The sequence below is a fragment of the Brachionichthys hirsutus genome, chromosome 8, assembly GCF_040956055.1.
Source record: "Brachionichthys hirsutus isolate HB-005 chromosome 8, CSIRO-AGI_Bhir_v1, whole genome shotgun sequence".
NCBI lineage: Eukaryota > Metazoa > Chordata > Actinopteri > Lophiiformes > Brachionichthyidae > Brachionichthys > Brachionichthys hirsutus.
Window position 1 is genome coordinate 10,346,986 of NC_090904.1, and position 111,805 is coordinate 10,458,790.

General features: G+C 47.0%; 2 protein-coding genes across 2 annotated transcripts; one reads left to right on the forward strand and one right to left on the reverse strand.

Moving 5' to 3' along the window:
• The first annotated feature begins 4,037 nt into the window (after positions 1–4,037).
• On the forward strand, positions 4,038–11,330 carry cldn19 (claudin 19). Its single transcript, XM_068742335.1, has 5 exons — positions 4,038–4,260; positions 7,604–7,768; positions 7,998–8,082; positions 8,236–8,379; positions 10,543–11,330. The coding sequence occupies exons 1-5, from the start codon at positions 4,038–4,040 to the stop codon at positions 10,589–10,591; spliced, it is 666 nt and encodes a 221-aa protein (XP_068598436.1). The 3' UTR covers positions 10,592–11,330.
• A 26,920-nt stretch (positions 11,331–38,250) lies between these two features.
• Positions 38,251–89,999, reverse strand: epha8 (eph receptor A8). Its single transcript, XM_068742097.1, has 20 exons — positions 89,912–89,999; positions 74,472–74,536; positions 67,670–67,723; positions 67,367–67,510; positions 66,819–66,968; positions 65,806–66,121; positions 52,682–52,837; positions 52,118–52,537; positions 50,328–50,452; positions 48,263–48,425; positions 47,485–47,617; positions 46,215–46,282; positions 45,803–45,928; positions 44,955–45,140; positions 43,998–44,059; positions 43,343–43,552; positions 41,373–41,522; positions 40,669–40,859; positions 39,782–39,940; positions 38,251–38,365 (listed from the first exon to the last, which is right to left on the reverse strand). The coding sequence occupies exons 1-20, from the start codon at positions 89,997–89,999 to the stop codon at positions 38,251–38,253; spliced, it is 3,081 nt and encodes a 1,026-aa protein (XP_068598198.1).
• Positions 90,000–111,805: the final 21,806 nt, after the last annotated feature.

The following is a 111,805-nucleotide window of genomic DNA, read 5'->3' on the forward strand; positions in this document are numbered from 1 at the left end:
TTCTTCGTGACTGGGCGGACAGTGGATTAAATCCCACAGTCCCACGTTAATCTCTCTACAGCCACCCACAGCTCCTCACCCTCAGGCCTCTGCTCCTTCACCCCCACCCCCACCCGTGTGTGGACGCTGGCTTTGTATGTGGTGGACTCTGTGTCCACAGACACACGAAAAACACTCACCCCTCTGCGATCTCTGTCGGACACTGACCGGAGGTCGAGGAAACATTTACGGCGCGACGATCCCGTCTTTTAAAATATGCATTCAGTTCACTCACCAAGTATCACAGTCATAAAGGTGTCCGATATAAACTATCATGAAACATGTCTTCTGGTTCTGATCCAGAATGAGGTCAGGAAAAAATATTACACTTTAACATTAAAACCCATTTATGGAAAAAAAGTATCTTAATCAACTCTGATTCACTTTTACTTTTTATGGTTGGTGTATAAAGACACCAAGAACAATCTAGAACCTTTCGGTGCTGATCCAGATAGGAGGGGAATGAGCTGCTTGGAGGAGGTCTGCGCTCTCCGAGTGCTTTTCTAGTTGTAATAAGTTTCAGCTGTTGTGTTGCAGCTGTTCACTAATGAGCCCTCACAACTTTTTCATGAGACTTTATCACACACGCCCCTGCCGAGGATTGCGGTTCTGCTCCTACCGGCGCCGGCCTGCAGCCCATTCACCGTGAACGCATGGAGAAGAACAGAGGAAAGAAGTCACTGAGGGTAAAACTGGGAATAACGGGATGAGGAACAGGAGGGAAGGCCTGCTAGGGCTAATTAGAGTGATAATAGGGGGGCTTTGAGAAGAAACTGTCAGGGGTCGACGGGATGTTGGGATGGAGGGGGAGGATGATGAGGTGGTAAAACACCTCGGCCTTCCTTAAACACGAGGAGGATGCTGGGTAACGGGAAAGAAAGCCAAGTGTCCCACCTGAGATCCGGCCTCTCAAATGAAAACAGAATAATCCGTCTGGAATATTTTGGTGAATGAAAATAAAGAGAGATTTTGTGTACAGTTTTAATACTTCTTCATCTGAGCACGCCAACCAAACAGCCACTCCCGCAGTCACGCGGGCAGACTGTATAATAAGCTCGGGTCCGGGTACAGTAGGGCCGCGGGGCGGTGGGAACCGCTGGGAGGTCCTGTGTCGTTGGGAACTCTCGCCTCTTGTTAGTCGCTACGCGGCCGCGGGCTTTGATCGGCTCAGCTGACTGTTAAGCTCAGCTTAGTGCGGCAGGGGTCTGGAAAATATGAGTAGAGGGAGAGAGTCGAGAGGTGGGGAGAGACGACGGGATGGAGAGGGACAAAGCGATGGCATCCACTGAACCATGTGTCCCCTGGTGAGGACTTGGAAGGGGAGGAGGAGGAGGAAGGATGGGGAGACAGGAAGATGAGAGGAGATAAGAAGGGTCCATTCTTCCCCTGGCATTCACACGCTTCCCGACCGCCATCACATCCCAACGACACAGGAGCGCCCACATCTGGAAGTAAACCTCCAGATGTGTGATTCATTTCCTTCACGTGACTTTAGTGAACAAGAGGGTTCTTCTGATAGGCTAATCCACAGCCTGCCTCTCCTCCAATACCGTTCGCATGTCCACACGTGTCTTGCGGTAACCCTGACAACGCCGTTTAGTCTGATATCTTACTTGTATGAAGCCGTGTCAAGCGCGCTCGCTGGTTTCCTGTTTGGGGAAGAGTCACATCAGAGAGATAAGAGCCAAGAGGAGAACAGGAGCAAAACACGGGGAAGGGAATTACTAGCAGGAAGTAACGCACCATGAAATGCACAAACGCAGACATTACAAAATAAAACAGGAAGTGAAGAGAACTTCAGTTCACGTCGTAGTGGAGTAACACCAGGAGTTCCCCCCCGTCTTTATTATGAACGGCTTATTATTGTTTTATTTACTTTACTGTTATCAAATCATTCTCAATAAACGAGATTGGAGTCCATTTTCATAAAATACACTTCTGATAAGAGCTAGACAGTTTTGTTTAACAGCATTTTGATCATAAGGATGAAGGGAAAGTTCTACGAGACAATGGTGAGGCCATCCATGAGACAGTGGCTCTGAGGAAAACACAGCTGGATATCTTTCATCTGGACGCCTCTCCAAGCCTACAGGCGGTACCTGTACTCTCGCTGTGTTAAGATGTGGAGTGTGTTATGATTCAAAATCAGAACCACCTCCAAAGCCCGGTAGGAGCCCCCCCTCCGTTTCCACCCACGCTGGGGCCCGGGCACTTGTTTTGGTTCTCTTTCATCTCTTCTCGCCTCTCGGGCTCAGCTGACCTCTCTGCTCCGACCACAACGCAACCCGAGGCCCTCATTAGACGCCGATCTGAACACGCAACCGTTACGGTCACGCATGTGTCCTCGCAGTGCCAACCTTTCAGAGCTGTGTTGATGAAAGGGTCTGGAGATCCTTTGTGCGTGACTCTTCATCTGCACATGCATGTGCGTGAGGTGTGTAATGAAGCGTCTTCAAAGAAGCACTTGGTGCAGGGTAAGCGAGGTTCCACCGGTGCTCACATGTCTGGGTGTTTCCTGATGTTACCGTCGTTGGACGTTCAAGTTAGACACAGAACATTTAGATCGCCACCAACAACTTTGGCTTTAGCACTTATATGTATTTATTTTTAGAATTTTGTGAACATCATCGATCATATATGGGCAAGAGCATGGTTATAGCGCAGACAGCCGGTGTGTGTGCAGGGTGGGGGTGAGACATGTCTCGTATTGAAGTGAGAAAACGTCCACGTCTCTCTGGCTGAGTGGAAGGACCGTCTAATTTGGCGGGACAGAATGAGCAGGTAAACGAACTGAAGGCAATCTGACGAGTTTAGCGGGGGAAGGCATGGTTGGTGTTCAACAAGCTAAAAACGCCTGAGTGTGTCAGCCTTTAGCGCAGCTGAGGATGTACCGTCGGGTGAAGCCTAACTCTCTTTTGCTCTCTTCATTTGTGGGTGGATGGGGAGGGGTTGCCATGGCGATGGGGAGGCTTGCCTCAACGGCCCATAATTTACAGAAAGCCTGTCTGGATGTGACACGTCCTTTTCAGCCAGGCAATTGTCTCGATGCTGATTTACGTGTGTTTGTTGCACTTTACCATCACCTCCCCTGCACCTCCGGCGGGGGCGGCTAGCTTTTAAAGGACCAGCACGGCACCATGTAAACGGACATTTTGGTGGAGAGGGTTTCACTGGAGGATAAATGCACAGCTTTGGATTCCTCGCTTGGATTAGAAACATTTTTGCAAAAATGTCTCAACTGTCCTCACGAATGAACTTGTCGTTACGACTTTGCGTATGCCCTCCTGGGCTCGCCTTTTTCTTCCCCTCGCTGTTTGAACCAGTGATGACTTTTCCAAGAAGCCCATCTCTCTTCCCTCCCCATAGGCGTTCCTATGACACAGAAGAATCCAATCACAGCCCAGCCCTTCACCCCATCCCTTTGTGGTCAGGCCGTTAAGGACTTTTTGTATTCAGTTTTTTTCCCCTAACTTTTTTCTGCTCCCCCCCCCACCCTCATTGAGCCACTTGAGCCTGGAGCAGATGGAAAGATTGTAGTGGGGGGAAAGTAAGCAAGCAGCAGAGAGAGCAAGGATTGGATGAAGCCATGCAGAGAGTGAGGCAGCCCAGCGACAGCGCTTGATGAACTGAAGCAGTGACCACCCGATTAAAAACTCTTTCCCAGAGCGACCAGGAAATTAGGCAGGACATCCTTGTTGGTAGACGTCAACTCATCATCCCATTTGACGGGCAAAAAGACTTAATCCAGGACGTGGAGGGCAAAAGAAAGGAAGAAAGAGTCGGAAACAAAGAGAGGACTTCTACAGACGAGAGTTTAAGCAAAGAGGCAGAAGGAGATGCTCAGAGGTACCAGACAGTAAAAGTGAAACAGGAATTGCAACAGGTGCGTCCAAAAAGACTGAAAACGGTGGGACAGACGCACCAGAGGGAGCAAAGGCAAGTGAACCGGGAAGAGAAAGGAAGGGCAGACAGAAGTAGAGGGACAGAGCGAGGTAAGGATGGCCAACTCAGGTCTTCAGCTGTTGGGTTATTTCCTGGCTTTGGGCGGGTGGATCGGCATCATCTCCACCACCGCCTTGCCCCAGTGGAAGCAGTCGTCGTACGCCGGCGATGCCATCATCACGGCCGTGGGTCTGTACGAAGGGCTGTGGATGAGCTGCGCCTCGCAGAGTACAGGGCAGGTGCAGTGCAAGATCTTCGACTCCATGCTCTCGCTCGACAGTAAGTGCCATGATTGAGTTTGTCTCGACTAACAGCTGGCGGTTGGATTTTAGTCTCACTGGCCTTTCCTCTGACCGCTTGGTCCTTCTCATGGATTCCATGCTCTGAGAGGCGTATTATGAGTTTGTGATTACAGCATATTGGAAGTATGTCCTATTAAGGGAACGAAAGTCTTGGAGGTTCCCATTTAATACTTCTTTTTTGGCTCTTTGCAGTTTATATTTCTATTCGAGTGTTTCCTGAGGGATATTTATGAGGTGCTAATATAATTTCCCTCTGGGATTATTAAAGCATTCTGATTCTATTCATTAAATCGCACTTATGTCCTCTTTCTATAGAATGCACTCAATTCAGATGCTGCCATTGGATGGTCATTGAAGTTCAATAAAAACTACAAAACATCATGAAACATAGTACAATGGGAGTGGGGGGGGGGGGGGGGGGGGGTCAGGAATGTGACGTTCATAATTTAGCTCAACATTGAGCCTCCTGTCGTTTTCGGTCTGTAAGCAGGACTCATAATTAATGGAACATGGATTACATGAATCCACCCATCGACTGTCTGCATGAGTCACCTTGTTAGAGATTGTAATCGAAGTCTAAGGGGGGCAGATGTCAGTATAACAACACAGGCCAATTTAAAACAATTAAAGTTTGAGTTTGTCCGGCGGTCTTTGGTGATTTGTGACGCCGTTTACAAACAAGTTTGTCTCTTTGTGAGTCATTATATCAACAGGTTTTTTGTGGCGGCTTATGTGATGGCTGATCTCCCGTCTCCTCTGCTTCATTGCCGCTATAAGAACGGCGTATTGTCCTTCCTAATGAATGGGGGCTGTTTGGAGAAGAAAAGAAACACTAGAGATATTCCCAGAATGCACCCCGTCGTCCCCACACGCGTTCATTGTTCCTCGGGTTCGTTAACCCACCCATCGACTACGGAGTCAGACTGGACAAGGATTTTGAAGCAAACCCCAAGACTAAGATCCGCGTGGCTCTGTTTAAGAACACGTGACGTCAGGTTTGTTCAAGTGTTTCCTCCAGACAGATTAGGAAATGGAGCGGCATCAAATCATCATTGGGTCAGTGAAGGCACCACAGGTTCTGAATCTTGACCAGACCAACCCATGTGGGGTTGGCTTGATTCACGGATGCTGGGACAACTCCCCTCTCCTTGACTACAATCACAGCAGGAGCAGCATGTGATGGTTGGTGTAATTGTTCACCAGACTATGCTGCGCTCTCCTCATGCAGCTAAGCAACCGCGGTGGAAACCATCGGATCGGGATTAGGCGCCGATGAGAAGGTTAGCTATGACCGTCAGAAGAGGACGGTGGTGCTGAAGGGACAGCTCCGAGCATCTATTTAGAGACATGCCACCCAACTGTCATGGGGCACTTGAATTCACTATTGTAAACCACTTCCTGTCAATGCAATTCGAGAATCAGCCGATGACGACTCTGGATCTATTCATTTAACCCTTTAATAAGCACTAATTATGTCACCCTTTGGATCCTTTGATCATTGAGAAGCAGCTCTGGTCTTTTATTAGAAGATACAACTGGCTTTAATTTTATATATAAATGTGTGTTTCCTATGTTCAACAAGTCCCTGAAGAAAACCTTCGATGCGTTCACACCTTGTGAAACTCTCTAACTTTGTAAAAGTACAAAATATGGTGCTGATGCCAGCAGAAGCATCGTCTGAATTAGAGTCTGAATTAGAGTCTGAATTAGAGTCTGAATTAGTGTTTAAATGTGTTGGGAAAAGCTGGGCTGGGTTTTATAGTGAGTGAGTGTGCAAACAGATATTACGTACAACACAGTCACAAGTGACCTCACAATGGGACCTCACAGCGCCCACACGCATGCATCGAAAGCCGCCGGCTGGCGCTGCCAACCTTGGCGCTGGGAGGAGAGGGCCGCTGGGTGAGCCGGCCCGCCTCCCCCCTCCCTCCTCGTAGCCTCTCCTTCACCCCAAAAGCCTTTTCTGGTTTACAGACTGACTGAAACCGGTCAGAGCGGTGTCAATTAACATCAGCCCGGACCCCCACGCAACCCACAGAAAAAACAGGAATGCCCTCAGTGGATGAAAGAAATCAAACCTCCTTCTGTAGGACCATTCAGGCGCCATCAAAAGGAGCGCCGGAGCCATAAATCAGACCTCAAAGATGGCTCCATCCCCTTCCTCCCATCTGATTCACTTCTGAAATTCTGCGTCGTGAATGATGGGGTGTGCGTTCCTGTCACGATGACAAACGACGACTTAAAGCTCCCGCTCAAGCTGCTTTTAAAGCGATTTCTTTTTCCCCTGACACACACAGTTCTGTTTCATTCTGACTTCCATTCCAGACAATGAAAACAATCATTTGACAAACAAAGAAGTCCATTTATTGGCCTATTTCCCTGAAGCTTTGAAGACATTGACATGTGTGGAAAGAATCTAATCAATAGAGCTGATCTTTATTGACAAAACAACACAATATCTGCGTACAGATATTGTGAAGAGCTCTACAGTTGATTTGTTTTTCAAAAAAGATTCAATTCATTGTAAAATGGATGAAAAATATTCATTAAATACATCACATGTAAAAGTGAATCAGGGTTGATGTGTATGTTTAATGGATTTTTTTTCCATAAATGGGTTTTAATGTTAAAATTTTATATTTTTTTCCTTACCTCATTCTAGATCAGATCCAGAAGAACTTTTTCATGATAGTTCATATCGGACCCCTTTATGACTGGGATTTTTGGTGATTGAATTAAATGCATATTTTACAAGATGTGGTAAAACCAAAGATGTGTAGCGGCTGCGTGAAACGCTCGTCACTACCGTATTTGTTCAATATGACAGAATATTCACTTTTGTGTGTTTCCTTCCACTGCTGGGACTCAAACAAGCCCCGTACCCGTAAATAAAACGCTCCATCAGTACTCTGACAGCAGCTCGCCGCTGCTTTTGCATTGACGTGTTTACGGCCGGCTGTGTTTGAGGAGGCAATGGCTGATCGCCGTGGCGACAGCCCCACGAAAACAGTCTTGCTTTGTCTCAAAAGCCACACTAATCCCACTGTGTGAAACATGTAAAGCCGTCCCTCCTACAGCCGGAGAGTTGTGCGTTTCATGTGTGTCTGTTCCACCTACAGTCGTCGTGTGAGTGTGTGTGTGTGTGTGTGTGTGTGTGTGTGCTGATACATATGTGAGTGTAAATACGTTCCTCCCACTAAGTTATGTGTGTGCCGAGGCCTGCGTGGGCAGCACAGTGGCCAGCGAAGACCCTGCTGGAAGTCATATCTCCATACTCCCCTCTGTAATCTCTGCCTCCTGCTTTCTCCTCCTTCACCAAGTCCACATCCAGACCTGTCGGGCCCTCATGGTGGTGTCAGTGCTGCTGGGCTTCATCGGCATCATCATCAGCGTGGTGGGCATGAAGTGCACTAAGGTGGGCGATAACAACCCAGCCATCAAGACCCGCATCGCCGTGACCGGAGGGGCTCTCTTCCTTCTCGCAGGTGTGATTTCTTTCCGCCGGGTTCGGTTTTCATTTGTTGCTCATGTTCTGGAGCCATTTCTCCTTCTCCTCTGGACCGTCTCGCTGGGGGGGGGGGCTTCTGAGTAATTAGAGTCCCTGCTGTAAACAGGAATTGGTCATTTTAGAAGCATTAGCCGCTGATCTCAGACATAAACCACAAACAGAACACAAGCATGAAGACACCTTGATAAATCTCTCTGTCTCCACAGGTCTGTGTACGCTGGTGTCTGTGTCCTGGTACGCCACTCAGGTGTCCTATCAGTTCTTCAACCCAAACACCCCCCCCAACGCCAGGTATACGACCTCCGACCATCTGCAGCCATCATCAGTGTGAACATAGTCTTCAGCGTCGCTTCGTTTTACCATCCAGCGATCTGGAGGAAATTGCGAGGACTTCTTCGACACCTCGATCTCTTTACAACCTTTTCCTTTCTCTTCGTCGCACAGGTACGAGTTCGGCTCGGCCCTGTTCGTGGGCTGGGCGGCGGCCAGCCTGACTGTTCTGGGTGGCTCCTTGCTGTGCTGCTCCTGCTCTAAAGACCTGCGAGCGCAGCAATACTACCGCCAATCACAGCCTTCCACAGCCAGGGAGTACGTGTAACACCCGCCTTCCTCCTGCAGCCACCCAAACAGAGAGCATCGGACACGCTTGGCGTCACTCTCACTTTTTATTTTACTTGCAAATCACACCTGCTAAAAACAAACAGAGCGAAACATGCGTGTGCGGAGCCTAAAGCGTACACGCTAACAAACTAAACCTTTGTTAGGAGATATATTGTTAGCATTGAACCAACTTGAAATGAATCCAGAGGCAGAATCACAGCATACTGGGAGAAAAGACTCGCTCAGCTTTTAGCAGCATGTCCCATGCTTCCTGGTTGGCGCTGCATCTGTGGTTTGCCACCATACTTCTTTGTGTATTCACACTCCATTGGGGCAGGTATGTTGCGTAAAGGGAGGAGCCAAAGCGGCTCCTCCTGCTGTCGCAGGTGAAGCAGAGGCCGGCTTGCCCGATCTCACAAAGGAAAGGAGGCCAGTTAGGGCGGAGTCTCGGAGGACGGTGAGTTCCTCATAGGCTAGGAAAAGGGTTGCAGGTAAGAACGAGGGAGGCGCGTCTACCACTTAGATGTGCAAGGTGGCGGCGCCCGAGTACAAACGAGGAAAAAGAACGGTTATCCAGCGAATTTACGTTTCCCAGAAGTTCTGGAAAGAAACTGCTAAATCCTGAAATTAGTCTGACACTGAAAAGTGCTTTTACGCACCGACCATGGAGATACGTCCATTAGCAGTTTTTATTTGTTGCTCATTTTCTGGAGCCATTTCTCCTCCTCCTCTGGACCGTCTTAGCTTGTATGGAGTGTGAATGCCGTGTCCGTCCATCACACCATTTTTCCTCACGTCTCATACTAACACCGTCCTTTCAGAATCATACACTCATCCATCACTTGAGGAACCAAATCCGTACCTCGAGCGGAAGCCGATGCATGTTAGACACCATTTCCAGTGTAGCATAAGCTAGCACGATGCTAAATAGAAATACACCTGCACTGCAATAACGTTAACCACTTCAAAAGGACAAATTACAGGAGATAAAACAAATCGGCTTCACGTTAGAGTCTGTAAAACTCAACAAAGGGTCTGAAGTGGCCCCCGGAAACCCCGTCCCACATAACTCTGCCTTCATTTGTGTCCCTAGAAGAGCTGGTCCATCACTGTCCCAGATAATAGAACCATAACCCCCCCCCCCCCCCCCAACCCCCCCCCCCCCACAGTTCCCCGCTCCTCTTGGTAGAGACTTGTTTGTGGAGTGGTCTGTTATTCTCGTATTGGTGGGGGCGTTGCTCTCCAGGAAATTCCATGCGGCCTTTAAATAAAGGGGGATGTCAGGCGTCACCGCGCTTTCAGTCGCAGCTGTTCTTTGAATAGGATCACGCAACAATAAAGCTGTGAAAACTACCTAAAAGGGGGAAAAAAATCACATTTAACAAACAAGTTTGTCTTCCTAAAATGTCAAACTTTAAAAACAGCTCAGAACTTTCTGTAGAACAGCCAGATAAATCTGATTTTTAGTGCTGCCATCGCTTTAATCTGTATATTACTTGCTAACAAACGTGTAGCATCACCTTCCACCGGCCCTTACGGACCTCCTGCTAACATCTTTACCATTAATCTTCCCATTTTCCCCCTAACTCGTCACAACTCGGAGAGGTTTTGATGTCTTCTACTACTCCTGCTCTCTAATCCTGTTCTTATCTGAATGTCTTCTTCTCTCTTTTAATTCAGGGCAGACTTGTTGAGTGAAACTAGTTTCCCTGACTGATCAGCCCCTGCCTTTTTATTGAGGACTGTCCGACTGTCCGACTGTCCCACCACTGTCTTTCCCGATCCCTCTTAGACCTTAAATTTGGACTCTTGTAGAATATTTCCCTTCCGCCAGCCGGACATGTGCACCTCATCAATTTTAATGGGAAGAAGCATCCCCCCATTCCCCCCTCATTACCTTCTGAGCCTTTATGGACTCCTAGAGGATTTGCGATGAGACCCGTCAGCCTCCCACTACATTTCCCACAATCCTCTCTGCTTCACTCTTGGTTAAGTGTTAATGATTTGAGTTTTGCGATTCCCTTGCGTCGCTTTAGGGTTCCCCTCATATCCTGTGACCTCTGGGGTTTGTTTTGTAAATGCATTTTTTGGGAGGGATTTATTTTGTGCTTTTGACTGAACTGTGTCTTTTTTTTCCTTTTTGAATTGCAGACCAAATGTTAAAAGTACCCCACCAGAGAAAAGGGAGCAGTACTTGTAGTTTGGGAGAGTCTTCCGGCCTTACCGTGCTTTAAATTCAGACAAAAGCCTCTCACTACGGAATTCAAAACAGACGCCTTTAAGAATATGCGAACAGCAACACGAATTTGACTCTTTGAGGTAAAACAAATTGTCTGGGGCGGTTTCCTGACGGGATGAAAAGGATGATGTTCTTGCCTTGTCTGTTGACTTTGGGAAATTTTCAGGGTATGTTTTCTGTAACTTGTTGAAATGCCCACATGCATAAACCACCTACTATCCTTTTTTTTTCACTACACATATATAATATTTGACTACAGTGTCTTATAACATGTTTGTGCACGTGTATGTTTTTTTTTTTTTACCATTATTTCATGGATCTCAGTCTCTCATCCCATCTGAGGGATGCATGTCTTCATTTCTCTTACTGTTGGATTTCTGAAAATGAATGTGACGTTACTCGACAGTACCACTTAAGAATCGACAAACTATTTACTTTCTGTGGTCGGTATCGTGCCTTATGCCACTGCTGTGTGCCTCCATGTAGGATATATCCAGAACGTCTTTGTTCCCGTTTGATTTTGTGTAAATGAACGCCTTGTTGGATGTTCTGTGCCGTGTGCTGCCTCCCGTACTAAGGAATGCCCTCCCGACGCCTGCATTTATTCACCGCGCCGTTCCTTTCTCTAACATTTCCCTGTATGATCTCATTTGCAGGATAGCCCCGTCTCTTTCCTTCAGAATAAAGTAAACAGAGACATAAAAGCGAGTTGTTAACTTTTCGTCCACCCGTTTCCTCCTTTCTGGCTCGAGTCATTCTTTTGCACCCTGTTGTTCATTAATTGCAGACATGGAATTCCACTTCTGCTCCACTGGACTGTGGCATTATGTCAAAGGTGGACTCAGAAAGTTAAGCGCCGCTCCAGCCAACAGCAACTATGTTCTGATCTGAAATACGCCTTCAATCTGCTTCTGTCTGGACGGATGCATTTTTGTAAGCAAAGATGTTAGTCTGCATCCGTATGTTTGAAAAGGTGTTTACTTTAGAGTCACGTTGGGATGGGGTCTCTTCATTCCCAGGATGGGGAGGAGGAATGATTGGAGCAACCAATAATTTATGGCCAGAAAGGCTTGAAAACATTTCTTGAAGAAAATTACATTGATGAACTAAAAGCACTCAGAGAGCACAGACCTCCTCCAAGCAGCTCATTCCCCTCCTGATTGGATTTACACCGTCCACATGGTGATCTGGATCATCAGATCAGACGGGTATCCGGATTGCTCTCAAAATTTAATGTAGAACAAGACCCATTTTCAGTTTTTTTTTTATCAAGATCCATCCTGCAGTTTTTCTGTAATTCTGCCAACAAACAGACAAATGGCGTCAAAAGTAGAATCTCACGGACCGAGGTAAAAATGGATGTTTTGTACAAATTACCATCGATGCAGAGTTTAGCTCCATCCATAGCATTAAACCCTCCAATATAAAAGACAATCTGCCTTTAGAATTGTAGTCGGACTTAAAATAAGGCAGCACGAGGATGAAAACATGATGAGAACCGAGCGCGGGTGTGAAATCTCACACTGCTCTGGATTCACCCGTCTGTTCCACCGCGATTATTTCAACCATTTGAGACGATCGTGCAGAAAAAAAAAATTCAAAACAATACGCTCACATCCAAACGAGAAGCGTAACTACGTACATCCGTCTTGTGCTTTTCCTGCTAAGCTCAAGCCGTACAAAGATTTCCACCTCCTCATCAGAGATAACTGATATGGAATATTCAACAACATCCAATTCCTCTCAGAAGGAACCTGATAAGGCAAAGCGTGGGATGTGCTTGGATTCAGACCCGTGAGCTCCGGGTCGCATCCTGATGATGTCAGTGACGTGAGGTAAGAGGTAACACTGCGGTAAGGGAGCAGAAGTTGCCTCCATCCATCAACCTCAAATGCTATTCCCGGAGTCACCAGGTAAGGCGAGAGAAAAGGAAACGGTGTTTCTCACTCTCCTCACGCCTTAAAGGCCTTTAGACGATTTAGCCTCCTCCTGTCCCTGATGTATCTTATTTGAAATTCAGTAACCGTGAAGAAAAGAAAAGGATTCTGCAGCTTCAACAGAACGTCTGCCTTGTGTTCTGGGTTTTAGAAAAAGCTTTCAGAGCACCGGTAAAAGCAGCACAGGCTTCAAGATCTAAAGCTCAGCTCGCAGCAATTTCACTTTGTCTTGCGTTTGTTTCTGAGCCGCAGAAACGTCACGCTTCGGTTTCACATTCCAAGTTGCAGAATTACAGTTTATAAAATACTCTGGTGTGGTTTTAATAAGATACCAGTTCCTTTAAAAGAAATTAGGAGTTTTGTTTTTCCTGACAATTTTAATTTGTTGTCAGCCGACAGCATGTAAGGAAGTTAAACCTCACATAAATCATCTGCACACATTTATAGATCAGTAACAATAAACCTCAAGTTGAACATCAATTGCATGCTGACGGGCCTGCTGTGGATAAGAAGAGTTATTTCTCTGATAAATACTGTTAAAAGTGAAGAGTAACATCAAATAAATAAACCGTAGATGGGGCGATCATCCCAAATCACAGCTTTGATACTGTTCAATATTCTGTTCCTTTGTTGAGTGGAGCAATTTCCCTATGGGATGATTAGAGTATTCTGATTCTGATTGAATAACAATCAGGACATTTTAGACACTCCTGCGGTGCATCCGATGTATTGTTACACCCCAGCCTTCAGGAGCTGTAGAACAGGAAACAGGTGAACGAAGAGCTCGTTTAAAAGTCCGTCTCGGCTTTACAGAGTGAGGAATGTTTTATTAATTACATGAAGCAGCTCAGAGATCTCTCCCCAGCGTGTCGCCGCTGTCAGACGCACGACACAGTACTGCAGCCTAGTGGTTTCCCTACACTCTTTCTCCATGCATGGGTTAGCAGTGATTGCAGACGAGAAGGTGTGTGTGTGTGTGTTACCCTCTAACAGTCCTTTGCAGCAGCAGCAGACTTGTCAGCGGTTCCAGCAGCCCCAGGACCTCCGTCTGTGCTCTGATCACACTGTCCTCCAGTCATTCGGTGGAAAATTAACAGCATTCACAGTAAAAAACGGCAGAAGTGACTTTGAACACGCCAAAGAAGTGCAGCAGATTCCCACAAAGGACTGTTTCAGTGGCAAAGAGAAGCAGCAGATTCTCATATTCACCTCATATCCTGAAGCCCAGGCGACGTCTCAGTGCAACAATGTGAGAAATTCTCTATTTAAGATGGGAAATTGTGAAATTGTGTTTAAAATCCAACTTTAATAACTACATTTGCACTATGTGTAAAAAATAATTAAAGAAATTGACAGGGAAACCTTTGAATGCATCACAGGAAAAAAAGGAATGAAGGGAGGCGACAATAGACAGGTGGAGGGGCGGGGAGAGGGAATCGAACCATATTGAGATGTTCTATTGGATCTTTGAGGAGTGAAAACGCCAGAAGGATTATGCTTCCGCTGCCGGCCACCAGGGGGCAGTGTTTGTCTTCTTTCGACGTCACTTTGAAGATTTATCTATTATTAATAAAACATAATACTCATATCCATAATTACTTTGAGTGATAATGAATCCAGGAAGCTCACTGCATATTTATGTGGAATATTAATAGTTTTCACAATAATTAAAAGTAAAGAAAAAAAAAAAACTTAGAATTTACAGAGACTAGTTCAGGTCATAAATAAATGTGTATTAATAGAAAAAGGGATTTGGGTGCGTGCATTTCTACTGGGCCGGTCATTAGTGATGGACTTGTGTGTGTGTGTGTGTGTGTGTGTAGGTGTGTGTGTGTTTTTTTTTTGCACGGGACTTTTGTGACTTTGAGAAAACAGTCGTTCAAGTTTTGTGCACGAGTATACTCGTGCGTTTCCTCTGTGGTGTTTCAACGCGTGGCTGTTTGTGTGTATCCTCCCCATGTCTTCAGGTCTCTCTCATCCCAATCTTCTCTCTGCATCGCCTAACAATGTGGCTTAGGGCCCCATAATCACCTATTGATTCCTCATCATTATTACCACGGTTGAGGTCGCATATGAAGTCTGATCTGAACGGGAGGATGGGGGAGGCTTCCACGTGACCACACACTCGATTCCAACAAGGTCAGTTGAATTCATCCCCTTTGATCAGAGACTTGCCAAGAGAAAGCATTATTTTCTTCTCTTTTGGAGCCCCCCCCCCAGCCCCAGTGTCATGTATGCCTGCTGTGAGGCTCCCTTCATGAGGCAGCTCAGCTTTACGGTACATTTATATGTCGCACCGTTTGTCTTACCTGTGACCGCCCGCTGAGCACTTCCTGCTTTAAATCCCCAATAATCCTGCAGGCGCATCGGGGGGGGGGGGCAAACCGAAGCTCTCGTTGATCGCTTGCAGCCCCTACCGGTCAGTTAAGAGGAATGACAATGGTTTAAGGCACAAATTGTTGATCACCACAAATGAGAGAATACCATAAAAACAGGTTGTTTCCAGGAGCGAGGGATTCTAGCTGCAGAGACATGGACACACGCAAACGCATGATTCCCTGCAGGCGTATTCCTGGCGGGATAATAAAACAATTTGTGGCTAATTTCCATACACTGACAATAATTAATGTCTGCTAATTTTAGCAAATGGAGCTAAATTGTCATGAATCTATTGGCTAACTTTTTTTAAACTGTTTTTTTCTCTCTTCAAGTCCACGAAAAGTGACGTCTAAGAGCCGAACGGCGTTGCTGAGAGCCCCGCCCCGCGTGTCAAAGCTTCGACGCGAAAGCGATCCAATGACTTCCTTGTGTTTTCCTGGTTTGTCGCGCCGGTAGCCTCCGGATAGAACTCATCAGACGTGACATCCTCTCATGATGGCGGCGGCGCCGGTAGCCATCTGGCTGGCAGGCCTCTTCCAGCTCTGGTCAAACTGCTCATGTCTTTATGTGAACAGCTTTGATTTAATTCTGTTGGGAAAATGCAAATGCAGCTTTTGTAGTTTTCCGTGTGACGTCAGCGCTGACCCGACGACCTCTTCTTCTATACATCGCCATCTATATTGCAGAACTCAGAGACAGATGATTGGCCGAAAGTTTAGCAAAAGTTTATTTTGCTAATGGGGAATAGCCAAATCCAAATGCCCGTCCTGCAGAGAGAGGGACAGGCAGGAATCTGGGGTGAGAATGGAGCAGGTGGCTGATGGACGGATCTGAGGAAGAAACAAGGAGGATCAAAATGAAATGGGCACAGATCCAACTTGCTATCAAACCCGAGCCGGAGTTACGGACAGGAGCTTCCAAACACTTCCAGCTGCAGCTCATTGAGCAATCAGATGCAGCGTCGGAGGGCGGCGGTGGATGAGGATGCAGCGGGAACGCGCCGTTTCCTATGGAAACCCCTATAGCGATGGCGTCTACGCCCGCCGATGGTGCAGCAAATGCGGACTTGCAAACGCACATGTCCCATAATGCAATGGGACAGTGATGCTGCACACTGTCCTTACATTAAAGACATCAGCTCAGCTTCGACCGGGTCAGAAACATGAGACTGACTTCCATCTAACGCGATAAACAGACAAAAATGCTCCTCCCCACCCCCCCACGGCTAAATTACATTTTATTTATTTTGTCACGCTATGATTTCCAAGCCAAGAACACATTTGGGATTTTTAACAATTCATGAACTTAAGCTGGACTCAGGAAAGCAAAAATAAATAGTGACGTAAAATGAATAGAAATCTCTCATTCCATGGAGTGGTGAGAAACTAACAATTAGGAAGAGGAAGTCGGTGACGGCACCGGAAGCCCAGCCTTGTGTTGGCCCTTGTGACCCCAAACCGCCCGAGGATCTGGGAATCACGATGGGAATGTGCCTCTAACCGTGAGGCCGGAGCGCAGGCCGGAGCGCAGGCCGCGCCTTCCACCGCCGGTGTTTGCCTGTTGCCTGCAGCCAAACCCGTTGCTGCCCCCAGCGCCGTCCTTACGTCTCAACCCGAGTGATTACTCCCAGTCGCAATCACTGATTTCATCAAATCCTGGCACTCGTTCACGCACACAAACAGCGGCGAGTGCACGCTCTGTGCACGCACGCACAAACCCCGACGTAGCGATGCAGCTGAAGTCAGATCCAGTTAAAAGCCCGTTTGAGAGGCGAGCACAGCTGCAGGCCCGGCAGCTGACAGCTGGAGCGTCAGCGATCGTTGCTGTTGCTGCTGTTGCATCACGGTTCATCACACCTCCGGGGGCGAACTGCACTCACCTGGACAGGATTTCACCTTCCTGATAGGCCCAAAACCTCGTCCGATCCCCGTGTGCAGAAATGCGGAGGCCTAATTGACTCAATTCCAGCCGGACTCTTCCAGAATTCCTCTCTATGTCTCTAATTAGGTCCAATCAGGAGCCGGAGTGATATTCATTGATTCACCTCGTCTCGTCGCCCCCCCCCCTTTCTCTCTCTCTTTCTCACCCTTTTAATACGCCAACTCTCTTTCCGCATTCCCTCCTTTCGCTTAAGCTAATTTTAGGACGAGCGAAATAATTATGATTGATGCAGGTGCCTTTCTCTTCCTTCAAAGCTTTAAATAGATAAACGCAGCGCCCTCCTCCCTCCCAATCCCCCCCCCCCCCCACAAAAAAAAGAAGAAGAAGCAAGAAGCTAATTAGCGACTGAGGATGAGCGAGGAGAGAGGCCTTATCGGGCCGTTATCAGTTTGCCTGCCTCGCGGCTTTAAACATCATATTAGATCTCTATCATTCATCCTGACAGTGTCAGGGACAAACGTTCTCGTTCAGATCGCTTTCTCAACCCTCCGGTTGCTAACTTCTTCATTTCCTTTGCTTTCTTTTCCTACACAACACGCGGCCGGCCGTCAGCTACGTGCCGGGAATGCTTGTCTCTTTAATTCCTCGGATTCTTTGCGTTCATGTTGTTTCGGCGGGATCGGAGTGTCGGCCGGAAGCTGGGAATGATCAAAGATATCGGAAACCATGATTGTTGTAAGTGTGCGATGGGACAGACAACGGAGGGCAGACATGTGTTTGCCTGAAAATCCGCGAGAGACAAATATTGATTGATCTGATTGAAATAATCGGCCCAGTGGTTCAGGATTTTATTGAATAGGTGGGACTCAAAAATCGAGCGAGTTTCTGACAAACATGAAGAAGCAACAGTTTTGCCCAAACAGGAAGTTGGATGGAAGTCACCTCCTCATTGGAGGCTTTTTCGCGACTTCACATGCTCCTTTCTTCTAAGTCTTGAGGAAACCATCAGGTTTGCGTTTCTGTTTTCAACATTTGGCCCGTCAGAGATCACAAGAGCGACTTAAACGCTCAGGTTACCTGTGATTGCCACCCAGCAGCAGCGTCAGTGTTTGGATCACGACCGTAATCGTAGCCTTTAGAATCTGGACTTTCTCCCCTTATAACTTTACCTTCTGCTCCTCGCACCGGGGCGAGTAAGAAGTAGTTCCTGAACTCCACATAACCCTGATTTAAGGCAGAAAGATGCTTTCTGATCTCGGGAGCTCTTCTCCAACCTCGCCCCCCGCCTCCCTCCCTGTTCTGTTCGCTTGTGCAGACTGGCTGTTTGTGTACCTGCAGACTGACAGGCCGGTCTTTGATCAGGCCCGAGGCCTGGAGCCGACGCTCTAGTGGCTCCCACCCCGTTTACACTGCTGATGCACACATAAAGCGTTCGCATACACTCCCCACACACGCACACACACGCACACACACGCACACACACAGGTAGCGTGAGATAGATCTGGGCGGGGGGGGTGAAGTCTTTTGATGTGCACAACATTTTCGAACGGCAGCCATCATCACCGGAATGTAAGAGGAGAAGCTCGGGAAAGCTGGGACGGCGGCTGATTGACCTTTCCGACCCGTCCCAAGGGGCGGGCGTGGCATCTGTTTCGAGAGCCGGTCCCCGCTCGCCCCTTGAGGCGGCCGAGGTGAGGGCCCTGTTATGGTGATCAGCGGTTTGCATTCACCCCGACTGGTGTGTGCGTGATGCGTTCGAGAGCAGCTCTGGTGTTTGGAGGGTTTTTAAGAGCCAAAATTATCTGCTCAACCACCCCGGCTGTGACCCCTCTCCACCGAGCAGATGGCGATGAAGTGGCCAGACCGCAGGTAGATGGAGGGCGAAGGCGTGGTCACGATGAAGTGGCGACCTACCTCGCTGCTTTCGGACGCTTTTTGGGACGGGGAGGGCGGAGCGCCGCCGTAAGTGATTTTACTTTGGGCGATTAAACTGTCTATTCAGTGAGCCGGCTGAATCCCGTTTCCCCGGCTCCCGCTGCGCCTCAGACAAGATTATGGGGGCTATGGATGTCACTCTCTCTCCGCGGATCATCTCCCACCATCATCCTGAATATCCGCTCATCATCCCTTCATCATACTCCATCTGTTGTCGACGTGTCATCTTATTCCCCCTCCGGACGACTCGCTGATGCAAAAACTCTTCTGCCTCCAGGTGAGCTTTTCATATTCATGACACTTAGATCCCGTCGGGGAAATTAAGTTTTCCTGGACATTTTTCCTGGCTGGTGAACGGCTCAGTCAGGAATAATGATCCCCGGCGCCGTGTTGAGCACGCGCGCCGGTGATTTGGCACCATCCACTCATCGTGAAGCAAACACTCCCTCCCGGGTTGCACATTATTAACTGACAAGGGATGAGAAATGAAATGTAGCTGTGGCTTCCACGCCGGATCTAGGTCAAGCCGGGTCTGAAACATTTTGGCGCTCCCGATGGTGCAGGAGGTGAAGAAGGGGAGGCCAAAAACGCATGTGGAGATTTCTTCAACATGTTCCTGCTCGGTATACCGCCTGCAGCCCGGAGGCAGATGGGACGGAGCCAGCGTATCGTAGGGGAAAGCAGGTGTCTTTGGAAATAACGCACTCCTCTCCATCTGGCTCAGGGTTTCACACGATCCCGGCGAGCTGCCGACGGAAGCAGGAGAGGCCCGGGTTTTCCAGATGCAATGCCAATCCGTCCCGATAGCGGGACATTGTCTCTGCTCACCTGGACACCGGTCAGATCAGCCATTGTTTCATTGAGAGCTGCATTCGGTTTCCGCAGCGTCGCATTCAGGCCCGGTTCATCACACCTGTCACGACAAAATCCGGACCAAGACAGTATCCGCAATCCGGATCCGATCCAAATGAAATTTGGTGGTTTCTGGCAACATTCTCAACATTTCCTGAATATTTCATCAAGATCTGTAACGTTTTGAGTTATTCTGCGAATAGAAAGGCAAAGAAAACAACCGGTGAGCACCGCCTCGGCGGAGGTAAAAATAATATCATCTCTCCATTAAACACATCATTTAATATCCGTTTGAAAAATCTAAATGGAAACTATTTCTTCGAACTAAACTAAACTCTTCGCTGCATTTCATGTTAAACTCGTTCACCTGCGACTCCTCCCCCACTTTGAGCCGCCATTCCTCCAAAGCAGTGATTGCCGTGTTATTATTCCAACCTACTGTCGCAGATCCCTAAAGATAACGCAATAACCCGTCCGAATTGATGCACTCGGTTTCGGCGTGTGATCCCGCGGCGGCGGAGACCAAGCTTTCTCGTATAATTAGGAAAATATTGATTGATGTGCTATACCGCTCAATCTCCGTAATCTGCTGTGATCTTGAGTCGCACATGCTCCATCATCGCTTCCGAGGAGCGCCGGAGCCGGGTGAAGCCTGCCGCTGACTCTGCATTGGCTGACAGCGTCCCTTCAGGTGGTCCAGACTTCATTACAGACGGGGAGTCCATCTGCAAACAGCAAAGCGCCCCGTCGTATTGCGTTCAGTCGGGGCGTGCGTATGGCGAAATGAGATTGGAGGCTGAAACAGAGGCGTGTTGGAGGAGATACCGGCCTCTGAAAGATTATCGCCGTCTGCAAGACGCATGCAAATGTTCCCATTTTCTCCGCCTGTGATTCCGGGTTCAGGGCTGAAATAGAGGCTGTTGGCCTTTTTGGCTTTTACAAAACAACGGCGTATCTGCGACCGCCGTCGCCGTCTTGTCGTGGATCCAAGTAGAGGCCGCAATTAACCCAAGCCGCAAAAAAAAAAAAAAACTCTTTACTTTAAAGCACGTAAATGAGCGAGAACATGAAATACAGACTCGGAGACTTCCCTCGCCGCATCCGGCCGGCCGAGGGACGCCGCATTTCTCTCCGAGGTCAGAGGTTGATTCCTTGAAGTGGAAATCAATGCGGATTCCCGGGTGGCCTTAAGAGGACTAGAAAGGAAAGGTACATTTCAAACAAACAAATAGCAGCGTTTTTCAAGGTGCCCTCCCTACTTCACAGCGGCGGATTGATCTCGCAGGTTTAACCCAGAGGAGGTGAGGAAGAACGGGAGACGCGAGGCGCTCCTACTGCGCCCTTTCATGTGGATGCTGCTTTTTCCACCTTGCGGCCGACACGCGTCTGCGGCGGGAAAAGGCTACGACTGGGATCCCGTCCAGATTTACACGTGGCTAGTCGAGGATAATCCACTTCACACGCGACGCACGCTAGCGCACGCTAACGGTCACGTCCAAACGGGCTTAGTGATTAGAACTTAAAGGCTGCTTCCATTTTATCCGCAGGGGAAATGCACTTCCTAGTTCTGACCGGGATATTATCTCAATAGGAAATGTAATTAGCTTGTGCATTAAATCACTTGATGAGAGGAGACGTTTCCACACAGCAGTGGATAACCTACGAACTTGAAGTGATATTTCATGATGAAAAATCCAGCTTCCGCCCTTTAACTACGCCTGTATTAACTTTTTAATTGTTTGTAATGGAGATTTATTAAAGATGGATTAATGTGTGTTTACCCTTGGCTGCATCCCCGATCGGGACAGATATGCCTTCGGCAGTGATGTCACCGTCCCTTCTGTGTGAATCCGGGCGCCACTTTCTCTCAGTCTGAGTCCTGTGATTTCTCCGCTATCTCCCCGGGATGCAGTTTAATACCAGGCCGCCGACCCAGGAGACTTCCCTTTGGAGCGACACCTCCTCTCCTGCTCCGACAGATAAATATCAGGGAGCACAAAGATCCTGCCTCTCATATCCGTTTTGTCTCCGCCATACGCAGCATCCATACTGTCCCTCCAAATTGTTTTCTTGTAGCAATCCGTGCCCTTGGCTGAAGAGGGACGGGTTTGTGTGGATTGGTATGATTATGGCTATCGATAGCTATAGCCAAGGTGAATGGCGTGCCCTCTGCTCGTCCCCTGTATGCATGAATAACTCCTGAACTTCCACAGAAGGAGCAGGATGCAGGCCGAGCATTAATCAGAGATAGATATTTGCTCGCTTGAGGACGGGTTTTAGTTTTATTCTGCTCATTTGACTCTTCATAACAAAGAAAATGGAGTTTGCATGTTTGTGTTAATGGTTTCTTCAGTTAGCCTAGCAATGTGCTCACTCGTAGCGGAAAAGCACATGCGGTTTTAGGTTTGTAATTACCACATTAGTCGATAGAGGAGGGACAGTGAAGGTCAGACGTTTTGGAGACAAGGTCAGAGAGGACAGACTTCAATGGTTTGGACATTTCCAGAGGAGAAACGGGGACTATATCGGTAGAAGGATGCTGAGGATGGAACTGCCAGGGAACAGGGCTAGAGGTCGACCCAGGAGAAGATACATGGACGTAGTGAGGGAGGACATGAGAGGACGATGCAAAGGACAGGGTGAAGTGGAGAAGGTGGATTCGTTGTGGCGACCCCTGAAGGGACAAGCCGAAAGAAGAAGCATAAAATCAGAATAATTATTGTTCTACCAGCGATTCAACCGGTTTCACCTCACCTAACAGTCAGGTCGGCCCGGGGGCCGGTCCAATTGAATAATTATCAGGCATGATCGACATGCAGCAGTTGAAATCTCGCAACTCCTGTCCCGTGAACCCGCCGTACGATTTTTTTCGTGATAGAAAGTTCCCCCTGGACGTTCAGCCCATTAACAGAATAAGTGTCGCTGAACGGCGGCCTTCAAAGCGATCAGACGAAACCTCTGTCGGCGGAAACTCGTCGTCTCACGAGGTTAGGAAATCAAAAAGGGAAACAAAAGTAAGAAAGACAAAGAAGACTGCTCAGCAGCCTCCAGCGGTTGCAATAAATAGATTCAATTTGACACCGAATGAAATGATCTCCGAAGCTTGATGCAACAGCAGCAACGCCGCAGCAGAGGAGGCGTGTGACACGCATACATAGTACAAGGTTGTGAGTCTCTGCAGGGTTGTTTAGTCAAGTGTAATGTCCCATTAGAAGAGGCTTTACTTACGTTTCACACCGACAGCCGAGACAAACCATTTCTGCCTGAGGCTGGGAGGCGCTGCCGATGGAGGAATCACACCATCGGATTTAAATAGAGGAAAACAAGCAAGAAGGTCAGAGGTTTGAATCCGAGTTGCGGCCTGTCTGTGAGGAGTTTGCATGTTCTCCCCGTGTCTGCATGGGTTCTCTCCGGGTTCTCCGGCTTCCTCACCAGAAACAGAAAATTAGGCAAATTGGTTACGTTAAATTGTCCATAGGTGTGAGTGTGTGAATGATTGCCTGTCTTTGAGTGGACCTGCGGTGAACTGGCGCCTTGTCCAGGGTGTACCCTGGCGCTCGCCCGTTGACTGCTGGGATAGGCTCCAGCACGGCCGGTCAGGAAGATGAATGGCAGCAGTGCTGGTTATAGATGAACGATCGAGTAGAAAGTGCTGCGATCGCAAGAGAAGACTGGAGATGATGGAGAAGACGATCGCATGGCGGATCTGATGACAACCCCGCCAGGTTTTTATCACATTTAGCCGGTGAATATTATGTTTGTTTTCTCTGTTTTTTGGTTAAACTGGTGTTTTTGGTGAAAACAGCCTCTGTTCAACGGCCCATAACTCTCGAATGGTAAAAATGAATCCCACCCCAGTTCCAGTTCAGCCCCTGGTCACTCCCCAGCCCGGCCTGCATTCAGGTGTGTATCCTCTGATGTGCTAATGTTATGCTGCAGCCTGGCAGCTAGCTGGATGAACTCCCCGTCAACCCCGCATGAGACTCTCTACCTTTCTGCCTTCATCTCTGTCCCTCGCTCCGAGGAGACTTTGAATTAGTCTAATTATCCTCGGCTCTGTCACGGAAACGCGGGAAGGAAGGTGTAGTCCCCGAGAAGCCTCCTCGGCGTGAACGCCGTACGCTCTCGTGCGTCTGCGTGTATGTATTTTCTGATAATGTGTGTGCCACAGATCTTTTATGAATCGCCACAGCTGTGTTAGACAGCTGCTGGAGGGGCCGCATCCAATACCCCGTCTTGCCGTACACAAACAATTACGGGCGCAGTCTATCACACACTCTCAGGGCTCCGGATAATTACAGAGTTCAGCGCTTACATTTGAGAATGTATGCAAATTCATTCCGATCAGCCTCCAGGAGCGTTTGAGAAGACGACGGCAGCTGACTTTTGAGCACATTTCCAGTTTGGGTGAGCATTTCCTTGTTGATGTTAGCTGCTGTTATGGAGACCGTTTCATCCGTAGCCTCGGGACGCGGTTCTGACAGAAGCCGGAGAGAGCGCAGTCGGGAACAATCCTCCTTCCCTTGTAGCCGTCGTCTGACATTAGCTGCGGGGCAATGGTGGTTGCCGAGCGTCAACACCAAAGGAGCTCTACCCGCCCCCCCCCCGCTGTGATCGCTGCAGACTCAGCAGAACACTCAGTCAACTCGCAGCCTGGGAAAAGTTCTTGTCGTTCACTGTTAATACAATCCCAGCGCACTGGACCCCATGTGAAGGACAGAGGAGATGACCCCCCCCCAGTGACGGACGAAGCTCATCAAAGTCCACCTCAGGTCTCGGCGTTCAGGATGACCCAAGAGTTTTAATTTTAAATCATGCAATCTACTTAAACATGAAGTTTTTTGTCATCTTGGGTTTTCAGGTTTGCATTTCCTCGTTTTCTTAATTTGGCTTTTCAGGGATATGCAAGAAGAACGGCCCACAAGACAGTGGTGAGACCAGCCATGATGTACAGGAGGCGGAGCGAGAAGGGCGGAGAGGTTCTCCTTGGGAGTGACCAGGTTGGACAGGATTAGAAATGAGACAATAAGAGGGACAGTGATGGTTAGACGTTTTGGAGACAAGGTCAGAGAGGACAGACGTCTTCCGGGGAGTCCCAGATTTTTACAAAAAATAATACTGAAATTCTGCTGTTTTCCATCTCCTTGCTACTTGTTGACTGCTACGAAATGCACTTTGCACACATACTGCATATCATTTTTTGTGCTTGGTGCATATATTTGGCAGGATGTCAGTTCCTCCCTGCAGCCTTTCAAATTCCTCTATTGCCCTCCTGATTTCCTGCATTACACAGTGAACGCACGGCGGGAGAGGTGCGAGACCTTGGCGTGATACCAATTTCGAGGTGCACCCCCCCCCCCCCATCATGCTGTGGTGAGTCACGTACCCCTGAAACATATCTGTGTGTTTTGGAAATCGACTTTAACTCGAATTTATCCTGAGAAGATCAACTGAACCTCGAGCGGTGATTCAAACATCTTTCCTCTGCTGATCCAGAATTCCACATCGGCCTGTTTTTCGTGCAGAATAAAAGCTCTTGCCTCGCCAGAATCTTTCAGTGAGTGTTGTGTTGTTTGTGTCTTGCAAGTTTCTTTCACGAGTTTCAATCGGGTCTCAAACATCTGGCGTGCCTGAGCGGGGCCACCGCTGCGCCCCGAGGCGGATAACGCTCTGTTTTCCTTCTTGCTTTGGTTCTCTGGTACCTGAAGTTGTGACTCCGTGCGTTTCCCGTCTCGGGGTGTCTATTCTGGGTCACAAATGTGAACGGCTGGTTGTAAAGATCCTCGGTCAGGTGATCAGTTCTCATTACTACCTGAGGCTTTTCTGTCCTCCTCTGTAGAACACTAAAATGGAGCGATGACAGGCGGTTTAATGCGACATCAGGACTAACGCTGAGGCTGTAGCGGACCATCATGGTGAAGAGGGAGCTGAGCCGGAAGGCAAAGAGGGTCTTTGTTCTAACCCTCAACATGGAGGCAGTAAAGGTGTTCTGGGCATCCGCTAACGGACGCCTTCGGGGCGTTTCCGTTTGGAGTTTTTACGGGCACATCAAGCCAGCAGAGGATCCAGAAGAGCCACAACCTGCTGGAGAGATTACATGTCTCATCTGGCCTGGGACCTCCTCAGGATTCCCCAAGAGGAAGTGGAAAGCAGCTCTGGCACGTTTAGAGGCACGTCCGGATAATCCCGATTCGCCAGTTCGGATGAAAATTCGTGAAACAATTGAATGCCGGTTAGATTTGTTTGTTTTAGCTGCTTTTATGTTGGTGCATTTTAAGCCCCAGAGTGATGATGTAACCAGAATAACGACCAATCCCAACAGAGGGAAAATGGCTTTCAAAATCAGACAGGAAACACAGACTCTGACACAACCAGGACAACGTGCACGTTTATTCTCCGTGACCTGGCTAATTCGCCCTCATTGCTTGGACTCAATATTTTCTTGCCAGTTCTACAACGAATAGCCTTTTGACTCCAGTCAGCTGGGAGAGACGACATCCAGTTTACTGCAGACGAGGGGAAGCTCTATTTTAGACCTCGGAAACAGAATCCATCTGGTTTTATTACACCGAGTCGAGGTATCGTTACAGCACAGCTTAGATGGGACGGTTCTCCGAATAGAACCGAACACAGTTGCTTTAGCAGGTAAAGGAGTTCTTTATTCTTAAAGCAAGCAAACAGCAAGTCGGCGGGTTAAGTAGATAATTCTGTGTGAAGCTTTCAGAGTGTGGAAATTGATTTTCTGCAAAGAGCTTCTATTTGCATTCACATCTTCTCACGATCCGGTCCGGGCTGCAGGTTTGTGACTCCGTAGACTCCAGAGGAAGAAAACAGAAGTCCGCCTGACGTTTTTCTGCTCCATCACCTCGTCTGCCGGTGAAAGGTGGGAGGGGAATTGGGAAAACTCCGACAGGAGACGAGCGGAGATCTGGAAGCTGCGTGTCCAGTGGGTTCAAACTGTCCGATGTTTGAGTGGCAATAGACTCAATTTGGTCCACTTTACTTACGTTTCACACAAATGCCACTCCCACCCGGGCGCCGCCGCCGCCCCACATACAGATGAGGCCGAGTCTCCTTTCCCTGACTGTTCTCAAAGCCCTTGGTGCTGCTTGTTTACCCTTCGCAGTGACAGCTGTGCGTGTCTGTGTGTGTCTCTGTATGTGTGTTGATCTTAGGAGGAAGATATTGCATGTCAAGTGCTCTCCAGGGCTAAACTATCATTTCTAAGTGTTATCACAGCATTCTGCTTCCCAGGGGCGGCCTGTCTTCCTCTCTATAACACGCACACATCCACAGGAGGCGCTCCAGACGGTGTTAGCCCAGTGATGCGTGCAGTCGGCGAGGAGCGAAGAGACCCGCGGTAAGTCCGCCAGTCGGCAAAGGACGTCCATTTTCCGACTGGAAAAATCAGTCATGCAAAGGTCCTGCAAAGACACACAACATCGCAGGACCTTTCTGACCCGCATCCGGGTGACCTGTAAGTAATGCACAGCAGTGGCTGCACACACACACACCGGTCGGTGTGTAAGGTCGGCCTACAGAGGCAACCGGACATCATTCCCAACATGGAAAAGCCACCGCAACGCATAAATATTCAGCACGATGTACGAGTATAAATTATTTGCATTGTTTAAACTGAGAGGATCAAAACTGTCCAGAGACAACATGACTGAAAAGGTGAAATATTTCTTTTTCACCACACTGGAGGAGTCTCCTTTCGTGTTTATGCTAATTTGCGCATCACCTCAGATTCCACCGATTAGACTGCGATGGAACCTTGGAGAAACGATCCATCTCAAAGAGACGCAAAATGAAACTGAATGCCTGAAGGTGGGCCCCGGTGTGAACTCTCATTTTCACTCACAATAATCATTAAAAGCATGAAAATCTCTTTCTCAAAGTTCATTTAAAAGCCAGCCTCTCTTATTATAGTTTTTCCAACTTTTCAACTAGTTTTTCACTGCAGAAAAAAATTAGTAAAGACTTAAAAAAAATATTATATATATTTTTAATTAGCCAGGGAAATTGAAACAGCCCTTCTTTGTTTTGAATTAATAATAATATCCTATAGTGTTGCTATCGCACATATTAGTCTGCTGCTTGTGTGTGTGTGTGTGTGTGTGTTTCTGAAACGATGAGTCACTGTCTGAGAGTTAAGTTCCTCCATTTAGGAGGATGTCTTTTATTCATGAACGTTCCCCTCCCGTCTCTGCTGGTCAAAAGCAAGCCTCAGTCACGCCATTTCTTTTCTCCGGGACAAAGTTCTCGTTATTTTATGACAATAATATATTTTTAATTGATATGAAGGAATTCTGTATGTTTTTGTTAGGATGAGCGCTAACATAGACTCACCTGCCTTCAGCAGAGCGAGCAGCGAACTGAGGAGAACAAATGCTCAGGAAGTGATGTCAGAGCGCCTAATGGGTCAGGAAGTACTCATTCCATTAACAAAATAAAAGCTCCCAGCATAGAAATACACATTTACACAAAGAAAAAAAAACCAATTTAATTTAGACGAAATTTAAATCATGGGTTACATCAACAACAGATTGAATGTGCTATTCTGGCACATTCTAGCTAACTTGCTACACGCTCAGTTTGAAAGCAGCAGGGAAACGAGGTTGAAAAACAGTTATTGGTCAAAAAGCCCACAACTAATGAGTTAAAATCTCTCTAGAGCTGAAGGGAAGTGCAGCAACCTCTTTTTTCTAAACCATACACTCAGTTATTTGATCCATTGTTCACACAAATATATCCTCTCCTGCCACTTTAACACCTTCTATGAATATCACAGCCAAAGTCACATGAAGTCAGAACACTGGAGTCACAAGCAATGAGGCGTCTGGCTGTTAATAACGAACGGGCCCTCGACGGCCCCGCGTTGCTGCGACTTCAGCGTTCAGCTGCGTTGCTCGAGGAAGGCAGGAATCCTGCTGATGTTGGTCATTTTTATTTTGGGAGCGATTAGTCCCTCAATTTGCATATCGGTAGCGCCTGATCTCGCTGGCACTCGCTCATTCATCCATATGCAATGCATCTGGAGAGGAATAATTTTTCTTCTCCACCTCCAGGCTGCTGGAAAAACACACACACACACACAACACGTCAAGAATGGTGCCGTGTTTCATGTAGGAATTATATGCGTGAAGCCTCTTTTTTTTCTTTTACAGTTGATTTGAATTCCAAATTAACTCAGGGAAATGAAAGGAATGGGTCAACAAAAGGTCTTTGCCTGAGAAAAGGAGAGGCTTTAATGTGTTTATTATTGATCTCCTGGGGTTCAGAGAGGAAGAGGAGGTTAGAAAATACACACGATCATAAAGATCATGTGGTCAACAGATGAATTGATGGCGTTCCATGGAACAGCCGGAGCACAATTTTGGAATAGTGAGTGTGAACCTGTTGTTTCAGGGGAGTTTTCCTTACAATGGTATGTGAACACTCCTCCTTCACCATCTGGTTATAAACATGTACCGGTAATAAATATATGTCAATAATTGCTCTCCCTCTATTTGCCCCTCTTTTGTCTCAGTCTGCAGGTCCTTCTATTCTGGCACCGCGGCTGTCAAATCGCATATACTTATCGCTAGCATTAGCATTCATAGTTTTATATCGGAACTCTTTAGTCAATGGTTTGTTCAGCAGCTTATATGTAATATAAATACGTTATGCTTCTGTCTTTTCCTCTTCTCTCTCTCCCTCTCTTTGTCTATTCTGCCTGTATCTTTCTATCTTTCTCTCAACCCAACCGGTCCAGACAGATGTCCATCCACTATGAGTCTTAGGTTCTGTTCAAGGTTTCTGCCTGTTAAAGGGCCTCCATCTCCATTGTTGTTGCTCTTTTGGGACAAGTTGTGTTCTGTCTTTCCCTGCTAGACCTGTAAAGTGCCTTGAGATAACTTTCTATTATGATCTGGTGGTATAGAAATACAAATGAATTGTAAATACAACATTAAATATTAAATGTCACGACGAGCATCATTCTCCACAAGTCAACCAGGAGACATGATGGAAACGAGCTGCAATCCTCCTTCTGTTCCTCTGCTTAGCGCAAAACACACTTTTCTGCTGCCGTAATCATGATGCAACGCGTCTCCATAGCTCGCACAAAGTGCATTCAGGTGATAGACATTCTGACAGAGACAGGAAAACAGCATCCAAATGTCATGATTATGATCGTTTAGGAATGTCTGCCTGAGAAGACAAAGAAATGGGTCAAATTCTTAGACACCTAACAGCCTCACGGTTCGAGGATGTCATGGAGAGAACACATTATTTTACTTCATAGATCTTAAATTGAATTAAAGATTTAATATTGATTACATTTATAATAGTTACATTTATTATTTCATGTGAAAATCAAATTGTTGGGCTCCAATTTCTTTCCCGACCCGGCGTCTGATTGCTCGGCAGCTCCTCCACACGTGTTTCCCTCCTCTCCAGTGTAAATATGAAACACGCCACTCATTTCTGACCTTAAAATCTCATGAACTCATCTCCGTACTCATTAGCCGCACAAATTCTTGCAGATAACTTGCAGCTTCACATTGGCATTCATTTCTCTGAACTCACACACTATCCTCTCTCCCTTCTTGCTCTTCCTTCCGCTGGAAAGAGTTAGTTTAGTCAGGGCGACATGCCTTTGGCACTGCTTGAAAATCAGGTTTCCCATTAAGCCTTGGAAAGTTGAATCTGGGGGCACAGCGTGTGTGTGTGTGTGTGTGTGTGTGTGGACTATTTTGGAGGTTCTTGGCAGACGGTTTTAACAGTGGAAGCCTCTCAGCTACTGTTTAACATATCGCTCATTGTCAAACAGGAAGTACTCAAGGCTCGGAGAACCAAATATTTGAAGGAGGGAAGCCTAATAGCCTAAACATGTCAGATTTGTCGTTCCAAAGATGTCCGGAGAGAGAACGCTCCAACCAAACGTGTTGTCTTCGTTCACGTTTTGAAAAGGTAAACCCAGAAGGTTTGAACATTGAACATTTCACCCTCGAGCAGTTGCGCTGATAAACGCCGTTATCAGGCGCTCTGCATCCGCCCTTCCAAATCACCTGGCGAGTCAAATCCGCGGAATTCGTAGGCGACGCTTTGTGAAGACAGACAACAACAAGTCTTCTCGATCTGTCTCAGCTTTTTAGCGCACCGGTTTTTTGCATCCGTTCTGGTCGCAGCGTCGAGCGCTCCTGTAACCTTTCCCCAGCTCTCCGGGTGTGGACACAACCACCATCTGGCATTTTTTGTGTTTTATTGTTGTTAAACAACGCTTAAAGTCCTCTTGCCTTTTTTTTATTTTGCTGTCCTATTTGCATTCTGTTGGTTTCGGGCATTTCAACTCCTCATTGCACTAAGCGTGCCGTCAGGTTGGATTAGCCCAGGAAGTTTCTGGCAGGTCGTTTTGTATTATTACAGCAGATGCACTCCGGGCTTACATCTGAGAAATAAACCTTGCTGAATTGCAAGTTCAAAGTTTATCCATTTATTTTCTGCAGGCCGTTTCTCCTCCGATTATTTCTCCTGAGTCTAAAGTTTTTGCTGAAGCTTAGCGAAACACGTGTGGCGCCATCGATAGCGAGGCAACACGGGCAGAAAGTGAGGAAGGAGCGAGGTGACGGGGAGGCCGGCTACCCGTCTCTACTTGAACTGACTGACTGTTGTCTTGATATGATACTATGTGACCAAGTTCATGTCGACATTTTTAAATCTCATGTTGCGTTGACTTCAGCCGTCTTTGCTCGCTCGTTTCAGCTCGCGGATCTCAAAGCGTGCGCCCTAACCCTAAGAAACAAGACTGAAATGCTGTTACGTAACGTCATCACGCGCCACGGGGGGCCTTTAAGAGTTGAGGCTGAGGGATCGCTGTGACATCAAGTAATTGAGCGATGACGTTACTGTTTCGAAGCAGAAAATTGGAAGTATGGATGAGGAAACGATTTGGAAGATGGGGTCGGCTCTCTATCCGACTACAATTGGACCGTAGTAAGTAAGCCTAAATGTTAGCGCCTTCGGGACATCTCTGCCATCGTGAATGTGGTTTGCTTAACGGGACGGCTGCGATTGTCCGATAGCAGATCGGGAGGTGCAAGACTGGATCATCTGGTCAGAACATCGGGACCAGATCCCAGACCAGTTTTCTGCCTCTTCAGGAATCCCGGGTGAAGCTAAGCTCTTAACCGAGACGGTATGAGATGCCGTTTCCACCCAGCCAAAAGATCTACCTGCAAGAATACCAAGAATGGCATCCATTATGGCCTCCTGTCAAGTATATCATTTATATATCCCGCTGACAAACGAACAAACAAGCGGAAACTGGAAAACTTCCTTGGCAGCGGAGGTAAAGAAAACAAAAGAAAGTTTAGTTGAACTCCTTCGTTGTGTTTGTTCGTGTGTCTCCCAAATGTTGTTCGTCATTCCCAAATCTCTTGTCATCCTCCCGACCCGAAGCTGGCGTCCACTCCCACTCCCACTTCACTTTTCCTCCACTTATTCTCGTGCTCTCATTCTCCTTCTCTCTCCTCACCTCCAACCACATTTCTCTCCTGCCTTCCTCTCTGATTCAGCACTGCCCCGTTGGCTGTGTTGCGGGAAGCAAATTTATCATAGTCATTATCGCCGTGTTAATTCCAAAGCCTTATCCCGCTAAATAAAGTGTGTGTGTGTGTTTTTGTCTCTTTGTGCTGACATCCTCAGGCTGCGGTTGGATGTAGCTCATTTCTGTCTTGCTCCACTTAGCATAGAAATGAACTCAATTTTGGGAACTAGCGCTAGCGCAACTTGCATCAGCCCCATGCGAGCTAATAGGGGTATCAGTAGTTGTCTGCATCGGAGAACTTCAAAGCAAGCAATTCCCTCTGAACACCAGAATCTGAGTGCATTCAGAGGGCAAGCATGCAGAAACGCACTCCGCCGTGCACATACGCACCGCTTCCTGCTAGACGGGTGCATACGGCGGGCACCGCGGAAGGGGTGGGTTCTTGTTTTCACCCAGAATTTACATATATGTTAATCACATTCTCGTTATTGAGCAGAATCAGCCAGTGGTGTGTTGAAGTGATGAGCCGTCCCGGCTGCAGCGAAAAGGGTTCAAAAACAGTAAAGATATCAGGCCGTTGATCTAGCTCGAAAACACAAACAGTGGTGTACGGAGATAACACACACGCACACACACACACGCACACACACACACACACACACACGCACACACTTAAATTCCCACCAATGTCCAAGCTATCGCATCATGGATGTTCCTGCTAACGCTCCATGATTACCATGTGAACAGCTTCCTTTGATGTTGCTTCTGCATGGGAACCGGGTCGTGACCTTTCAGATGTTTCAATCGTACTCCAAATGACGGATCGATTTGGATAACCGGCATTTTTGTTCTAGTGGTGACCCAGTCAAATTCTTATTCCAACATAACGAATTTAATTTAGGGTTGTTCAAACCCAGCTTCCAGAGTACAGCGCTAGCAGATTATCATATAGAGGCGCCAACGCCTAAATACATGGAGAGGGGGGGGGCGGTGATAATGAGACACAGGTGACACCAATCATGGTGGGGCAACCAATCACGGTGGCAGGAAGTGAATCACTATACCTAAAAAAATAAGACAGGGAACATGCCACCATGTCAAGATTACGGAGCCGCTTTCTGAAACAGTAAACCGTTTTGAGTTTTGGTCATTTCAGGGATCTGAAAATGCAAACTTTAGCAAAGGAGCTCCAGAGTACCGCACTGCTACCGGGTAAACAGGCGAGAAGCAACTCCTCTGATTAAGTTGTCTCCCCGATGCTTTCCAGCCTGATTGGGAGGAGACCCATAACAAACCGGAGGAAGCAGACTGTAGACTCAAGCTGACCTGGGAATGCCTCGGGATCCCTCAGGAAGAGCTCAGGGCTGTGACTGGGAAGATGTTTGGACTAGATTAATTAGTCCGCTTTGGCTGCAACTTGAATGAATGCACGGATAGAAAGCTGCGTCAGGAGACGGAGGTCGTCCCGGTTCATCCTGGCTCGGTCGAAGGCAAATCACCAATAGCTGAATTTGTAAATGAACTATCCAATCATTAGCGTAGCGTTTACTCCCTCATCCTGGGCCTGAAACCTCCCTTCTCGAGCGTGCTGATGTGTTTTTCCTTTTTTTAACGAGCGTATATCTTAACATCTCGCAGTCACATGACGTAAGCTCAACCCAAACAACTTCTTTCTGGGCTAGCGTCTCCGGGACTGTCAAGAGTTTATTCTCCATGTTAGGAATTCTGTTTCTTCTGTTCTATTGATTATTTAGACTTGTGTACATCAAAGACCGATTCATTCATTCATTTTCCAACTGCTTTTATCTGTAACCGGGTCGCGGGTCGTGCTGGAGCCCATCCCAGCAGTCTACGGACGAGAAGCGGGGTACTCCCTGGACAAGCCGCCAGTTCATTGCAGGGAAAGCTCGATTCAAGCCAAACAAAATAGTTCCAGATGCCAAATAGAGAATAGATCATCTTGCATTATAAATGTAACCTGCCGGATACCAAATGTCCTGATCTGGGCAGGTCAATAGTGGAGAGAATCGCCGAGTCAGGCTATTTGTTCGTCCTTTCGGACAGGCATCAATCATTTCTGACATTATCAATGATTCATTTGTAAAGGCGACTCGTTAATGGAATCCGTGTTCTGGCCAGGAAGAACCAGGCAAATGTCGGGTTCAGTTTGAAATACTGTCCAGCAGCAGACTGATTAAAATATTTATGTAAATATGAGGAATTAATGCGATTATTATGAACAAACACTTGAATAATCGGACTTGTGTGACTTTAACTCTGTTACCGCGTGGCAAACATTTACGCAGTGATTAGTGTGCACTCATAAGTTACTTGGTCAACACTTATAGTGATACTTAGCGCCGTTAGCCGAACGCAACGTTCCACAAAGCAGCTTTTAACGGCGAGTAAAAAAAGCTTTTCCTCTATCCCTACGGTGACCCGATCCGACCACGCCCCCCGTGACACGGCAGCGGAATCCAAAGTCCTTGGCGCATTATTGAGGCTTAAACATTCAGAATACGTTCAATTTATTTATTCATTTTGTCAGCCTGTGTTTACCTCGTGATTAATAGATGGCCTATTTACAGAGCAGCGGCGTTAAGTTGTGAATATATGCATAATTTAATGGCTTTTGCACAAAACGGTGCACAGAAAACTAATTATTAGTCTGCTCTGACAAGTACTGAGAAGCTGGTATTTTATCTTCTGCAGGTGCTGGAACAAAAAGGCAAACGAAAGGAAAGCAAAATCAAACTAAAGATCCTCGCAGACTAAATACTCCTACAAGTTGTGTTTATGAGGCAACAACATTTTTGATCTAGTAGAATTCTTTGTCAGGCGTTTGTCGCCACAAAAGAGATTATAGATGTTGTTTATCCACAACATCTACTGTGATTGGTCCAGCTGGAAAGCAGACCTTCAATCACTCAGATCAGCGTCACCTGAGTGATGAAGGTGTTTGCCTCTACTTATTGCCTCGTCTGCCGATTCAACGGATGAAGAACATCTCAGACTTTATTCCACCACACTTCTGATATATGCTGTGTTAAAAGAAAACAATAGAACTCAGGTTAAACATCGCCAACCTCACAGGGCGAATGTCTGTTTCCAATATTTTCTTGAGGATGAGGCGTAAACATTTGCTTCTTCTTTAGAAATGGCGGAGTGACCTCCCATGAAACCGAGAGCTTTAGGCTTTTCCTTTATCTCATTTATTATAAAACATATTTTGGGTAGAGCGATGGCAGGTCAACTCAATAAAACCCAGCAGGAGATGAATTTTGGCGACTTTTCTTTTTTAATATAAAAAAAAAAGTCTTTTGGAAATAGAGCAGCTCGAAGATATTTTGCACATTGTTTCTTCAGAGCAGTAAAAGCTAAAACTGCCTGTAGACGAACCGAGTAAACTGTGACGAGGATTCGTGGGTTTCCTGAAACAATATTGTGAGCTGTATGCGTGAATCGTTCCAAGGTTGTTCACAAATACTTCGGAATGACCGCGCAGAGATTTACACCCATTTAAAAGCCGGTTAATGAATTTTTATTGTTGTTTGTATTGTTGTTTTTACGATAGACAATAAATGCTTTGCATTGTTTGCTGCTCCTGTGACGACGTCGACCTGCTGCGGGGCGATAAGAAAAACCGTCGTCGCTACGATCGGCTTTGTCCTCTGTTAGCTATGAACCGCGGGACATCCCGGGGACGAGAAGACGTGGACGCAGACGATCGGAGATACAAAAAGCGCCATCACGGGCGTTTGCAGTAAAGTCAATCAGGGGACAACGGAGATGGTTGTCGGGTATGGGTGAAATGCTGCTTCGTCATGGGGACAGGGCTGGGGATTGATAATTGGGCGTGGGACTCTGTGGTGGCAAAGCAACACAGCTTTAGTAATGAGATTAATGATGTTGTGTTAGGTCTTGTTTCACCAAGGAGAGGATTATCTCCTAGCAGCCCTCCTAAGGTGAAGGAAAGGACAATTACTCAGACACGGATTCATCAGGCCCATTCCCTACTCAGGCTGAGCTCGGAATGATGTTTTCAGAGCCGGGTCAGGGCTCATTCCCACAGAAAAAAAAAAGCAATTTACTCTAAAACTCAGAAATGAGCATTAAAGAAGTCAAAGTCAATCATTTTCACCGTGGGGGTTTCAGAGTGAGCGCGGCGGAGATGTAAGGTTCAAATCAGCTGCTGATCAAACACCTCGGGATGAATTTAAATATGCTTTTTTTTGTATGTTTAGCAACCAGACGGATTAGTGATGGTTTTCGTTGTGGGAGAAGAGTCGTAGATGTTCCTGAGGACTGCAGGAAAAAAAACAACCAAATCATTACGAATGATCTTTGGACCGAGTTTGTTCGCTAAAGTGAGCTACCCGTGAGACACCCCCATTCTGACGTGGTCCATGTTAGTCTTATGCTACCTGATTTTGGTTTCTCATGAGGCTTAGAGTGTGCTCAAAATGGGTGGAAAATTATGGTTGCAGTCACACACAGACAAACGTTCCTTTATTGTGTATTCATGGACAGTTTGCACATTTATCATTAGCAACAAGGATGATTCATTAGCTGTAATAAAATCTCTCAGAGTTGCATTATTTAGAAAACAACAAAATATTTGCACATGAATAAATAATACAATGTGAATAAATCTGTTTTTTCTGCCTTCCAGTGACTCAGCTCGTCGCATACGTTAAAAAATCAAGTCAGCAAAAAACATGTACTAACTTTATAAAATATGGGGTTTCAGTTCAAGTCCAGTGTCTTTAAAACCATCTTTAAAAAAAATCCTGAAAGCAGTAGTGAAATGTCCCTATAATACATATTCAAGAAATATCATGAGGTTCTTCTCTAATAAAAACTGACATCAATCATCTAGAGGAAAACCTACCAAACAAGAAAAGACATTCCCTTGATGGCACAGAGGGGGAAAACTTAGTGCTGCTTATGTATTTTTATATAAACATTCCACTCCTGATCTTCTTCACCTCTTCGTCAACACTGAGAAAAACAGTGTAAACCCGTTAAATCAGAAGTAACACTTTATTTTACAGTCTGTGTAGCTTATTTTTGAAATATAGCTATAATATAGAAAGAATAACTGGCAAAATAATTGTATACATTTTGACAAAATATTGACATCGCATTTTTTGGTGACATTATTCACCAACTCATATCATCACGTAATCAGAAACTTTTAATATTTAAAGCAGATTTGAAATGTCTAAGATAATCAAATTGCACAAGAAATTCAACATTTTAACCCACCAATATTGTTTCTGATGATAATTTAATTTGATTATGTAAGTTACATCTAGGCCATTGCATTTATTGCTCTCACATTGATGGGAATTTAAGCTTAGGTTTTACATCAACAGTTCAAACAGCTAATTCTCCACCGTAGAGGCCTTCCACACAGAGATTGTAGAATAAAGTGCACTGTAACTGAATCTTACGCATCGTCCACGTACAGTAGTTGTGCGCTACGCAGCTTGGAACTGGGCGGAGGGCTGCCCGGCGCTCGTGGGGTCATTCATCATAGCTGGACGGTGGAGAAATGTGCCTGTTGGTATTAATAGCCTGGGGTGAAAAAGGTCTTCTCCACTCTGGAGAGGATCTGGCAACTCGGGTGAGACCTATCCCACTTTCCTCCACTCTCTCTGACACGAGCCTCGCTCCGGACGTCGTCGTCCCGGAGCTTCATCTGTAGGAATGTCAACGGGACTTCAGATGTCCTCGCCTCCACCCTCATCTGTCCACGTACTGTTTGCTATCGCCCGGTTCAGTAAAATCATGTTTCTCTGATAAATTCTTGATCGATAAATTATCTTCTCTTTGTAGACAATAAAATTAAACCATTTGATAATTAAGGCAGTCCTTTCATTTTATAAACAAGATATATTACCTCGGAAAAGAAATGCATTCAGATAGGAAAAAAAAATAAACGTTTGGACTTGTCCAGAAGGAATCACGTTCGGTTTTTTGAGGGAAAAGACTCGTAAAGTTGCCACGAATTTTCCCCCTTTTAATTAAATTTTTCAATTCCATTGAGTCCCTTCTTAGGCCTTTGTGGGTTTCAGCAGAAGGAAACCTCGGCGTTGGAGTTATACGTGCACCGACGGCACGCTCTTGTTCAGGACCTGCGCCCTCATCAGCTGGACGCTGGTCAGAATCTTTTTCTGGTGTCCCATCAGCGTGACCCCCAGCCTCTGGATGTCCCTGCAAGACACACACAAATACATAATATTGATTTCATCGAGATGTAAAACTGAAATTCAATGTTTCTACATAAATCAGCAGCTCTCCGCCTGTGAAAGCAGCATTAGATCTAATTACCTCCGGTTTATGTTTATGTCAGCGTTTGACTGTTAGCAACATAACTCAAAAAGCTAAAGATGAAATATCCAGGACATGTTGGGAATGTTGCAAGGAACAGAGGAGCCAATTTTGGTAATGATCCAGAAGAGATCCTGGATTCTGAAACACTTTCAAATTTCTGTTAACAATGCAGCATATTAAGCTTCAAAATGTGTTCCTCAATATCTCGATTGATTATTGACTGATGTCTACGGAATTTGAAATCGGGTGGGGGCCTCTATCGCACCACCGAATTTCATCCAGAACGGATCTGCATTGCGGATGTTATCGAGATTTTTCTAAAAACGGGGGTACACTTTCGTTTTGGCCTACTGTACATTTAATATTAGAGATTTCTAACAGGAGTCGTCTTATAGATGAGTCGATTCCACATCGGAGCAGGTCAACTGATTTGTTCTATCTTTAATACCTGAGAAAAGAGATCCAGTTGATAACGGGGTAAATTTTCACAGCAAAACGATTTTGTTTTTGGACACTTTCAATAATATCCGCAAATGAGGTTCTACTTCTGCTGGTATTTACCAAGACGCTGTGGAATTAGTAGAGGACTAACAGATTTGTTGTAGCTTCAAAAGCTCTGGATCTATTCAGAAGAAACCGCCATTACTGAACGTGAGCTTTTTGTGGATAACTCCTAAACTAACAATAACATCAACGTGAATCCAATTGTTAAAGGTTTGTTTTCATGGTTAAGGAATCCAGAAATATAGATAAAATAAATCTAGGACAATAATTTTTGGTGTGAATACACATATAGGGAGACTGAGGAGCTTGGCGGATGTCTGCGCTCTCAGAGTGCTATCCTCATGTTAATAAGAGATCGGGGAGCATGTTAAGGATGTAATTCCGCTCCTAATGACCCAAATGGCTCTTATTTTGTTTATTAGTTGGTAGCATTTAAGTCCCTGACTGTGATTGGGTGTCAGCTTTTATCTTGGGTTACCTCAACGACATCAAACTCATCTGCTTCCTCGTTACAGGACGAGGTGCGTTTGATGATGGTTGTTAAGGACCTGATTGAAATAGACATAAACTCCCATCCTGACTGCAGGCTGGCATTAAGGGGGGGCGGGGGGGGGGGGGTTATTGTTTGTGGCTGAGCTCACTGGAAGATTCTCATTAAAGTAACTGCAGCGGTGGTAATTAACAGCGACGAAGCCGTGCATCCTTCCAACTCATTTTAAGTCATTCCTGTCTTTATGTGACTTTGAACGATCTTATAATGAGAAACCGCGCCTCCCATCGCTCCCTACTCACCCTTGTTTCATGCCTACGACGTGCCCCAGGGTGTGGTACCCCCCGACAGCGAAGTGCTCCTTGTAGCGGCTCATCTTTATGGTGTCCAGCCACTCGTTGACGGAGTTGCAGCTGCTGAAGTCTGGGATAGCTCTGTCGATCAGCGGAGGGCTGTTTAACCTGCACAGAAGAGACGGGTGGAGACGGAGGAAGAGGAATAAGAAGACAAAAAGATCAGTCCGAAAGCGAGAAGCGACTCCAGCAATGAGAAACAGGCAGGGCGGCCGGCGTAGCGGGGCAGGGTTTGAAATGAGGGAGTATTCGAGGCAGAAAATCAATAGCAGTTAAAATGATAGAGAGGAGGTGACTGCTGTGGCTGCAGGATGGCTGCTTTGGGTAGATTAATACACCCTCCTCCTCTTCCTCGACGTGCAGAGTCACGCACCGCCGGTTCTGTAGGACCTGGGATATGAAGCGGAGCAATTTACAGAGGTCCGGCTTTCAAGCCCGGGCGTCCTCCCAAACCCGATTCCAGATTTACAAGGATCAATGTCAATACCGCAGCCGGGTTTTTAGTTAACGCACGGAGCATCTATCAGGCCCGAGATGATTGGAAAACGAACACGACCGCTCGTCGCGTCAGCCGGAGAAGTTGGAGGGAAACTTCAGGGCGCGACTTTGTCCCGCTGCGCTCCTGTAGGACGTATCCTGAGTCGCCCAGCGGTCGGTTCTCCTCAGCCCCCTCCCACATTGGTTGTGGCTTTTTGATTTGCAGCTTAATCCGGTAATCACACGAACCAATATTTGATTAACTGTTGGTGAACTGTCACACCAAATTGAATCAAGACGCCTCAGCGTGCATCGCAGCGCGCCCCATCAAATATAGGACTAGGCAGATCCCCGCCCACCTGCAGAGGCTGTCCATAGACTTCAGGCTTTCTGGGTTGCGGATTAGCTTATCGAGAACGGTGACTATCTGGCAGAAGCGAGGCCTCTCGTTGCGATCCTTCTGCCAGCAGTCCAGCATGAGGGTGTGCAGAGCGGCGGGGCAGCCCATCGGCGCAGGGAGCCGGTAGCCCTCTTCAACAGATTTGATCACCTGTGAAGAAACAGCAGAAGAAAAACACAAAGGTTTTAAAAGAAGATGAAATAAATGGATTAAAAACAGCCAAATGATTTAAAAAAAAAAAAGCCCTGTGAAAGGACTTTGATTAAAAAGAGTTCCCTTATGGTTCTATAGGAGACACACCTAGAACAGAGTTTATTTTGAACAGGGATTTAAAATGTGTCATTCAGATCTACTTGGAGGAAGAGCCATGCCCGGTTTTATTTATTTTATTTAACCAGGTAAGTTAATTGAGAACTAATTCTCATTCCCAATAATGACCTGGACTCAAGCTACATGTTTTTTGTGGTGGGATGAAGCCGGAGAACCCGGAGAGAACCCACGCAGACACGGGAAAGGCCCCAAGGTGGATTTGAACCTGTGACCCTCTTGCCTTGAGGTAACTGCGCTATCCACTGTGCCACCGTGCTGCCTCTAAATGCAACGTACTCCCAGTTTGTAATTCCAATCCAGTGAGATGCTAGAAGCAGGTCGAGTGATGCTCACGTCTCTGTTGGTGAGGTTCCAGTACGGTCGCTCTCCGTACGATGTTACTTCCCACATGACCACTCCGTAGCTCCACACGTCGCTGGAGGAGGAGAACTTCCTGTAGGCGATGGCCTCCGGGGCGGTCCAGCGGATTGGGATTTTCCCACCCTGTCGGGATCATTGAGTTTATGACCGTGCGACAGACAGTTTAAAGAGTTGAACAAGCTGCTTTCTATACAACCAAACTAACAAGAGGTCCAGCGTGTCCTCCTCGGGGCGGATAAATCGTCTCTGTCGGCGCCGTAAAGCTCCAGAAGCTGTTAAAATCACATCAGTGAGCGCCGCGGCGCCGGGGGGGGGGACATGTTTCATCATTACTACGAACGCACACTGTAGTTTATTCTGACCCACTCACGATAAAAATATCAGCGTCCTGCTTCCCCAAATACTCACCAGAGCATGAAGAGTGTATTAATCCACCACTGAAAATAGTCCCTAACAAATGAGTGATTTCTTCCCTGGAGAGTAACGCTCAGTAAACTATTGCAGGACAGGCAGAAAGAGGGGTTTGGCCTTTTCCTGAATTTTGATGACTAAAGGAATAATTCCACTGTCACACGTTAAAATGCAGAATAAATGTGATGTCACCTGTTTTACTTGGCCCAAGCAGGTCTTCGCGGCTTTCAGTCCTGTTTAGTGTAATTACTGAAATATTTTTTTCTAATCATCTTTTCACTAAAAGGACATGCACGAACTGCTGCTGTCCTCTGAAACGAGGTAGCATAATGGAAATAGGTTAAATAATATACATCCTAAAATGCAAACGCAGCGCTCTTCAGCGCTGGTCGGACATGACAGCATAAAATTAGTGGTTAAACGAAGAACAGAGCCGGTGTCGGCGTGCGAGGAGGACAAGACAAGAATAGACTTGCAAATGTTGGCAAGTCTGTGAACTACTTAGAAAATTCTTGATGTAAAACTGACACTGCGGTTGACAAATGACGCTTCACTCCTTCAACAAACAAATCACTCCCTGTGGAAAAGTAGTTCATGACGGATGCATCCTTAAACGACTCCCACATCCACTCCTGGGGGCCCAGAATTGATCCCACGGAGTCGACAACGACGAGACCACTGACCAACTGAATAAAGATTGACTGATTGGGTTGCAAAGTTTACAGAAAACGGTGTAAAAACTGAATGCCCTTTCAAAATAAAAGAAGCAACCGCTTCTAAAGGCTGTTGATAGGAAACAAGTTCCTCTCAAAGGGTGCTGCTGTCCTTCGCCTTAACGGACGGCGCAGAATAAACTAAAAACCTCTTCTAACCGTCTGGACCGATAAAACGACTGGATGCACTTCTCCGCCTGCGACTCGGGATCTCTCCCAGGTTCTTCAGAGTGACTTTGCAGATCAGGCAGGTTTATTCATGACGTTAACACGATTCCAGGCACTGATGTGAAGCGAATTAATCTGCAGCCATTATCTGCCATTCATTTTGCGATGTGCTGTAATGATAGTATAGGGTCTGTAAAATTATCAGGCGCAGTCGTTTCACCTCGGAACGTTTCTGACTGAAGTGGCATGTAATCAGATTACTGCCTCTAATCTGATTGCTGGGCTGTAACAGGACAGAGAAAATGTGCTAAACTTTGCGCAGTTAATACTTCTACATCTGTTCCATCAGGCTGCAGGTTTAATATCTGCACTTCAAAAGATGATTTTGTCTTTCGTTTGAAATTGCTTGCATTGCTTTTGCTTTCATGCTGCCCTTTTTATAAGAACATTTGAAAACAACAAATACTTAAATTCCCAGAATATGAGATCATGCGTCGGCCAACACCTGATGTGATGTTTTTTTTTTTTTTTCTTCTCTCATGATAAAAATGAATGATTATGCCATCGTATGCTGTGCTGTATGTGTGTGTGTGTTTGAGTGTGTGTGTGTGTGTGCGCTGCATCAATGCTTGCCTCAATGTGAAAACTCACACTGGTGGTGTATGCAGCGTCGGGGTCGTCCTCCAGCACCCGAGACAGGCCGAAGTCGGACACCTTACACACCAGGTTGCTGTTGACCAGGATGTTGCGGGCGGCCAGGTCTCTGTGGATGTAGCCCAGGTCAGACAGGTAGGTCATGCCTGCCGCGACGCCGCGCAGCAAGCCCACCACCTGGATGATGGTGAACTGGCCGTCGTGTCTCTGCAGGAAGGCAAAAAATAATTCACGCAGATTTTTAAGGGAAGATGGGATAATTTGATGGCGATGCCGTAGAAAAGAGGAGGGGAGATTTTAATCAAGATAGAGAGGAGAGAAAAGATAAGAGAATAATGCACGACAGGGGTTTGCTTTCATGTAATTAGACAAAGCCTCTCAATAACATGCAAAACGCCGGCGATGTTAGACAATGTCAACGTGTAACACGTGAAAGCAACATGTATGTTCAAAGTTTTTATGAGAAGAAATTTCACCATTCAACCATAAAAGCCCATGAAAGCTTTCTTTTAAAAAATCTATCTCAGAATAAGTCTTATAAATAAAATGGTTTGAAATCCGGATGCAATGTGAAATAGATATTTAATTGAGTCAGAATTTAGAAAGTTTTCAACAAAAGCGCTGAAATACAACCAAAAACTGAAATACCAACCCTGAGGAAGGCGTCCAGAGAGCCGTTCTCCATGTACTCGGTGATGATCATCACCGGTTTGCCTTCGGAGGAGACAAACGGGAGCTTTAAGACTCGTTCTATACTAACCTGTACATCTGTATGTGGTGCGTGTTGTCAGGTGAAATACCGCATACATACAAAACATTCAAACGATGATGAGACGGCACCATAAAGAAGTTGGAAAACAAATAAAATGTTATCATTATCTTTTGAAAGTCATTTTTCGCTACTCTGTGAAGTTTAATGGCCCGTGGCATTCCATCATATTAGCTACTCGAGCTTCTGAAACGCGGCTTTGAATGAGTCGACATAAACACTATTTGCATGAAAGAGGGACACAACAGAGTCTCTGACACCGAAGGTCCCTGCAACTCAAAACTTTCCTCCATCCGCTTTGCAGGGAGAACGTGCGACGGCGGGATTTGAACCTGGAACCTCAATAAAACGCTCAAGTCCTCGTTCAGAAAAGGTTCTCGGTGAAAAATAAACTGCTGCTGTTTAGCTTTAAACGCAACTCGAATGGGTAAGTGTTAAATGAGTGTGAAGGTATTTAAATTATGGAATATAACAGTCAACCCCCCCCCCCCCCCCACACACACACACACACACACTACATGCTGTAATCGTCCTGAGGGATCTGGGCTCCCTGCTATTTGAGCCATTTTCCTAAATGTTATCCTGCCGCTTCCTGAGCGTAGAGAGACTTGAAGAGTGGTACTTGAGTCCACCTCAGCCATTAACTCGCTTCTGCAAAATGTGAAATGATGGCATGAAGATAAAGAAGAACTTTAAAGTGCGACCAAAGAGGACGTCCATGTGGAATTGCGCTTGAAGCTCCTAACCTGCATTAGCATTTCTTTTATCAGGCTCATTAGCAGAGTTTATCTTTGTGGTGAAAACCGCTTCATGCTAAAATGTAGCTTAGCGTCACCGTACTGTGCGTTACCACTCCCTCCAGGCGGATGACGTTGGGATGGTCGAACTGGGCCATGATGGACGCCTCGGCCAGGAAGTCCCTCTTCTGCTTGTCTGTGTATCCCGCCTTCAGGGTCTTCAGGGCCACCGGGATGTCTCTCTTCCCGGGGAGTCTCATGCGTCCGTAACATACCTCTCCAAACTCCCCTGCAGGAACAAACAGGAAGTACATTCAACCTCATACTGTGTTAGCTTTCACCACCACCGCCCATGAAACTGTACCATGAAGACCGTCTACAGGTGGAGTGAATTATCCAGTCCTGATCGTACAATATTCGGCCTGTGATTATTACGTTGTTGCTGATAGTTGTAAATGAGAATGCATTTTTTTGGATTCCTTTCCTCAGCGAGATTACAAAAATCTGAATTATCCATTAACCACTATTATTAACAGTTACCTGCTGTTATTTGTCCCCTATGGGTCTACAGGAGACACATCTAGAACACTGTATTGTTATTTGTCCCCTATGGGTCTACAGGAGACACATCCTGAACTCTGTATTGTTATTTGTCCCCTATGGGTCTACAGGAGACACATCCTGAACTCTGTATTGTTATTTGTCCCCTATGGGTCTACAGGAGACACATCCTGAACTGTATTGTGCAGCAGACACAGATTTTAGTATTCATCGCCTGTCTGAGACGCTTTGACTGACAGTCAAACGCAACGCTCTGATTCCACTCTGCCATCCTCCTCTCTGCTGCACACCGCAGCCTTTACCCCGGCCAGTGACTTTAAGTTAGCTCAGTCAATGATTCCCACCGTGTGTGTGTGTGTGTGTGTACGCGCGCACGTTCATGGTTTTTACCTGAACCAATGATTTTCTCTATTTTGATCCTGGAAGCTTCAATTTCTCGGGCGAACTCGTGGACCGCCTGGCAGGGGTCCTCGTATGTGTGCGGGTCGATATAGAACCTTGCGTCCGGGAATGACACTGAGATAAACAACATTAGCATTTGGTCACATATCGGAGAACGAGGGCGACATCACATCTGAGCCCCCGACGCCGGTTCGTGGGGGGGGGTGGGGGGATGGATAGAAAGAGGGAGGGAATAAATAATAAAGGGAATATGGCCTGTTTGCTCCGGTAATCTCTCAGAGCGCCATGACAATTGTTTGCTCCGAGGATGAACTTTATTACACCGGGATGAAAATGCGACCCCTCGGAGGAACGTGATCTAATCTATTACTGGTAATAATTGAGCAATGTTCCAACATACCGTGTCCGTTCTGGTAATGCATCTTCTCTTCGTCAGAGTCCTGGAAGGCTTTACTGTAACCGCAGTGTCTACACTCACACACACGCACACGCACACACAGGACAAAACACGCACACGTGCACGCACATAAACATACGGTGGGGTGAAAACAGGACAATAGCTATCAAACGCTAAACACAGCTCATATGAATGAATCAATAACTGCTCAGAATGAAAGAGGAGAAAAAAGAACAACCGGATGGCCCTGATCCTTAGGTTTCCAACGGCAACAAGGTAGACAGGGAAAGATGTCAGGATGTTAAAAGTTTAATCAAACAAAAGGACTTTCCCTCGTTCATACGGAGGGTTAATTTTATTAATTCATTTTAGGCAATGAAAGGTGAAAAATGAGTCAGGGAGGCGTAAAGCTGCTGGAGGCCTGGGTTCCTATCGATTGCATCCGCCGCCGTTAGGAGCCCGGGGAACCGGGGACCGGGGGACGCATGAAGGTTGGCTAAAGGTTTCCCAGAGCTGGTTCCGAGCCAGCAAGCCGGTCTCCTCATCCATCTCCGATCATTTAGGCCCCGAGAACTAATGCTTGGCTTTTTCCACTGAGCTCCAGTCTTACGCCCCGATATCCACTGGTCTGAATGGGGGACCGCGGCACTGAGCCCCCCCCACCCAGAGTCTTCTCTGGTTGTAACTTTCATTTTCCATCATCCATTTCAGCAGCATTAAACATCCCGATGACATTTCAGTCATTACTGCATAATTTTGCCTGGATAACATTTTAAAATCCTCTAATGATTTTTTTCTCTCTCTTCAAACAGAAAGGGTATTAAAACCTTTGCATCCATTGAAGTATGAATTAATTAAGGGCGGTGAAATTAATTATTCTTTGCAGTCATACAGAGATGTAAGTTGAGGACATCAAAACGGAGGACGGGAGGGATGAATCGCTGTAATTAAAACCGCAATGGAAATTATGAATTAGGAAATTAGCCAAATAAATCCTTTTCCTTTTACTCTTTATTACTGATTTAAAAAAATTTTTTTTAAAAGCATGCAAATTATGTTTGAGCTCTGGCATTTTGAAAGTTTCAGCAGCCGGAGCAAGAAATAATGCAAGAAATAATCTTCCTTCTGAATTCAAATTTTTTTGGGGGGATTTCCTTCGGGAGAAATTATTTACCGGTACATGTGGACAAAAATCAGAAGGAAATGCATCACAACATATTTTGATCATTTGCTCATGACACAATAGAGTAGCGTAAGAAAGTGTTCCACACACAGCAGCGATGGGTAGTGTGGTAAAGTGTAGCCTTGCCGTTTCCTGCAGATGACGATGGCCAGGAAAGTGACGAGGGCGGTCAGCAGGGCCATGCAGATCCAGATGATGGTCGTGGTGCTGTAGCGCCGGGGAGCTGAGGAACACACACAAAACGCCGTGACGACACACACACACGGCTTCTAGCCGCGTGAGACGACCTCAGCGGTTGAAGTCGGGCAACGCGACGGAAAAGGCGCCGCTGTACGTTCGCCATAAAGCCATCGAGAGTTGCAGCGAAGCAAGCGTCAGAATGAAGGGAGACTATCAGTCTACGGAACGGCGCTGCGACTCCGACCAGGCGGGAGGTTTAGCTTCGCAGGCCGAGCGTCTTCTCTGCATATCATCTGCCAAAGGCCCTACTAGGAGAGAAAAATGCTCTTTTAAAACTTCCCTTCTTTTGAACAATCCTTTCCCACCCGGCGTTGCACTCGCCTCAGGTGGACAGACTCATGACGACCTCTAGCCCAGCCAGCGATGTCTGTACTTGTTTCAAGCCGGGATGGGGGGTTAGCCGACAGGGGGGCGGGGAGTGACCCTCTAACAAAGCACAGATCTGGGGAACGGAGGGATGGACCGAGGCGTAACATGGCCTAGCCAACGCCCAAACCCAGGCCTGCACCACCGTTCTGGCCCAAGTCTCTTAACAGAACAGTTTTCTGCTGGAGCGTTACTTTGGCAGACGGCAGGAAGATTCAGTCTGTAAAGCGTTCCTGCCATTGACCCTCACGGTCGCACGCACCTGCTTTCCCGGTCTGGATCTCCACGTTCTGGCTGAAGCGTCCGCAGCCGGCCGACGTCCTGGCTCGGACCTGAAAGATGTACTTGGTGCCCGGCTGCAGCCCTGACACTCGGGCGCTGGTATTTTTAGACTTCAGAGTTGAGTAGCTGTGCTGTTCATTATCCTGCAAAAGAAAAGTCCACATTTAATAAAGTCTGAGAAGGATTGTGAGCCGATGAGCTCACGGCATTTCTCAATAACAATGCCGAATAAGCAGTTCGGATCCATTAGACTATGTATGGAGAAGAAATAGAACGGACCGCGTTTATTTTGGCGTGCAGCTCAGGCGAAGCTCAACCTTAGACAACCCTGGTGTCTGATAAATTCAAATTTGCTAACTGTGCCAACCTGTTCGCTGTAAGCGCTCATTTTCATGCTGTTAAGTTAGCCAAATAAACATGATGCCAAATAAGACTAAACTAGACTTTTAATGTGATAAAGCCTCATTTGAGAGTTCTACATGGATTCTGCCTCATGCAGCTGGATGTAATCTGGAGTTTATAATAATAATAATCTTATAATACGGATCACCTCACATCTGCCTGCTTAGAATGTGAATCTATTTGTGGCTAAATGCAACATTTTGAGCTGCTGTATGCTATCATTTATTAGCTTTATCAGCATCCATGCTTGTTTTAGTATGAAGGAAACATGGCGATTACTATTTTGAACATGTTTGCCACCTATATATAATTGATAATAGTCTCAATTCACCTGATTATGCTCATAAAAATGAAGAAAAACAGTTGTCAAGGGGTCTTTGAATACAAATTAGAACTCTGAAACAAGAGGAGGGAACGGGAGATCATGCAAAACCTTAAATTATCACACGTGCCAGTCAAGTATAATTGGCAGGTAATTTACCTGAGATTTCTTTTGATGTGTTTCTATCAGGCCGGAATAAGACGGGAATGCTTTGAGGGCTGTTTGTCTTATTTTCCTGTTTCTCTTTGAATAATAGCTTCATCTACGCTGCGTCATTTGTTCAAATGTAAATTCTGCAGCTTATTACACCTCATCTGCCGTGCAAATTTCCCTTTCCACGCAAATGAAGATGCGTTTCTTGTTCTGACAGAATGTGCTCTGCACTCAGAATGCTCGACCGACAATTAAGCTAATCATTATCATCATCATTATTGGCGTCCTCGCCTTGTTTTCATCTGCCTCCTGCTGGATCTTAATTCAAAGATTCTTTGCCAGCATGGAGGAAGAATAAGCTTTAAAAAATAGTAAAAGGAGGATCGGCGAATCCTTCATGTGAGGAAGTGCTCTGAAATATGGTTTTATTGTCTTCGTTATCGTCCTCCGTGGGTTCGCTGTTGCGGACGCCGCTGGCCTCGCTGTGATTGGTTGTTTATGATGGTGGTGCAGGAACCTCAAGAAAGCCCCATTGCTGACTTGTCCACTTAAACCCCCCCCCCCCCTCCCCCCCGCGGGCGTCTCGCCTCCTGAGCGAGGCCAGATTAACACACCGGTGCGAGAGACGGGCTAATCCTTCAACGCTCCTCGCAACCGTCCTGCTCGTTCGCCAATGAGACCGCCTGTTCCCAGGCTGCTCCCCCCCTGCAATTAGTTGATTCCTATCATCGAGCACGTGCACACACACACACACACACACACACACACACACACACGCAAACACTCACTCACGCAGCAATTAGCTTGTTGCGAGGCTTGTGTGCCCGCCAGCCGCTTGCTGTCATTGTCACTTTTGCTAAGTTGGAATCTACACCGTCTCATCCTCCTGCTTGCACTTCCTCTCTCGACCTCCATTTCCTTTCAATTAGCCGAGCTGCCAGCAGGATCTTTCCCTTGGATTAAGTTATCCCGAGTCTATCCAACTGCCACTCCTCTGCATTCGCAATATCTTGGCTCGGTTGAGTCGCAGCCCTTTGAAGACAATGAGCTTCGGCTCTGCAGGTAAAGCCGCTCCTCTTCCTCTCAACGCCTTCATTTTTGTTGTTTACAAAAATATTTTTTGAAACAGAATACGTTGTTTGGGTTTTTACTGTTTTACGGAAAATACCTTCTCGTAGTATTTGATGTCGTACTCCAGGATGACCCCGTTGGGCTGGTCGGGTTCGTGCCACAGCAGAGTCACGCTGTTCTGACTGGCGTTCTCCTGGCGGATCGCTAACACTTCGGACGGGGCTGCACAGCAGACGGCAGGGACGATTAGTTTATTGATTATGTCACTGATACGTTAGCAATGTACAGCTCTGTTGGAACAAGAACCAATGGACGATTGGATCGGATCAGACAAACTGTTTCAAAAGTTAAAATCACTCAGAAAACACTCGACAAAATCCAGGGTTTGGGACTCCAACGGTATTTTTACGATTCCGGACTAAGTGCCTGGGCAGCTAAAATGTTGCCTGAGGGAAAACTAAAGTTCCGATCCAATATTTCCGGAAACGGCGCCAGGCGCTGGCGTGGCATAATGCGTTGGATTCAGCAACCGTTCCAAGAAAGACGTAGAGCAGGATGGAAATACTGGAATCAAACCGGGTTGTCAACTTTGGCAAACATTTTACAATCTGGAGAAACAAAAACAAAAAACTTTGGAAGGTCTTGATGGTCTTCGGCTTGTGTGAGGTACCGTATGTCACCAGAAGGAGCATCCGACAGGAGGTCGCTCACCTCCTGTCGGATGATGACCACACTGATCTCTTGTCTGTCCAATAATTCAATTTATTAGCTGATTTCAGTTTCTCTCAGGTCTATTGGAAACTCCGTTTGAGTTCTTCATCGGGAGACTTTTCTCTACTTTGGGAAGTTGAACACCTGAGTGCAGGTGAGACCCAATCAGTGCAGATAACTGCAACACTCATCAGAATACAGACAGAGTTAGGTTCATTTTGTTACATTTAGAGTTGTTAGGGAGTGAAAAATGACTGGCTTGGATGGAAACAGTTTGCTGACAGATGCATCCACTCCGGCTTGCCCTCATGGAGACGATGGCCGCTATTTCATTATCAGCACAAAATGATGTAGAGGCAGCACATTCCTTTCAAAGATTTTTTTATTTTTATTTTTTGCGCTATTTGCTAAATTGACGAACTGACAGTTATGTGATGGACTAAGATTGGATTCAAACTGAAATGATGCAGCTGAATCCAAGATGCCCAAAGGCCATTTGTCTTATTACACTGAACGAAGGGTTTGAACTTGGAACATCGCAGGTAAGACATACCCTGTCGGTCTTAAATACTCGTAGGTAGATGGTTGCGGTTGTAGGATAATGACCAATCGTGTTTACGTACACAGCAACGACTTTTAAACATCGGCATCATTAAATTAATGAAGGGGCCCCACCCACAGCAGGAGGGGGGCAGAGCAGTAAATGAAACTGCTACTGGGGTCAAGACTAATTTAAGGGCAGCAAACGGCATGTGACTTGGCTGCTCCAATATTTAGGAAACACTAACTCACTTCTGAAGATGTTTAAAATACGTCTCCAAGAAAACTCAGCTCGACCCACCCAGGACGCTGCGGATTCAGAATGGAAATATACCCGGAATAATAAAGCGCGCTTCATTTGCGTTCTGAGTGAAACATGTCCTGTTGACTGATGTAACGTTTTCGCTATAAACTCGTTCTCCTTGAGAGTTTATGGAACTTGATTCATTATCATGAGTTATTTTCTGAGCAGCGCTGAAATGATATTCCAGGAACCGTAGAAACAAAAACAGAACCAAGGACAGGGGACACACATTAAGTTCCGGGTGATTAAGTTCTATAATGGGAATGTTTGTTACGCGCCGTGCACCGAAGCCTTCGTTGTGAGGAATTGTTTTCCATTGTTCAGAATCCTACCTGCCTGGTTGGTTGTTATGTTGACCAAGGCGTACGGCGACGGCTCGTTGCTCAGAAGCGTCACTGCGTTCATGGCCAGGATGCGGAAAGAGTAGTTGGTGTGAGCCACCAGGTTGAGCACCGTCACCCAGGGCTCGGTCAACCCGGTCTGCCGAGGGATGAATCGAACTGCCACGGAACCCAACCGCTCCACCATCCCTCCTCCACCGGGTCCTATGCTCGCCCCGGTCTTCCCTCCACCCGCACTTCCTGGGAAGGAATCGCAGTTCTCGCACGGCCCTCCTTCCCCCGAGCATTTCAGACACGCCACTCCGTACTGCAAGTCGCTGCGACCTCCGGTATCCATTGGAAGATCCCACTCTAAATTCACAGAGGTCCCATTGACGGAGGAGATGACGCTGACCGGCGCAGAGGGGGGGCCTGGACAAGAGGGAGGCGGAGGTCTGGGCTCATCCACAACTTTGATCGCTGTCTTAAGTAAATAGATTGATTTCTGAGGCATGCACGTTTTCGGCACGTGATTTGTGTTGGGTGCGCCGGAGTGAATCTCGTGTTTGTGCTTACGGGAACATGGAGCTGCTGGCGGGTCATCTGCCGCTCGATAGTAGTCGGAGTCGCAGGGGCAGGAAATGGCAGCTCTGGTCTCGGAGTGGCTGTGCTGAGGACATTTACCACACAGGCCATCGCCCGCCATCGGCTTGTAGAATCCCACCTCACAGGCTGCAGATAGCGAGAGACAGAGTGAGTCGAGTGAACAGACGGCTCGCAGGGACAGAGCTCAGCCCAAACAGACACGGATAGCAACCGTATAGCGAGCGGCGTACGTCAGCACGGCTTCGACTTTTCCAAAAACTGTGTCAGCTCCTCCAAAGCACATAATTCTCCGATCCCCCTGCTTCAAATCTACGTATAATTACAGGGCTTGTAGCTGCAGAGACCAGGGGAGATGAAAGTCACACTGAAAAGGCTCTGAACTCCTGATACTCCCAGCGAGACCCTCGGAATCTAGACCGTGTTTCAACCTTATTCAGCTCCTCTGATACATATTCACTTTTAACTGCGTGCTGATTAATAATGGAAGGGGCTGCGATGAATATATTCTCTTTTCCGTGTGGCTAATAGGCTTCTGCTACGGTAAATGGGGCAGGGGTAAACCTCGCCCACATTCAGAAAGCTGCAACGCCGACGTGCTCGCGCTCGCTCGTCCTCGCCGGGTAATTTATGCTTCGTCTGGTCGTTGCTTTACGGATGCAGTGTTTTCCAAAATGTACTTGTTAAATTTATGGTTAGACGCTTAGACTTCAAAGGTGCCACGAGAACCATGAAATTGGATAAGCGACATTGGTGAATCTGTGACAAAGTGAAGAGTGAGAATATATTCTGAATTACTGTCGGAGACACAAGTTTCCCATCGTTGTAGTTAAGTGATGCTTTCCCAGTTCCCATTGCATCCATGTGATCCATCACCAGCTTCCTATCTGGAAACGGCACCGCGGTTTTAGCTTTGTTCAGATCGCAGTCTGAAGCTGGTGAAAATGATCCCACATACAGAGTGAATAAGCTTTTGACACATGGATTTAAAAGGGAAATAAACAGACATGTTCGGATAAAAAACAATCATTGTATGCCTCTGGCTTTAAAATAAATACATACATTTACTCCTGGGAGGAATATATATATATATTTGTGCTTTTTTAATAAAAAAAGAATAAGCTTTTCTTCTCCTCTGTGCAAACCCAATTCAAAACAGGAAAAGAATCCGTGTTGAAAAGGTGACCCTGAAGCCGCAGACCTTTAAACAGATTATTTACGACGGTGCTGCGACTTCAATATTTTGAATCGCGATCAATACAGGAAAAGTCGCCTCCTTAATGATCCAAGTCTGAAGAACAATGGAAGGTTTTGTTTCCTCCTCTCCTGACTTTGCTGTCTGGCGGTTGTTCTGTCAGATGCAACACAATCAGAATCCTCCGCAAACATGGACACAACAATGGGCCAAGAGAATACAGCAAGGGATATTATGGTCTGTCTTTGATCAACTCCTCTGCTAATCCCATCCTCTACTTTTAAGAATTAAATATATTCTAGTTTTAATTTCATTTTATGAATAATGCTGCAGCTTTTTTTTTTTAAATATATAATAAAGCAGCCTGTTTGTCTTATGGAAGCTGCAGGGAAGCTAATTATACGGAAGCGTCTCATACGGACTTTTGTCGCAGCGTTCTGTCGACAGCAGGAAGTTCACGATGATTAACCCGCATCGGAGTTCGTGTCGTGACACAGCAAAGACGTTATAGAAAGAAATCGGACTTAACAACTCAGTTTTACTTGATTCAATGCTGAATCTCTCCTGCTGCTTTATTTCCATCTGTAATGGCAGATTGATCGATGATCGGAAACATCATGTTGGAGCCTTTTCGATTGATCTGCATCACAGTTAAGTTGAATCTGCAGCATTTAAAGCAAGAAAAATGCACTTTATCTCTCAAAATGGGCATCACAGAGCACAGACACCCACGCATGCACCTGCAGAAGTGCTGATAATGTAAAACACACAGCAGATGCTAAAATGTGTGCAAACACACACACATTAGCGTGCACGTCTATATAAACAGACCGGGGGCGATGACGCCTTTTCTTTTTCTTTTTGCTGTCATGGCGGCTGCAGGAGCCAGAGACTATTTCTATTTACAATATTTATACAAGACGGATTCTTTTCTCCTTTTTATCACGTTAATCCCTCCATCTCTTGATGTTTTTTTCCCCCCCTTTGGGTGGGGGTGTGTGTATGTGAACGCACCGAGTTGAAAAGCAGGTCACGATAAACATCGGAACAGCTCATTCATCAAGAAGAGAGGCGGCGAGCGCTTTGAAGCCTCTGACAGATTCACCGGAAGTTCTACGTGCACACACACACATGCATAGGTTATGATAATGCAAAACGCACACAGACGAGCACGCAGGGTGTCTGAGGCGGCGGCCGCAACATGAATTCATCAACGTGCAGGTGGAAATGCAAAGGCGGCTTGTGTCAGGGCCGGCTTTGAGAACCTTTCACGTCACCTCAGACGCTCATTTTCTGCCCTCGGCAGAGAAACCATTAAAATACACTAAACACGGAAACATCCAATTTTATCATCATCGTCATCATCATCATCATCATCATCATCAGAGGATTCCAGATTCCAGGTTACGATGGAGGATATTTTATGCAATGTGATTTAACTAGAATTCTTCGTTCTATTCAGTGTTGCATTATGCTACGGCTAACAGATTAATGGCAACTAGCAGCTTTAATTCATGCTGACGGTGCGCTACAGGGAGTCTTTTAAATAAAGGTTTGGAATAAAAGACTCGTATTTTGCTTTTTTTTCTCCCACAGGATGACAAGGGGCATTCAGATCCTGTCTGAACCAGACAAAACGGGCACCGCTGATTTTTAAACATAATACTGATAAATGGAGCAAGTACCCCTTTATTTTAAATAAAGCACCGATGCAGGATTTATTCCTAATCTAGATATATTGATTGCTACACAATTCACATATTGAACAGAAAATGATTGACAGGAAGTTGCAGGTTACTGAATGAATGCGAGCGACACGGTTTTATTTACAATGGCTTTGTTTCAAAAGACTGAAACTGAAGCATTGATCTGATATCGCGAGGCGTCAGAAGGACAGACGGAAAATAAACCTAAACTATAAAAAGCCAGCTCCTTGTTTCATCAAAAGTTCCTTGAGCGGCACGGGTAGAATCTGACGAAGGAACACCTGCATGACCGTCTGCTGCCGAAACGGCTTTTCCTGAGCTGAATTTTACAACGTAGTTTTGTGAATCAAATTTATTCTATAATTAAAAATACTTCACGGAGATCGAAATGAACTATGATGGAAAATAAAAAGTTACGTTGTGAAAAGTTTCCAGTTTCTCTCCTTTGTTTAAAGAATCTATAAGCGTGTGTGTGTGCATGTGTGTGTGTGTTTGCATGTTACCCGGCATGTCAGCGCCTGTCAATGCGTTGCTCTCTCTACAGGAGAATTTGCATGACAATGAATCTTAATAGCGGCGTGTGGCTTTGTGTGCTGACCTTGATTTATTCCCTGTATAAGTGGGTAAATAAATACATTGGGATAAAAAAGGGGAGCAAATTACCGACCCAAGCGTGAGAGAGACTGAGGGAGAAGCGGGGAGCAGCAGAGAGGAGCAGAGAGGAGCAGACAGGAGCGGCGTCAGCCCGGGCTGACTGGTGAACATTTGGAGAACATTCGGCTTCAAGGATTCATTTTAAATGTCAACATTTTACAGTTCATCTGCAGCACAATTTAAATTACGACCAGATTATCTGGATTTAGAAAATGCTTCTAAATGTGATAAGCAAACCAAATATAAAAATACGAGCTCGAGTTCAGGATCTGAAGTAGTAAAACTCCAGAAGTTAAACCGATCGAATGTAAAGCCTGTCAGAATCAAATTAAATGTTTGCAAAAGTTGGACTACTGAAGAAAAAATATTTCAGTAAAACAGTTTGCAACAAACTGAAAGTAAATCTGAGCTCACATTTCTGCTGCTTGTTGCACAGATGTATGAAACCAAGCAACCAACAAAACTACCATGCAAGAAACAACCAAGTAACCATCCAAACATCCAACCAAAGTCAGTCTGTCACTGATCGCAGACGTTGAGCAGGAAGTCCTGAGGAGCACCGTCATCTAAAACGAGCACGAAGCCTGACCCGAGCGTATTGATCTGCGACGGTCCTACAAAGCAGTCCATGTAATATTAAAGACCTTCTGTCTGCATGGGACTAACGGTAAAGACGGCCCCCGGGCGTGATGTGAAAGCAGCCGTCTGTCAGCCATGACGGAGGGCAGAACGCCCACGAGACTCCGCCAACGATGAGATAATGGACCGCCTGCGCCGCAGACACGCCGACCAATCACAGACGGACGTAATAACAGTAACAATGGTGCAATTCCACTAAGTGTAACAATGACCGTAAGCAGACCTCCTTAAGTAGAACGCAGCCGTCATTAACACACGCATGAGACATGTCAACATGTCTGCTGTGCAATCGATACGTCTGGAGACAGGACTTCAGCCGTGGCTGCGAGACACGGCGTGGAAAAAACGAGATGAAATTTAGACCATGATCGATCACAAATGTTTGCTTTAAATCGCATCCCTCAACATCCGTCAACATGAGCCGATCTAAAAGTTCCCGTTGCGCTTCGGCAGCCGAGGTCGTCCTTCGCGTCCTCGACCTTGAAAAGCAAGTGTTCGCACTGCAAACTCAAGTGACAAAGTTAGCGGAAGGCTTCTTAGTTGTTCCCCGGGGAACGCATGAAGCCACTAACGGCCCGATGGAGCCGTCCGAATGATGGATGAACGTGTCGGTGAGATCAGCTGTGGAAATGGGACGCCGTCCTTTCTCTTACATCACCAGCGGCGATATTAACAGCTGGATCGTCGCCGCGCTCCGACCGACAGCACGCGGTAAACGAAGGTGTCCCCTTACAATTTCAGGCGAACCTGATTTACTGTCCAGGTGCATGAGGATGGATGGCCGTGGTGTGTGTGTGTGTGGGGGGGGGGGGGGGGGGGGGGAATTGATGGCGCTGGTTAAGGATCCTTTAAGGAGCAGCGCTTGATAAATGGATGCAACTTGTTTGTGTTGGTGTCAAAACACAATCAGGGACGAAGAGCAACTGTTGCAAGGATTAAATCATCTGCAATGTTCTGTGCATGTAAATGTCGGCATTGAGCTTGATTCAGGCCAGTCGGATGCCCATCCATCCATCCATCCATCCATCCATGCATCCATCCATGACAGAGAGGACTAATGGATGTTTGGCTGTGATAACGAGACTGGATGCAAATGAGACGACAAACAAAAGAAAAGCTACACAATCCAGAGACGGGCAGAAACATCCTCTGACTTACCAAATACGGATACATGAGACAAAATTGACCAAAAAACTCCCTGGTGAAAAATGCCGGGTTTCAAAATGTACAAGTTGTCGTACACGAATCCCCCCCCCCCGGCAACTCGATCAGTCATTTATAGCAGCATTTGTTTGTTAGGAACAGTTTGAACATCGACCAGACCCACGGAATGAAGCTACAGAGGAGGCGTCCTTCATCTGACTCCGCCCCAAAACGCTTAACTAGAGGAACATCTTCAACTGGATTTGATTCGTCCAAGAATAAATGTAGCTTCCATTGAAGGAGCGTTAAAAGTTGAACTTTACATCACTAAAGATTCACAATGTGTTTTATTTTTTTAGCGCAGATCCTTCAAGTGTCAGAATTTCTGGCTGAAGATCATTGATATGAAAGGAAAGTAAGAAAACAAGCGTAGCTTCGATGGGCCCAGCGAACACACCGCTGGCCTCCCTGCTGGGTTCAAATCAATTCCATCAATGAAGCCATCACAAAGGAAACATTACCGCCGCGCTTTCCTGTGAAAAAGGGCTTGGTAAACTAATTACGAATCAAACGGAGACAAATACATCCCGCTTAATGAGCGTTAAACGGATGTTAATTATCCGATTGAATGGCTGTCACCATTAAACTGTGTCTGATGGAGAGAGTGGGATGAAGTGGGGGGGAAGGGAGAGACAAAAAAAAACATTCTGGAAGGAGTTTTAGCGGCAGATTGAGAAGATCAGACGGTGTGTCGGAAATTTCCGCAAGAGCGGAACGGCGTGGGGAGAAGCCCCGGGAGGAGGAAGGGACGGGTGGGAGAACGCCGGCAGGGAGGCTAAACGTTTCTATTTTTCTGACATTAGAAATTGCTGCGATGCATCAGAGGGGAAATGAATCAAGCGCCTTTGATTCGTGTGCAGGGAAGGAGCCACGCTGCGTTAATACGATCACAGCCGGTCCGCCGTGCAGGTCCAGTCGTCGTACATCCGTCTAGGAAACAAAGAAACCGTTTAAAACAAGGGAGGAGTCCTGGCTCCCTGCAAGGCGAGACTCAGGGAGAAGCGGGCGGGAGTCTTTTGTGTTTGATAAATATCCTCACATTTGTTGTACAAAAACATCTCCACCACTTTTGAGTTAGATGAGTTCAAACACATCAGTCCGGAGTTCCAAAGACGTTTTTGTCCGAGTTAAAGCAAATCGGGAACGCCGGCATGAGGTGCGCTTGTTTTTGTAGCCAAACCTCATCCGGTCTCTGAATTAAAAAATAAAAAATATTTTTTGTTGTTGTTGTTTTTAAAATGAAAAATGTGTGTTTTTCTATATTGATTCTTCTAGAAATGAAAAATCAAATTGGCGAATGGTGCGCTGACCGTCCTCTTCATCATAGAGCGAGTTTCCGTTTGTCTGATGTCGTGACGAAGACTTGGCTTTGACCTACTGCTCCTCGTGGGTCCTACGAATCCGACTGAAGAGTGATTGTTTTGTTTATGCCGTCACGTCCTGTCACAAGACAATCTCAGCATTATCATCTCTGTAAATTCTACTAAAAATACAAAATACACACAAACAAACTGGACCGTCAGGAACACAAATTTGTAGAAGGTTGGCAAAACTCGTTCTAATTTATTGGGGCGACTTTAAATGAGCGCGGACAGACGAAGTGTCTGTCTGGTCTGGAAATGATGGCCAATTACTGCAAATCTTTGACTGATATTTTCCCCCGCTGCCTGAGAACACTCTCTAATTTCCAATAATATGACAGGCGACTTACGCAGCACAGACCCGATTACGTCTATCGTTACCCGAGTGATCAATTGACATTGACGGAAGAGGAAAATTTCCCGTCCCTGCTAACGATGTCGGATCCCGTGTTCTAAATGCCAAAGCGATTAAAATTCCTCACGCAAACGTACGCGGGCAAACATTAAACCGTCCTCATCCATACGGACTTCTCTCCCGTCGGCGCCGGCCTGGGAGACGGGGCGGTAAATGACAGCGCCCGGTGAGTACATCAGTTTAACTCAATGAGAAGTCGGGGCAGGAAATCATTGGACGATGTCCCGCCGTCCCATCAGGCGGAGGCTGCCAGCTTGTCGGTGATCGGCTATCATGTCGCCTGTCAGCGCTAATGGCGCTTAGACTCTGGTGTGGGACGCCGGTGGCTACCAGAGGCCAAGGGTGGCACACAATCGATCAATAATTCAGCCGGAGCCTCGGCCTGTTGTGTGCGTGTGTGTGTGTGTGTGTGTGTGTGTGTTTGCATTTGAGACAGACCAACGTTGTGTGGGTTTGTTTCAGGATTTCGACCAATCACAGCAGAGATTGGAGGGACGTTTGAGTGATAAGATATGATCATTCTGTTATCACACACACACACACACACACACACACACTGCACGGTCCTGATGGCTTACCAGCACATTAATACGACCATCCTTTCCTCTTCTCCTTTTTGTTCCTCTCATTTCCCGCCTTTTTTCATCCATCCCTATTCTAAACCCGGCAGGGTCACGGCAGGTCGGATCCCGACCCGGCTGAGATTGTCCCAAAAGGAGCGCACACTCCGGAGAGGTCGCCGGTTCACCACGGGGCCGACACGCAGAAAGACAAACGACCGGTCCTGCTCACATTCAATCCCGTGAAGTGACTCCGAGTCACCGGTTCACCCGCTTTGGATCCATTTGGACCGTGGGAGGAAGCCGGGGGGGAACCAGACACACACACAGAAACACTAATTAGTCTTGGCACAGCGGCAGCAAATCCCTCATGATGCTCCCTCACGCTAACAAACAGATGTGCACAGCTTACACACTTGATGAGGCGCGCGTTAACACACACGTCCCGGTTGCCTCGGCTCCCAAAAGGCAGCACGGGGCAGCGGCAGCTGTGATGGTGGTTGTTTAGTGTGTCCGTAAAGTTTCTGTTCAGTGTGGGTCACCGACGTGCGTTTGTGCGTTTGTGTGCACAACGTGATGAATATTTATGACCTCATAAGGAAAGCGTCCAGTGTTATCACGGAGCTGAAAATCCTCGTTTAGCTTATTGGGATGTTTCAATTAGCCGCTCGCCCCGGCCTGCCACTCACGCCACGCCGGAGTCGCCGTGCATTAAAAGATTATTCCAGTTTATTACGACTTGGGTTTTATTTTCTCTGCTCGTGATAGCAGAGCATTTAGCTAATGACTGTTGTGATGGTAGGATAGTGAGTCCGGCGTGAGAAACGGCTTCACCCATTGGTCCGGTCTTGAACTAGCCACGTTAATTTTTTTTATTTTTAGATTGACTGAATTAAATAAACTTTCCTTTCCTTTTCTGGGGCTTAAAAAGACGATGTGAGTCTCTGGTGAGGTGGTGTGCAGATGGTGCTCGAGGACGCAGATTTGAGTGTGTGTGTGTGTGTGTGTGTGCGGCCATCTTTCCCACCCCCAGGCGGTGGGAAGTGGGTGTTTCTGAGCATCGGCGTCATTTGCCTCCAAACAGTAGCAGACTTGTTGATCAGCAGTTGTTTACAAACAGCCAGGAGGATGGAACTAATTTGATCACTTCACCCCCCCCCCCCCTGTCTCCCCCCGGTCTCCCCCTCTTTGGAGACGGTTTCAATTTTAGCTCCTCATCCGCTCTCGATAGCAGCCCGCCACAAGTTGATTCTGACAGCAATTATGAATATCGTGTTCCACTCAAGTGGTCGTGAGCTGGGGAATAATGAAGTTCTCACCGAATCATCTGTTCCCCAAATCACTTAACCGGATCTTCATCAGGAACTTTACAGCCTGGTGGAAATCGTGGAGGGGCCGGGCTGGGCGAGTTTACAAATATAAAATACAAAGCCTGGGACATGAAATACAAGCACAAAACTGGTCTCTCTCTCACACACACACACACACGCACACCAGGCTAGCATTAATTCATAATGTTATTTTTTTTTAATTTTTTTTATTATTTATGTGACATTACAGTCGTTTTTTGCTCAAGCTAATTAAAATAAGGCTTTATTTTAAATACATTTATTTTAAATATTATTTTATTGTTTATTATGTCCACAAAAAAGATAATTGTATCTCTAAAATTCAAAAGTTAAATAACACTCCTGGCTGTGTTACGACAAACTAAGTCCCGCCTCCAGCCATACAGGAAGTGACATCTAGGCTTTCAGAAGTTAAGATAAATCCATCTATTAAACACCTGGACTACTTTTTAAATATAAATAAAGGTGATAATATTGTTACGTAAAAGTTTTATCATGACATTTATAAGGAGATAATGAGAGTGTTTTAACTCCTTTTATGGAGTCCGGGGTCACCTTTTTTTTAATTTCACATAATTTTCCTCCTCAGCTCTGCCTTTATTTGCTCATCTTGTCTTCCTCCTCTGGAAGACAGGGAGGAGAGTTTGCTCGGAGGCCAGGCGAGTTATTGAGGCGCTGAACAATCCCACAATCCCTCAGTGGAGGAGCCGACGATGAGGCGGCGGTCTTCTGCCGGTGAGGGATGAATTACATCACTGAAATCGAGGAACTTCCTCCTGGACTCAAAACAGGAAGTGAATCTCTCTGCTTCCTTTTGTTAGTTCAGCCTGGAAATATATATTTTTATGATTTTGTGATATTTGCAGGGGCATCATTCCCACCTCCCCCAAAAAATCATCCTTTGATTCAAAAGAAAACACAGCAGGAGCAAAAGTTAATCCTTCCAGATTCAAACATTATCAGACACAAGAATGAATCTCCTTTTTGTACGGTCGGCTCTGACGGACGTGGAAGTTTCATAAATCCAAAGAAATTGACCACGTCTGAAGGCCAATAAAATCATCAAAGTGCTTTAATAATAAACGATGTTGAAGAACGGAGATGAAGACGTGCTAAATGAGGAAGGAACTTCACCTCCACACAAATTCAATTCAATCCTGCTTTACCAAACGTTAACCAGATAAAACTAAATGATGTCCGTTTTAAAGAACACTTCTGTGACTGCGGGAATATTTAAATAATTCCTTTTGATTCAAGATCATCCTAAAGGCCGTATTTATCTGTGGGGGGTCACAAAGTAACACTTCCTGTTGGGGGGTGCTGCTGTTCACACAACAGGTTTGTCTCGTATTCTTCACGCTCGCCGTGAATCACAGGAAGAAGCTGAGGCGAGGTCAGGGCCGGGATGCAGGGGCTGAGCAGAGGGGTGACCTAACCTACATGTGGGAGAGTGTGTGTGTGTGTGTGTGTGTGTGTGTGTGTGTGTGTGTGTGTGTGTGTGTGCACGCGCGGCAGGCTCGGATGGCCCGGCTGAGCTGAGTGGATGTGACCAGCCTAAGTGTGTGTGTCTCCTATCAGTGTGTCCTCCATCGCTCCAGCTCCATGGGGCGCTTTATTCCATTCTTCACTGGCACCAGGAGGCACGCACAAAAACAGACACACACGCCACGCCAGTACTGCACACACATGTACGCACAAACACACACGCACACACGCTGCGTTTTGACGCAAACTCGAGCGGACGACGGGTCCAGTCATCCCCTCCTCCCTCCTTCCTCCTCTCTCTCTCCATCCTCTTCCACTGCTTCCCTCCTTGTGACACTTTGAGCGGCATGTCACGCAACCCTGTGCTCTCTCCCGCGCGCCCGCACATGCACGCTTCGAGCCAGAGCTCTTACACCTTTGTCAGGGGAGAACGATTTACGCACGGTCACATACGCACACTTACTCACGCACGTTCCCGTCTACCCCGCACACACGCGGACACACGAGCACGAAGCCTTCCCCACTTAAGCCGTCTTCCTTTCACCATCTCGTGCCCTCCCAGCCTTTCTGTGTCTTGTCTGGTCTCGAGTGTGCGTGACTGTGGCGAGCGTGGATTAGCACGGCGACCCAGTTTGGTACCGGAGGAGACAGGACGTCACTGGAGGATTCACAGAAGACCCCCCCCCCCACACACGCACACACTTCCTGCTCCGACCACTATATCATGGTGAATACAACACACGCAACTATCGTGGAGGAAATTAATTCTATTTCCAGATGCTTTCATATCCTGGCTCCTGGATGGATCCTATCTCTGCGCGCTGGATCCAAACCCCTAAATCAGGATGCAACCTGCTCCACGAGGGGAGTTTTGTCTCCTGCGTTCGAGCCAATTATAGAACGTCTGTAAGTGGTCCTTCAAACCGGACCCGCACTCCCACGTGCGCACGCACTCTGCTTCTAGTGTCGAAGCAAGAGGGCGGTTTGTCACTGGGCCCCCGGTGAGACGCAACAAAGGTGTGTGTGTGTGTGTGTGTGTGTGTGTGTGTGTGTGTGTGTGTCTCGTTCGGCTCGTTTAGCTGACAAACTGCTTTTAGCATTTAATTATCCATCCCCGTGTGATTAATAGGCTTTAATTACTGTAACCCACGGCAACGTCCCCGCATGAAGTCAGCCTATCAACCCTTGGAGAATTTTAAGAGACAAAAAAAACCAAACAAAAACTGAACGTTGTCAGAAAAAGAAAACTTGCTTATTATTCACTGAGACTTGCAGAGATTCCTCAGAGATCACTTTTAAACCGCAGAAGAAGAAACTGACCCGACCCTGAACTTGTTTATTTTTTAAGTCATCAGCTATCAGATTTTTTTAATTCCATGAAAAGGTCAGAAACTTCCAAATCTGAAGGAAAGTTCTGAAGGAAAAAAATCTGTTGAATTTTAGTGGGAATCCATTTGAATCCATCGCTTTATTAAATATAAGGTTCAAACTAAAATTATAATTATTTTTTAAACTATTTTAAATTACCTGATTAAAAAAAACCATGTGTGGAAAATATTTTAATGCCGACACATCTCTGATTTATTTATCATTCCAACTTTTGTAAAAAAAATAAATAAATAAACATATTATACATTATATTATAATTATAGATTACCGGTGATACAAATAAAGTAATGTGTTGAACCTTTGTGACACACCTTGTTGTTGATTTCTCCCATTCAGAATGGCAGAAATCCATTTTGAGCAAACAGAAGACTGAGAAATTAATGAATTTAGAATCCTTACGTCAGAAAAACAAAATAAAAACCGTAAATTATGAGAGGCTCGGAAAACAGTTAAAAGTTTGAAATAGATGTCGTTAAAAAAAAAAGGTTCTTCTATCAAATAGAGATCAGACAAGGGTGCAGGTTGGAAGGCAGCGCCAGATGATGACTGATGGGGTGGGGTTAGTGCAGAACAAACGCTCTATTGCTTTATTTTAGTATCAGGAGACGCGTTATCTGAGCGAAATAGGCAAAAATCTGAAAATCTAAAAATCTGCTTGCTGCGTCCAATCAGGTTCGGTCACCCGCTGAGAGTCTACAGCTTCTATCACACTCCATCCTGCGTCAGTCAGACGACTACAGCGTTTCTCAGCTGAGATTAGCAAGAGAATAAATCTTAATTTAGGTACAACGTCACAGCGGATTTCATACCGAGTCCTCGTCTTCTCGTCTGGATGTCATAATTCGCAAACGGGGTGCAAGGCAGTACATTTGCACCGCTTTGTTCTGATGTTTTACAAGAGGGAACACAAGCAGCAATTCCTCCTTTTCACTGCTGGCTCATGAGGGAGAATCCCCTGACTGGGAAGAGCATGCAGTATAATTTTATTACTGATGTTTTATGTGCTATAAATCACTACAAATCACTTCATTCACAGTTCCCACAAGAGTCACATGACGAGTCACATCTGCTGTCTGCTATTTCAACACAAACAAACGTGACATCAAAGATCGGGCGTGAAAGCGTTTCCGAGTCGACTCACCCACGCAGGATTCCCTGTGTTCCTCGAATCCAGCGGAGCAGACGCACCTCCCGATGGGAACCAGCCATTCCCCTTCAGCGCTGCAGTACATCTTGGGCGCGTCCCTGTCCTCCGCGTGGTCCACGCACTGACCCCTGACCTCCACCAGGGAGGACGAATCGGCGCCCGTCACCACATCGGCGAACACCGCCAGGTTGCGGTTGACGCCCGCGCAGCGTTTGTAGTACACCCGCACGGAGGTGAGGGCGATGCAGGCGCCGATGTCCTGGAAGGCCAGGTAGAAACCCCGTCTGGTCAGCGGGCCCACGCCTCGCACCTGGGGGGAGGAGCAAAAGGTTTGACATCAGGACGCCACTCAGTCGGGCGTAAAACATACTTTTCATAATCAGGCAAAGGATGAAAAATGTTCAAGTAAACTGAACTCGTTGTCATGGTTCCCCTCTCTGTTTGCCTCTGATCTTGTGTTTCTATCACACTGTCCACGCCTCAAATACATCAACACTGCATGCTGATTGGTCGGATTTGATAGATTCCAACACCCTCACATGAACTGACCACGCTACACATACTTCATGCTAATTACCGGTAGATGGATAATGAAACATTTAGCAAATCTTTCTTAGCTGAAATGGGAATATTCCTGCCATCCAGAAGTGAAACCTGCTTTCTGTTATATCGAACTACTTGTCGTCTTCCTCTCAGGCTCGGCAGATAAATCAAATCTGTTTCTAAACACATCAGACTGCATTTTTCATTCATATTTATAACAAGCATCCAATTTAAATTTGGATCTGTTATGGATATCAAAGTATTTCCCAGGATGCCCCCTGTTTGTTTAGGAGATCTGCCGAATGAGACTCTGAGGCTGGGGTATTTCCAGGTTGTCTTGAACTCCTGCGGAGGAGCGCGTGCTAAGAATGGGAATAACCCCACAATCCAAGGAGAGCGCTGGGCCTCCATTCGCCTGTAGCTTCATTCGCTATTTGTGGCGTTATTACCGCGCTTGCTCCTACCTCTGTGTTGAGCTTCAGCCTGCGGACTCCCAGGTCCACCCCCGTGAAGCTCTCGTCGGCAGCGATGGTGTCGATCTTAACGAATTGGTTCTCCCGTATGGCCGAGCCCGCCGCCCTGTCGGACTCGTAGTAGTACAGGTTGAAGGTCTCCTGCGGGGTGACGCGCACGACGACTTGAGTGTGAGCTCACGACCAAAACCTCACCTCCGATGCAACGAGAAGCAACGCAGATGGAGCAACGCTTCTGCCAGATGCTTTAATCCATCTGATTCGCCAGGAGGCTTAACTTCATGCACAATCATGTGTTAGCTTGTAGACATTATTAGCTAGCATGCTAGAAGGGATAATGGTCAAGATGGTTCTGCTGCAGTAACAGATTGTTTAGCAGGATCTGATATCGGACTATTCCTCCACATATAATCCAGGTGCACGCGGAGTATATTAGCATGCGTTTGGCAAAAAGCCTTTATAATAAGCCTCGTCTTCGTCTTCGTCTTTGTCTCCCACACATTTTGACCCGCTTCCCCTCCCGTAGCTTTGTGGTGTACCTTGCAGGTGCCCAGGACTCCAGGCATGCTGTTGCAGTCTCTCAGCGTGAACTTGACCTCGATGTAGATCCTCCTCGCTCCTTCTCGGGGGATCCAGATGGTCCTCAGCCAGTTGTTCTGGCTCGGGCTCATCACGTTACAGACCTGATACGGAGCGTGTGACACTCAGCAATTCAAGCAGCAATTTATGGCACTAATAGAAATGAAAACGTGAGCAGGCATCGGCTTTCTTTTCCTCTGTGACGCTCTATCAAACAATCATTCCGCTGTAAACAGAATACAATCGGACTTGACGTGACACACCTGGTACGTGTGGATGGGACTGAAGTACTCGTCCATCTCATTGATGGCATCCCACTGCGGAAAGAGACGGGGCGGAGTCAGGCCAGTTACATGCGGCGTGTTTTTTAGCCGATCAGTCATGCAGAAATTCCCCTCGTGCACAATGTTCACCGAGCAGCAGAAGGAAACTCTTGGTCTCTTTTGACCTTTCTGCAGAAAAACACTTTGTGCTTTAGAGTTCATTTAATAAAACTCGGAGAGCATCTCCTCGCTCTTTTAATTTATCTTAATCTTTTGGATGATGGTATTTCCCCCCCACCGCTTTAGAATCCAGCGACGCGGGACTGAAAGTCAAAGCTGCATACGTCTCTCACAGTTTCCAAAGATTATGGAAATGCAAACCTAAATCACATAAACAGCCCTTAAAGGAAGTTTAGACAGGACTTAATTGCTTCAAGGATTGGACGATGGGGCCCTGAGGAGATGTTTTTCCTCGCGGCCCAAAAACACCAAAATCTTTCTCAAAGAGCAGCAGGAAACAATGTTAAACATTAAAGATCTGTGGATCTAAACGGAACCAGGAACTCTTTTAGCACCGAGCTATGTCACTTCCTCTTTTCCCCCGGAGAATGACAAATTAGGGTGGAAAAATTGTTATTCATCAACGTCCAAAGTTGTGTTCTTGACTCATAGCCTCAACACACTTCAACCTTGAACAACCTACCGCATTGATTCTTAGGTGTAAGCATGGCCAATTCACATGCACGAGTGTATATAGACGTGCACGCTTGATTAACCCCTGTTGGTACTCGTGATGCGGATCCTCGCGCCAACGGCGCAGTAATTGAAAGGGAAAGTGTCGACCCCGACAATCTTGGGGCCACGCCCGGACCAGCGGCAATAAGACCAGTGGGTTTTGCATGGAAGCCACCTAACTCCCCCTTCTCCCCCCCAACACCAGACAAAAGCCACTGGGATAATTAAAATATCGTAAAACTCACCCTTCCCTCCCTCCTTCATCCTCTCATCTTTATCAGCTAAATTGAAACCGTCCTTGAACTTGTGAAGACCTCGGCTAATTAGCGAGGAGTGCAACCTCGCCATCTCCCTCATTATTGCGGTCTTGCTTTTACTGCACTCTCATCCTCTCTTTTTTTCCCCCCTCACTTCCTGGGAAGTCTTAGATTTTTTTTTGTTCCTCAATGCAATTTTCTGCAGGAGTGAAAAATCACGGCGGCAGATTTCCAGGACGGCGGGAGCCGTACGGCGAGCGGGAAGAGGGTGAGATTATACAAGATTGCTTGTTGTTTAGCTATGTAAATAATGGAAGTATTTTCTGCTTGTCCTCCGCAGACAGCTCGGGAGAAGAAGAGAAGTCAGAGGAGCATGTTTATCTTGCGAGAGCGCGATAAGAGACTTCTCTATTGTGGCAGGCGCGCTTCACGCAGCGGCCCGCCGACATTGCGGCGTGGGCGTGCGCGGAAATGTGCGCGTGCCAGCGAGAGTAAAGTGCAACAGAAAGAGAATTAGAAAGCGGGAGGAATTAATTTGATGTAAATTGCACATCTGTTTCCTCCCTGTCAACTAATCGGATCTCCCATCAGGAGAAATCAAACGTGGCAGACAGAGAAACTGTTTCCTCCCCCCGCGGTAACACCGGCGTATGGAAATTAAACGTCTATCAAGTCTGTCCAGAGGAAATGTCTACAGAATACATTCTATCTCCAAACTAAATCCAGATAAAAGTGAAACACCGAGGTTCTCTTTCAACTCTCAATTCACCCACAGTAAAAGTAAATGTTTTATCCTAACATTAGCATACTGGCTATGCTAGCTATGACATCACCGGGGCTGCTTTATCCGCCTTACGGGTCATGGGCGTTGCTGGAGCCTATTCAAGCTGACTATGGGCGAGAAGCGGGAAACACCCTGGATGAGTCGCCAGGGCATAACTGGGCCACACAAAAACAGATATTCACGCACATACGGACTATTCGGAGTAACAAATTCACCTAAACTGCATGTTTTTGGAGGAATCCTGGAGAATCCACACGCAGGGAGAACATACAAACTCCACAGAGATGGGGATCCAACCCGGTGCCTTCTTGCTATGAGTGGACAGCTGGAAGTGCCGTTTATGTTTTTAAATCCATTAGAGTTTAAATCTTGCTTGGAAATCTGGACCTCTGCTCTTATGAGGCCGAGGCCACGTAGCATGAAATCAATACCAGTCACAAGATATGACATGAATGGAAGCATGATGGCAACGGGTGAGCGAGAACGAGAGATTGATTAGCGACTATGGAGAAAAGACGTCATTGTGCTGCTGTGCTTGAGGGACAACGGGAAGGGACTCTCAGTTATTATATGCATAAAGTTTCATACAAGATTTACCCAGCTCTGAAGACCATACAACCCCACCACCCCCGAATAAAGATGGCGAGCTGGTCATTCCTGTTCCTTGTTGTCCTGTTTTCGTGTTAATCTGTTGGTTGAAACTAAGCGAGCTACTGAGTAATTTAGAGACTTTATGGTCGACTGGTGTCATTTTAGGAAGATCTCATTTCAGATTAGCTGAAGATAAAGGGGTGGGATGGCTTTGTTACACACACTGTGTGTGTGTGTGTAGGTGTGTGCGTGTGTGTGTGTGTGTGTGTGTTTGCCGGTGGCATTTCCAGACTTAATGCTGGGATCTGTGTGAAGCAACAGGTTTGCATATTAACTCAGCGGAAATATCAGGCTCTGTCCAAAACCTTTCTGCCGCTCACACTATCAGTAACACAACCAGACTTAATAACTTTAGCACATTCTATGTGTCTGTCTGTCTGTCTGTCTGTGTCTGTCTGTCTGTCTGTGGACTCTTTGACACTGCGATAACCTTTCTGCAACGGGAGTGTTAATTACACTGGTCTGGGATCAGTGGGGGAGATGGTGTAATTACAATCTATTCTGAGACGCAATTTTTTCAGGAGTGTGTGTGTGTGTGTGCGTCTGCGTTCACCATAGACCCACTGTGCGTTCACAACAGAGCTAGCAGTCTCTTTCAACCCTGGTGATGAAGGCCAACAAACGAACATACGCTACAGCTAACACACGCGTGGGTGTCGAGTCAGCTACAACTAACGTCACCAAGAATTTCACTCAAATCATTAGTTCGTCAGATTTTACTGTGAGTTCCTAAAGTTCACTCATAATCATGAAATCATTTAACAATTGTTGTCTTGTTTTCAACGTTTTGCGCTTTGGTTGATAGTTTTAGCAATCAAGTGTTTTAATCAGAATGACAGTGGTGATGGCGTTGCTGGCATTCATGATAATGATGATGATGATGATGAAGATGATGACGGAGGAGTTGCAGTCCTCCCGCTGACATCAGTGATTCCAGAGTGTCGGTACATGAGTCTAAATGACCGCTGGCGTATCCGCGTATCCCGGATTTAACTGGCTTCAAACTTTCCAAATATAGTGCGACTCCCAATCTGTGTTTAGACAACACTACACCGGAATCTCAGCATGCCCCCCCCAGACACGATACATTTACCCCATAGCATAACCAGAAGAGCCCCTCTGAGCAGCGTCGCTGAACAGGAAATACAAACCAGCTTCCTTTCCAGGAAGTTCTGGAACAAGATCTTTCAAATGAAGATGGCCCATCTGAATGCTGCCATCGCGCCACGCCGCCCTCCTGTGGGAGATTGGTTGGCCAATTACGGCGCGGCCAACGGTCATCAGGAGCGCAACGGAGGAAGGTGTGGTGAGAAAGCGTCCAATCAGACCTGCAGGACGGCGCTGCTGACGGAAGCAGAAACGCACCGAGAGGAAAATCACAAAAAAAAAAAAGAGCTTCCTGTTCTAAAAAGTTTTCTGATAGAAACATTTTCACCTGGATCCGAGCTCGAGGAGATATTTTTACCACTTTTAATATTGCTGTGAAATGGCCTGTTTTTAATTATTAAATTGGCACATTAAACCGTTTGTAAAGCCAAAACTCATAATTTCTGTTTCACTGCCTTGTTCAAAACTGTTTTCTGTTTCTTCTAATGAACTTTAAATTTCATCTTCCCTGCTTTATTAAATAAACGAGGCAGTTTCTCCATCGGTGGAACGATGAAGAAAAAGTTATTCCATCAAAGGTCATCGTCGTTTTTAACCCCGACTAGGTTGTCACGACAACTGCTGCAATTATAACCCAAGAATAAAAGTCTATCAGAGGGAAATTCAAAGCCTCATGCATGTGCAAACATAAATGCACAAGGTGAGCGATGGAAGCACGCCTCAAGACCATCGCGGAATTAATTCCACTTGTTTTATAATGTGTGTTTTATATAAAGTAAAAGCAGCAGGATGTGTTTGGGTCGGCACGGCCGCGATGGAGAGGAGATTTAATGGAGCACACGCTTCCTTTTATTCTTTATTCAGCAGTAAAGGAATATTTAGAAATTAGTTTTAGAAAATAAAAGTTATTTCCCCCATTATTTCATAAAAGTATTAAAGATATAATTCAAAGTTTAATGATATTCGGTCACAGGCTGTGTGACCAAGAGAGTGAGTTAAGGAGTTGGAGAAATGGTAATGCCGTGTGCTTTTGACACTTCAACTCATCTCTTTCTCATCTACATCATGGTTTTCATAGCCCACATTAATCAACACACGCACACACACACACACACACTCTACTGTCAGCTATATCGATTGCGAGGTGGCCGGTGGATGAACCTGTCAAGGCCAACATAGATCGGACTGGAGGATAATGAAGTCTTCCTGCCCTATCTGACAAGCTCTGAGAAAGTAAGAGAGTGTGTGTGTGTGTGTGTGAGTGTGTGTGTGTGTGTGTGAGAGAGAGAGAGAAATCACAGAAGATGCACCTGGGACAGCCCACAGGCATTCTAACCATTGCTTGAATAAATTGGACAGCAACGCAGCCTGTGAGTCGGAAGACGTATGTCGTGATGTCACCGAAATGAGTCTCCCATCGAAAGGTCACGGTACTAATAAAGACCTTACGCACACGCACACACACCTACACACCCACACACACACACACATTGGACATCATCATTGGACTGCAAACTGACAATATTCAGCTATTTACCTTCAAACATTACCCATCTCCGTCCATCTCTCTCTCTCTCTCTCTCCTTCCGCCTCACTCACCTTGTCCTTTCTCCCACATCGCCATCTCAACTTAAAAACAGCCGTACTGAACCCGCGTGAGAGGAGCACAACTTCACGTTTCACCAAACTCACCTGCTTCCTGATCAAACATAAGCCCCTCCCTTTGAGCGCTAAACCAGAACGGCGTTGTGTGAAGTCAACGCCGGGTGACAGAAACCTTTGGCTTCCATCAAAGAGCCGCCACCGAGAATCTGACGCTGCCGGTGAGACGCATTCGCTAAACTCTCAAATGTCAGGATGGAAAAAATGGCCGTGTATTTGCTATACGTGCAAAACTCTTTGAATTGACGACGTGTCATCCGGAGCACAAACACCACCCGGGCGGCGGAGGTTCACGCTTCTCAAAGGTATCGATATCCGTGTAGTATGGATCTGAGAATCATTACAGGTTATCAGTTAGTTCAGCAGCGCCGATCAATATCTGTTTGAAAGCGTGAGGAATCATCCCGAAAGAAAACAATCACCAGGAAAGAAATATTGCATTGTAAACACTTTAAACGGAATAATAACTTTTGTAATCCTGCAGTTGAGTCACGACTTAGCCGTCACGCAGCGAAACGGCGACGCCCACCGCAGGTAATAGATTTGTGAAAGCACTGCCTGAGCTGCCGATCCGCCTGAGCCTCCAGCACTTCGAGTTCACGCCTGGACTCCAGAGGACGAACGTCAGACGCGACTGAGCGCTACTTGGCTCGCGGCGTCGAGGACAGGTCCAGGTAGAAAGTGATGTCACCTTTAAAAAGTCAATAAAAGCAAAGCGCTGCGGAGCTTTTGGTCGAATCCTCGGCACATGGCGGGGGCTCAACGCCTCCATTTAGCCTGACCGGAGCGCCGCAGAGCTCTCAATCCATCCAATCAAACACATCCGAGACGGGAGCTCAGCTGGCATATTGAACCAATTAAACGTAGCGCCGCGTGCTGAGCTTATGTGATCTGGATGTTATAACAGGAGGCTGTCGGGATGACGAAGGTTCGCTTCTCACGCCGATTTCACGCAGACGGAGTCGTCTCGCTCAGAACTCTAATCCGATTCTTTCAGCTCTTTTCTGAGAGACGATCCATCTGCGCCGCCCGTTACAACGCTCAATCGTACCGAGACCTTCTGGCGTGTGGGCAGGGGGGGGTCAGTTAAAGGCTTCTACCCCTTTGCTAACAGGGAGGCTGCCGCGTCTCGCCGCTACGACCGGGTCTGTAATACGTCACCCCCAGGTGGCGTCGCGTGGCGTTACAATATTCTAACGTTGCAACGCCCTCGCTGCCATCCGGTTCAAAATGCGAAGGAGGTGGAAAGTGAGAATTAGGTGAGTAACGCATAATCGGCCTGGCGGTGTCAACAAAACAATGGCGGCGTGTTTAATATGCACAGGTTCCCCCTCAAGCTCGCCGCCTTCATGTGGCATAAATCTGATAAACACTTGCAACAGGTGGTGCGAATTTGTGCAGGTCGGCTTTCCCAGCAATGTGTTATAACATGGATTATTCATGCAGCAAAGATTGCGATGACCTCCGACCTTACTTCGAATTCCACATCTGCAGTCTGAGTCATTTGACTTTGTTTACAGTTTAGAAGCGGTTTGAATCTGCATTCCTCCTTTGTGGTTACGTCAAAATGTTCTGTGATCCATTCCTCGGATTGCTTTGGTCTTACCCCGTGTGACGGAGACGTCAGCCAGCCCCAGTCTCCTGCGATGGTCGTCGTGTCCAGTAGACTCACTGCAGATGAAGAACACAAACAGAACCCGTGAGTGAGCCCATATCCTTCCATCCTGTCCTCCATCACCATCGCACACCTGAACGTACAGCTGCCTGACAGGTGTGACTGATGAGGCGGGATGGCTGTCTGAGCCGTGCATCACTGCTTGGCGTCACCTTGACCCGGTTCAGGATCAGAGCTGGGACCTCAGCTCTGCAGGCTCAGAATAGAGCAGGAACCGGAACCTTTAATGATGAATGTGCAGCATAAGAAAACACAGAATCTCGGCAGCGACCGGATATCATTTCATTTCCCAATGTAGTCACTGCAGCAAATTTTATTTGGTCACTTTCCAGCAGCAAAGGAAGCATAAAAAGAACAAAACAGTAAGTACAAAAAGTCGACAAAAAGAAGGGGGGGGGGGGGGGGGGGGCAATAAATCATGACGTAACATCAGCCAGCTGTGCAGCAGGGGTTAATCTCTGGAGCATCAATATCCGATTGGATATTTCATTTGTTGATCATCTAAATTTCAAATATTTATACACTTTTGTGAAATCACCAAACAAGCTTAAAATATGCATCAGGATTTTTAGTTTTTTTTGAGGGAGAAAAAGTCCAAGTTGGCTTGAATTTGTTCTTAAACGAATGCGTCAAAGCTAGAATTCGCTCCCCTTTGCACCTTTAATTGTCAGTGGCAGGGTGCGACGATGAAGAGCGATGATAGATGAGAAAGGACCAAGAGAACCTTGGTGAACCGCTAATTCTTCCACGGCGGCGGCGGGTTGGTGCGAACCCTTACATCCTCATAAGATAAGCTCTGCCCCGGGGCTGTCTGTCGAGCAATCAAGCGAGGCTCGATCCTCACATTATGACGAGTTTAAGAAAACACTTCGTAGCTTTCCGTCTTTCATCCCTCATCATTATCCGTGATAATCGCGCTCTTCCTGCCTCTCCTGCATTCTAAAGCCACAGCATGCGATGATTTGCCTCCGAGCAGGAAGAAAGCTGTAAGGGTCGGCCTCCTCCACCTCAGCAGTCGAGTTCGTGTCCATCTAGACTTGTATCTCATGCTGACGAGCTTTTCAGACACGCAGACATTCTAAAGCATCGCTCTGTGGTTACTGGGAAGATGCAGCAAAGTGAAAGTTTGTGGCCTTGATGGCCTTCATGGACGGCTGATGAAAAGGGAACGATGGCATTTGCTCGTCTTTCTGCTCGTTGTCGAGGTAATATTAAAGTAAAGACAAGCCTGAGGAAAATCCAGACTTCAACAAACAAGAAGCGCCCACACAGTTTGAGCGACAAGTGACTTCTGCCATCTACAGAAAACGTCTCGCCGTATTTAAAGCATCTTCACGGCCAGTCGCACTGATTTCACTTTCACTTCTGCCTGATTGAACCTCTTCTTGAGTTTAAAGTCTGAGTCTGACTGACATTTGACTCTCTGGTTAACTTTTATTGGACTTGGACGACATCTAAATGAATCTTTTTAACGATAAGTTGTGGCTGAAAGAGCTGGCCTTTTAGCAGGCTAACGTGTTAGCCCGCGTCGACTTGCCCGATTCGACGGTTGCCGATTAAAGGTTGTGGCAAAGTCGTTCAACTCCGATCAAAAGAGCTTTGTGCCCCCCCGCAGTTTGTGGGCTTTACAACCCCCCTATTTTCATCCTGAAATGAGATGTAATTAGACAGAATAATTGAAAACACCTGCATGAGAGCAAACGTGAAAGTAACTCCACCCACCGTTCACAGCAAGTAAACGTCCCACGGGGGGAAACGCTCTTTAGTCTTTGTGCTTCAGTCTAATAATATTTTTCCGTAAATATCTATCCGCGTGAAGTTTGAGATCCTCTAATTCCTCCTTGGAAAGGAATCGCATAAACACTCACATGTAGCAATTAGCTTGTGTCTCTCCCGCTAATTTGAGCACTGCGCCGCCGAAGAGGCCAAGTGGGTCAGAACACACAGACAGATGGCAGTGCCACTGCCCTTTATTCCCCCCCCCCCCCCCCCATCCACCAGCTTCCTCCCTGCCTGTCCCTCCCTCAGGGCGCCGACATCCCGTCGTCTCGTATCGATGATGCGGCGGCCCCGTGCACTCCGGTCAAGGTCGCAAATGGATGCCGCCAATTACACTCTTCTGAGTGCTCTTCATCGGCCAACCAGAGTGACATAATGAAAACGGCGAACCGGGGCAAGTGGATTTAATAATCCTTCGACGTGCTGGGGGAATTTTGTTCTGCGATACTGTTATTATTAAAGCACAAAAGAAAAAGGGGGATGGATGCATCCCCTCCTTGGATATGGAAATGTGTAGCAGTTTGTTCCTGCCACCTCAGACCGCGTAAAGATCCCAAAGCTATTCCCAGCGGTTTTCATTTAATTTCCTCTCAAATGAGAAATCCCTCTCTCTCTGAAGGTGGTGGGACTCATTTATCTAATTTGCTCTGGCTGTCTGAATTCTGATTCGTGTACAAGCGATAGGGTTTGGTGGCATGTCTGCTGCTTTGCTTTAATGTGACAGGATCCGTGTGAGTACAACGGAGGACGGGCGGTAATTAGCACTTTGTTTTTCCTCTCCCGCTACGATTCTTCTCATCACACGTGTAAGGCAGAAAACAAAGCCCAGCGCTCTTGCATCCCACCTCTTTTGGTGGCGCAAACCGTTTTTCACGGCGAGCTTTTTCAGGTTTGTCTGACCTTCTCCACATCTTGGAAGTCCTGCAGCTCCAGCGGACAGAGGTGCAGCGGCGAAGGGGTTAACACCTTTATTTGGCTGCGGAGGCGGGTGGAGGGATGGAGCGCTTCATCCTCGAGGACTACGGGCTCAAAATTGAGTTTGTTCCTGTTCCACAGCATCCTCTTTCAAAACAGAAGCACAACCCAGCAAGACCCGACCTCCGCCTCCGCCTCCGCCCGTTCCTTTGGCCCCTCGCCGCCCTTCCACATCTTGGAAGGCGAAGAATGAAAAAGCTGTCTGCTTTTATTTTTGCTCATGTGGAGACGTGCCACATATTTCCCAGGGAAGTGGTCAACACTCCTCCTCCTTTACTTCTCCCTCTCCGGCCCACGATTCAATCCAACCTGGAGGTCGGCGGGCGTTGGGACGACCGCGGCGTGCCACTCATGCCATGGCTTTTATAAAATCCGCCCAGCCTGCTGACATGCATTAATGCGCACGCAAACACACAATTATGACCTGTCTCGGAGGAAGTGGAGTTCGCCTGCAGCGACTCCATATAGCCGACAGCAACAACAACGGCGTCGTCATCTTCCACCCCAGAAGGCACGGCCATACATTCCAAAGGAGAGAGTGCAGCAATTATTCTACCCCGAGTGTCAAAACACACACGGAGTAACGCACACATCCTATAGAGGTGTACAATGAGACGCCACACAGCAGCAATCAAAAATGTGCATTGTACCGCTGTTCGGAAAAGAGTGATGCACTGACAACCATGCAGTGAGCAAATCAGCACCAAAAGTACGCACGCGCACACGCACACGCACACGCACACGCACACGCACGCTCGCACACGCTCACTGATGGCACAACTCTTTGACCAGACAGGAACTATGGCAGCTGTGTAATTATCTCATCAACACCTCCCTTCTCTAACAAGCTTCTCCTTCTCGGCGCTCTGCTCCTCCTATCAGCGCCGCGTTCAGAGGAGACAACAACAGCCTTCGCACAGATGAGAGGAGCTCCACGACGACGGCGCACCTCCTCTCTCCCTCTATTCGTCTCTGTCGTGTTCACAGACATAGTTTCTCGCACGCCGGGCCACCGTCTTTCCTTTCTTGTCGTACATGCTTTGAATTCGCACCGCGGTCCAAACGGCAATTCCCCAAACTCCAATTACGAGAGCAAGTCCACATAAATTACTACCTCTTAAGAACCCCCCCCCCCCGACTCCCTTTGTTCATTGCAACGAAGCAACACGGAGCAACTTCAAATCATTTGCATCCCGCCCTCAAGTGCAGACGCCTGTTTACTTGGCAAAGGTTTTTATGACACTAAAGCTGATGAAGGGTCGGTTGAAGGAAGTGCGCTGAGTGACATTAGGCGTAATGAAAGATGGAACTAAATTACAGTCGGGTGCTCAACGGCTCCTTTGATTCGCAAATTGTTAATTTGGTGCCGGTGAGCATTATTGCCGGAGTCAAGGACGCTCAAGAACAGAAGCGTAGCGGACAATGGGATCGAGTCCCTCCGCGCAATTTCAGTTGAAAACCGTAGAATTAAAAGAAAAGAAGAAAAAAAAGGGAGAAATAAGCATGGATTTACAAATCGTGCTGCAGGCAAGGCCTGAGAAATAGGTTTGTTTTTTTCAAAATTCCCCTTCCTAGCTAATGAGCCTTAGCAACAATCCAAACAAATTTCTCTGCACTGAAACAAGAGCAAATTCAAATTAAATTTATTACATTTTGGTGCCAAAATATTGCAATTTAAATTATTTCATCCTTGCTGCCGGGCACGAGAACAATGTTGACTTCTTTCTCAATTTATATTTTTACCTCTATCTATATCTGTCTGTCTGTCTGTTTTCAAATAAAGAAAACTTTCTAATGAAAGTTAAGGGGGGCGTTTCATTTGTGCGCCTGCCACTACAGCTTCCCAGAGACAGTTGGGGGGGGGAATAAACAGAATCATTGATTACTACGTCGTGTCAGATAGTTTTTAATTTGTGCTGGTGCTCATTCTGTAAAGTAGACAGTAACTCCCGTGATCCCAGACTAATTCATCTACCTCCATCTTTTGTTTGGATGGCACAACTCCCCATTTCAACGATATGAATATAAAGAAATATTCATTACACCTGTTTGCCACTGAGGTATTCCTTTATTTATCCATTTATGCAGGAACTCTTATTTGCGCTCCATTAATGACTGAACACCACATCCACCGCGGAAGCCCGGGAGACGCTGGAAGAATTTAATAAGCACACTTTGAATTAAGAACTGTTTTTCTTCTCAGACTAATTTTTCCAAGGTTGGCAATAAATACTGAAGTAAACTGATAATGAGCACATTAATTTATATTGCTTTGAGTGGCTGTGTAAAGGGTTTGAAGTGTTCCTAAAGTCTTACTGAAGTCATAAGTGGAAATAATTAAAAGAAACGTGATCTCGTTAATTTATTCTTGCAATTCAAAGTTGATAAAATAATACAAAAGCGTTAAATTGATGCCTTGAATTGTTTACGGGGGCAAAGGAACGCAAGCATTAGCCAAAGCTGTTCTCGTGACAACCCATGAGGCGCCCACCTGTCCAGCGTGGCCGGTATACCGGGCCGCCAGGCTGGCAGCAAAACAGGAAACAAACGGAACATAAATACAATTAACTATATTCCTTGAGTTCAGCTTCGTTTCACATTTCCCATCTTTTGAGGTCATTTGTTTTCATTCTCCTTCTTTGTATGATTCTTATGATTCCGTTAGCTGCAGCCCAAACGGTTCCACACAATTTACCGAGTCAACCTAACTCAGCGTCGCATCTCCGTGGTAACAGCATCTTTTCATCCCCTCTGATGCTGTTGGCACTCTTTCCGTATTTCTTGACGCATCCTTAGCGTATTTGTTGCAGCAGTGCCCCTCCCCCCCAACAGGGATCATTAAAACTTCATCCTGTTTCTTCTGCACCTACACTAACCTTCATCTCATCCTTGTCTCCCTGAAGTTTTTCTCCCCAGAGGTTCCCGCTCTCATCTTTTCTCCTCGCTTCTCAATTGTGGTGTAAGCATTTTGTCCTCGGTGAAGAGAAAGCGGTGCAGACGGATGAGGAAGAGGAGTGCTGAGAGGGACTCGGATGCACAGCCATCCGGGTGAGCTGCTTGGCGGAGGTCTGCTCTCTCTGAGTGCTTTTCTAGTTTATCTCTAGAATTAATTAATCTTTGGCATTTTAAGCACATTTTACCTTTATATATTTCACCATCTTTCTCAAACTTTTAAATTGCCCTATTGGCGCTTTAACTTCTGGGTTCTTCTTCCATCGCTGGTTTCAACAACACTGAGGCCATTTATTGGACACGACTGGACAGATTTTCACTGTCAGGAAGAAGTGAAAAGTTTCATATTCGCGACTTGAATGCGTTTTTGTGATGAAGCCCCATCGCTGTGACTGAGCAAACGAGCAAACCAAAAATGGATGTGTCAAAGCGTGACGCCTGGAACCGTGGCCAACAGCTTAGGGGTGATTTTTTTTGTGTGGAAATGTATTCCGATCAAATGAAGAATAAAGTGGCGACGTGAGTGTGTTCCATCCACGAGGAACCCCGGAAACCACAATCGGACACCATCCGTAGAACAAAAGAACTTCTTCAAAGAGGTGACACATTTCCAGAGCCAAAACATGACGCCCGCCGGCGTCTGTTTTACCCCGCTGGAAGTCAGGGGGCCTCTCATTCGACTCGCTGCATCTTAACAAGATGTAAATAAATACAGAGAAATCAAAAAAGGGCGCACCGCTGCTTCTGTAACCTGCCAGCATGTTTACACTGCAGACACGAGAGCGCATGTCATCATCGCTGGCAGAACATCCCAGAAAACTGAAGCATGGAACTGAAGCACGGGACTGAAGCATGGAACTGAAGCACGGAACTGAAGCACGGAGCTGAAGCATGGAACTGTGCACCCGTGCAACTTTTCCTATAATATCAGCACAAAATCCACCGGAGACAGCGTTTCTTTCTGCAAAAAAGAAAGTACAGAATGAAAGCAGGATATGCTGTTAGCATGCCCCAGTTTACCCCGCTCCAAAATGTACAAGATGGGGTTGGGAAGAGCGGACGGAGGGGTGTCGAAATGATTGGCTTTGCACCGACCACAGCACCTCTTAGAGCAATCTTACGCATCTTATTTTAGCAGGTGCCCCCAGGTCGCATCAATGGATCCCTTGCTTTGAATACACCCCCGCAAGGCATCGCGCTTTCTGCGTGATGGAGGGTGGAGGATGGAAAGAGCCGGATAGGTGCATCATTCCCCAGGGGAACGGCGTGGATACCAGGCTATACTGCTGCCTGGCGTCCCCCTGGGAAAACACCCAGCAAGATATAGACACCGAGGAGGAGCGGCGTGCAGAGCTATTTATGGAGAGGTGAGGAAAGACTAAGGGGGGGGGGGGGGGGGAAGAGGGTAGTTGAGGAGAAGCATGTCTGAAAGCAGAAGACGGAGTGTGATTTCTGTCGCCATTAGCATCCAGAGAGATCTGGGTTGACGTCGGCAACACCTGCTGAGCACAAAAGAGCCCGCTTCCAGCGCGGCCTGCCGGTGCAGGAGCTAACAAAGCTAACAAAGTGAGCATGAACTTATTGATTCATTGTAGACAGAGTTCACGCGGGGGTTAGCTGAGCTCGACTGAAGGCAGCCAGAGAGCAGAGAGAATATTTTAGTCGAGACGACAGCGATATTTTATCAGTTCAGACTGCACTCGCAGCCCGGAGATCTCCGCTGCCCCCCCCCCCGACTCCGGCTCTGCCTTCCACGTTAATAAATAAAATGACTACTATTTTGTATTTATTTTCTTGGATATTTTCCTGGATATTTTCCACGCATCATTCCCGTCCACTCATATCAACGCCCACTCTGCACGCATGTCTTACGTCTTACATCAATGGCCGTTAATCATTTCAGTGAGCTGACGTTTTTCATAAAGAGCTCTCATCATCATCGCCTCTGGCTTACGCCTAATGCTGAACGCCGATAATCCCCGTCAAGACGCCGTGCATAGAGTCGGACGGGCACGCCGGTGTTTCCACCCTGAAGTGTGGAATTAGTTGTCGGAATTAGTTTGACCATTATGCTTCTATTTGTTTTTTTTACTGCAGCAGGGAAGCATCTAATTAGTTTAGCTTAATACTGATGCAACAATTTGCTCATACGTGTGCAAACAGAGGCATCAATGGAAAAGATCCGTCGCCTTCGTCCCTGTAAAATGCACATACTCGCACACAGCATATTGTAATCTAGTCTTCCATGGCAGAAAAGAATGCACAATTTTCATGTTTGGTGTAGCGTGTTCCCCCCCCCCCCGATACATTTTATTTGGGTTCCACATGCAGGTTAAAATGTCTGATCGCAAACGGTTCTCTTTATGCAGGGATTTCGGCTCCGAGCTTCGCCTGCTGCGAACACGAGTATTCTTTTCTTTATTCGAGTTGCATTTCACGCAGAGGACTAGAGGTGATTAACTTTTTGCCAACTCTGCATAAACTAAAACCGTGGCGTGACTCACCGGGCTGGGGATCTCCCGGTGATGTGGAAGATGATTACGGCTAACGAGTGTCATCTTTTAAACATTCGAGCGTGTCCGTGAGTCTGACTTCTTATTATTTCCTCCCATCTCGTGGGTAGAAGCTGCGGCACGCGCTGTCATGACGGCCGGATGAGCGGCGCCACGCAGCCGCCATGCAGTCGCTGCAATGCGACGCAACGACAGAGGATAGAAATGGCATCCAGCAAACACCGAGGTGCGTGACTAACAACCGAAGTATGCGTCGGAAGTCGAAAAGTGGCAGCGCGGAGCTAAATGAAGTTTCTCCTCTTCTGTCCCTGCATCTTAAAGAACTCCCCGGGCCTCGTAGGAGAACCCACAGGTTCTGTTGTGAAGCTAGTTTGAGTGTGAGCAGATGAACGGGCCGTGCTATCAGCGAGCTAGTCCGATGGTTTCCGCCGCTAACTCGCACTTTTTTTAAAATTCAAGGAACCGCGCGTACGCCTGGCCCGGTTAGCGATGCTATCTGTTTGCTAACAGTTGATAGAGAATGAAGAGAGAATAGGCAGTGATAAAGATGCTGTCTTATATGCAGAGCTTTTACCGTTGAGATTATGCTGCAAATGAAAAGTGCTCCGTCTTCGACAGCCAGCATTTGAGACTTTACGTTATTTTGACGTCAGCTTGTCCGGCGGCGCTCTCCGCGTCTTGCCATTTGCTCCGGATGTATCTCAGGGATATTGCTTTACATTCCATATGAAGCACAGACTTGAGTCTTCGGACAAAGGCATATTTTGACTTTATTTATGAATTTATTTTACACTAAACGCTGCGGTTATCTCAGTAGCATGTGTCTCGTACGCTACATGCAAGACATCGAACTAAAATTTTACATCCCTTTTTTCCCCCCGACTCAGAATCCTTCACTTTCTCCTCGTCTCTCCACGATCCCTTTCTCTAAGACTTTGTCAATGCCTTCCTACCCTGCAGACGAATGCTTCATCGCCACCCAGACATTAATAACGCCACGGATAGAACTCGGTTAGACGGAGTGTTTGTCTGATTGTGTGTGTTGAGAGGAAGCGAGCGTTGCGTGTTGTGTGTGTCCCACATGTGTGTAGGCGCTTTCATCAGATGAGAAATGAGTTACCTGGCCCACCCGCTCCCTCGCCACATATTAATTACATTAGGCCTGTGATATATGGACAGATTACTGGGCGTAAAACAAATTATTTCCTCGTGGAAACAGGCCCCAGGTGAGATCCATCAGAGCGTCTCTCGGCCCGTTTGCGCCTCCCTACACCAGGCGCTCGCTGTCATCCGACGGAGGGTCTCTGCTTCCGCTGCAGGCGGCTCCAGAGAGCTTTTTAAATGCACAAAGCGATTGTGTTTCTTCCGACCGGTGTTTCTCAGACTATAGATGAGGGTATGATTTAGCTAAAACGCACTAGCCGAGGGTTGCGGTTGGCATGGAGACCTCAGTCCACCCGCTGTGGCTGGGGGCTCGAGGCCCACTCACCCCACTCCTCCTATTTCCTGTCACAATCTCCCACCTGTCCTATCTAATAAAAGGCGACATTGGATTAGGAATAGGAAGAGTGGCAACAAAGGCTTTTCCATGTTTTCTGTTTATTTCCTAGAATTCTCCCTAGTAAGTAAAAAAAAAAACAGAAAACCCTGAAATACAATACTAGAGTAACCCCAGATACCTATAAGAACGGAATACCTGACAGGAAACTAAAACATATAATTATATCAGTGGAAAAACACTACTATCCCAAATGTCAGTAGATTAATTTGCCTTGAAGATTGTTTTACAGGCTTCGAGAACCTTTGAGAAACAAACAAATAAGTCTGACTGACTTAATTATGTCAATCCAGATGAGTTTAGTTTAGTTTAGTCGGAACACAATGAAAAGAACACATTAGCATCGAAGCTGCAGCCCGAGTTTTATTGGTAATGCCATAGTTTATATATGCACTTTGACCCCTCTGAACATCAATCGATACCTGCAACCAATCACGTCGTCGCTTTGGAGGATGATGTTGCCGCGACTCTCCTCAAAGCGAGTCGAGCGCAAACTCGTTTGACCTTATGAGCGTTTTAGCAGCTATTGGAGCCGGTTGCCAGTGTTTATCAGAGCCTATTAGCCGTTCGCTGGGCTTCTATTAAACCTAATGAACATTTCAATCCTTTAATGGATAGAAGGGAATTTAGAGTTATCAGCCAGACGCCCTCGGCTGTTGATGAAGATGCCCGCCGACGGAACTAGAGAGACACTTTTGAGGCAGCAGCCTCCTCCCCTCTCTTCATCTCATTTTGCCCTCCTGCTCTTCCTCTCTTCGCTCGCGCGTCCCTCTATCACGCGGCCTCTCTTTTGCGCCGAGCGCTCGCTGTGCTCCTCTGTCTGCCTGTAACAGAGGAGAGGAGGCTGTTGCTGCAGAGCCAGATCTCTGCCATTCTTCAGTCCCTGTGAAGGCGACATCATAGAGATCTCTGCAGGAGGTGTGTGGGAACACAGCCCCGTCGCCATCCCATTACATATCTGTCAAGCATCGCCTGCAACCTCCTCTCCCCCCATCTCTCTCTCTCTTTTTGCCTTTTTATCAGCCATCCCGGTGAGGGATCTTCCACCGCGGAGAAATTAGCATCGCCCAACGGCGAGGCTTTCATCAGCCGGAGCGGGCCGCAGATCTCCGGCCGACCCTGAGAGAGGGAGGGGGGGAGGCTTAAGAGGGGTCCGGCCTGGTCCTGGCTGAGGCTCAGGAGGCCGGTCGAATCGACTGTATTGATTCGGCAGCGTCTATATTCCTGTCGACAGCAGGCTAACAAGGCTGATGTCTCAATAAAGACCGGTGCCCTGGGGAGGGAATGGGGGGGGGGGGGGGGGGGGCAGCCGGCTGGCCAACGGCAACCTGTGGCGAGACTAACCGGCAGACGGGCAGAGGGGAGGAGACGCGCCGTCTTCGGATACTTAACGCAAGCCCGCAACACCGCACAGATACGGGAAACCAGTCCAGTGGAGAAACCGGATCTACCGCAAAAGCTCCATTGATAATGACATTTTAACACATAAGTGAGAAATCAGGAGTAGTTATTACACATCTTTATATTTATAAGCAGAGAACTCCTCTGAAGGGTTTCCCCTCACAGCTCACGCTCATCTCGTCATTATTGACCGGGCGCTCTTGGAGCGAAACAAACGAAAAAAGAAGCCCATTTGAAAGATGCACGGCGAAAGATAATGAAGCGTCAGACTTTGGGATGCGGTTTGGCCGCTCTGTCCGGCGAGCAGGCAGCGCCACCGGTCGATGCGAAGGTGCGACCAGCGGAAATGTAAGATAGCGAGACGGGAAATCGCTTCCCCTCGTCGGCGAGTCTGCTGAAGTGTCCTCGAGCAAGAGATAAAGGACGCCGCGCTTGTGCTTGTTCAGCTCCTATTATGTATCTCAAGCATATTCTTCTCTGTAATCTGTTCGAGAACGTTTTCCTCTTTCACACTGATGCCACAAGAAGCTCTGAGTCGCTCTCTGGTGTCACGCTACACGTTATCGTACTGGTGAACGGTCTCTAAATGTGACACTCGATGTTTTGTTCCAATATAACCCCAAAACCACTAGATTAAAGGACGAGGTCTGATATGTGCGTATTTGATTTCTCTTTGTGGAGAAGCGGCGCCAGCCTGAACGCCGGAGGGGCAACTCCAGGGTCACGTGCAGCAGCGAAGGCCAACTGGCCGAGAGGCCACGTTTTTGCGGAGTTGGAACAGGTTGCATCAACATGCTGTTGGTACTCTATTGACCGAGGGGAGATCAATACAAACTAATATCTGAGCCGACTGTGTAATCCCGCTCCAAATCAAGAACCTCTTCTTTTACAGACAGAAATTTGGCTTTTATTGCTCACAAAGACAACAGGTCCCTGCAGGCGCCTTTCAACTTTTCCCCGTCTTTGTTTCCTCTTTTCCCTTGCTGCTTCAAAATGTTGAAGTTATATATCTTAAAAAAAGAAAAGAAATTGTTGTTGCCTGCATCTGCGTCTCTTCCCCCTTCGGTCCTCCTGCAGCAGAGGCACGTGTTAACAGCCATCCACCTACTGTTTGCTCATTTGCGGCGAGTCTTCCTCTCTGCATGGGGCTTTTCGTGTTCCCGAGTAGCAGCAATAACCTGGAGGAACGCCGGGAATGCCACGGAGTGAAACAGCGAGCAGGAGTTGAATTGGGGACAGCGGCCGTAGACAGGAGGGACCGATCGGGGGAACACCACCCGCAGACCCCGCCGTGGATTCAACACAGTGTGTGTCCGGATGACGCTGATTTGTAATGCTGATAAGCAGCAAATATTAATCGATAGCGGAACAACAGATTCAAGGTTTCACCTCGGAATTAATTGTTTGGAAACTTTATTCCTGCAACGCAAAACGTCTTTTTCTGCTTTGACGATAAAAACCATAAAACGTGTTCAAACAAATGCAAAAAAATAATAAAATATTTTATTAATAGGTCTCAATGAGTAATTATTATTGTTGGGAGAAATTGCTTTAATTACTTATTTAAAATAAATAATTGACTTACTTACAAAATAATATTAAAATACATAAATTATTTATTTTCTTGAATTGTGTTTGCTAACTGATTGTGGTTACATAATTCAGATTCCTCAGAAATATTTTTGTGTCAAATATTTCCCACACTTTTCAATTATTTGTCTATTTTTGTCATTTGTTTTCAAGAACCTATGTTAGAAAGTGACAAAAATATTAAAAGCGACCGATGGATGATGTTTGTACAGGGTTGCCGGGAAAACTGTAATTTAATCAACGCAATTTTTTCTCCCGAAGATTTTCATGGAAACCACATTTCTCCAAATTTAGTTGGATTTCTTCTTTGCCGAGATCAATTGGAGGACGAGTGATTGAGAAAAAATATTTTATTTTGTGTTTGTCTGGAAATTAAACAGTAAATCAATCATGTGGGTAAAGCTGAGGCCCGCCAAACTGCCGCTGGGTCGCCGCTACTTCCAGTTTTTACATCTTAATAGAAAAAAAACAGCAAAAAAAAAAAGAAAAGAATATTTATTGTGTTCTATTGACGGTGGATCAAACACACAGGAAGGTCATCGGCGTCGTGATTCTGACCGACGTGACCTCAGAACACTCGTTTGTATTTACACAAGATGAAAGCAACAGCAGACGTAAACAAGGAGCACAAACAAGATGGCTGACGGCTCCGCCCATACATCAGCCGCACGCACAAAAGCCAGTGTGACGCCTATCGGTGAATTTCCAGCCTCCATTCTAATCCCAGGTTACCTCTTCCATGTGCATGGAATATTTGGAATTACCCTCCAGTCGGATCAAAGAAACCAGAGCAGAGCGGAGAGATGAAATGTTCAGCACAATTAAATATCTTTTAGACGTCAAATCTTTTCCCCTAATCATCTCTAAAGATGAAGTCTGTGTGTGTTTGTGTGTGTGCGTGTGTGGAGGGGGTCCTAGGAAATGATTTGTTTTTAGATCAATTAGTTTTCACAATAAGAGCAAAATCTAATTACGTGGATCGCTTTATTCCAACCGGTGTGATTCTTTCATATTGAGTAAAAAAGGAATTGGTTCAGTTTTCAGAAGATTCCTCCAAAACATTTCATCATTTTTGTTGGAAGCCTTGTCGTTGTTTTTATTTCTGCGCATTTCAGTCCATTAATTTGAAAGAATTCTCATCAGGAAACAGTCATTGATCCCGGAAAACAATTATTGAACATAGTCTGAAAAGATTTGTGTTCACATTATTTTAATTATTTGGTTGGATAATAATAGAGCAGATAACCCTCAGTGCAGCTGGATTTGCACCGTCAACCACGGACTGATGGCAAAGAGCTAGGAAAACTAAAGTTGAATAAAAAAAGAAAAATTCAAATTATTTTATTTAACTTTTGTTAATTCAGGAAGAAAATTACTTAAATTTTACTCCGGCAGACGATGGATGAATAAAGAAGAAGGCGATAAAATGAAGTAATGATCCCAACCGGAGCGCCGGGGAGGGGCCGACAATCAAACCCGACATCGTCGTGGTCACCGGGGGCGACGCTCGACCCGTCTGGACCGACTGCACGGCCGTCCTCACTTCCTGTTCTGTCCTACCTCAGACGTGCCGACTGTCCTATCCCGTCTCAGCGCAACTTGACTCGGGATAAGTGGGCGTCCTCACCCCTCCGCCGCTGAGATGGTCCCACCTGAGCCACGCCACCCACCCCTCTCTTCTCCACCCGCCGTCCCGGCCTCTCAGCCGTCGGGGTCACGAAGGCCTTGACGGTTGAATCGCTGCTGTCACTCCGCGCCTGGAGACCGGACCCGTGTCGACGACCCCGTCACACAAAGACAGGCGCCAGAGGACTTTGTGTTGTGTGTTGAATTTGTCAAACAAGTGACAACAACACTTCTCCATCTTGCGGCGGACGGACGGGTGGAGACAAACCCAGGCGTGGCCAGATTGATGAAGATGCTTTCGGACCGCCGTGGTTCGGGTCAGGCGAGAGAAGCCGTTCGTGTCCTTGAGCACAACCACTGAGCTCCCATTATTCTCAGTTCCACCGGTGTGTTAATGGTTGCCGTGCCGCGGCCGCCGTATGAACGGATGGGTGAATGGGTGAGTGGGTGAATGGGTGAACGCTGCCTGGTGCTTCGAATGGAGCAGGGAGGCGTTCGAGTGCAATCCGTTTACCAAAGATCATGCGCAGACACACACTCCTACGCCACTGCCTAACCTCACAGCACACACACACACACACACACACGTGTCGCTGCCGCCGCTCACACACGAATGTGTGTGATGTCAAAACGAGTTCCCTCACACACACACACACACACACACACACACACACACACACACCACGCAGATGCTTCCTCGAGTTGCTGTGCAAAGCAAACTTTGATGTCATGCCTCTGTTTGCGACTCTCACACACAAACACACACACGCACACACACACACACCGTCTTAGTGTCTGAGTGTGTGTACATTTATTGTTGAGCGTGTCGTGCGTGGTCGTCGGAGTGTTTTCCAGGAGCTCCACATGTATGAAGTTAATCTCCACTGTTAGAGATCATGCGTTGCTTAATTCTATTTAAGTAAAAACACACACACTCTCTCTCTCACACACACACACCTAAACACACACGCTCTTACCTTCATTGCTGTTAGTTCCCGGCGATCCCAGAGCCTGGAGCGTTATAGTCCACAGCAGCATCGCAGCCAGCCCCGGATCTGAAGCCATGGTGTTCTCCCTCACACCCCGCCAGTCTCCCACTGCCTCTCTCGCCCTCTCTCCTCACTTACTCCTTCGCTCTCCCTCTCTGCTACTGGCTGCCTCTCTCTCCTCTCCTCTCCTCTTCTCCTCCTCCTGTGTCCCAGGGTTGGAGCTGAGGTGCTGAGGATGCTGTGTGTGTGTGTGTGTGTGTGTGAGGGCTGCCAGCTCATTGGGTTGGGAGTTTTGAGCTCGGCTCTGTGGCTGGCTCCGGTCTGCCAGCCGCCCCCCCCCCCCCCCCCCCCACACACACACACGCATACGTACACACACTTTCAGCAGCCAGCCGTACCGGGGGGAGGGACCAGCACGCTTGTCAAAGTCGCACCAGCCAATTAGAGCGCAAGCTGCAATTAAATGCCCCCTCTGCTGCCACACCCTCCCATACCTGCCCGGCCAAGTCTCACCTACTGTTTATCTCGTCGGGTCACGCCTCTTTCTCCACCCGTTATGTATCCTCATTTGTCATTGGCTCGCTCGCCTCTCAAACAGTCAAACACAAACTCTCACCTCCCCGGTGGCGAAATCTGACTGATGGATGAACTGGAAGCAGCGGAACGTCCGCAGGGCCCAAGGACAATGATCGGCTATTGATCTGCTGCACAGTATTCATGAAGCGATTATCGACTGTGTGTGCAGGTGCACGCACACACACACACACACACTTAAATTGATGTACGATGACGTTATGTACCGTTCAGGTCCATCTGGTCCAGTGATGGAGCCTGCGGGGTGAGGTGTGTTCAGCTACAGTCGTGTGGTCATACCTCTAGTGGCGGTGAAGTTAATAACGGTCTCTTCACTACTGCTCATGCTGCTGCTACAACAAGTACTGTTTTATTTATCCTACAACTGCTAGTACTTTTGTTACTATCGTTGTTGTCATATTTATTATATATATATATTACAGCAGAAATTCTGTTCATTTAGTATCTGTTAAAAGTAGTACTCCGACCACCACAAGCATTACTACCGGTAATAACAATGTTATTATTATATCTGTCTGCCTCAATAACCCCAACAATAACAACATTGACAATGATGACAAAATAATGCTTGCAATAATAACAATAATATAAATGATAATAATAGTAGTAGTAATGACAATGTTATTAATGCTATTACTAGTTCCCACTGTTATGATTGCCTGCCATAATAGTAATATTGATGACAATGTTATTAATGCTATTACTAGTTCCCACTGTTATGATTGCCTGCCATAATAGTAATATTGATGACAATGTTATTAATGCTGTTACCATTACTTAGCTGGATGCTTTATTATTATTACACATTGTACACTGTATACATAAACAGGTACAGTAACTGTAGTGTTTAATAATATTTGCCTACTTGTGTGAGCATTTATTATTTATTTGACCAAACTCTTTTCTTCATTGCTTCCGGACTCTTTCGTGTTGCAGCGGCCGTCTGACATGTCACAGTCGGTGATCTGCAGCCACTGACGTGTTGTGTTTCCAGACTGAACGGTACAACACCGTCACCGCACCCCCGCTGCTGCTGCTGCTGAAGCATGGCAGCCTGACCTCTGATCCGCGCACACACAACACGCAAGAGTCTCAACCCTTAGCAGACGACGGATGAAATGTCCCTAAATCATGTGTACCGGCATGCATGCAGCTGGCCTGCTAAGTGAACGAGGTGGAAGGTTAGTCGAGATGAGCGTCCAGGCCAAACTGAGGAAACGCTGCCAACCCCCCCCCCCCCAGGGCTGAAGACACAGGGCTTTCTGTGTGAGTTTATAAAGCTGCCTCCACAACATGTACAGGGGAGCCTTGTGTCTCGATGCAGCCTGACGCGAGCACGACGCACACACAGGCGCACAAAAGTGAGTCTTGCACGTCGTGCACGGATATAATCTCTGCCGCTGTTTTATTCCTAATCTGCATTGTGTGCTAGGTGTTGCTTTACCACTAGGCTGCACTGTCAGGCTCTACTCCTGTGAGGATGACGACGCCATCGTCTTCATCCTGACGCTCTGGAATCTGCCTGAACCCTGAAACATGACCGGCGAAGAAGAAAATGCAGGCAGATAAATCAAACCATTGCGTGGCATTAACCGTATAAGGAGGAATGTCTTTAATTCATACGTTCAGCCTGCAGCTGCTCGCCATAGGCAGAGCCGGCCCTAGCCATTTTGGTGCCCTAGGCAAGATTATGATTTTGCGCCCCCCCCCCCCCCCATACACGGCAAACATTATATATATAAAACATTAATAACAACAGCCATATGACGGACCTTAAAAGTTTAATTATTCTTCAAAACAACTAGCACACGCTATACAATACAAATAACAATAATAAAATAAAATAAAATAAATAAACAGAAATAAAACAGGGTTACTGTTCAGATTAAGAGGAAATTAAAAGTCCTGACAGCTTCCACACAAACAATGCAAAAGAGATACATAGCAAATAATTTTGCCATGATAGCTTACATTTAAAATTTTACACGTCTGGACTTCCTTGCAGCAAAGGCATCGATGGTATCATCAAATGATACCTGTCTTGAAAGCTCGTGATTTATGCTTATTAAAGCAAGTCCATTGAGACGCTCTTGTGACATCGTGGATCTCAGGTAAGTTTTTATAAGCTTTAGTTTGGAGAAGCTCCTCTCTGCAGCAGCAACTGTCACGGTCTAGCTGAGGTGCGCACTGATAAATCGCCCCCTCCCCCCTTTCCTTGGACGGTCAAGGCATTGTGTTTCAGGTCATACCAAGAATGACAAACAACGGGGGGGGGGGGTTGTTTTTAATATTTTCTGTATTTGTTTGTTTTTTATTTTCTAGGCAGAGCGTGAGAAAAGGGCGCCCATTGGGGCTATAAATTATAACTATTATTAGTTTATTTATTTATTTATTTTATTTATTTTTTTATTTTTTTATAAAAAAAATTCGAGGCTTGGAGTGGCGCCCCCTCCAGCTGGTGGCGCCCTAGGCAACCACCTAGTTTGCCTATGCTTAGAGCCGGCTCTGGCCATAGGGCACAAGTCCCGAACGCTTGTTGTGTTTTTACAAACACAACCTCTTACAATGAGTCGTATCGAACCGGAAAATATATCTATATCCCCCCCCGAAAAATCACCCCGGCCGCTGTCTGCATCCCCGGTAATTGATTTTCTATGCAGAGGAGCATCAGAGTGACAACTCAATTTAGGCAGCTGTGTACAGTCTCTGCTCATGTTCTGTGTACGGGAGGTGGAGGGAAATGCCCACGCTCAAAAGCAAACACCCGAGTGTGTGTGAGGGATCACAGGCCCAGATGCTTTAAAGAAGAGTTTCCTGCTAATTTCCATAGCATTAGGACTGAGGCGGGATGGGGGGGGTGCTAACATCAACACGGTTCAGTGCCCTGCATTTGTTTGTGTGTTTTACCAGTTTTTGGTCTGGTTACGTGACTCCATGCGTGCGTTTGCGTGCTCGGCGGGCAGATGGCGGGGGTCAGGCGTGCCGACTGTTGTAAGGCTGGTTGCGTGCGTTGGCTAAATATAGCGCAGTAGTGACAGCGCTGCTCAGAGCGCCGACTGTCGCCACGCCGGCTTCAGATCTTTAGCTAGTTCATAACACCTCGGTGCAATCCAAGCACTTCAAAGCGAGGGCTTCCTTTACAGGCAAATGTGGCTCGGTAAACGAACCAGACACAGAATGAGATAATGAGAGACCAGATAACGGCTATATTCACCTGTACAAATTCCAAATAGTTAATGAGCAAAGCGTTTGTCCAGAGCTGCTGACGTTGTGACAGGTCGTTTACTTCCCTCGGAGGAAGAGAAGCTAATAGTTTCTATAAAACGGGACGTTTTTCTCAGGAAGACACAAAAGCTCCAGCATGTTTAACATATTTTTTGCTACCCAATATACAACCATTGTCTCTCCCTCTCTCGCTCTCTTTCTTCAGCAGGTCTGACTTCCTGTTTACAACCAGGAGACGTTTTTGAGGGGGGGGGGATTTGAAAGAGTTCCCATTTGCATGCTGACACTGGTTGCTGCAGGAACGGCCGAAGAAAGCCTGGACGGTGTGACTGTTGTTGTTATTGTTGTTGTTGACAAGTAAAAGAACAGCCCAAATGGAACTTCAGTTTTCAGTTTTTTGAAGTGGGGGGGGTGGTTGTCACGGAAACAGCCCCACTCACGTATTCTCATCTGCGATTTGCATCCAATCTTCCTCTCGTGTCGATGGCTTGTTGGATCAGACTCGTCGCAGGTGAGGCTGCCGCACCGCCGTCCACGCCACGTCCTCACCAGTTCATCTTGAGATAATCATTCCCATCCGCCCTCATCTCCCCTCGCCGATCTGAAACCCACGCCTCCTGCAACGACGCTCTGACATCTCCTCGTTTGTTTTGCTCCCAGTTCTTTGCTCTGCAGTCGGTGAACTCCTATCCGGAGGCTGCAGCGTGCACGACTTACAGGTAGTCCAGAAACAGGCCTCCTGACTGCGCGTGCAGTCCTGACAGAGCGGGAGCGGGATCTATCTGGAGTAACCGGCTCCTGTCATAGCCGATGGCGGATGATAACACTTAAAGGAGATGCAGCGGCTCCTTCAGATGGCAGACTTGAGTGTTGAAATCCAATCATTCAAAGACAAATTCATTCAACAAAGTTTTGCATAATCTGCTCGACTGCAGGAAGGCTATGACGTCACTACTTCCTGTTATGAACCGGGCTCCTCCCGTCACGTGTTTGAGCTCCTGTCATCTCCAGAAGACTCAGCTGTAACGTAATTAATTGGCGCTACTCTTCGCAGCTGCGTTGTAATCCCACGCTCGCAGTACAACAAGTACTCCACCTAATTAACGATGATGACTCCACGGGGCTCCTGAGCGCAGGCGGCTGCAACCGGGATGAAGCGCCGGTTGCAGCCGTGGGTTGTGCGCCTTGTGAGAGGCTTTTAACCGGGACCGGCATCGATAACGAGGTCACGCGTCTGGCTTTTGCGATCGTGTACGTGGGAAACCGTGTCTCCGCTCGCTTGTTTATGTTTTTACGCACGTGTACGTCTGAGAAAAACAAACGTTCAGGCATAAAAGAGGGCGCAGGGCTTCGAGGGGTCAGCTCTGTTGTTGTGTTAATATAATCCCAATTAGCAGGCTGGCTGTGATCTTAAAGTGTCCTCCCATGATACACGCCATTTCCTGCTAATCAATTAGCGTGAAAAGAAGAACCAGCCCTGAAACCTTGATCTGATGTCTTTGTTCTTTTTCTTTTTACTGTTTTACGTTCATGACAGCGCAGACTACCGTCCCGGCAGACGGAGTCGTTTCTCATCCCCTCGTTTCAACTTGTTTGGGAACCCAGAGGGCTGAACCCACCGAGACCCCGTCAGACAGCTCGCGTCGAGTCTTTTGGTCCTCCTACACTCGTGTTAGTGAGGGTCAAAGTGCGTCCGTGTGCAGCTTAAATCAGGGGAAAGTGAGGGATGCTACGCTAGCTTCGCTGCATGCTGATTTCTGCTCCTGCACAGCTGCAGAGGCACCGATGAACCCAACGAGCTGCACCTGTTACACATCTTCAGCCGATCGGTCCTCATCTTCATCTTCTGGACCGCTTTGTCCGTTACCGGGTCGCGGGTCGCGATGGAGCCTAACCGACCAGTCAACGGGCGAGAGGCGGGGCACACCCTGGACAAGCCGCCAGTTCATCGCAGGGCCACACACACAGACAGACAATCAGCCACACGCTCACTCACAGCTACGGGCAATTTAGTGTCACCAATTCACCTAATTGTGCATGTTTTGTTTGGAGGTGGGAGGAAAACGGAGAACCCGGAGAGAACCCAGGCAGACACGGGGAGAACATGCAAACTCCAACCAGAAAGGCTGCAAGTCTGATTTGTCTGTAGTTCCTTTGCTTTTATTGTACACAGGAAGTCGTCGACTTACAACCACAATTGGTTGCGAGGATTTGGTCGTAAGTCGGCCCATGTTAGATTATCGTAAGTATATAATTGTGCATCATGATTCTGTAAATGAGGAGTAGAAAGAGGCAATTCCCTCTCGGTCGGCATCGTGGGTGAGACCGCAGAAACAGACGAGTCGCGTCGGTCGTACGTCGACGACCCCCTGCATTTAGTATTTTCACTGTTGATTACTCGTTAAATATTTTAAACCTAGTCCTTGAGTTCCTGCTCTGCATTTTTTGGGTCCAGATCGCTGCTCCTCTCCTAACATTATCAGTGATTTCCTTTTAAAGTCTTTTTGTCCTGATGGGCGAGTTAACGACTCGCCCTCTCGGTGCCCCAGGAAAAAAAGAAGAAGAAAAATCTCACCCTGGTTTGATCCCTTTAACAAGGATGTGACAAGGTGAGGCGGGTCGGACTGAAACAACCCTTCCAAAGCGCTTCTTTATTTCTCCGTTTCTGTTTCCGTGCCCTCCTGTACTACGAAATCACAACCTGACAAGCCTGTTAGCTGAAATGGAACCGACCTGCAGCGACAGAGGGCCCGGAAAGATTGGGAAGAACCAAACATTTTGACAGGATATTAAGGTCGCATCGTGTGAAAGTATTTAGAATTAAATGAACACGCAGCGGTTTTATTAAAGAAACGCTGCAGTCACGGATACAATACAATACAATTGCCCCCAAAGGTTGGTGTGAGGGCGTTTAACCCCTGCACCGCATCATCAATGGGTCGATGTTTATTTTTTGCAGAGCAAACACGCTTTCTTCTTCAGAATAACATCCGATGCACCAGAAACACCAGATAAAAATCAAATAAAATAGAATTTAAATAAAAACAGCCACCATCACATCACAGACTCGTTGAGTGCACAAGCCCGAAGACGTTCCTGCAGAGGTCAGAGGCCGTCACGGCGATCACCGCGCACGGCCGTCACCCTTCATAACCCAGGTGGAATTAATTCATCACACTTTAATCGTCCTTAAATGCCGGAGTGATTAAAAGCTGACTTAATTTGCCGCGTTGATTTTGTGACATTTGTGAAACGTGAGTCGCAAGAAAGTCAAGACGCTGACGTTAACCGGACGCCAGATTTGTCTTACAGGATGCGTTCCAGAGTCTGGTGCTAATTTGTCACCCAGCTGAACGCTTGTGGAGTCCTGAAAACATAAACATCGTAAATACCTTTTAGTTTATTTTGTGTAACGTTTCAGGGGGCGCTTGTCATCGGCGGGGAACGCGAGGGAGTTGGGATCCTTTATGATTAAACCGTTGGTAAGCCCGTCTGATCTATCTGCAGGCGCCTCCTCCTGCATCTCCGAACGCATCTCTTTGCTCATTTACACTTCTAAAGGCAGCCTGCCTGCCTTCAGGAGGTGCTTTGTGTGTGTATAGGAGCGCTTACGGGAGGATAATGAGAGGAGGCGATGCTCCAGACCCCGGATTTTACAAGCTGGAAACAGCGATGTCAATTAATTTCAGAGTTTTACGATTCTCCTAGTGCCCATTTTCATTTAAGGTGTGGAATCGATATGAGACTAATTTTGCAGCTAATAAACTGTGATGGCTCTGCTGTGTGTGTGTGTGTGTGTGTGTGCGTGACACACCGAAACACACACACACACACACACGGAGGTGGGACAGAAATAGAACTACAGGTGCTTCGCAACTCGCTGCAGAGACAACGGGCTTGACCTCTCTCAGCGCTGGTCGGTGTCTGAGGATCAGATGTCCATTCCAGATTCTCTCAGAGGGGGGACGGCTTCTTAAAAAAAAAAAAGAAAAAGGTGAGGAAGAGGATGAGGGGGAGGAAGGTAAACAGGGACTTTTGCCAAGCAGCTTGAGAACTCTGTCACTTTGTGAAAAGAAAGCAAAACAGCCCCAGAAGTGGACGAGGATGAAGGTGTTTGTGTCAGCATCTCTGGATTAGGTGTGTGTGTGTGTGTGTGTGTGTGTGTGTGTGTGTGTCTGAATATATCTCTGTGCACAGGACTGAAAAGAGCTGGTAGGAGTTGGGGGAAGCCGTGGGAGGTTTCTTGGAGTGAAGCATCATGGGAGGTGGGGTCAAATAGAGTTCAGTGTTGAGCCAGAAGCGTTGTCGGTGTAACACACACACGGGCAGAGGATAATAGCTGAGTCCAAAATTTAGCATCTTGGGGCCATAATGCCTGCAGTGCCTTAAAGCGATGTGTAAAACCTTTAAGCACACACACACACACACACCCACACACACACACACACACGGTTGATGAGCTTATCTCGTCTGAATGTAGGCTATTCATTTGTTTGCCAAGAGCGGAGATAAACCAAAGGGAAAACGAACACCAGACGCTGTAAATCCATTTATGTGTGAGAGAAAGTGTGTGTGTGTGTGTCTGTGTCAGTGTGTGTGTGTCTGTGGCTGGCAATTTCCCATCTGCATGGTGCAGTTGATTAAGCTAAAGCCGTTCCTCCCCGTTCAATCCTTTATCTAAAGTCCGGCGCACACGACAACAGTTTTTGTTTAAAACAGGGGGAAAAGTTTGTCCTTTGTTTTTCCTTAAACGAGTTCTGCACAGACGTGACGACGTTGCATCCGGCATTTAAAAAATATAGTTTTTTTAAAAAAGAGCTGAAATTGCTGCAGTATGCATCTCCTGCCCGGGGGCAGCCGTCAGTGGTGCAACTTTTCAAATCGAAGGCCACAGAAAAAGAACCCAGTAATGGTCCCGCAAATCTGCAATGGATGAGCGTTAATGCAGCCGAGTCTGCAGCGCCGACAAAACCGGATAACAAGCCCTTGTTTGTGCTGCTGCTCCGTCCGCAGACTTCTGTCCACTAATGGCCATTAGGCTGAAAAGGAAGTAGCCACCGTGCCGTCGCAGTTTGGCGGTTTGTGCAGCAAAGGAAAGGCTGGATTCGAACCCAGTACCTTCTTGCTGTGAGGTACGGACCACTACCATGGCGCCGTTAATCTTTGCCTGCACAAACGTCTTATCGAGCACAAACCTGACAACACCCTTTGTTGGGAAGAGGCTGCCTCTGTGTAAATGAATAAATAATGATTCACCAAAATATTGCTCCGAACGCACAACTGCCTCTGAAACGACGACGTCTTTGTTTTTAGACTTATTTTAGTCCACGCGTTTTAGCCCTCCCGGTTTTTGTTCAAGGAAACAAGTTTTTCCTTCACGTGTATGTGGAGTTTGTAGACAACAAGCTTTCAGTGCTGTCGCCCTCGACAACACACCTACTTTTGTACTCAGGGTTTGTTCATAGATTGTTATTTGAGAGTTCCATCATCTGTTTTCCAATTACACTCAGTGGTTACGCAGAATAAGCAGCAGCATGTGGCTGCAAAGATTAAAAAATAAAAAAACATCTTTTTTCAGAGCAATCCATCATTTCTTTGTGCGACCGCTCCGAATCTCAGAACTGTTGGTGCTGGTGTCGCCGCTGTCGCTTTATTCCAGACTTTTAATCAGATATTCCCACATTTCTCTGACATTTTTGCCGATTATTTTTGAGGATATATTACATTTCGAAGCACAGAAGCTAAACACAGCGCTGCCTTTTTCTTTTTCCAGCATCCTGCCAGAAAGGAAATATGGACACAGGTGTCAAATATTTCATTAAACGTCTTCAATGTGCCCTTTTGTTCGACATTTTATCAAAATATTAGAAGTTTATTTTCTCCCTATAGTTGCCCCGGATACTTTAAAAAAGAAGTTGTGCAGCTATCGCGGGAGGAGATCATTTTTCTTGAGGGGTTAATCAAAGCTAGCAGCATCTGCAGCGTGGTCGAGAGTGTGCCTGCGACTGTTGGTGTGTGTTGTGTGCATGCATGTGTGTGTGTGTGTGTGCAGACAGGAACAGTGGAGTAATGTTCCCGAGCACACAGCTGCTAAGTGACAACAAAAGGCTTGTCGGTGTGATTAATGATGCGGGAAGAGCCTCGCCGGTTTTTCCTACGCGCTCCTCCGAATGGAGGATGCATCTCAGGCCGGCCGGCACGCTCTCTTTCTGCCTCCTTCCGTAAGTTCATGCTTCCACTTATGTCCGACCCAGCGCACAGTTTTCCTCTCAAAAAGGAATGACGTGGACGGATAAAAGAATGTCGAGGTAAAAACTGAGGGGTCGAATCACTTTTTGCTCGACCTTGATGGAAAAATCCATAGTTTTATGTTTGCTGCGGCAATCAGGATAAAAGTACCACAATGCACTTGGATGATGTGTTCAACTAGACTTTCTACTAAATGCACAATTCTGGTTTCCGACGTGCTTTGGCCAGCCTATCCCGACTGACATCGCGTTCACATGTCTTCACTCAGGTGACCTGCATGCATCTCCGACGGGAACGCGCGAGCGTATCGACACGTTTTTGCACGACAACAGCAAAAAAAAAAAAAGAGTCCGATTTGTGAGACGAGTCTCGTGTTCAGAAGGAAACGGATGCATCGCTGTTGTCATTGCTGCTCCCTGGACGCCATCTTGTGCCGCCGGCGACAACAACGCTCTGCCCGGCGCATGTGTAACGGAGTAAATATGGATGCAGTTAAATCCTGCATAAAGGGGATTTATTTATTTTCTAGTAATGTATTTGTCTTGTTTTCCTTTTTTATAATTACACACGTTTTTTATTTCATTTGTTTTAATGTACATCTCGGGGTGTTTATGATTTGGAGTGTTTTGTCCCTCCTGGCTCTCCGTCCTGCGGTTTTGCCCAAGTCCTGGTTCCCCTCCCCCAGCACTTCGTTTGAACACGCTGAGAGGAGCAGCCATGATGCCGACATGTGCTAATGTGCTTTTATTTGTATAAATCCAGTAAATGACGACAAAACCAGCCGTGTGTGGGCCTGCAAATCTGTTACACAACACAACGCAGAGGCAGAGAGACGACCATAACACATGCATACAAAACTGTTAGCAATCTCGGATCTGTTAGGCAGCAACCAGACGACAACATAAAGGTTAGATGCACAGTTTCCATCAGTTTGGGACCTCTGCCTTTGGCGGCACACACATTGAAACACACACACACATCTTCCTCTCCAGCTATCTCTGTTTCCAGCGCCGGCACAGAGACTCCGATAACGACGTCCGATGGCTGGCTGCCCCTGCGGTCCGTCCGTCACGCTGTAGCGCCGTCCGTGTCTCCTTATTTCTAGCGTCACGCATTCCTTGTCGTCCTCTACAGTGTCCACAAATACAGGCAGAGAAGGAGGGCGCTAGCTAAATTTGGATGTGCGGTTACACTTCGGTAAAACTGGATTGTCCTTTATGCAATCTCCCTGACAGCACCCATTAAATGGTTCAACGTGTCCTGAATTAAATAGATCCATAATGGGGCCTGCTCATGTCCTCCAGAGAGGGCGACCTTTTATCAACCTGCCAATTTCGGATACGCTTGGCTTTTGCCAAAAAGTGGGATTTGTCACTTACTGTTTTTGCGCAGAATGTCGACGCAGGCCTTAACCAGAGGACAAAAACAACGCCCCGTCAATAAAGCAAACTCCAGGAGAAACACTCGGCTGTGCTCTTGAATGGATCTCTGCATGGCGCCGGCACTAGCGTCTGTCAGCTGGCATGCTAACAACGCTCGGCATGCTCTGGCTCCGAGCTGGAAGAGTGTCCTCTCCCCGGATGCTGGAGAGGACCACAGGGGAAGTGAACTGTCTCATGTCGTCCCAGATGGACTCATTATCCGAATAACGGCTCTCTACCTCGCGCAGCCGCAGACGCCCTCTCCATTCTTCTCTTTCGCTCGCACAATCCATCGCTTCGCCGTCTCTCTCGTGAGCACATCAAACAAAATACGAGTCGCGAAAAAGGTACGTCGGTACCGACATGAGGAAAGTGTTTCTTCTTCTCCACTTTAAAGACGGGGGCGGGGGGCTTCTCTCCACCTGGCTGATTGCAGTTTGCTCACTTTGAAGGCCACAACCTCGGTCAGATTCACACACTTTCTCTGTCGTTATGCAAATGGGAGCATCCAAAGTGGATTTTGATTTCATTGTCTAGCGATTTGCTGCCACTGTGCCGCCAGTGTTTGGCCCATTTTAATTAAGTGACTTTCTTTGGCACGATTTGTGGAAATAAAAAAAACACCCTAATCAGCCATGCAGGGCGGCAGCGGTGCGGCCGCACATAATGGTCACAGTTGCGGCGATCGTGGACGGCTTGGCTGCCGTGTGTGTGTTTCTGTGTGTGTGTGGCTTTCGTCTTTTTTGTGTGTTATTGTGCAGAGCGGAAAAGAGCATGCTGATCAGCACAACCGCGACTCGGAGCCTCTGTTGGCCCCTGCAAACACCAGGGACTCCGTACACAATTAAAACAAGCCAGCTGCAATTATTAACCGCCTCTTCTCCTCCTCTGCCTCCCGTTCTTCTTCCTCGCTTCTCCAACCCTCCCTCTCGGTTCCCTTTTTAAAAGCAGAAAGATAAAGCTGAGCCACCAACGGTGATTTTTCCCAATTGGAAACATGGCCGTCGGGAGAAAGGGAGGGGTAACAGTTTGGAGCAAAGCAAAATAGCCTCTGCGTGTGCCTCTGTAAGTTTGGTGGTCTGAACTCAGCCATGTGAAGGTGCTTTAGCTGCTAGCTGTGTGTGTGTGTGTGTGTGTGTGTGTGTGTGTGTGTGTGTGGCCTTCCTGTCAAACTGTTTAGAAGAGGCTTATCAAGAACTCCAGCTTTGATATAGCACAACACACACACACACACACACACACACACATATCTATGAAGACAGAAGAAGAAGAAGCAGACAGTGGAAGGAGGGCAGGGCGTTGATGCATGGACAACGCCAGGCGAAGATGTCATGGAAGAAATGAAATGAGATTTGAGACACAAAGGTTTGAAGAATAGCAGCAAAAGACACAGTGGGGGGGTGAAGTCAACCCCCCAAGGAGGGGCCCCGACTCCCTGCTCTCCCCCTCTGACTCCTCTCCTCTCTTTGACGTCTTCCGTCTCTGTCCTTGCCGTCCAGCCGTTTCATCAGACTCCGTGACCCAATCCCTCACCCTCTCCGGCTTTCCTTCTTTCCTCCCCTCTCGCACTTTCACTCTGGAAAGCCTCCCGTCATGCTGCCTCGCTGTCATCGCTCGCTAATGCACGTGTTCAGCGGATTAAAAGGGGAATGTGTCGACTGCTCCGTCAGCCATTTCCAGGGCTCCCCATCAGAAAGCGGCGCCGCCATCCGACTCCAGCCGGGGGGGCAAAAACAACATTCCTTCTAATTTAGCTGTTATTGATTAAATTCTTATATACGTACCTTAAATGTACCCAGAGCCTCATCCTGGCTCAGGGACTGGACCCGGTCCAACAGCTCATCTTACATAAGTATGCTAACAAGGCGCTGATTTTAGTGGCCTCATTACACTGCAGGGAGTTTGTGCGATAAAACAGGAGTTGTGTAAGAGAGGAGTTCAACATCTGCCCTCGTCTTTTACTCCAACACGTGGATTGAGACAGGTCCCCGGGCCCCAAATCCACATTATGGCAGGCTTGTGTGTGAGTGGGTGTGTGTGTGTGTGGGCGGGGGGGGGGGGGCGTCTGCATGTGCTTTTTGTGATTTGTTTTTGTCTTCTGTTTTTTGCGCCTGCTGAAATTTCATGGCTGGGGACTATCAGAGGTGATTCAAAGTACGAAGCTGAATTATGTCTTTGTGTCTGTTATAAGCGCTTCGGGACGTGTGTTTGTGCGTGTATGTGCGTGTCAGTGTGTGTGTGTGTGTGTGTGTTACGGGGTATTTCATGTGTTTGTGCATCCTGCAGATCTCTCTGCTAAAAAGCAACACAAAAAGCTTGTGAGACATTTGTTCTCATTACAGCCTGTCAGCGAACATCAAGGAGTGAAACAGAACGACCGGTTTCTTTTAGCCGAACCCCTCGCCTCAGCCACACGGGAGATGAACAAACGACCAACCCAAGAGCTACTTGCCTTCAGCGCAGCGATAATCACAACATATTTGTCCCGGAGCTTCTGAATGTCTCAGAATGAGAGAGAGAGATTTGTTTTAAGGAGCGTTCCAGCGTGTCAAGAAAGTCGCCCTGCAACAGAGGAAGCATCAACGGTTCTTGTAAAATATGCATTCAATTCACTCACCAAAAATCCCAGTCATAAAGGGGTCCGATATGAACCATCGTGAAACATGTCTTCTGGTTCTGATCCAGAATGCGGTCAGCAAAGAATATTAGATTTTAACATTGAAACACGTTTATGGATTCAAGAATCAGTTAAAAATAATTCTGATTCACTTTGACTTTTCATGGTTGGTGTATAAAGACACCAAGAACAATCTAGAACATTTTGGTGCTGATCCAGATCACCATGTGGACGGAGTAGATCCAGTCAGGAGGGGAACGAGCTGCTTGGCGGAGGTCTGCGCTCTCTGAGTGTTTTTCTAGACGATCCAAAATGCTCTTGGTGCAATGACACAACATTGATGACCTCATCAATATCGTGTGGCGTGTTGCGCACGCTCGCCAGCTAGCTTGCTTCTTCTTTCAGAAGCCGAGACGGAGAAGCTCTTACACCAGACTGTTCGGCGATGGTTCAGGTTTTGATCGGTGTCGGTGGAGGAATGTGCTCGCTGAGTGCTTCTCTGCTTAAACTCAGCGACGGGTGATCAATCATGTAGAATCAATCAAAGCCAGATCTGTGTCGAGTACCGCATTGTCGGACGCTCCGTAAACGCCTCAGACCCTGCCACCTTTTAATAAAGCTGTTTTGTACACAACCTCCTGGCTGTTGTTCAGAGAAAAGTTGCCGCAGGTAAACAGCGCAGGTCTGGCGTTTTGCTGACGGGTACAGTACGGTGGCGCCCCGGGGAACGGCCTCCTATTACAGAATAACCGTGACCTTTAAAGCGTCCCATCCGGCGCCCTGCTGTTCTTGATTAAACATCTGTTTCTGAATCTCAACACGGCTGGCGACGCAGTTCGCCGTCCCGCTCTAACAAAAAAACTCACACAGCATGTTTTTCTTCGTTTGTTGTTGTTGTTGAGCATTTTACATAATAGACAGGGACCACGCCCCTCCTCGCCATCTCCTGGATGTCATCAAGCCGTTCCCAAATGCGCATTCCCATCCGTAGCCGATGAGCTCGTACATATCGGCCGTACATCTTGGCAGAACGCAGCCGGTTTGTTTACAGTGTAAAATCCGGATTACTGACCGTGAGGCTTTCGGCCCACTGGCCTCGCCGTGACTCCGGCCGAACAAAAAACAGCTTTGTTCCAGAAATTCCTTTTGAAACGCTGAAGTCAGGCTCACCAGCCTTTGGCCACTGAGAGTGAGATCAAAACGGCGCTGCCGAGGCTTAGCGTGGAACAACACGAGAAGTTTCTACCCCGAATGTACAAAAGGGTAAATGAAAAGCTGGGAATAATTCGAGTGGCGCCTTCGTCGGGTCGAGTCTTTCTGCTCGGAGGATGATTCCAGTGGAGTCAGAGAGGCTTGGAAAAGTTGGAGGTGTTTGCATTTCTCCTAGTTTTCCTTCTTGTCCTGATTCTTCCTCGTCTCTAGCCTGAAATGCAAACGCCAAACACTGACCAAACCGTTCTCGGCTGTGATCTAAAGCGGGAACGACACTCTCCGGCAAGCAGGTTTATCAAACGTCACACCAGGCTGATGCCAAAGTGAACTCTAAAATACCAGGAATCCGGCAAACTAATTTATTCCCTCGTGGCTTGTTGTGATTTAAACACAATTAGGCCGTGCCAGTTTTATTCGTATTTCAAAAACGTGTCCTCAGACTGGGAGCAAGCGTCCGTGATCCGACGACGCAAAGACCCGGAGACCTTGTCGGATCAGGACAGCCTCGAGCAGAGCTTCCTGTCTGGCGCTGGTTGACTGGAGAGCGTGTTCAGCCTCCCAGTCACGGAACTGGGATGTTCCTTCACTTTGTACTGCAGTGATGCGTTGGAGCTGAGCCGTTCTGCACCGTGCTATTTCTGTGCTGTGTGTGTGTGTGGTGGTAGCGTGAGCAGGAGGGCTTCCGTGACTTACCAAGAAGCCCCCCTGCTGTGCTGCTGAGTGCCTCCCCTTCAGACACATTAAATTAAGATGAGTGTGCGTATGCGTGAGAGAGAGAAAGGGAGAGAGAGAGAGACAGTAAAAGAACACAGGACGTTAAAGGATTGCAAAGGAACAGATCATGAGGGAGACTGAATACGGTCACACTGCTTGTGTGTAAACATACCTGTGTGTGTGTGTGTGTGCGTGTTTCAGAGAGAGAGATGCAGGAATGTGTGTGACGGAGTCCCAGTGGGCCATTAAACTAAGATGAGTGCCATGTTGGATAGCAGAGAGGGAGAGATAGCAGAGGAGGAGGAGGAGGAGGCGATGTGTACATGGTGCGTAATTGGCTCTTAAGTGCAGCACACGTCTTCTCCCAAGAGCCCCTGCTCCCCCCACTCCTCTCATGGCTGCTGTTTGTTGGACTGCAAACTCCGTCCACTTGTCTCCTCCGCCGCCAATCACTACCGCCTTAAACACACACGCTCTTCATCACTGACTCGCATGTTTCCCTTCTGCTCCTCCATTCTGCCTGCCTCCTGATTCTTATCTCCTCCTCCTTTTGCAACACATAAAACAATCTCCGTGGAGAGGCGTCGGAGTGTGGGAAAACAATGCCGGGGGGGGGGGGGCATAATAAATAAATAACCCGGTGGTTTGATTTTTATGTGCCAAGCTTCTCTCATGGCGCCCGGTGTTAGCAGTTAGCATGGATTAGCTCAAAGGAAGGAGCTTGAGCGTCGGCCGTCACGGCAGGTTGTTTCTGTCTGATGAGGAGGCGGTGACTCAAAGAATAAGATTCAGTGAGGAGATCGGCTACCCAGAGGTAGGAAAGTAGAGTCTCTGCTCCTTAGGGCATCTGGTTAAGATGCCTCCAGGGCGGCTTCCTTTGGAAGAGACCCCGGGGCGGATCCAGAACTTGCTGGAGTCGTTGTGTATCCCAGCTGGCTTTGGAACACCTCGGGAAGGAAGTGGAAATGCTGCCTGTGAGGGGGATGCTTGGAATACTCGTCTTCGCTCGCTGCCATTCCAAACCGACTGAGGAAAAGTGAAAAGAGACAGATGGATTTCTACCATACCTCCACCAACAGCGCAAATTCCCGAATCTGTCGCCTTATTTAACAGATTCTTCCGCCTGGGTTTCATTTTCTCAAGAGGCTTTGGTGCAGTTTTGCACATCTGATGCTGATCGCGTCTAAACGGCTCCTTTATTAATGGGAACTCGTTTAGCCTCAGTTACTTAAAGTACCCAAAGACTGGCTTCACGGCATTCCATATATCACGCTCTTATCTTCTCCCGGCGTGTTAATGAGGGTTCGCCAAATCACAGGCTGCACCGGATCAGGCGGATCACAGTGATTCTGCAGCGGTTCTGACTCTGCATCGTCCTCTTCTTCGTCGCAGCGGCGCAGGCGGCGGCGGTCGTATTTAAGCAGCAACGGCACGCTTGATGATTTTCCTGACGACATGAGTATTGGTTCTGAAGCGCCGGCGAGAGGCTCGGTGAAAAATAGACTAAGCATTGCTTCCAGACTGAGGATCCCATGCTGGGATCAGCGCTTTCTGCCCCGCAGACTTTATTATATTTATTTTACTGAGAGTCAATAAAGTTAACATTACTTTTATTCCGTGGCACAAAGGACCGTTAAGTTCTACGCCGCCGCTTCGTCAGTTATTGCTGAATAAAAGACCCGTTTTATTCCGCCCCCCCCGACTTCCTGAACGATAAACCTGTCCTGATGCGTTCGAGTGTGGAATCCGGTCCGTAAACTTTGTCATCCTCCGACTCTCTCCCGTCTGACTCGGTTTAATGAAGCAGACGTGGGATGAAACTGCCGCTTGGAGCGGTGATAAAAGATTATTTAGGGTCTGAACCTTTAGGAATCTCCGTGGGTCGATATCTCTTTTACACGTGAAGGCACAAACACGCAGAAACAGGGAAAAGTTTTTTTAATTTAAATAGCAGCAAATATTTACTTCCTAATTTGTGGCTCACCCGAGAACCTTATATCACAAAGTTTGCCTGAAAACCTGAACATTATCTAGTCCTCCCTTTTTTTTCAGTTGGCATAATGTGCTGTCAAACGCTTTAAAAGTTGCACCCGAGGTGCCCTTAAATAACATCTGGTTAGCGCTGCTCGCATTTGTTCCAAAAACCAGGGGACGCAGCAAGAAGCGCGAGAAGCATCTGGCGAAGAAAACGCACCAATTAAAGAATCCCGCGCCGTTTAGAGCGTCCGGTTAACATGCGCGCGCGGCTTGTCAGCACGCTGCGACTTCATGACGCATCAGAGGCATGAATGACTGAATAGAAAAGCCAATCCGTGCATGCGGGGCTAATTCGTTCTAAATAAAAGTCCCATCATCCCTCTGTCTTTTCCCATTTCCTCGCTGAGTAATAGGAACTCCCGACTTAAAGTATTCACAGAGGCGAGATAAGCTCCCTATGCTATTCCAGCTATGAGAGGGGGGGGGGGGTTCTGCAATGATAAACAGCTGCTGGAGAAAATAAAAATGATATTCCTTAACAGAGTGAGAGAAAAGGCTCATGATGACGATTTCTCAACACAACTTTATTTCTGACCTCGCAGTAATCCCCAGAAAGTCTTTCAATTAGAGACTGACTGAGATTCGCCCTATTGCCGATCGCCCTGCTCCTCGACAGGCCGGGGAGAGAGGGAGATAATTGGCCAATAAAAATGTAAATAGGGCGGTGGAGCAAACCAGCATGTGGTGGTGTGGGGGTCGGGGTGGGGGGGGGGGGGGGTGGGGTGTCTGTGTGTGCATGGAAGGAGGCTTTAGGATAATCCACTGTGACAGGGTGTGTCGGTTTTGCTGGTTGCTAATTGGATGCTTTTCTGCACAAATATTGTAATACCGTAGGGTTATGATTATGATGGGTGCAAAATTGAAGGGGGTGCGGGGCCCAAAGGAAGTGATTAGGGATCGATCGATAAGGTTACTTTATGGTCGATACCGATTGTTAGTAGTCAAGGAGACTGATATTTGGAGCCGATATTCATTTGCAGTAAAAAGTGAAACTTGGCAGTGAAACAACCATTAGTGACTTAACGTGCTAGCCTGCAATAAAGCTAACTGAATTTTACTCTCTCTCACACACACTTTCTACTATTGGCACCGAATATATTTCCCAATCAATATTATCAGCAATCGTGTCTTAGTTGATTTACAGACGAGTCTGGAGGGACAGTAAGTGAGCAGAGCTGCCGCTTATGTTTCTAAAACATTATCGGCCGATACAATCGGCCCGGACGATTATCGTTCGATCCCTAGAAGTGACCCCCGCCCCCTCCTCCAGGGACGCGTGTCAGGACGTGATTAGTCTGAGTCGGGTTCCGTCTGCGATTGGATTTGATGTTATGATCTTATATTACGACTCGGATCGGTCTTTTTATGGACACCCATAGAACTTTCATCCCTTATTCCAACTCCCCACCCCAATATAGAAATCCATAGGCAAATAGCTGTGGTTGGGGGGGGGGGGGGGAGTGAGAGTGTTTTTTGCAGTAACCCTACAATTGACCACTCTCCTGCCCACTTTCATGTGCACGCACATCTAGCATGCTTAGCTGAGGTTCACCCTGAACGCCGCTGAGTAACTCTCAGAGCTATAATCAAGTCTGTTTCCAGCAACAGCAGGCAGCTGGTTTTCGTGTTATTTTCATTTTTCTGTGGGGGCTCTTTCGGCCTTTATTTGATGGGACATCTGGGCCTGGGCTTGTTCCACCAGGTGAGCCAACCGGCAGCTGTTTTTCACAAAAACAATAGTAATAAAGCAAACATGAACCGGCGCTACTTTGCTGGTACTACTTCTTTGCGGTTCCATGTGAGCCGAGCGGGTTTCTGACGATATGACCTTGAGAGGTGTCAGACTGAAGACGACGCCGCTCCAGTTTCTCACCGCGTCCTTCTGCTCTGAAGAGTTACTATCCCATAAAGCAAAAAGCAACCGGCAGACAAAATACAAGGAAAGACCTGCAGGGAAAGACAGAGTCCAACTTGTCCAACAAGAGCAAACACTTTGGCGACGGAGGCAAGGAAAAGCTTCCCTTTAACAGGCATAAACCTTGAACAGAGCCTAAGACTTATAGCCGACAGACATATGTCTTGAGCCAGAGGTAGAAAGACAGAGAGACAATGACGGTAGGAGGACAGTCAAAAACAAAATACATCTTCGACTTGCATGAATGACTTGGAATTCTTTCCTTTGCTACTAGCATCTGAGCTTTCTGTTGTCTTTGCAATTGCACGTTACTTTTGCTGCAAATGTATTCAAGACCGTCTGTGCCAGTGTTTGTCTTTTGCTTGTAGAGACCATAAGCAATCACAAGAACGCCTTGGAAGAAGCTCATCGCCGACTTGAGGAAGAAGCAGGCTGATTTTCTGCCACTGCAGTAAAAGTCTTCCAGTTTCATGTTGCTAGGCTGCAGCATCTCAGGAAACTCTCATGTTGTCAACCAACCTTTACTTCCTAATCGCCTGCAGCAAATATCGCTTGAGTCCTTCCACCTGAGCTCAGTTCAGTGTCCTGACACATGGAATTCTGTCGCGCTGCGACAACAGCTCCGCAGCTGACAAGAGCAGCCACAACTGCCTGCACTGAAGACTTCCACGGCTCCTGCTGCTGGCAGAAAGCATCCTGCATTTCTAAAGACCAATCAACCTGTTAGTCCTCCTGCCCTCTGCAAAGCTCCATAGGCCCATCATAGGAGAGGCAAAGCCTGATTAATGAACAGCTTCTACCCCGAGGCAACGCCAACCTGAGCTCTGGACTTAAAGTACTTCTCCCCACAGACACAATATCTTAGTGGCAATGTGCGATGCTCACCCCGGTGTGATATCTTGAGCCTGGACTGTTACCCTGCATGTGGAATAAAAAAAAAATTCAATCAAGAAAAAGATCAATCAACCCAGACGGTGCTTTGATGTCTCTGCAGGACTGTCATGCATGAATTAAACTTTGATTAAGAAAGCAAATGCACACTCACATGAATGCAGCCACACAAAGCACCTGTGGGGAGGGGTAGTTAGTTGATATGACAGCGTTAATACCCCCCCCCCCCACAATCTGCTCCTCCTGGATGGGTTTTAGATCTCTTGTTCTGCAGGTTCATCAAACCCATGAGAAAAGCCTAACCTCAGCGTGAACCCTCGTCTCACCTCAAATATGACAGCTTTGACTTCCCTCTCATCTCCCAGCTCTGCTCACACACACACACTTCTCCGTTTCCCCTCTCATCTGCTCACATGCAACGGGAAGTTTGCAGCTTCCCTCTTTCCTCGCTCTGTGTTTCACACGCAAAACTTAACTTTGAGACGGCGAGAGGGAAGAGAGAATAATAGAAGAAATAGAAAACGCGTCGCCGCGACCTTTGATGGCGAGAAGCGAGAGAACGCGGCTGACTTTACCTCGCTTACGCCGTTCTCTCTCTACTTGAAATATTTGGATGACGAGCGTCTGCTTGTTTGAAGATGTGAGAAGAGTGACGTTTTGAAGTTTTGCCCAACAGGATAATTTAGTTACATCTTTTTTTTTTGGCATGTTTTTGGTGGTGGGAGGAAGCCAGAGAACCCAGGCAAATTCCTCACAGAAAGGCCGATTGGAACCTTTGACCTTGTTGCTGTGAGGCAACAGCGCTTACCACTGCGCCACCGTGTTTCCCGTCCACAAATCAATGTTACTTTGATGTTAGAGCTTCCAAACCATTGAGTACCAGCTATGTGGATGGGATGTGGCGCCTCTACCCAACAGCACAGAGACACTTTCATTGGTTCATCATCATCATCATCATCATCATCGCTGCTGTCTCCTTAGATATGAAACTCTTCCTCTGGTTCCAT

Coding starts and splice junctions, on each gene's coding strand:
- cldn19 (XM_068742335.1), top strand. CDS start 4,038: ATGGCCAACTCAGGTCTTCAGCTGTTGGGTTATTTCCTGGCTTTGGGC. Junction 8,083..8,235: donor AACACCCCCCCCAACGCCAG/GTATACGACCTC, acceptor TTCGTCGCACAG/GTACGAGTTCGGCTCGGCCC. Junction 8,380..10,542: donor CAGCCTTCCACAGCCAGGGA/GTACGTGTAACA, acceptor TTTGAATTGCAG/ACCAAATGTTAAAAGTACCC.
- epha8 (XM_068742097.1), bottom strand. CDS start 89,999: ATGGCTTCAGATCCGGGGCTGGCTGCGATGCTGCTGTGGACTATAACG. Junction 67,511..67,669: donor GTCCCATCCACACGTACCAG/GTGTGTCACGTC, acceptor GCTCCGTATCAG/GTCTGTAACGTGATGAGCCC. Junction 43,553..43,997: donor CTCTGGACGCCTTCCTCAGG/GTTGGTATTTCA, acceptor GCCTTCCTGCAG/AGACACGACGGCCAGTTCAC.